The 144,179-nt window shown below is 38.9% G+C and overlaps 1 protein-coding gene across 1 annotated transcript; it reads left to right on the top strand.

Moving 5' to 3' along the window:
• Positions 1-42,413: 42,413 nt before the first annotated feature.
• Positions 42,414-138,626, top strand: SEMA3D (semaphorin 3D). Its single transcript, XM_074168513.1, has 17 exons — positions 42,414-42,528; positions 60,585-60,745; positions 73,425-73,487; positions 75,195-75,314; positions 79,439-79,532; positions 82,853-82,981; positions 89,017-89,159; positions 102,082-102,196; positions 102,631-102,700; positions 103,916-104,060; positions 115,825-116,047; positions 120,087-120,175; positions 122,032-122,073; positions 123,326-123,483; positions 125,657-125,721; positions 127,950-128,089; positions 137,992-138,626. The coding sequence occupies exons 1-17, from the start codon at positions 42,414-42,416 to the stop codon at positions 138,403-138,405; spliced, it is 2,286 nt and encodes a 761-aa protein (XP_074024614.1). The 3' UTR covers positions 138,406-138,626.
• Positions 138,627-144,179: the final 5,553 nt, after the last annotated feature.

Here is a 144,179-nt window from a genome sequence, read left to right as displayed (position 1 = left end):
TGGGAAAGAGCTCTTTACAACACTTGAGGATACTGCATCATCATTACTCAGAGATTAAATAACGATAATTAAGCAAGTTAACACTGTAAACACTGAGGTATTAAAAAGCGAAGCGAAAGAATGAAACACTCCCAACAAAATCTGACCCTATTTTGGTACTAGCAGAAGGGATATACTCAGCTTCTCTTTCCACTCTATCAAAGAACAAGTGGAGGTGCAAATGCCCCACACAGTCAGGATCTTTACGGTTTAATCTGTAGAAAGTCATAATCATTCATAGTCACTCTGTGAGGATGCTGTCAGCTTAGGGTGGTCAAAACAACGATGTATTTCTGGACAGTTTTTGAATCCCTGTTTTGCTTTTTCTCTTGTTCTTCTTTTTGCTGCTAAAAATACAGAAGTTGTAATCTCAGGTGTCTCTTCACTGTGCACCACTGCAATGTAGACATACCAGTTATCTGTGGCTCCAGAGAGGCTGAGTCATCAGCTGGGAATCAGCTGAATTCCCAGCACATGCCGACATTTCTTTGGCTAAAACCCCTGGTGCTGGAATTGGCCACTGAGCCACCTCTATACTCTTTGAGGTTTCCTACATGAGGGAATCCTTCAACGATGGTTAAGCAGGCTTTCCCACCGCACTGTCCTGGCAAGGCAGCCTGCGGGATAGTCAGGGCTATATTTGGCCCATTGTCTTTTTAACCCATGAAAAATGCTTAAGGTGCTTGCTGAGAGTCGGTAAATCAAACAGACAGAGCGAACGTGTGATGTGTTTGTTTCCCTTGCTGTATGGATGTTCTCCAACTACAAACAAGCAACAGAGCAGGTCTTAGTAAAGCCATGCCCATGAGACGTGCAGTGGGAGTAGCTGTATTTAAACTATGTGTGAAGCAAATTGTTGCTCCACGGGTGAGCTATTTTTATCTTTTTTATAGTGCTGCACCTCTGTTGTACTTCTTAACACAGTCTGCCCCCGACCCCAACATTTCTGTCTGGGTTTTATGTATTTTATAAACTTAGCAATGGCAATGAGTCAATGCTTAAATTATCCCTGTGTAAATCTTTAGTCCTTTTATCTTCTCTTTTCTATCCTTGTGTATTCAGAAAGGCCCCTCTTTGCTATTGTTATTTTTCACATCCCGGAGACATGCTGAGTGAACATCCACGTGTTATCTGACAGTGGGTGATAAAAAAAAAAAAAAAAAAAAAGGCAAAAAACCCGCAACCCTTCTATTCCACTCTCCTCAGCTTAGATGGATCCAACGTCACATGGAGCGGATCCAGGATGAGTCAGGGAGCAGTGCTGTGGTCCAAAATTCCAGTTTGCATTACAGTTGGGAGGCAGCGTTTAGCATCATGTGGATTTATTTTCTTTTAACAGGAACTCCAAAATAATTTATGGAAGTCATATAGCCTAATGGGCAGAACAGACAACAGTAAGCCAAGAAGAACCTGGACTCCCATCTGTGTTGAATCATTGACTCAATTTGACTATCAGGGTGATGGGTGTGTTATTTAAACCTAGAACATTATTCTGGCCTTAACTACATCATTGCACTTCCCTGCAACATAACTGGAAAATGTGGTTAAGGTTCAGAGCTCTGCTGGTACCTAACAGTTTACGTAATAGTCAGGTTCACTGGTCAGACTAAGGACAGTACATTAGAGGCATTTATTCACAACCTTAATTTGCAGGATGATTCCTAAAGCGCTCAGGATATATATGGCTAAAGACAAATTCATCCTCTAGAGCTTATATGTACATGGAGACCTGTAACTCATGAGGACTTTCTGCACTGCATGATTTTCACACTGTTCTGTATTACTCAGCTTTCAGTAACACGGATCCTTTTTGTACATCTTTGCATATTTTTCTTCCTGTGTTACTATAAACAGAGAGAAGAGTCGTGTGAGCTTTTTCTTTTAATGTGGTCAGTTTAAAAGCAAAACAAATATCCACAATTAAACAGTTTCCAATCTAGTTGGTCAGTGAATCAGGAGACTTGCAGGAAGCAAATGTCATGCAGAAGAAAAGAGGCTAAAAAGTTCTGTAACATCTGAGCATACTACAATGATATGTTGAGTATTTGTTGTTGTTGTTTTCTTATTTATTTTTTTCCAAGGGGATGGGGAGGAGACAAGTTATTGATTTTCTTGGAATGTTCCCTTCCAAAAATCCTGGGGACACTGCAGCCCTGACTCTGATCTCATCTTGCATCAGCATAACTCAGGACTAAATGCACTGGAAAGAGAAAGCCTAGGATTAACTGAAAATTATACAAAACTAAGGCTGTCATGAAATGAAAGACTTGCGCCTGTTCCCAGTCTATCTGTGCTTACTGACTTCAAGGGACTTAAACGCATGTTTAAAGATGTTTAAAGACTGCTGTGCAAAATGCTGTCTTGAAAGATGTATTTTCTTCAAGTCTAAAGTCTGATCAAGTCTTTTAAAAGTTAAATGCAGTCCTGAGAGCTGATGTGGCCAAATATTCCAACTTAATCTTGGCTAGAATTTAAACATTTTGAACAGCTAGATCTAATGGTATGTGCCTACCTAGCCTGTTATATTCCCCTGGAATTTATCAATGACACACTCCATGTAATTGTGGTTAATTTTTGTCCGTCTAAAATCCTTTTTTGGTTTTGCAAGGGAGAGACTGCAAAGAGGGAGTATGTAAAAAATTCTTTCTCAACCAAAAGCAAAAAGTTGATTTTTTTTTTCTTCCACAATGAATTAAAACAATGTCTGTTGCTTTCATGCTTAATGTCAGAATCTCTGCTAAAAAATAGGAAGAAGAAATATGATGAATTTTTCATATGGAACTTATTCCATGTAATTTTATAATGCACATATGTGAGGTTTTATGAAGAGTTATACTAAAAGACTTTAGAACAGTGTAATAAAGGAAAACTGTTCATAACATCCTTTGGTATCAAGAGAACTAAACAGCCACACTTTGAGCGAGGAAAACAAAATGAATGGCAATGACATATAATGATAGACTGTTGCAAATCCAGTTCATTTTCTCCAAGATTTACAGAAAGAACCAGCCTCAACTGTAAGGTTCTCCACACTATTTTTCTGACTTTCTTCATAAGAAAGGTTCTTTCTGTACCTTTGCAAGGTGTAACATTCCTATATCTGTTCTCTGACTCCCAAAAGACATGTTCCACCTGCATATAAAATACCAATCATTTGCTTAATTTCATTACTTATTTTCTTTTTTAAGAAGGTGCCCGAAAGCCTTTATTAAAGACAAAAATACATCTTTAAAGCTGCTACACATTGTCCTGCTATCAGGGTGATCACATGTTACATTTCTGAAGATCCATTGTTGCTTAACAGAAATCAGAGGAGACACAAGAACAAATTTGTCTTCCATATTTCTTAAAATCTTGATTTTAGTAGGAAGCATGCATAAAATATGAATAGTCATGATTTATCACTTCTGTTTGTATAGTCATTAGTTGCAAGCAGTGAGCTTTTTGTTATTCAGAGAAGTTCTTATTATTAGCTATATTGCAGTAGCATCAAGAGGTCCCAGTTAGAAATGAAAATCCTTTTGTGTTTAGCACCAGTGATGTATCCAACTAAACAAAAACCCAAAACCTACTTTTAACCATAGCATAGGGCAAGAGCCAGCAAGTACAGAAGATGAAGAGAGGTGGCTTCCTCTAGAAGACAAGTAACAAAAACAATTTTATTTCATAGAATAAACAGAAGTCTCAGACTGTTTTCTGTTGTTGAATGATATAAGCATCAGGGTGAAGTTGAATTTGTAATGGCATTATGAGATCCCCTATTGTGAAAGATAAATAACAAATTTGGCCTAATGCCTTGATAAATTAATTAAATTGACTTAACCTGACTTTTAGTTCCTGTGACCTCCTTAGTTTAGCAGATTAATTTCTGAGCAATGCAGCTTCAAAGAATCCACTTTATTCTGGGGAGGTATACTATAAGGAAGTTAGAGGATTTTCTAGAGGCACAAAGTCTGCACATGAACAGTTCTGGAATTCTTGGATCCATTGAGCCATGTAATACTTTGAGTCGGAGACTGTAAGCCTTTGTGTTTCAACTGGAGCAGAGCTCTTGTCTTCAAAAGAGGGAAAAAAAGTCTTGCTGGAAATACTATGTAGAAACACAAATTTACCAAAAAGGAGAAAACATAATTCAGAGTTGGTTTTTTTTTTTTTCACCTAGGGAGCAGGCATACCAATTTTTACCTGATCTTCATGTATCTCAGCACATTGATAGTAGAGACAGTTGGTGTCATCCACTTTGCTAAGAGCAAAATGTTGCAAATAAGTCACTAATTTGTAGAAACAGTTCAATTGAAAGGAACAGAAATCCAAGTGTAAAGTGTGAGCTAATAAAAGCAGATATCTTTATTGCCTCTGTCCTCTTCTTAAAGCTGAAATGTAGTATCATTTTTCAGTAAAGGAGTTTTTTTGTCAATGCATCTTTAAATGCACGTGTCTTCATCTTGGAGTTTGAGGTTAATAAAGCATACTTCCTGAATGGGATCCTGCAAAAGTAGTCCTGGGTCAGAGGTTTCCTAGTGATCATTTTAATGACAGGAAAACCATCCACAGACAGGTGGGCTTTAATTTAGCACAAGCCACTGTACATGTTGCATTAATGTGATGTACTCTGGAGTTGAGGGTCAAACTTCTGTTACAGCTTGTAGATAAAACCGCTGCACCGAGGAAGTGAGAGTGTCCATAGGAATGACAGCAGTTGTTATGTTCCAATAAAATCAAGATATAACAAGCTGCTTCTTCAGTTGCTGTAAGTTAGAGATACATAACTGAAATTAGTGGAGTGATTTGTAATAGCTATGTCCCATGTCTTTAGAAGAAATAAGCAGCTCAAAAAGCTGAAAATGGAAAGCAGAGACTTAAGTTAGTGGTGCACACTGAAAGCATTTGCGGAGAAGAGCTGTAAAGAGAAGGTAGGGACTGAAGTACTAAGCAAGTGCTATCTCTTCTTGTGTGCTGACTGGGTGATTGTGGCGGGAGCCCCAAAAGCCACAAGTCATGTGGAAAGGCTGTGTAAGCCAGCCTGCAGAAAGCTGGAGGAGCACTCTGCAGCTTAGACCCTGAGCTGCAGACTTAAGCTCCTAAATTAATTTAGGTTCCTCAGCCATGAGCTTTCTGAGCAGATAGATATCTATGTAAGGTCAGTCATTTCCTTGTGTCAAAAATTAAAATTAAAAAAAAAAAAAATCTCTAGCATATATTTCAGTGGTTCAGGTCACCTCTTGCCTGAGGTGACGTGGAACAGCAGTTTTTCAGGCACATGGCCAAGCAGTGGTGCTGCTGGTGCTTGGGAGTGTGGCTTTCCCAGCCACCACGGTTCCACTTTGTTGCGAGTGCTCTGTTATAAAAGGCTCAACAGAAAGGGACTATGGGTTGACACGGTTAGAGCATCATCTTTCAAGGATAAGATTTCTCTTACTGGACCTGCTCCAATTAACATTTTGGTATCAGTGTTGATATTTCCAATTTGATACTGAACTACACTATTGAATTAATCATCATGTTCTTGAAGGAGTACGCTAACCTTGGGGCTGCTAGATAAAGGTGTTGGGAAAGGCAGATCTTCTGATTTCAGTCTGTGGGAGAACTGGGCACACTTGGAGCCCACTCTGGCTTTGCAAGTAAGGTGGGCAGAGCAATGACTACTTTTGAACAACACAGCACTGAGCAGTTTGGAATGATCCCGACTTCGCTGTATGTGCATCCAATGGCCCAGGTGCCATGGGGGACCTGTTGGTAAGCATGTTTGGTTACATGCGAAGCCTGGTAAGAGCAGGAGACAGGATTTTTACTGGTCTCTAATGCTGAACCTGGCTGACTGAAGAGGCAGTTTAGATCATAAATCTCTGTTCTTTATCTAATCCTTTTGCTAAAACAATTTTAGTAGACAAGGATGTTTTACATAATGACAGCCTGAATCATTGTGGTCTGTTGATCTGATGTCTTCTACAGTGTATAAATAATGTTGTCAGAACTGAGGTTTTCTCAGACCTGATGAAATCCAAGGTGTTTATTTTAAGATCCGATTTACTATTTTGCAAATTGAACTCAGTTTTAAAAGCTTTAAGGAAAAGCTGACTGGATGTAATCTTTGGAATGTCAGTCCCACCTAACAGAGGAAAAAGTGAGAGAATAGATACATTTAAGAAAGTTATTAACATTGTTCAGGCTTAAGGGCCTTTTAGGTCCTCTTTTTACAAGTGAAGGTGCATTTACCTCTGCTGTTCTGTGCTGTCTATCTTTTTAAGATGAGTGTCCTGGGTAATAGCGTTTGCAGCGTACAGATTTGCTCTGGAGTTATGACTTGGTGTTTATAGTCCTCTAGTGACATCTACAAAAAGCAGACATATATTATCTCATAAAGCTGTCTCAGCTTAAAACAAGTTAAAAATGAATATATGGCAAAGAAATATTTCCCAATATAAAACCCAACAACCTGTGCACCTTTCAATGAAATTAAGGGAGTTCTCATATGGAAAGATTTTCCACCTTTAGATAAAATCATTATAGACTGCTGAGGCTGGAGATTGATTAAACTCACAAAATAAAATATATGTGAGGGTGGAAATGGCAGACTGATTTCCTTACGGTATCCCTCTGAAAATTCATATGTCTGTTTTTTGGTTTTCTTTTTTCTTTTTCCCTAGAGATTTACACTTTTAAGTAAAGATCAATTCTTATGCTGCCTGAAGCTCCTCTGTCTTTTGCTTCCTATGATTTTGTTACAGCTCATTGCTTTCCTAAATGGCAACACAAGCACCGTCATGAAACTTGTAACACAAACATTGATCTCCTTGATGGTGCTTAAAATCAAATCCTGGCTACCTGGTGATAGATGAATTATTGTGCTTTGGCTCTTACAGTGATGGAAGGGTTGGGTTTTTTCCTCAATTTGTTGCTATTGTACATTGATGAGTAAGGATGAAGAATAAATACTTAGGCACAAAACACTGCTGAAAGCTCCAATGCCAATTTCTGTACCTTTTCACAGCTTGACAGAAAAGCAGGAGATACGTGCAGCAAACAGTGCAGGGAGTTTGTCTCTATTAATCCCAAACATCTGGTTTCAAAGCAAGAGGAAAAAAAAATAATGCAGAATGAAATTGTCATATTCAGTTTAACACCCAAGGTGAGATTCTGCATGGCTTATCCCTGTTTTTCCCATTGTGCTGGGTCCGTGCTGGCTGCCAGCGTGTCCTATGGCACAGGGGCTTGGTGTCTCCTAGTTGGAATTGCTCATCCTCACCTCTTTGCTGCAGCAGTCCTCCAGGAGGTTTTGAGGCACAGGACAAGCTGCTCCTGCCTCCAAACTCTTCTCGCCTCTGAAATTTCATCTCCTTCCTACAGTTTAACTCTTTCTTGTGCTTTTGTAAGAACTTAAGGCACAGTTATACTGTATCCTGTCAATTCCCAGAAATGTTCCTGACATGATGGAAAAACCTCACTCCCTAAGGCTACTCTACTCGGTAGCAATCTTGCATTTTGGGTGTTAAGCTGTTAAAGGGAGAGAATCTGAACAAATTCCAGGTCTTGTGTCAGGTTTTCATGACAATGGTTAAAATGCCTTTGTTTATGATAACGTTTATACCACCGATACCACAAGCACAGCTGTTCTGCAGTTGGTCAGTGCTGAAATGTGGATGGTAATTTTCCTAGTAAAGACAGGCTTTAATTCTATTTTTATCCTAGGTTATCACCCTGCCTTAAAGATAATAAAACCTGCTCTAATGAATAGGATTTAACAAAAAAAAAAAAAAAAAGAAAAAAAGAAAAAAAGAACTTTCCATCCTTTCTGTCCTTTCCTTCCTTCCTTTCCCTGCAAACAAGGTAAATGCCACTGAAGTGATACGAGAAGAGCATTTTGGAATGTGCTGTGATTCATTGTGGGGTTTTTCCATCCAGGAATTCACATGACACAACGGAAAGTGGGATCTAACACCTCCAAGATAAGCTATTAGGCTATCTATAAAGCCCCACACTCATCTTTGTAAGTGAAATTTTATGTAAGGCCAGAATAACTGGGATACAGTGGCTTTGAATATAAGTAGTGTTATTATCTCTGGTGCAAGCATCAGCAGAGATTACCATGGTCTGTTGTGATGGCCCTGAGGGAATCTCACAAGGCCTTGCAGTAGGCGCTGTACTATTTGTTTTCATTGTTTTCTCAACAAAATAGTGTTTTGATGCTTGGAAGGCACAATCCTTTTTAAATTGTGTTTTCTCTCTTCATTCTTTGAGCCACACGGGAAAAGAGGTGTGAACACAAGCAGTTAGAAAAGTTGAAAAGGTGCTGGCAGAGGATGGAGAAATTAATGATTGACACTGTGGAAATAGTTTGTTCTGTAGAGCCACCAAGACTTTGTGGGCATTATGTTCAGATGGATCCAGGATCCTCAGTGTCTCCAGTGTTTTCTTCTAGATCAGAAGCTCTTTTCCAACTAGCTTTATTAGATCCCACCAATGGGATCTGGTCTGAGGTACGAATATATTATGTTACAGAAAGATTCGCAGGCTTAGCCTGTGTGTGCCACCACTCAGAAAGAAAATCCAGCTATACTGTGACAGCAGCAGCAATTGCTCAGAGCTCTTTTTTGGACATGCTCAAGTTGAAGATGTGACCTCAGTCCCATGGGTGTCTTTTCTTGTGTAGCTGTCGTTTCCACCTCCTGCTTTTCTCTTAGGCTGGGAGAAAGTCCCAAAATAGGCATTTGAGTTTTTGGCAGTGTTTGCTGCCTAAGTACTTATTCTTCATTCCCTACAGAGATATGGTGGTGCGTGGGATCCTCTGGTTTGTGTAAAACGTTGAAGCAGCATGTTCCTCTTGTGGTTCACAAGACATAGGTTGGAAACCTTGACACAGAACAAACATGTTTCCTTGTTCTGAAGCTGGGTGATTGGGCAAAAGTTTCTGATTTTGGTGTAGGAGTTTTATCTTTTTCTATTTCAGAAGACAGGCAAGGCAATTCAATAGAAGAATTGCAGAATCTCGTTTTCTTCATGTCCCCAGAAACTGAATCCTATTTGAACAATAAGTGCTAGTCCATAAACAAGCTACTGGATTCAGTATAAGTGTAACTGTGTGAGGTTTCTGTGGTCTGTTTAATACAGGAGTCGATCAAATGTGCCTCTAATTATCTGGTCTGGAAAAACTTTTACAATTATTGAAACCTCTTTCTTGAAAGATGCATGATACTTTACCTGTATGTTTCCCACAAACTGTCCATAGTCTGTACTTATAGTTTCTGAAAAATAAAACCCACCATGAGTAGGCTTTGATGATAATTCGAAGTTGATATAGGATTGTTTTCGTTAGTTAAGGGATCAAGGCTGCTGTCCTAGAAGGAGAGAACTGTACCTGTGTAGTACCAGAAACAGGTTTTCATCTTGTCATTTGTTTGAATAGTGTGAGACTGTCACCTCTCTCTCCCTTCAGAAACTTGTTTTTCTGTCTCACCTGACTGAGATAATTTCCAAAAAAATATCAACAGAGATTAAATGAATAGAGCCTATTTTATAAATTGGCCTGTATTGCAACCCAGGTGCAAGTCCCAGGGAAGTCAGTGGACACGCTTAGCATTCAGCAGTTCTCCCCAAGATTATTCTAAGAAACACATATCACCCAATACTGAAGCCTGCTCTGGTCTGATAAGGTTTGTCTACATGCGGAAGTCAGCGTGCTGGTGAACTAGAATAACAGTGTACAGCGTGGTATCTTCTTCAACTAATTCTCTGCACGACCAGTCACAGGGTGTAGGTCCTAAGGCTGCTTTCAAAGTCAAGTAAGCTGCTTTCTAATTAAAAGTCTAATACACACTTCTGTCTGATGTGATTGCAGTGTCCGTGACTGTGTATGTCAGTATGCTGCTAATTCACATCTTACTGTGTCTGGACTCTCGTGTTGACAAGCCCTAAGTATTTCAATTTTAAGGTCTTGGTCAATTATTTCTATAAATGCAACAGAAAATATCAGTGCACTGTGCTGTGATGCAGAGTGCACAGATGCTACATACCAGAGTAGAACTCTGTGCTCACTGGAGTGAATATAACATTTGCACTGATTTTAGTGAAAGCTCTGTCTTTGTGCTTGCGTTCATGTGTTTACTTATTTCACACTAACACCTAAAGATCCGATCTGGAATTTTGGCCTCATTGTGCTATTACTGGTAAGTTAACATCTAAGAAGAGCTTAGAGAAAGGCAATAAAAATGAGAAGGGAGGCTTTGAGTCAGGTTTGATTTATGAGGAAAAATGAAAGGATTTGAGTGTGCATAGCTTGTTTGAGTTTGACAAAGAAGAAGACATGACTGTAAATACTTCAAAAGTTTAATTCAAAAAACAGCAGAGGAATTGCTTAATGTTAAGGACATTCCAGAGGTTAGGACAGCAGCTCAGGAGACCTGGGGTTAATTCCATGACATACATCCTTAGGCAAGTCATTTTTGCTTAGATCCTAGCAAATTCCTAAAGGCACCCAACTGCCACTTCTTTGTCTACATCATTGAGTATTAGTCAGCTGAGACTGAAAACCACCTAATTTAGACAATTAACTTGCTAAATACCTTTTCAGGTCTGGATCTTGACCTCTACCTGCCTCAGCTATATGTGTCTGTAAATGGGTAAAAACTGCCCTTTGTCATAGAAAGAGTGTGAGAATAATAGGTTTGGAAAGTAAGGGTGCTCAGTTGTGGTAACACTGGGAGCCATGCAAGTATACTGAGTAGAAAAACTAATTAAGATGGGATTTATTTCACTTGCCTGTAGTATAAGGTGGTCACCTAATCTTCCTCTGTTTTCAGTACAGAGAAGAGGTGCTCCAAAGGGCAATAAGCCCAATTCTGCGACAGTATCTGAAACAGGGGAGTGAATTCACCCCAGCAGTGCCTGTCTGCACCCTTTCTGGAGGGAGCCAAGACAATGCCTGCATTTTAGATGGTTGAAGTTAGGCGAGATGAATGTTATCTTAAGAATAAAAGGATCAAATAAAATCAACTCAGCTTGATTTTAAGATAAAAAAATGTCTTTAATGAGTGTATTTGCTGAAATATTCTCCTAAAAGAATTACAGAAACCACCTCAAAGAACTTGTGCTTTCCTCCTGTTATTTCTCATAAAACATTCAGGAAGTCTTTTATTAAAAATGAGCTACATGATAGACTTCCCACTTCTCCTGTTTCTGTGAAGCAGTCCTTATGCAGACTAGCAACCTCCCAAAAGTGCTATGGTGCATGTACTACTGATGAATGTTGCAGCCAGTAAGGCCTACATGTCAAAAGTTACCTAATACTACATTTGAAAATCTAGGCCTTAGTAGCTAAATAGGAGCTCAACTCTTTTGGAAATCTATTCCTAATGTCTCTTTGCTTTAATACAGCAGCCTCATGCTAGTTGGAAATACTGTGTCACCTCTAAGTAGTAGCTACCTCCTTGAAAATGACCGATCCTCAGAGAAAATACAATTATGGACACTGTGAATTTAAAGAAAAAAAGATAATGTGGAAAATGAAAGTTATTCATAGGAGAGCTACAAAAATTCTGGGAACTTCTATTAGAGCTGCTGGAGGCTGATGTGCAAAGCAGCTTTAGGATGCTGGGGGTCTGAGGAAAGGTTGGGCAATATGGACTCATGAGGAAGACCGAGGTGACCTAGCTGAGGTCTCTGCCAACCCATGCAATTGCACAAGTTCACATTTCAAAGAAAGCTGAGCTTAATTAGTTTATCCTGCTGTAAGTGTGACTCAGTGATAGGGTCCTCCTTGTATTATTACATTCGTTACCCTGCAGGACAGCAACATCTCTTTGTGACTAGTTTACTCCTTTTGGTTTGCATTCTTCAAAGAAAAGGCCTGCTTTCAGGCTTTGTCCCTCTTGTCCCCCACCTCCAGCCACTCCAGAGCTCATCTTCACGCAGCTGGACTCTTATTTTCCTCACAACTGCTTGTCACTTGCCTACTTGACTAGCTCTGCAGGGGAGGGAAGGAAAGAGTCTCTTTTCTATTCAGGCCTCTCTCTTCTGGCTCATCTATTGATGAAGAGGCAGGGATGAGTGAGCAATAAGTCATTTCAGGGACAAGGAACTGGTGTCAAAGAGCCTGTGGCTACATATGATACTGGACTAGACTTATGCTTGAGAATGTCTAAAATATGCTGAATTTAGAAGAGCAAAATGTCTTTGCAGGAGTTTATGTTTATTGCTTTTTCATGACCTTGCAGACTCAACACCTATTTCTTTGGGAAATCAGAGACAGACTGTCCTAAGGACTTAGAGGGGTATTTAGGGTTCACACAGAGGATCTAAACACAGTGGGGGTTTTATCTGGGTGTGGAGCAATCCTGACTCAGATCAGGACATGATATAAGAACTCCCTAATTGAAGAGGTGTGTGTTAGTCACAAGGCTGTGAGCTAAAGAGCCCATCTTCAACCTGAGACTTAGTCAGTGAGTTAGATGGGAGATGCACCTATTGCTGGTTCCTCAGAGAGCCTGGGCTTGAACTCTTGCACTAGGCCCTATGTTCCTGGACATTGTAAGGACTCTTGGCTGTTCCTATTGTAGAAACACACACACACACACATATATTCTGCACCATCGATGCATAAGGCAATAAAGACAGAGATATGTGAATTGCACTGAGACCAGCTTCTTGCTGGCCTCCCTTGAAACTTCGAAGTCCTAATCCTTCCCATGAGTAACACCAAACCTGTGAATTCACATCATCTGCTTTATGTCCTAATTCAGGGGCTCTGAATCATCCTTTGTAAGTACCTACCTCTTTCCTCTGGTTTACATCCTCTGAATCTCACCTAGATGCCTGATGCAGGCAGTGAAAGATGCTTCCAAGTGCCCGGTGCCTCAAACACACAGAGGATGACTCTGTGTAAAAGTGCTTGTCCACAGGTCACTGCAGGTTGTAAAACGCAATACAGAGGACAGAGAGAAAGCAGACAACAGTAACAGAAACACCACATTGCCTATATATAGCTAAGTAGCTGTTGTGCTCTGCCTGTTATGAACAACTATCTCACTTTTTGCTCCCTCTCACTGTCTTATCCATCTTGTGTCATTCATTATACACTTAGATTATAAGCTGCAAGGAGGAGAGGCTCTTGTATCCTCCTTCTTAGTATGTGCAGCACTATGGGGTCCTGCCCCTGACTGGGGCCTCTAGGCACTATCCCAGTATAAATAATACATAAAAATAGATCACCAGTGTAACATCCATCAAGAAAACCATACAGAGACCTAAACAGTGCTTTAGTATTGAATTGCTCTACTGTCTAATGTGGGCTTCATGCGATAGCTTGCTGTAGTTTTCTGAATTAGAAGATAGATCATACAAAGCCTTATATCTATGGGCAATGTGCAGGGAGCTTGGGGGAAATCTATAATTACTAACATCGGGAAGTGTGCCAACGATGATTTACAAGTATGGGGAAGAATGCATCTTTTGTGATGTTCAGGATTTTATCAGATTTATTTTGGAAGCTTTCCAAGATTAACAGTAAAAAACAGCCAAAAATTGTGAAGTGAAGCAATCGGACCAAATTTCAGCTGCAGCAATAGCTGCAATAGCCCAGGGGTTTTACAGCAGCTTCCTGTCTCTTGACACAGCACTGATTGTTCATTTTGCACCAGGTAGGATCACATTAAAGAAAACAATTTATTTGAGTGATACAGACAGCTTTTGAGGTGTGCAAGGGCAATACACAGGAGAAATGGGTATTATTAATATTGTCACTTGTATTACAGACATTACTGTAAAGTTCATCTGCACTGAGAGCCTCATTAGACTACACATGATGTACAAAGAGCATGAGTTAAAACTCCTCTGAAAAAAAATTAAATATGTTAAATAACAAAGATGTGCCTCAGAAATGAGGTATTACTGTTCTCATTCAGCTTGGAGTCATGGAAATGTAGTGATTTGCTCTTGCATAGTCATAGATAATTGTTCCTTGCAATTGATTTGATGGGATTGCTGAGGGGGGTTTGGAAGGTGGAAATGGAGAAGTCCTTGGCCACTGATTCATTTCTTGTGACAGGAAAGCATTGGTTCTGTAGTACCAATTCTCAGATGTTTTTTGAGAAAAATTTATTGTAGTTATCTTTTTCAGGCCTCTGATCCACTTTCATTTTAAAGACCCTTTTGTGCAAGTACTTTTCTATTCGACCAAGAACGACTCCTGTTGGAGCTCCGTGTCCATTTGGTAACACAGATGGAGGGCTCCAAGGGGCTACCTCTAAGTATCTCAACTAAGATGGTCATATAATTTCTCTGCCTAATCAGCAGAGAAGGAGATACTTCAGCTTCCCATCCAAGAAGTCTGAAGTGTCTGGGAGTAGTCAGCCCCTGAAATGCCTATTTCTCTATAGTGACTGTAAATGGAAACTAGATGAACTGACACCTAGTTTTTAGATGACTAAATTTAGGACAAAGGAATTGCATTATTTCTTTAATTCATTTTCACTACTTTTGCAGACATTGGGATATCAATTACAGCAAGATCTTGGAAAGTAGCATCTCTGACAACAAGTCCTGGTCCGAAATATTTAGTTCATTTAGGTTGCAGTGCTTTGAGGCAGTGAGCTAGGGTGAGTCTCTTAATTGTCAAAACAGGTGCCTGAAGTTTCAATCAAATAACCTCTGTGCTAGGTTTCTTTTTTTTTTTCTTCTTTTTTTTTTCCTCCCCTTCATCTTTGGAAAAACATGCTGTTGCAAACTTGGAGCAGAGGTAGCATCTCCAGTCTCTGCTGCTAAACTGGAATGGGCTTCTATGCTCATGGACCAGGATGGGCTTCCATGGTCATGGCTGCTGGAGCTGATCTACCCTGTTGTTCACTGGCAGGGCTGCAGAAGTGTAGTGTAGTGTCATGTATTTAGTATAGGAAAATTACATAGGATTTGATTTATGATCATCATTGCCACAGCTGTTGAGCATCTGGGTGGCTGTTGAAGGGAGTATAACAGCTTGCGGGGTGCTTTTATGTCACATCACAAATGACATTAATAAGTAAATCAAAGAGAATGTGATTGAAGAGACCGAGGCATTTCTCTTAACTTCAAAGAACTGAATTTGTACTATTAAATCCCAAATTGTGTCTATAGGCACAATATACACCTAAAGGAAAACAAAGACAAGCCACCTTATTTATCTGCTTTCCGTAGCACCTGGTTAGTCTTTTACAGCTTAGATGGAGCCATAGTGGTCATTTTCCTGCTGTCCTTCTGCCCAGGTATGAAGAAGGAGACTTCTCTGTGGCATCATGCAGTTTATTTTTGTTAGTTTTTTTGGGGTCCAGCATGCCTAGAGATGTAATTGCAGGAACTGTGCAAGTCAGACTCACGATTCTTCCTATATCGGACAAACTGGTGGCTCTTGAATTCAGAGTTTCTTCATACTAAACAAAGTCCTTCAGTTCTGTGGAAGGCTTTAAAAATGCATGTAGGGGGACTAAGAGTCCTTGGTTTCCACAGATCCAAATAAACCCATGAAAAGAAAAAGGTTTCTTTCATTGCTCTCAGGAAGAGTTAGGCAAATAACTTGAGCAGCAAGAGAAGAGGTAAGCAGTTGTGCTATCTTCATTCATATCATTCACACTCACACGTTGGGAAAAGAATTCCCAGCTCAAGAGTGGGCTCAAAATTAGAAAAGAAACATCCCCAAGGCTTTTGGAAGAGGAAAAAGAAAAGAAGCTGCAGAAGCTCAACTCTCATGAATTGTTAAAACAAAACAAACAGCTGGATGGCAGAAGGGCTGTTCTCTGCCATAAAACATTTCCTGAAACTCTTTCTTCCAAGATCCACGCTGATTATTTATTTGTTTTAGTTTTTCTTTCTCATGAATTGATTTGATTAAAAAAGAATTAGGCATCTAATCTTCTGAATATGATGAGAGGATGCTAGCAATAATTTTTCTAGTTTCTTAAGTGTGATCAGTTATTAATCCCTTCTTCTGAGCATATGGTGGAAGAGAGCAAGGGATTCGCCACATATCCTTCTTGGTCTGTAACCCTTTGTCTGTAATCTTAAAAGTTAATTTCCTATTTCCATGCTCATTTCATCATGAGCCTTCTGTCCTCAGTCCTGGAGGTCCATTTCCAGCAAGTGCAGCAGGACTGGGCTGCAGAAGTTTGAAGTAAAACACACAGTGCCAACTGCAGCTGAGAGTGACTCCATGAACAGGTCCTTTGGCAGAAGGGAAGAGGTGGTGACATTGACACAAGGGTCGTGACAAGTACCAGAGGTCCGCCTGCCACAGTGCTCCCTGCATGACTTTTATCGCCTCTCTCTCTTTTTTGAGGTCTGTATCTCATGCAAGGTGAACTAAGAACATCCATAGAGAAGTCAGTGAACTTCTGCTCTGAAAGCGTGTCCCTGAGCAGGATCTTGTAGGAGGACACTTGCGTGCACTGCAGTGGTTATCAGCTGTTTGCTGTTTTTTTCCAAGTTTGTCAAAGCTTTTCTGAAAAAAAAAGCTGTCATCACAAAAACCAGCCTATGTTTTAGGCTAGCATGCCTTCTTTAAAACTAGAGTTAAATTTCAAAAATTTCACTGTAATTTATCTGCCCACACCCTCACAAATCCTAAAGCCACCTTCCCTTTTCACTTTCTACCTGATAGTCATGTTAGCCCAATTCGGGCATCTGTATTCACACTGTTGGAATATTTTACATGGTCTAGCCACATGTTGTATTTGCCACAGAAATTACACAATAGAAGGCAGTACATTTTAAGTGTCAAAATTTGCTGGGATGCTTTGCTGGCTCTGTCACTGACTGCCTGTCTTGCTCGGCTGATGGCGTTAGTGGCACATTTCCCTCATGGGTGCAGGGACTCTCAAGCCAACTTCAGGGGAGACAGATGGGTCACATCTGTATTCACAAGTTAAACAAGGCCAAAAGACAGTATTGGTCTGCAATAACCCGTGATGTTTGTTAGTGTGCTCGCTGGACTGGTTTTTGCTCTTGTCAACTAGCGCATTTACAAACTGCCCTGTCATAAGCTAGGGAGATGTGGGGGGGTCTCAGGAAGCAATATGGATGAGACCACTCGGTTTTGAAGGGAATGAGGGTTTAGCTGTATGGACTGAAGCTGTGCCAGGCTGCTCTGTCTCAGGCTCTGCAAATAGTGTCTGCCACATTTTATTTATTGATACAGACTTAGACTTGGGGTCTGGAAACTCAAGTCAGAGCTGCACTGGGGGTTACTCTACCATATTCCCATAATTACACAGGCTTTTCCTCCACCTATCTTTTGTTTGTTTTGTCTTCTTAGATGTAAGCTCATCAGGGAAGGTATTGACACTTGCTCTTTATTTGTAGAGTATTTAATACCATGTGGCCCTGACCTGCATAGATTTCAATGCAAATAAAGGCAGTTGAATCTGCTCTTGCCTGTTTGCTTGCAGCCTTCAATGTTTTTCCTGACTATAACTGCACCATTAAGGAAGGAACAAAGGGTAACTACTTAAGAACTGTAAAACCTGCCTCACTTTAACCCTGGCTATTTAATATTGTAGGCTTATGTCAGACCCTTAAGGTTAAAAACGTTTCTTGTCTTGGCTTGAATAGCAAATGGAATGTTTCAAAGGAAAAAAAAAAAACGTCCATACGACGCAGGCCAGAGTGATGCAGCCTTGCCTGTTTTTCTTGATCTGAAACACTTTATTAGCTGGAGTGCAATATGGCCTGGCCGTCTCAGTTTCCATCCCATTTTTGGATGGAAAGTTGCACACCAAACAGGCGCAGAAGCAATCATTTGCTTATGAGCAGGCGGATATTTGCTCATTTTCTTTGCAGCGTAACATTTTCTTGGTTAGACTTTTCTTCATCCCTTCTTCCTCCATGATCACCCCCAAAACTGCAGAGTAAATAATTTTGGCTTACAATGAACAAAGCTATGAGATGATAATGAGAAGCAGGGAATAAACTCTCCATGTCTTATGTGATGCAGACTTGAACTCTGCTGAAGGGGCCGTACGCAGCAAGGTCAGGAGTGTGATGAAGTATAAGTTTGGAAGGGGAATCTGCTGGCTAGATAGTATAACCCACTGAGTGATAAGTGCTGACAGACTGGCACCCTGATGTTTGAAGTGCTTTCCCTTGCGGCAGAAGTATGTCTCTGATCCTGTTGTGTTATGGCCAGACTCGGTCTGTTTTGAAAGCCTATACTTTCCTCACTGGAGACTCAGGAAGATTCAGGCTGAATGTATTTAACAGAACCCTGAATTTTGGGCCATGCTTAAAGATAAATTTTAAAGATTTGATATGGCCTTCCCAAAAGGCATTTGTAACAATAATCATAAGCATATGTCAGTACATTTACATTATTATTATTATATGTTTATGTTAATGTTTTTCTAATACTTCACCGTTAAATTACTGTGTTTATTGCACTAGTTCATTTAGAATAAAAGCATTAAGTTATGATTTCAAAAGAATGATAAAACAATAACACTGGGGAATTTCAGTCATCTTCTAGTGCTTAACAAATTAGGAGCATTATTCAATCTGTCCAGGCAGGCTCTTGCGCAGTTCCTGTTCTTCTCTGTTTCTTTCCTGTGGGTTTAGCTTGTGAGTGCTCCCAGTATGGCCACACAGGGAGAGCAACTGAAATATGTGAGTGAGACCCAGAGTGGGAGGTGGAAGATTAAGTGAAACATCCTGGGACCTTCCAGGAGAAAGCTGCTCTGCTCTTTACGCAAATCTCGGTGACAGAAGTAGTATCAGAAGATGGTCATGGATGGTTTGACAAATATAGGATCTTAAGAAACAGTAGTGATAAGTTTTCAGTTCCTTGAATCAGTTTGCTTCAGTAACATTTGCAAATTTATATATATATATAAAGAAAATAATTACAAATTTTGTAAATAAAAAAAGCTTCAAGAGAGAAAAAAAGATTTTTTTTTTTTTTTTACCTTAATTTTCTAATCTAGGACTGGAACAAGTTCCCCATCCCATTTCCTTTATCTCCAGGACAGCAATATTCTGTCACATTTTTAGAAGCTTTCTGGTACCTGACATGGCAGTTCTATCATCTAGACTGGTTCTTCAACAACCACTGAACTTCCCTGCTTTGGAAGACAAGAGGAGGCAGGGGTATAATCCTAGATAGTACACAAAACTAATCAGGCCTCTCTTAAACTACTTGAATACAGAATATTATCTGCATAGATAATAGAAGAAAATGCTGTTTTCATTTTGATTAATTATAATAAAGCAGTAACAGACTTGTAGATATGTCAGTTTTCAGTGATTTGCAGCCATGCTCCTCTTTGTTGGAAACAATGAGAACTAATTTATAAGTGCTTTCATTATCAGCATCCCAAAGGATAACTGTCTGCACTTTCATTCCTTCCCATTCTCTAATGTATATGCACTGGGCTGCATTTTTTAACCATGCAATCAGAAAACATGTGTTCCTCAGGACCTCTGGGTCATTCCTGTAGAGGCTGGACACTGAATGAGAAAGACACCAAGGAAGTGGAAATGTTGTCTTGTTATTTTTAAATGAGTTTAGTAAAACACTACCTTCATTTTCCCTCTGCTTCACAGACTTAATGCAAGAGGCAAGATCATGTTGTCTGCCATCACATTCCAGCTGTAGTGCTGACATTTGTAACTTTTCAGTTCTTGTCCTTGTAATCTTCTAATTTCATTTATCATGGAATCCCTTTTGTGTAGCATGATATTTTCTCTCATTTCCCCTCAAGTGAGAATACTACCACCTAATATCACTAATATACTTTTCCTTTTTAGTAGCAGGAGGATAAGAGCCTGTTACACAACCATCGGAGGGATTCATTCCTTTACCTCCTACAGCAGAGGACCATGCTCAGACACGTCAGGGTTTTATGATGGTTCAGAAAATGCTCCTCAGCGAAGGGCATTATGTAGGGAGTAACTGTATGTAGATCCGGAACTGGAGAAACAAAAGTAATTGTTCTAGTCATGTTTTTGTTGGTTTTGGAAGCATTTATTTGGTCTGGGTATAGTCAAGGTCTGGGTATAGATAAACAAGCATAGACCTACATTTTTTCCTCCTGTATAGGATTTGATATTTAACTAGAGTCAGCAGAAGGTGCTAAGAAGCTCAGATTGGTGGTTTCACTTTCTGGTGGTTTCTCTCTGTTGGTTCTGCATGTAGCTTCTAGGGACCAGGCTGCCAATTTCTATTTTTCAGGTACTTAAATTGAATGGAGGTGAGTCTGAACCCTAGAGAGACTATAAAATATTTTTACGCTAAATTTATCAAAGACAAGCTCTACTTTCATTCAAATTATCTGAATGAATATGCTCACTAATTATTCTGTCAAAAGAATTCAGAACTGGAACTAAGGCGATAAATTCGATATTTGTGTACTAGTGAACACAAGTATCACCAATGCTATCATGACGGTCATGATCCTTTTCTACCTAATTAGTGCAACTTCAGTGAAGTTAACGGACACATGCTAATGTATCCCTTACTGATTACTCTCTGCATTACTCTGATACAGCTCCATAGTGAAGACTTTGTTATAAATCTTTATTATAAATCTCTGCTTCTTTCACTAAAAATGTGAAGACATTAATTAAAAACAAGGAATTTAATTGCTGGGAAAAGAATGAAGAAGGAAGATGAGAACGAATAATCAGATAATCACTATTTGCAACTGTAAGCTTTTCTAAAGTGTTGACCATCATGATTTATGTTTAGAAATTGTATGATCTCAAGAGCCTTGAAAGCCTTCAAAGATATTGAACATGAGCAATAGTATTACCATGAGTAATATTATTCTTACCAATTTATATATTTGATCTAAGTAGAAATGTATCTTCTTACAAAAGGTAAATTAGCATTCATCTTTGATGTCATGTATGGATTTTAAAACATGGAATCTTCAGTATTTATTTCTCTAAATTAGATTCAGTACAAAGTTTTGATGTTTACTTCCGCAACTCATTTGCTCAGGAGCATCAATTTACCTGATGAACACCTCTCATGTTATGAGACAACTATTTGCCTTCCTAGAGATCGAGGTCGTCTTTGTGGAAACAGAATTAGGCTGTCAGTATGCAGTTGTTTAAAATAAGTTCCATGCTTCACCGATGTGGTGGGTAAGATCATGACATAGTTTACAGTTCTACACGGGATTTTAGAAGGAATTCATAGGGATTCCTATGGGGCTTGACCTTGTTGACAGTGTTATTGACATAACTCATTTTCTTCTCTGTTACACAATGGAGATCTAAGATGCAGCCTTATTAAATAACCTCACTGAGTTGTAGGAGGGTTACAGACCTTTTCAGCTTTTTTTTCTTTAATTTGAATTTTATTTATTAACGAGTACATTTTCATATTATGGGAATTTTCTGCAGTAGAAATGAACCTACTATTTGATGTATCATGTGTGGTTAAGAAATATTTCAAACTGAAGATTCTGAAATAAATTTCCTATTTTTTCTTGGTATGGAGGGTGAAAAGGAAAAAATATGTGGGTAATTCTGTTTTTCATTCAGATGTTTCTGTTGTGACAATTGATATAAACATTATAAAAAGAGTTATAGGAACTGAAACTGAAAACTGTAGTGCAGAGAAGGTGATAGTTTTTTGCACTATGACTTATTTTATACTTCAGATTTTCTTAGTATCGCACAGTACAAATCTAGTGCACAGTTTAAAAACCAAATGGACTGCTAATCAATGACACTGCTTGTGTTTCTCTATTCTTGTGAGTGCTTCTGAAGAATCACTAACTATATTATGAACATTATTTTACAACAAACTTTGTGCCTCTGTAATTGATCACTATTTTGCTGACTTTTTTCCTTTTACACCAAAAAAGAATCATGGTCCTGTATTAAAAATAAAAATAAAATTAAAAATTACATTTCAGATTATATTGGCTTAGTGTATTGAACGTGTTCCCAGAGATATGTTCCAGAATCTATCTTGTTCTGCAGTGATAGTTTATAATTAAACTTCTTGTTTCCTGGAGGGCCCTTGTTTTGGCTTTCTAAGGGTGAAAATGCAACGTGATAGATGTGTCTTTGTTTTTTTCACCTCAGATGAATGGAACAAATGTCCAGATTTGCCTAAATTTCTGCCAACATGTAATCTTTCAAAGTTAAAAAAAAAAGAACTGTTTGTTTATTTGAAGGAATTCTGCCAGTATTTGGAAGCAACATAAATGCAAGAACAAATGGTTATTTAATTATTTTAAAGCACTAGTATTGTATTTATTGGCCTATTGTTTGTGCTAAATTGAGCTGTTGTCATGACGTTAGTCTTCTTAATACAAGACACAAATATGCATTTAATATCCTGAGGATTTTTAAAAAGAGATGTTGCCTTGTCATATGTCTTTCAGAACTGGCTTTGTTGTGACAGTTGTGTTAGATTGTGTTTTGTTTGGGTATTGTTCCTGTAATCAGTTCACACAGGGTAATCAGCTCAGTCTTTTTCCACTTCTAACTCTATTAAACCTATTTTACCAAGTCTGAAGAATTCCTCCCTATCCCCCTGCTCCTTTTGCAGGTGCTCTTCACAGAGATGCTCTGCAGCTTTCCCACTGGGCAAAGTCCAACCCAGCAGGGTTGAACAGGGCTGTCAGATGAAGAAATCAAGGCCCACAGTTTGGCTGACTGGGTCAAATGTTTTTTGTGAGGGTATGTTAGCTCAATGCTTCACTAACACATGAGTTCCCAGCCTTGGCTGTGGCTGATAACATGTTACAGTCAGGAAGGCAACATCGCCTTTTGGTCCCCATCTGAAAGCTCTGTTTTTATTTTGAATGCTCCAATTAGTGGAATTAATGCATGAGGGTTTTACAGGCAACATCCTGCCTGAAACCACATGTTGGACAAGGCTGAACTAGAAGATACACTCAGGGTCAGGGTTAGTCTGACACACAGAGTTTCGAAATTTTCTGTCCTCCAACTTGGATATCAGACGGGGCCAGATCCCAGAGAACGTATCCTTCGGTTCATCACTTGCACCTACAGAATTTTAAAAATTAGAACAGGTTTTTCAGAGTGACCAAGCTCCTTCAGTTGTTTTTTTTTTTTTTCGTTTGTTTCTCTGTCTGTCTTTGGATGTACCAGGGCATCATAGCTAACTGTCCTGCAGCAGCAGCTTTCTAAATTAAACATCAGAATTAGGTGCTGAACATGAGCAGAGAGGTTTTGGGTGTCCTGTGACTGAGTTTGATAGTCTCCTTGAATAAGACAATCTTCCAGTGGTGGGTATGCACATTCCCATTCAACTTCTGCTATTTGAACAGCAAATAATTTCTGTTTCATATAGATTTTCCTACGTTTTTGAGAGGAAGACTAAGGAGAGGCAATAATCCCTCCGATGTTGATCATCGTGGTATCTCGGTTTTAGGCTTGCCCCAGTCCAGCGTGACACAGCTGAATACAGATGCAGTGGTGGTTTGGGGCAGCGCTTGCAGGAAGAGGTGGGAGGTACTTGTGGGAAGAGTTTAGTCAGGAGGCTTCATCATTTCTTGTTCTTATCTACCCTTCACCCTGCCCCATCTCTCTACCACTGGTAGCCCCAGCTATCCCCCTGACTGGGGCTCGCCCTTGCCAGTGGCACATTGCTGCTTTACGGCCAGCTTTGCTCAGGTCCCTGTCCTCACTGGCTTCCTCTCACCACTGAGGTTGTCCATGACAAACAACACCATTGTTTCCCAGTCTGGTTTCTGAGATTTCTCATTGTGCCTCCTGCCCCCAGAGTTAAGTAATTGCTGTTGCAGAGCGCGCTGAACTCTGCATGACCAGTTTGAGGGATTTCTCAACTGCGGCGTCCTGCGGTACAGCACCACAGCCTGCCTCCAATTAGCTCAGGAGCACAACTCCAGACACATGTATTTGGTTCAGCACATGCTATTTGTTTGTTGGGTGATGATGTTTTTCTAAGCTTATGCTTTATTCATAGCATGAGTGACATTTCTGCAAGAGATGGTGATGTGTCTCTCAGTCTTAGGTTTTTTTCTGATTTTTTCTGGTACATCAAACAGCTATAGCATTGCACACTAGATGACTTAAGTATGAGTAAAATTGCAGTGATAATCAGAGACTTATACATTAAATTAAAAAAAAAATAGTCACCAGGTTTTAAAAACAATATGGCATTACCGTGATGAAAGAAATACTTTGATTCAAGGATGGAATAGGTCTTGGTTTTAAATTTAATTTTTTGTTACTATTTTGTGATTACCGTTTTCGGATTACTCATGGGATTTAAATGCACACCTTTTAAAATGAAATATAGAAATATGAATAATTATACAATTCATTTCAAAAGATCACTAGGTGCATTATTACCTCACCTACTAGACAATTTCATGGTTGCTTTGATCTGCTTTGATCTCAGACAGCAACCAGCTTTCAGTAATGTCTCTTCATATTGTTTCTTGTTCAATATTCCCATGCCTTAGACTAAATTGCTTCCACTGAAGATGTTCAGTGGCCCAAACGACAGTATTTGAGTTCTGAATTTGTTGGATCTCCCTTCTTGGTTTTTTTTTTCTTTTGGCCTGTTTTCAGACAAATAGTGTGAGAGTAGATAAGCTTCAGGAAAAAAAAAAAAAAAAGAAAAGAAAGAATATATGTCAACATGTTAGCCCAATAATACTATTATGCAGAATCAAAAGAATAAAACTGTGTGTTTCTCCAGTTCCCTGAGAAGAATATCTTTTTAAGACCCTTGCCTCTCAAAAATTTATATTCCTCTGGGAATGTAAGTGATACAAAGGGCAGCAGCTTTTGAGTGCAGCTGCAGTTATCATTAAAAGAGATAAGGAATAAGGAATTTTGATATTTCAGCCATGCTTTGGTATCAAAGGTCTCTTGTGTGAAATACAGAACGATGCCAACAAAAATATAGATGACCATTGGTTGCTACTTTATGCTCCATTAAGAAAAAAAAAAGCAACCTTTAAAATGCATTCTGTTTTTACAATTTAAGAAATAAGATCATAATAAGCTGGCAACTCATACTCAGGTGCTGCGAATCACAATAATTCCCTAAACAAGACACACATATATGAATGCCTGTGTCTGAGTGCACACAAGTTACTTTTTTGTGAATCTTGCGTCATTTATATCCTTAGACTATTATGGATATAACAACATTACAAATCACTTTAAAACTGCTTTTACATTGGCAACCAAAAGTTTGGATCAAATACATTGAAATAAATACAGAAAATTGGTCATTTCTGGGATTCTAGAGTTCACATATTACAAAGCAGTACAGTGTATGTTCTGATTGTATTGAACTTTCCTTACCTAGTAATATGAAATAATAGAAAAATAAGATTTTTATCTAAAGTCTAAAAGCCTAGAAAATTAATTAATAATTTGAAGTACTGCCTACAGCTTTCACAGGTTTCATTGAAAAATGAAAAGTCACCACACCAAAGAAGGTGCAGGACTGACCAAAGCATTGAAATCTGTGTCCTGCGAACATGATGAAACATTAAAACATAGCTGAAAGAAAGTTAATGTTATATGGAGAGGTTCCATGTTCATTGTAACTCTTTAAACATCTATTAGATTTTCTTTTCTTTATAATTTAGGTTTGCTTTTGCCAAATATCAGTCTCAGAACTTTGCGCCCTGCACTTTGACAAGAGGCAGTGGTGTAAAAGTGGTGGGAAGTGAACCTTTAGCAATATCCTTTTTCCTTTTGCCATTCTCCCAAAGCAAAACTTGGAGACGCTCTCAAGCCGTTTGCCAGCACTTACTATTAATCTACAACCTATATCTGCATTTTTAAAATTTGTGTTTGAATCATATTCAACCAAGTCTGCTATTCAGCCATTATTCATCTAAGAAACAATGCACGCTAGCTGTATTGTGTTTTTCCTATTGCAAAACCTTGTCTGTCTTTTTTAAAAAAATCATTATTATTTTATTTTTCTGAAAGCAGAATGGATTCAGACACAGTACCTGCCAAACTTGGAAAGACTTCAAACATAGGTTCCAGTTTTTACCAGTCTCTAGTGCTTTATGGATCTAGATTCAGGCATTCTAGCTTTGAACATGCTGATATTTTTTAGCCATTTAATATTTAGGAGTCAAAAGCCATACTGGCATGTAGGAAAATATAGAAAAGCAGTTTATAAGCCCTGAAAGAGTGCCATTGTATTACAGCTGCTTAACAAGTTATTGCACATCAGCCGAAGTACTGTAATTGTCTGTCCATGCACTTAAACTTGCCCAGAGTGAGGTAAACATCCGTGTGCTCCAGGGATTACTCATTAAATGAAGCATTATGTTTTAGTACTAAGAAGTCTCTGCTGTCCTTCCATTATTTTGTGCTTTAAAGACAAATTTACTCTGCATAAGGGTAATTTTAATTATGTGGTTTGCTGTGTGTATATGTTGGATATTTTTCAATTGCTCATGCAGACTGTAGACAAACACATACATATGTGTACACACAACATTTTCCCTGCTATAATTAGGTATTTCTGGCACTTTGCAAGAGCAGGTTCAGCGCCAAATTGTACCTACCTTTGGAAAATATTAAAAGTAGGTGTAATTGAAAAAGGAGGTGTAACTTTTCTGATTTAAAACTTAATGAGGATTTTATTTCAGAAAGTGCAATGTTTTCCATCATCTTTTCACTGTTACTTTTTGATAAAAAAAGTCACGGAACTTTTGAGTATGCGTATGTTTTTGAAACAGCTCTGAAACTCATTAGGCAATGACAGGAATGTCATTACATCGTTGTGATCCTCTGCAGATATTAACTTATCGTGAAACTTGATTTTTGATAGGTATAATCAAAATAATTAAATAACTTTTCATTCTAAATAATTAAATATAACTAATTTTATCCTTTGGAATAATTACAGTTTATAATACTGAGTTGAAAAATTTGTTGTTGTTGTTGTAAAAGGAAAGGAAACTTTTTCTGTAGGGCTCACTGTAGCATTTCTGAGATGTAACGCATTTGGATATTTATACCTTTCATGACTCACTATAAGGGATATTGCTAAAGAAGCAATATCTGACAGGCCTTTAAATTAATGACTATGTATGTATGAAGAATAAGTATGGAGTATAAAAAGTACAATTTTTTTTTTAGTATTTATATTTGTCTACTGATCCATTAGGATATAACAAACTCAGATGAGAAATCTCTTTCATGAGCTGTAAATTTCAAGTTCTGACCTACTGACTTCGTGCGAGTAAAAATTCTCCAGTGGAAGTAAGATGTTCATCATCTCCAGGAGTCCAGATGAGCAAACAGCTCATCCAGTCTGCCATTCTGGCACCAAGAGTGGGTAAGACCTGATAGTTCAATGGAGATGTAAATCTTCACAATTTCACTGTTGAAAATTACAAGATGCCGATTCTTGCAGCACTCACACCTTGAAACATGAAGACTAATAGAACTTATAACTGTTTTCCACATAGTCAGTATATAGTATAAATCTTAAAATACGTTTCTTAAAGTATTTATCCTAACAATTTTGAGAACAGAAGAATTTAAAGATATATTATCAACTTTTGCAGAAGTAAACCCCCTTTTCCCCCCCTTTTATTTCATTTACAATGAGAGTGAAAGTTCTGGATGTAGGGAAACCTGGCCATTTCAGTAAAATAAAATTGAATTTTGCTGCAACATGAGAGAGGCAAAGGGCCCAATGTCAGGGAGAGACATGACAGACCTACCCAAGCCCTGGGTACTGGATGCTTTTTCCATCCTACCACATGAAGGTAATCACCAAGAACGATGAGTGGGAGTCCTTCTGCTACTGGTGTTGAGCCACTGTTGGCTATGAAACCTGAAGGGTTTCTCTTTCACTGATATAAGCTGTGATTTTTGCCCCACCCATGGATTTACTAACCTTGACAAAAGGTTTTTGGTTGAATATTCAAACCTGGTCCTGGATTCTGACCAAAGATCTAGTTGTGAAGTGTTATATCTCATCTTGTGCGGTGACCATAGCAAGATATTTTTCTTCAGCAGCAAATATTCATTGGAGCTGGCCATTACTGTCACCTTCTTAATGTTCTCTGACCAATTTTCTCTTAATTTCCCAGCCATTCTGTGAGTCTGTTATACAAAGTAAAGTAATGAGCTAGCATGCATAATGTCTTTAATGTTAAACTCGTTCAAAGATTATCACAACTCAATCAGAATCTTCCTATTTTTATTGCCCAGTAGGATCTATTTTCTGGCTATTATGAAGATGGTGGTATATGAGGGGAAATGAATATGTTGTCACATTGCATTGTTGGTTTTGGAAGTGGTTCTTCACATGTTGGGTAGTAGACGTACAAAATTGTTTGCCAGATGGTGTTGCAGATACAAGAATTTTATAAGGGCTCAAAGGGAGGCTGGACAAGTACTTGAAAGTGATATCTACTTGGGGGTTACAAAATAGACAGGCCACAATAGGCTCAGGAAATCTCCTGAGCTGAAAATAGATGGAGAGAAGAGGGAACACTAAGGGTGGGGAAATATTATATATAAATGTTCTATTCTTATTCTTCCTTATACATACTGTTGAAAATAGACTAGTAGACTGGATGAGCCCTCAGTCTTGCCATTACAAACATTTTTTATTTTCTTATTTAAGTAAGGAGTTGTTGTGTGAGAGGATTTTTCTGGAACAGGAAATGAATGTTGAAGGTGGAGAAAACCCAGAACTGCTTAAATGTAGGAAATCAGTAATGTGTTTTGTGATACATATTGCTAAGGAAAGCAAATCGAGAGACATCTTTAATGTTGAAAGAAGCTTAAGTGTGATTACTTTCTCAATTACATAGGTTTGCTGTCTTGCTTTTTTAGCTTTTTCAGCTTTTTCATTTCATCTCATATTACTGAGAGGAATAAATTTGCATTGTCTTTTTGGTGATTTGTCGCAGTAATTCTCCAAATACATACAGAAGGAATTTGCTGACCTAGCTGCACATCTCCTATGTCCTACGTGCTGCTTTCTAAAACTGTAGCCAGACTTAATTACTATAACTTGCACTGCAGTACACATATATTATTGATAAACAACTATGTCTGTTAAAGATGTTCCTCTTTTTCAGAAAGGAGATCGTTATGTAGAACAATTAAAAGGGGCATGGTCAATTCATAGTTCATGAGTCAATTCAGTGACTCATAATATTGGAATTTATTATGCACATAAGGCATTTATTTTAATCTTGTGTTTTTTTCATGTCTCATCCTTTGTTAGGATTGGCCTTGCACGCTGGATTCTTATCTTTTTTATTGTTTTGTGTTTTTTAATGTTTATACAAGAACTTCTGAAAAACAAGAATCTGGCTGAGGTACCTCTAAAGGAATAGAAAAGCCCAGGTTTGAGTGAGCTTTTTGAATTGACTCTGCATGTCCTGTCTGCCAGAGCTGGGTTATAACTTGTAAATGACACTGGAAACAGAGAACTTTCTCATCATCCATAAAATTTAAATTTGCATCTGGCAGAATTGCTGAAAAAAAAAGTTTTAAAAGAAGTTATATATCAGGGTTATTATTGTTGTTCTTAATATGATGAGTATTAATGATGGTGGTGAAAACTATATGTGTCCTTACTCCCCAAATTGCTCGACTTAATATGAAGAAGAACAGAGTTCTGCTGCAGTGTTTTCCTTTGCATATTTTAATGTTTTGGCAGATGATATCAGCCACAGACTTGTATCAGCCATCTGAAATAACTGCTTGCTGATCATCAGAGTGATTACAACCCACGAGCTTATAGATACACTGGAACCTGTCAAGAAAAAATGCTGTGTGAAGGTATTTTTCCAGAAAGTCCATCTGAAAGAAAAGCTACTTTTTGCCTCCTCCCAATTTATTAATGGCCTAAGACGAGTGCAGTTTAGCTATAATTTTCTTGGTATAAATCGCTAGGCATCTTTGTTCTTTTTAGATGATGCTTTCAGTAGGCTTTTTTTGTTGTTGGCTTTTTTGTTTTTTTAATTGTCACTAATGGCATTTCTGTCACCTTATGTCCTCGTCGTTCACAGATCTCCAGAATAATAAAACTCACAGCTTACGTGTATGATGTCTATGTTTCTTTCTGGGTTCCAGAGAAATGTGACTATTCTGTGTGTCCTAGAGAAGGATTTGCACATTGCACAGAAAGAATGAGCAATGAGCTCTTTCTGTGCCTCAGGAGGAGCACGAAGCAGTTGTAGTGGGACCAAGGGTCTAGACAGCTGATCTCATTGAGGATGGAGGATGGTCAGCATAACAGAGAAAATGTTCGATAGCTTGTCAATTCATGACCCCAAGGTCTAAGAGACTTCCATTGCCTCAGACAAATGCTGATCCCCATTAATATGAATGGTTGAACTTCATTTGACATCAGTCAGTCCTGGGTCTGAGTGCAAGTACATTATTCCCTGTGCTATTAATGCAAGTCACATACCCCAGCTGAGCAGACAAGGGAAGAAAAGTTTCCAGTAGTCATTGTTGTTTTGCTTTTGCAGTACTGTGTTAAGATGGTCAATAGGTTTATTCCTCTGTAACGATGTTCCATGCTTGAGTATCTTCAAGATATTTATTGCATTTTAGCTCATTTTTACACTTGTGCGTGTTTATTTAAAACTGATATACTATGTCAGATAGCCCATTTCACTGGGTAGAAAGGAGCATGTCATGTTTAAGATAGTGGCATTGATAACTGCTAATTAATATAAACTGATTCCACTCCTTAATCACTTCAAGTCTTCCTAGGATAGCTACTGATTACATTTAGCATCAGCTTCCCCAGTTTTGAATATATTTCTTCTGCAGACTTAATATTGTGTGTTCTAGTTACTGTATATTTTAAATGGAATGTATGAAAGGTATTATGTAAGTTTTAAAAACTACATCTTATTTGTGTTTTATTCCTCTCCAGGCACAGGGATTTCATTTTTGCATTGTACATTTAAAAAAAAAAAAAGAAAAAGAAAAAGAAAAAGAAAAAAGTTAAGGATTAATTTATCTAACAAGTTATCACCTATCCTCATTTCAGAGGCGGTTACCGTTATGTTTGCTGAAGGACCCATGGACCAAGGTTCCTTTTGAACTACAAATATCTAGTTTTTCTGATGATTTATTCCTAGTAGTTCTGTTTTTCTGGTTCCTTGTGAAGAAATTGCCCTTCACATGGTCTGTCCATGTAAGGCTTTTGTATAATGCATGCTTATTTAGTTAGTTGTTATATTTGTAAGCTCCAGCTGCAGCCATCACTCTCTAAATCTGTCATTGAAGGATTTTGTTTTAAATTCTGCCTGGCTTGGTTTTCAGATGTCTCTGAATTCCTCCCTGTGTTGAGTCACAGCTGTGAAAAGAGAAATCTACCTCTTTAATTCAAGGGGTCAGTGGTTTAAAAGCACTAAAGCCCAGTGGGGAATAGCTTAAGGAAGATAGTTAATCACGATGATCCCAAGGGGTTTCAAAAACTTACTTAGGGCTCATCTGACATGAAGAGTCCTGGATATCTTCAAGCCCGGATTTCTTTGGGAGGTGCCTGTTTTACCAGGGAGTGGGATCCTCTATAGAAGAAGCACCTGTGGTGGATGTTTGCCACCTGCTCAGCCGTGGCTATGGAAACATCTCCAACACATCCCTTTTCTAGCTAACCCGGTGTGGAGGCCAAATCCTTTCTAGTCATTTTTCTCCCCACAACCTTGAGAAGCCTTTAATGTGGTAACTACAGTGGCTCCCAATTCTTGATCCAACTAGGAGATAATAGACTGGTAGGAAGGAGTTGCTAATTTGGACAGGAAAGAGAGGTCAGGCTGGAACACACAGTTAATATTTTGTCTTCTGAGTGACAGAACTCGTTGGCTTGGTTTGGGTGTCAGCAGTCCATCCAGTGATAACTCTCACCCAGCTTCCTCTTCTAGCTCCAGTGGGGGAATCCTGGAAGAAATCCCCTTCTTGTCTCATTAGTGCAGACAAAAGTGTTATTTCAAATACAATGTCAATAATTTTGACACTTAGTTCTGTGTTTAGTTCTCATGGGATGGACGAACCAGAACTGCGTGAGTGAATAATATCTGGCAGCCTTGCGATGTTGGATTACTTTATATAGCTAATGCAGTGTCTGTACCTATTCTGTGTGTACTCCTCTTGTCCTACACACACATTGTTATTCTTGATACAGGGATTTATGATCTGCTTGTAAATCAGCTCTTGAATTGCTGTAGCTTTCAGACAGTTTCATCAAAGGAAAGCATTCCTGATTTCAGTCAGATTTCAGTAGTAAAGAAGTTGATTTGTGAGCAGGTCAGGTAGGTGTTGCCCCCATCAGAAGATTCCTTGGAAAGATAAGGATGATCACTAGAGAGCAGAAAAAGACATTTGATGGCTGTCAGACCCTTCTGGTGATCAATGGAAAGGTGTTGGGTGCTGCTGAAGACCTTCAATGTGTGATCCAGTTCAGTTATTCCTCTGTCCATTAGCTGTTAAAAGAACTAACAGAAAAAATTAGGTTGGAAGAGACAGCAGGAAGTCATATGGTCCCATTTGCAGCTCAAAGGATGGGTAACTTCAGCTTTGGATCAGACTGATCAGAACTGAGCAGTCCAGTTGAGTTTCAAATGTCTGCAAAGATGGGGAATCCACAACTTCTCTGAGCCCCTGTTCTAGTGCTGTCCATCCTTGTAGGGAATGAAGCGTCAGAACTCCCTCAATATCGAGACTGCCTTATAGTCTTAGGGGAGAAAGGAAATTAGAGGTGGTGTTTTACATTTTACCTTTTTTGTATTAATCTTCTGGTTATGACAACTCCCCAGTAACTGACTGGTTAACTGTCTGAAAAGCTTTGCTGTTTTTCAGTTAAGTATTGATTCATCCGTGCACTCTGTGTCCTCACGAGACAAAGGAAAGTTATTGTGGTTTTAAACCAAAGTGGAAATAGTTCTGTGTTGAATGGAGGTGGTGATGCCTGAATTCTTGTTTTCTTTTTCAGTATGGCTGTTTCAGATTCCAGGAACTGTCATGCTAGAACCCTTCACAAAGCAGTTTAAAAATAGACCAGCAAAACAACTCTATTGCACCAAATAAAAATTGATTTCTGCTGCAACACAAGCAGAAAGTTCTCTTAGGGTCTGATAGCAGCATGTTCTAACCCTTGAAAATGGTAAAGTTGGTGATAAGTGAGCACAGTATTGTTAAAACTTTGACAGCCTGCTGTCTGAAATCACACTGGCCATGTGTTACTCTTTACACAGCTCTGTGAAGTTCTTGTTTATGGAAAATGAAGCTGTGATTGCTTGTAATTTTCTGCACTTTGTGCAAGGGCTTAAATCAAGAGTAAAACTCTGGAAGAAGTGGTATGTGAGTCATGGATCTCAACACAGGAATCACAGCCAGCAGTGTGTAGTCCCTGGTGAGAAGGGTGGCCGGGTGACTAAGGCACTGCCTGGATGTCGAGGGGATGTGGGTACTGGTCCTAACTGCTGGTGTGACCTTATGCAAGTGATGTCATCTCCTATGGTAACATTAAAAAAAATCAATTAACTCATAATGGCAAGGATAGAGGATAGAGAATAGAAGCATTAAAGCTTTTAAACTGCTTAGGCGCTGCGGAGATGAGTACCTGAGGGAAACCTGTCAAGAGGAATAGGTCTACATTAAGTTAGTGAATTGTGTAAGCTTACAAATGGGCTGTGTTATAGTGGCTCTGCTGGTTCCCTCTCACACATCCTCCAAATGTAAATGAAATCTAACATTTAAAAAAACTAGGAAGAAAGCATATGCCTTCAGCCTAACAGTATAATAACTGGGTTAATGTGCCAACACAGATCACTGCACTGCAGTGTACACGTTCATACGTACATAATTTTACATATTAGCTGCACAAAATGTTGATCCAAAATTAGTTGGACAATGGATATAAAACCCCCTCCTCCAATAGAGTTCAAGTGTATAGTCATGAATTATTAAATCAAAATTTGTTGGAAGTGTAAATTAAAATCCTTCCGGCATGTCTCTCCCTATACCGTAGTTTATATATTAAAGCCCTGCAGCCTGTGCTGTACAGAGTTCACTGACAGTGCATCAAATAATGAGGCCTTACGTCGATGAAAGGAATTCTACAAAAATATGCCATTGGATATACAGTGAACATATTTGATCAAAGCCCAGCTGCCATATGAAGTGCACATTTTTTTTTAACCATCACTAGACTCTGTTAGCCTGAATTCTTTTGAAAACTATCAGATCAGACTTTTACACAGCTGACAATGAACTAATACTGGCAGTTAATGAAACATCCTGTCAGATTTAGTGCAATAGAAACAATTCAAAAAATGGTCAATTATATTAAGATGCCAACTACAACGTGCAGTTCCCTGTCCTTAATATTTGTAGCATTTTAGTTTTCTCTGAGACTCCCATAGCCAGCTTTTAGATACAGCTGGGAAATCTGTGAGTGCCTACAAGCATTTAAGAAAAAATGCAAACTAGTTGGCAATACATTTCCACTTAGATGAATCTAGCTAAAAATTTTAGCACAATAAAGTATTGGCTGTGAAATTAAATGAACATTATAAATATATTTGTAAATGGAAATCTTCATTCCTCTATTTCTTTCAGTTTTGGGGAACATTTGCTTTGGTTTCTTTCTGGTTGGGTTTTTTTCAGTAGGGTGTACTGGGTGATGATTGTATGGATGGTCTGGGTAGCTGTGGGCAGAACCAAGGTATTTCTGCCTGTGCACGGAGCTGGCTGGGTGGTGGTGCCTCTGATGCATGTATAACTGAAATGTGTAATATATTATTGTATAGTATATAATTAATGGAGCCATAGAACAGTAGGAGCTGGTTTAGGTCTGGATTGCTTGGATCAAGGACTGAAGAGCCCTGCTTACTGGCATCTATAGATATATCCATGCAGAGAGTTCACTGGCTATGTGCTTTCAGACTGTTATTTACCTTTCTGCTGTATCATGCCTAGTAAGACTGGACTTGATTAATAACAAATTTCACCAGAGTGCTACATTTTCTTCCCCTCAAGCTGCATTTTTCACAAGCATGTAAAATACATGGTAGGGCAAGTCTCCATTCAAGTAACTGATCTGTAAAATACCCCATTGCCCTTAGTTGCTGGTGACCCCAGAAACATCAGCCAGTCCAGACCTCTGGTACTAGAACTGCCACTGCTAGAGGACTCATGCTTCACCCCTGCAGGTTTGGAAGGTCTCCTATGAAAGGAGGTACAGAGAACAGTTTTTCCATAGCAAAACACTGGCAGGATTTCCTGGAGGTGAAAAAGAGACTGTAATCCTTCCTTTGAGTTGGCCATCGTAGGTATATGTTTCTTCCAGCAAAAGAATGGTAGTTGCAGGGTCAGTGGTTTAGCTGGCTTTACAGTGCTGCCTGGGGTTAATTTAGGTTTTAACAGGACAAAAGCAATCTGTTAGTGTTTAAATGTTCAAGCAGATCTCCCCAAAACGAGCATTTCTTTTTTCTGATGGCCATCATGACATTTTTCTGGCTTTTCAGTATTTTCTCAACAGCAGGCCAAGGCTGTTCCACCGGCAAGGCTTCCTGCATGCGTTCTCTCCTTGTCTGCTTTATTCAGAGCTGAGCCAAGCCACCCCAAGTGCTGCAGGTGGTGACAGACATTTTAGAGGAAAATTCTCTGGCTCTCTTCGAAAACCTTCGGATGTCACGGTACTTGGCAGGCAGCAGTTTTCATCTAGTCTACCTTTTCATTAATGTCTCTAGGAATTTTTGTCCTACTGCCTTTTTCTTTTCTTGGATACCAAAGTTACAAAATGCATCTTAGAATCACTTTTCATAGCTTGAGAAGTTTTTTTGGTCTGCTAGGGAAACATGCTGTACTTAAAATAATGTAACACTGAGGTTTGGCTTAGGGTTCCTTTTGATTCTTATGTGTTGCTAAATCGTGCCATACGCTGCTTTCTTCTTTGGCTTGTGTTTTTCCTTTTCCTTTTTCTTTTTCTTTCTTTTTTTTTTTTTTTTTTTTAATGATCAGACATGTAGGGTGTTCATATGTCATTCTAAATAAAGAGCCTATGGGAAGCTTTTATTACAGATGTAATATCTGAAGTGACAGTTCCTTCCACCAAAAAAAAAAAAGAAAGAAAAAAAAGAGAAAAAAAACATCCATCTGAGATACATCTAACTTTAGAGTGAAAGGCTTCTAGATATTTATGTGTGGAAGACATCAGCTGCATGTCAGTCTAGTGGGACATTTTATTTATCTGCCTATCTCCTCTTTGCAATATCATTATCAGATGACAAGTTGCTTTCCATCCCATCCTTTTTCTTGGACAATAGACATTGTGCTTGGGAAACAGGCTATAGAATGTAAAACTATAGGTCTGATTTTCTTTTTCTGTTTTTTTTTAAGGACACACAATATACAAAGAATTAGGGTTAGAGAGTAGCATTTATTTTATCGTCAGTCTTGGATTTATGCATTAAATGTCCAAAAGATACAATGCCACAGATAAAACTTCTCAGAATCACTGTTTCTAGTGATATATAACATGTCTGTGTGCAGGGCTGTCTATTTCATACATTCTGAAAGGATTTCTTCTATGCTTGCATGAAATCTTTGGGTGTAATCCTGACCCCACTGACACTGACCTGAAAAATATCCTGGTATCTTTTGAGGATAAATTACTCCTTTCCTATGTGTATAATTTTAAGTGCCTGATAGTAAATTTCATGGTTAGATGAGCTCTTCATAGCAGTGTGACACAGACCACTCTAGAAAGGTTACCCATTCTTACCAGTATTTATCTCCAAACACACTACATGCCTTTTATAAATGCTTCTATCATTAGACTAGCTTCAGAAAGGTGCAGAGAACTATAAAAAATAAACCGAGTGAGCGAGTTCATTTTTCTTTTCTCATGTTTTATTTTATCTCCATATTTACTTTTGCTTGAGTTTATCTTAATGAACAAAAAACCCAATGTAATCCTCAAACATATTTTCTACTCATTGGAGAGCTTTATTTATTATCAGATGGTTCTCTGCAATAAAAAGGGATTTTTTTGCTGACTCTTTGTACCTTCAGTTGCATCCTCCTTGTTTCTAAGTCCCTTTATTTTTCTTTGTTCTACTTGGTTCTTCTCAAGTGAGAATCAGAGCAGATATTTTTCTTGCCATCCAAATTGCTGGTGTTGAATGGATAGGGTATAAATCCTGTGAGGAGCTCAGTAAAGTTAAAGCCTGTAAAGCTTTGTAAAACTCATTATAAGCTGGGTTATACATCGTATCCGTCTTTACTATTCATGTGTATATTTAAGAATAATAAGGTCTGCTTTATGGCAAAACCTTATCTACACCAGATATACTGAATCCAGTGATGTAAGTAAAGCAAAACAAAACACAAAAAAACCCAACAAAATCACTTGCTGTAGGCTCACATAATTTTTTTTTAATTATGCCATCATGTTTTTATTCAGTAGTTTTTGCTAGTGTTGGGAAATGATGTAATACTGATCTGGGGTTTTTGTAAAAAGAAGTATTTTTCAGAAACCTGGACGAGAACATTTGCTGCACTATAAACAGCACAAAAGCCACTTAATAAACGGGGGAATAGTGATGAATAATACTGTTTACCAGTTCTTGGATGGAGTTAGCTTTACACTGAGATTTCACAATGAAGAGAAAAGCCTCCTCTGCCAAATAATATATCAACAGACCGTCTATCTAAGGGGTACAACAACTTAGTTTCATTGTGCTCTGGATGAATGTCATCTTTGTTATTTAAAAAGTTAAGGATGTTAAGTAAGTCTGGAGATACAATTTTATTTATAGTCTATTTTATTTTATGAGTTATTAGTCTGACTCACATGTTCTTGTAGTTTTTCCTCTTATTAACACAAAATATTCAATATCCAGTTAATGATTATAGTACACAGTTTTGCAGCACACAATAGACAACCATAGTAATCTTCCTCTAGGAATATGTGTGATAATTTATTAATGAGACAGCTACAACTAAATGCACTAGAAACAGGTATCTGTATATTTGCAGTTAACGTAACATGCTTTAAATGTATATGTACAATATGAGTAAACAGATAACGTACCTTTCAATACATTTGAATTGTAGGTGGGGTACTTTTTCTTTCTTTTTGCAGATAATTAGTTTTAAATCTTTTAAAGCAACATGTTTATTTAACAGACTAACCGTGCTATTTTGTTGATGTTTGCAAAGGACATCTTTTACTCCTTTCACAAAAATAAAACCCCAGGGGTAGCTGAGAAGAAGAAAGAAAAACTAGAAAAACTCAGGTATCAGAGATAATAGTTTACATATTGAGACTAAATGGCATAGGTAACTTATTCAGCCTACTTATAACTTCATAGTGACTATCAGACATTTTTCTCTTCTTTTCTAGCTTCTTTCAATCAACATGAGCCAACTCAAAGGTTGCTCTAGATTTTCAGTAGTTACTTGCAATTTGTAACATTGCTATTAGATTGAGTATAGCTGAGCTATACCATTTGGTTAATTGCTTTTTGTGTGTTTGCCGCAGGCTGTTTTCATTGTCCTCTTTACCCAAGTACAGAATTCCAAATTTTAAAATGGCCTTGGAAAACTAGTGCTCGAGACAGGTTTTAAATTACCCTCCAATTCTGTATAGGCTTTTGTTATGGAATTGAACTGAGTTACATGAACTACTGTTAAAAAAAGTGTGTTTGCAGATGGGTCACAGTCCTTTCAGCTCTGGACTTTATGACGCCAGAAGTCGGAAAACCTACACAGTATTTGTGAATGCGAGATTTTGCATTTAGATAGGTTTGAGCTGAACAACCTGAAAAAACTCCCGTAAGTACAGAGCTCCCTACTGTCTGTGTGTTTGAGAAGGCTGAAGAGCTCTGTTTATTGCAACAAAGGGTCTGGAATAAATTACGTTTAGTAAATTGGCTCCAGGTTTTCCTGTTTCAGACAGTAGCTTTGGAGCAATCTGTTTTATAGGCTCTACTAAATCTGACCAATTGCAAGGAGGTGACACTTCATTTCAGGGACGTGACATCACGCATGTGCCTGTTATGTCCAGCCGCCTCTCTCTGGCAAGATGGCAGGACACCAGCAGATCAACATTTTGCTTTTTGGCAGTTTTAATCCCTAGCCCGTTACGAATTTATGAGCCCCACTGGGAGGTCCTAGCAGAATGGAGCCAGGCTCCTCGGCCCCTCTTCAGCATCGCACCTCCCACCCCCGCATGGGGCAAATAATAACTCCTTTATTCCACTGGAAATACCCCTATTTCAGCGAGGTGTATGCATAGTTTCCTTCCCCAGTCGGTCTCGCAGGTGATAATTAACACAGTGCAGATATTTCATAGCTGAAGCCAAGGTGGGAAAGCAGCTTTAGACTCGGTATTTTTCTTTTCAGACTCTTTTTCGTCATTTATTTTGGGTCTGTTCATGATGAGGAAGTTTTAAGAGTCTGTTGGTGCTTAGCAGAAGTATCAAAGAACTAAAGGAAACAATAACTTTTCCTCTGACAAAACTCTTCTTACTTTTGAGGGGAGGAAAGAACAGGGGAGTTAGGTTTGCTCTTAGGTTTTATATTTTATTTCTGTTCATGGATCTGATTACTTCTGAGCAGTGTGACTATGGCTCTTTTCAGTACATGACACTGATTGACATTGCATATGTTACAGAGAGGAAGGATATTTCCTGAAGATTAATGGCCAGTTATTTGGTCTGAAGTTCATTAACCTGAGCTAGTCATTAGGCTGCTGGAAGGACTCTGTGCAGAAGCTGGAACTGTATTAGAACATCCTCATAAACTAAAAATATATGTGACAATCTGGCCAGATTGCAATGAATCTAGGACAAGACAGTGTTGGCTTGAGCTCACAGACCAGCTGCCTCCAGTGTAAACTAACTGCCTTGTGTCAGGAATTAAAGCAAATGGTTTTTCACAGACATTATTCAAAGAAAATGGGGAAGGAAAAAAAAGAAAACAAAAAAAAAGAAGAAGGAAGGTTGAAGGTTTCCATTAGCAAAAGAACCCTACATGAAAAGATGAGGTTGTGAGGTATGCCCAAAAGTCCAAGTTTGATGCTGGTCCTCAATCCACAATTAAGAAAATGACAGTGTGTTCAGGTAACTTTTTTTTTTTTTTTTCCTATAAATGACAAATTTATTCTTGATTCTTCACTCTACTTTGCCTCAAGAAAATGACCCCCAAATCCTCTGGTGAGATCCCTGTTGGCTGAGACCCAGGCCCTCGAGCCATGACTTCTCGGCATATTTGCAGTGAGACTGGCTCCCTTTTAATTGCTTTTTTGTGAAGTATGGTTTGTCTCTATCATCCCACTAAAGATGAACAAGGCTGGTGTCTCTTGTCTTAATATAGCCCTCTCTCTCCTCCCTCCTCTTCTTTTCCCCCTTTTACCTCCAAAATATATTTCTTTAAGGTGATATAACCCTGTGATAGTCTAGTAAACAGCAGTCCTTCATAGTCCAACCACAAATAGATGTACCAGCATGGAAGGGCGGAACTTCTCTCAGGATTCTATACTCTAACAAAGGGAAAGGAAAGATGAACCAGAGGCATTTCATGTTTTTTTTTTTTTTCAGTTTCCATGTCATCTCATGAATATGTAGTGGCAGTTGGCCAAAAGTAGTGCATTCAGACACTGAACGTGAGCGTTGAGGAAGGGATTGAGAAGAAAGAAACTCAATGTTCTGCAATAGGAAGGATGCTTCGGGCGTTTTACAGACCATTTCCCTCTCTCTCTTTCCCTGTTACACCCTTCCTGCACACTCCCTTGTCTTTTGCTATTGGCAGAAGGTCTGCAGAGTCAGAAAACCCCGGCTTCATCTGAGAGAGGTTTCCTTTGGCAGCAAGAACTGAAGGGGTCCTCTTTCCAGTCCCTTCATGCCAGGAAGGATGTAGTGCCTGCATCACGAGGTGCTAAATTGATTCTGGATGCCTCCATGGCTTGTAGAGGTGCACTGGCTCCAGTGCTGCAGTGAGCTTAAGTGCCAGACCTGTAGAGCAGCTCTGGGGCCACAAGCTGTGCTGCATACCCCATGGGCTCACAAGGAGCCTTTCCGTTGATGTCCGTGCAAGTGCTGGCTGATGTGGGCACAAGGATTACTCTTTTAATCAGGCAATTTCAGTACCTTTCAAAAAAGAATTTTCATGGCAAGTCATGAACCATTAATCTCGCTATTAACCATAACATTTCCTTATTCCTTGATTTACAGCATTACTCAAACACTGGCATTTGTCATTTCACAAATTATCTCCCTTGACCTCTGGTATCATGCACTTGCAGGGGGGAAGGATTGGCTCTCACAGATATTTTCATGCTCTGACCTCTGTGATTTATTAACCATTAAGTTCTGCCTTCAGAACTCAGGATGCTATTTCAAATAATTTCATATGCAAAAGTGGAGTTATTGGGCAAAAGTGATCCCTTATAAGTGGGTACAAACAGGACACCAGGAGAACTGTTGCTGCTTTCTGTTCAGCTACTGGGATGGCAGTTTGATCTTGAGGAACTAGGTTCACTGTAGTTTCATGATTCTGTTTTTTCCAGGGAAAATAAGGACAGTGATAATTGCTTTCATTTGTAAAACACTCTAAGATTTATGGAATATAAATGACTGTTATTAAGTGAAAAGTGTTGCAAAGCTGGCTTAGTTGCACACTGTGCTAACAAAGTCCTGTATCAGCCTATTGACCTCAGCATGAACCACTCATTAAAGTTTACAGGACATTTTGGTGGGCGAATTGAGGCAGTTATTCTGCTGGAAATATCATACTGAAAGCACATTTAAATCCGTCAGCTGCATTGACTTTTTTCTCTATTAAAACTAAACACAACTGCTTGCTCTATCCAATTTTCTTAGTTTATTTATGAAAGTTTATGATGGGTATGTATTCATTGTTAACTCAGCTTGTACACCCATGGTATCTGAGATATTACAGTTTATTCTAGTCATAGCATAAACATACAATAGCCGTTGTACTGAGATAAAGAGAGAGTTATAAAACATTAAGATATCCAGTGGAGCAGTATGAACTAACAAGTTGCATGGTCACTTTTGAATGGCAAATATTCTTTTTATGGACACTGCATTTCTTTAATTTGTGCATAAACTTTAGCTATGCTAGACATTGGTGTTTGCAAAGTTGAGATATTTTTCAAAGTGTGTAAGTTTAGTATTAAAGGAAGAGATTTACAACATTTTGAATTATACTAGAAGAAAAAATACTTTTGTAACAAATGTGTTGAATGAGCTACTCTTTAAAGATAGATCTGGCTTGCTTTCAGAATTATTATTTATCTAATAATGCAAAAAGTAGACAAATGTTTTCTTTCTTCTTCCAGATTAAATTTGGATTGTTTGAAAAGCGTGAAGATATTTCACCATAGTGCAAAAGAAGATACAGAAAAAGAGAGCAGAATGAGAGCTTCCCAAATACCACATGCCTGCAGCCTGTTATCTTTAGCGATGTTGTTCCTTCCAGTCACTGGAACGTCAAAACAAAATATACCAAGACTTAAGCTTTCCTATAAAGGTAAACTTTTCAGCAGTTTTTCTGATTCTGCCACTTTTGTTTTGATGTCATGTTGCCAGCAGTTCATTTGTATTGCTAATCAGGAAAACAAAACTCAGTTGTCCCTACAGTTCCCAGAAATTCATGATACAAGCCTTAAAGATGGATGAATTCTGCCTAGGGACAGTATTAAATTCTTTTTTTTTGATGGAGGGGCACATGTTACTGAAATATAACTGGGTTTTTGAATTATTTTTTCAGTTTGCTACTAGAGGATATACCATACAGAAATTAAGGGGAAGTCATTACCTAAATATAGGTTTTTAGCGGAACTTGAAATGTCATGAGGCCCATTAGAAACATTCCCATGTGGCTGGTGGGCATGACATGGGACATGGAGGTCACTCAGTCAAAAGACCTGCCCCAAGTGTTTCAAATGGCACTGACATTTTAATTTTGTATTTTTTTTTTTTTTTTCTCTGTCACTAAGTTGATACGTGAAACTCTTGAAATGTTGTTTTCTTTCTTCTTACCTCTCCGGATCACACATGTTTTTCTGAGGACTTCCTTGACTTTTTATGTACTCCTTGTTGAGAACATTACAGAGTGAGGGGTTTAAACACAGATATTCTTCAAGAAGGTAGATTTCTCGTTACTTTGAACGTGCAGAACATTTTCACAATTTTTGCAAGGCACAGAGATATATCACACTGATGGTGTCTTCTTCAGCTAAAGCAAATGCTCTCCAGTTAGTTATTTTTCAGTTATGTCAGCACCCTGCCCTTATGGGAGCTAATTCTGCTCTTAGCTTTTCGAACTTACGTCTTCCTGCACATTACAGAGTTACACTCAGGATGGTGTGATGGGACAGGAGGCTGTAAAGCCTTCAGCAGTGGTTATGATATGTTTATCATGTGTTTAACACACAGGAATTTATTGAATGAGCACAATGACATGCTATTTATTTACAAGCTTCTCTTTTGCTCTATTTGTATGCCACTGTGTATGATATTCCCCTGTGTATATACGTGTTTGTGTGAGAGAGACAGAGGAAGAGAGATCAAGGGATCTTGACAACGTTTTTATAAATTCAGGAAACAGTTGCACTCACTTAAGCCAGCGAATACAGAAACCGAAAGACCTGACAAGAGTTATGAAAGTTAGCAATAAAAACCCCCTGACATATAGCCAAACTTTTCACGGTTAGGCCTTTTGAGATAATTCCCAATAGCAGCATATACCATATGGTGATGGCATTTATTGTGGATTTGACACTCATGATTAGTGAACTCCTCTCGACTTCAAAAGCAGATAGCCTTTGGCAAAATCCTGATGGATGCATTTGGCAGGTAAAGAGGGGGACAGAGAAAAATTATTGAGGTCAAAACAGGAAAAATTTTTTTCACTGAAATCTTAGTTTAAAATAGTGGCAAAGGCCTGCTGGGAGTGGTTGGGAAAATGCCTGAGCTCGTTTAAAAAGACAATGAGAGGATGATTGATATTTAGGACCTGACCCAAACTTTTATTAGCAACTTTATAAACCTTTCAGTTTGGCTTGAGGGATACAGTTTCCTATCCAAACTTATCCACCTATATCCCTGTAGGGGGAAAAAAGTAACAACAGATACAAAATGGCACATAAATCTTAATTTGGAGAGCTGTGATGGAACTGAAAAGCGAAAGGAAAGAGAATTATCAGACTTTATTGTGCCTTTTACCCTTTTTTTGGGGGGGGGAAGGAGGTCGGGACGGGGTGGAGGCGGGGGGGGATGTGGCTGGAGGAGAGGGTTATTTTAATTTTCCACAGGGAACAAGAAAAAGTTACTGCTTTGTTTTCAGACTTTTGCACTATAAATGGTGCAGGTAGTGCTTGTCACAATTTAATCATGTTTTTGTTGTTGATAACAGCATGGCAGATGTACTGACTAATACAGTTGTCAGAATTAAGCTTACCTTCCCTCCCACCTTCCCCTCTCCCCTCCCCAAGTATTCCAGCCAAAATAACTCCAAGGTTTCTGAGAATAAGATGTAGGAGAAATGAACTCTCCTGCCAACTCTCATAAAATTGTTACAGTCATGTCATTGACAAGTCCTGGCACCTCCATTCTTTGGAATTAAGACTTGAAATATCATGAGGAGGATAATACTGGGCCCTTTTCCTTCTTTATGGAAAACTGACCAAAATTGGCCACCTCAGGCAGCTTTGAAAACCTGGTCACACATGTGTGTTCATTTGGCTGTTAAAGATGTTGTCTTTCAAGAGAAGGTTTCATCCCCTTCCAAGAGCAATGTGTTAATGGGATGGCATAGCTCCATCTTCCCAGAGCAGCTGAGGATTTGCTTGGGCAGGAGAGCTGGAAGCTAGCAGGACTTTCCCCTGCCGTTACTTCATCTCGCAGCTGCAGCCCAGCACACCTCAGCTGAGGGCTGGAAACTGCTTCTTGCTATGCCCTGACAGTAAAGAGAAGAAAGGGAATGCCAAGTGGTGAATGCTGAGGATGAAGAAGTGTAGGGGACAAGAAGAGCCAAAGAAGAAGAGGGAACGGTATTGAGAAAGAAAGTAGTCAGTGGTGGAGAGAGGAAGGGGGAGAAGGAGCAGGGTGGGGTAGCTAAAAAAAAAAGTCTATAACCACAAGAGTGCTTCAATAAACCATAGTGCGTCACAAGTCCTCTGCATTTAGACAGCAATTAAAATTTTATAGCTTGTCTGCATGGCAGTTATAGATTTTCACCTTATGTGAGATCACTTAAGGGGCAGAAATCTGTGCTGGAAATGCTATGATTTTTTATGACGAACCTTATCCTATATTCCCACATTTTCCCCAATTCATTAATTGAATAATTCTTCAATATTTCTTTTTATCTGCTTCATTTAGTCCTTAGCTTTTAGATATTGGTGCATATCATTCTTATCCCAGAAATTATTGGTATTCTCATGATGCTTCTAGGGTTGCTCTCACTACATAGACCTTAATTAATATATGTCTCTTAGATACTTTTGCAAGGTTATGAGGTAGTTTTATTGTTATGTTATAGCTTTAATATTAGAAGGTGGTAAACAAAATGTTTTCTAATAGAAGATTACCATCTATAGAACACTTGGGCCTGATTTTTTAGTAATTTTCCATATTTTAATAGATTTTGCGTAACTCTACATTCGGTCTTATAGCAACAGTATATATATATCATTCATTGTCATGAGGCTGGAGATACTCTGTGACCATCATCCAAACTGCAGAACTCAGCAAGTACAGAAGTGACTTTCAGCTTCCCTAATCTTACTGTCTGCTACCTCATTTAGCATCCTCATTCCCACCCCTACAGCAAATGCAGAAGATTTTTGTACGCCAGTCTCATTCAATACTGTCATTTACAGGATGGCATCAGTTCTGTTACTGAAGAATGGAAGGGCCTGTGTTGTAATTCATATATAGGAAGGTGTTTAATTCGTACTGTGTAGACAGTCTTGTTTCTGTCTATCTTTTGGGTAGTAGTCTTTCCAATTTATTGGCAGGTTCTCTTTACAGATTTTTTCTGTGTGTTTCTAGGTTTTACTTTCGAGGGAGAGACAGAATAAACAGATTCAAAGGTTGATTGCCTTCTAGGAAAAAAAAAAATTAAAAAAATTCAACCTCTTTCAATTCATGGCTGTCATAAAATCCAGTAGAAACGTAGATGCCTAACTGCAAATTTAAGCCTATTGATTTGCTTTATTTTGTTGCTTTCCTGGGCATCGTAGACGTACTCTGTGCACTCAAAGAATCATAGAATCATTTGTGTTGGAAAAGACCCCTAAGATCTTTGAGTCCAACCATAAAGCTAACACTGCCAAGTCTACCACTAAACCGTGTCCCTAAGTGCCACATCTACCCATCTTTTAAGTACTACCAGGGATGGTAACTCAACCACTTCCCTGGGCAGCCTGTTCCAATGCTTGACAGTCCTTTCATCAAATAAATTTTCCTTAGTATCCAATCTGAACCTCCCCTGGCACAACTTGAGGTTGTTTCCTCTTGTCCTATTGCTGGCTACTTGGGAGAAGAGACTGACCTCCACCTCGGTACAACCTCCTTTGGGTAGTTGTAGGGAGTGATAAGGTATCCCCTCAGCCTCCTTTTCTCCAGGTTAAACAACCCCAGTTCCCTCAGCCGCTCCTCGTAAGACTACAGTTATAACTCATGAGAATAAATTTATATTCCAGAAGTGTGCACCCTGCTTTCTTGGCCAGGGGGTGTGCCCCAGCCCAGTTTTGGACATTGTCACCGGTGACATATCCACATTGACAATCACAAATATATATCATTGACATGTGGGAATGTGGCCATGCCTCAAAAGCAAGCCATGCTTGCTGTGACCATTGGTGATTTGGACAGAGGACCAGGATCCTGCCTTGTGACACAGCACATAGGAAAAGGCAAGACTGATGGCAACCTTTGGCTTTTAAAACGGAATTTACTTCACACTATTAAAAACAGTTATGGCAGTAATTTAAATCTAATAAACAAGAACATTATTCTCAGCTGATTTTTTTCTTCTTCATGTTGAATGAATTAAGACACATTCTCACTCCAACTAAAGTCATAGCAAGAGTTTTGCCACCGAAGTAAATTGAAGTAGGATTGAATTTCCACTCCTCCTCACTTTTTCATGTTAAATAAGTGAACGAGCAATTCTGTCTCCTCTGTTGAAGGATCACAATGCTAAATCATCAACTTCACATGGAAATTAGCCATGTCTAAGAATTGTTTAGCTTCATGCAGTGTTTTGCATGATTTTCTTCCCCCTAAGAGTGGTCCATTCTTACAACATGGTGAAAAAGAAAGCAGAGGTTAACATTTTAGTGCCAGGAATTCTTTTGAGAATTTGACTGGATTAGTATATTTCCTTAATGTTCTAAAAATGATCCTTTGAACATGCTATTTTGCAATATCAAGCATCCTGTTCTCTAAATAATTTTGTTTGAAAAGTTTCATTTTATAACAAGATGCTTAACTGTTGCATCAGAGCAGTTAGTTTGTTCTGTTTCAGTAAAGCTGACTTATTTTCATGTCATGCATCATTTAATTATGCATATAAAATATAGTTACCATTGTATAGCTCCTTGAGCCTCATTTAGTCTGTCTGTGACATTGCGGTAATCCCAGCACCACGATGGGGGTGTTGCACAACTTTGAATTGTTGGAACGTGGTAAACTGGTGATGTACAAAAAAGCCTAGAAATGAGCTTGCCTTTCTGCAGCTGTGCTAGCTTTACAGGAAGAGGAACAAAAATCAGTAAAAACGTGCTTTTGTGGCAGTATCAGCAGCCGTAATTCTGAATGCTGATGAAGATCAAGGAAAATGTGCTGATTGAAGAAGTGCTGCTTTTCTTGAATCCCTTGTTTGTTTTTTAATTTGTTTTGATGACTTGTGATTTCTCTGAAAAATATGTCTCAGATTCCTTTGTAGAGTAACATAAAATGTTTATGTGAGAGTTAAAATCCTAGTTTCAGATGCTTGTCTAGCTAAAATAGATTTTGCCTCTTTTGTCTCAAAAATGCTTTCTGGAGACAGTGAACACTGAGGCTTAAAATGTACCATAGGTTGAAGATGGATGGGCATTGCTGTCCGTGTGAGGAAAGACTCATGTATATGCTGTAGACTAAGTATAAACTTGAAGGGGTTTATTACGTTTTAGTAATGGGAAAAACAACGAGTTCCTTACAGACATTTTTTTCCTTTTTTAAACTAGTGAACTTGGAGGTCAGATCCAACTATATGTTGCATTTTTTGTCATATAATTATCATATATATAATGTCCTGGAGAGCAGCCTCCAGTCAGTGACATCAACAGTTTACATAGCAGTTGAACTAAGAATAACCTTAGAGAACTGACCCGTATCAACCTCTTAACAGTGTAAACAGCCTGTAGCGCACAACAGTTTTCTTTTTTTTGTGATCACAAAAGGGCCTCAATTGGATAAAAAAGGAATTGTGTTCACAAAATACCAAACTATTCTGCTGAATGTTCAGTTGATTAAATCTCAGAAGATGGGAGAGAAAAACAAAACAGCGAGAATTTGGGGAGACTTAGTTCTCCCTTGTAAAAAGGAGGATGAGACAACACTGAAAACTGCTTCCTTAGAAGTAGAATGTGGGGAAGACACATGGTCAGTGGCATCAGCTTCGAAGAGGGTGCTTCCACAAATATTTTTCTTATTGCACTTTTACTAAAGACATTTGTAAAGCTAACCTAATCCTGACTAGTTTCAAAGATCCCAACCTTGTTCGCTTTCTATGCACAAATTTGAGGTCATGATCCTCTTGACGTCAGTGTGTGTCTAGCAGTGGACATCTGTGGTTGCAGCGCAGGTCCTCGAGTCACATCCTATTTCCCTTTCCTCCCCCCTCATTTCTGCTGTTCCATTTATAGACAAGTTCCTCAAAGAAGGCCCGAGGGGTACAGGGGGGGTCTGCTGTGTAGTCAAAGTCCTTTGGAGATAAATACACAAAGAGATAGCAGAAAGAGACAGAGATAAAATGTCCTTTATCACACCAGACCACTATCGGAGAAATCAGAGGAATTGGCTAGCTGTGGTTAAGAGAAACATTTAGACAAGAGTGGGAGTGAAAAAGGTACCTTTTTTCCACTAATTCAAGAAAACAGTCATTCTTCTGGCTATCCCAGAGAAGTATGCTGTGTTGTACCACAGAGTTTGATGGCTAAGAGGTTACTGAAGACACGGAAATTTTATGTTCAACTTCTCTGGCAGTTTTGGGAAGACTATACAGATCCCTCTGCACCCTGGATTTCTTTGAAAAATATTTCTTACTAAATATGTAGCACAACAGCAGTCCATATGACACCCACTTGTGCCCCAAGATGGATAAATAAATGTAAGTATTAGTAATAAAGATATCACCACCCCTCCAATATTAAATAATAGCTTATGCTTATATATTGATGATTGACAGGAGTTAATATGACGGTGCACATGGTTACCTTGTGCAGACAGGCATCTCTGATAGCCCTCATCCTGCAATTCTTTATTAGTTCGGTCTTATTGCAATGTTACCTGTCTACAAGCAAATATTGGGTCCACCTGCATATCCATATGTGGGACTCTGAATCTGACAGAGGTTGCTAGGCACAACTCCAACACAAACAACTAACATATAAGGGAATTAATGCAGATATTCAATGACCTCTAGTTTTGATGGCTTCATAGGAACTTAACCTCGGTCAATATCAGAAGGTATAATTGATAATTGTATTTCACTTTGCCATAGGAGAACATTATACTACTCCAAGCTATTATAATGTGAATTGCTTTTATTTTCATTGCTGGAGGAAGTCCTTTGCTATTGCCAGTGCAGAACTATTTTGAAAACATACCTTCACATTAACCAATTGAGTTACCTTGCTATACTCGCTTGCTTTTTAATAAAATAAAATACATCCAGAAAACTGGAAAAAGAATATAAGGAGAAAAACCGTTGAAGTTTCATGTAAACAGTTATTCTCTACATTTAAATCACACTTTTTTAAGAGAATGTCCATCCTGTGCAGTTACCCCAGATAATGACTAAGTGACTTGAAACGTGCTTCCTTATAGCAATTGTATCTCTGAATTGCGCTTCTCTAGCAATTTAGAGCAGGGCTATTAATTTTACCTTGTGAGCTCAACCAGCAATCATGACGGTAGAAACAGCTAAAATATTAATGCCCCCACTGTCATTATAAAAGTTCATGTTCCTCATTCAGAGCATGGGAAAGAAAGATTATCTGGCCCACGTCAGAGAGGGAATCCCGCTGCGGGGACAGGAACAAGCAGTTACATGTGGGGAGAGCAAGCAGGAACCTCCTGAAGCAGGTTTGCTGCCAACAGAGGAAATATGTGTTCCACTGACAGGTAAATCTGGGTGCAGAGGTCCCTGCCCTTCGACTCCTTTCCTGTGCGGACACTCCTCCCACTGCTGGCTCTTCAGCCCTGCCAAATGCTGCCTTTGCTCCCTGGGTAGCAGGTCATGCTGGTGGGCTGGTTATTGTTTCCCAGACCTGGTTTCACCTCCTTTACTCTATCTGCTCTGCCTCCTCGTCCATCTGGACCTGTCTTGGTTGAGTCAAGAAACCAGAAGAGCTTTTCAAAGCCAGTAATGAGGAAATTTCCTTGCCCTCGGGGACTCTGAGAAGAGTGTTGAAGAACCATCAGCACTTAACAGGCGTTCTCAGATGGTGGTTTCATGACAGCTAAGCCAACATAACAGCGTGCTACTTCTGGAAGGAGGACATCTCCCTCCCTGCTCCCTTCTCCCCAGACACACATATCCACTTCTTTCCTCCCTCATCTGCTCCCAGATGCACGGACCTGCCCTTTCTCTTGCATCAGCTCCAGCTCTCGTCAGCCCCCTTGGCAAGGACATACACTATTAGTAGTTAGGACTTTATCTCTGTATCTTATTTAGCTTTTCAGCCTGACCATACGGCTTGTGTGGGCTCTGGTCCAATTCTTGGAGTCGGAGAAAAGAATAGCCCCCACAGGTTCTTGCTGTACACTCAGGGCTAGATCTTTAGCTGATAAAATTATTCCAGGTCCCAGTGGTTAAACTGAGGGTCTGGCTCTGAGTCTTGATGCAAGTGCAAGTGGGGTGTGTGTGTCTGTGTGTCTGTGGAGCATGTGGAGGGTGGGAAAGGGTGGGACATACAGCTATTGAATGCTTTCATAAAAATCTGTGTTGCTCACAAAAACTGGTTATAACTCGTGTAGTACACAACTACAATAGCATGGAAATTGCAAATAGCAATGATAGGCAACAAAACTGGATTTTTCTGTCTGAGCTGTTAAGTCATGAAAACAGGGGCACTAATGAAGTAAATGAGCAAGTAAATCTGTTTGGCATTAACTCACCTTTGCACTGTCAACTTACCTTCTTCACAAATAGCTCATGCTGCTCTGTGTCTCTCCTAAGCCTGTTAGTATCGATATTAATGTGTTTTCCAGATCCGTGCCATCTGACATTGTTATTACAACAGAGTTGTTCATGCCACTGCAGTTCAAGGACTCTCATCTTTTAGCCTGAAAGCTTTATCTGCGTTGCTGTGAACATTACTTTCATTAGGAAGCTGGAAAATATATTTGAACCTGGTGAGAAAAATGTTAGAGTGAAAGTATTATTAAGATATCTGACCATTTTAAAAACCTTATCTTTCATAAATAATAGCTGTAGGATCAATGGAGCAAGTCCTGGTGTCAGATGCACTGTCTGAGAAAGCAGGTCTGAATAAAATGAGTCAGACTCCGAAAGAGATCTGTCAGCACCTATTGGTAGTGACAGACCAGCTACTGAGTCAAATCAACATTTCTGTAGCCAATTATACCTCTGGTTTACTCAAGAAAACTCCTTGCAGGTTTAAATCCTGGACATTGAAATCCACAACAAAGTTCTCATTTGCTAAGTGTAAAACAAAGTCCGTTTATCTTTCTTCCTAAGGCTAGAATTTAGTCGACAAAGCAAAAACTGAGTAAGGATTTAAAAATGCACAGCTGCTACCAGATAGTATGGATGGGAGGAATAGCACAACCTGCTGTTGTTCTTCCAGTCTACAAATATATGCGCTGTAGCAAAGAGATCCTCTCTATGTTCTCAGAAGTTTCTCTGAAGATGCAGTTAGTAGAAAAGTCCACATACAGGTGCTTGAAAATACTCTAGCCATTTTTGCATCACTCTGAAGAAAGTAAAGTCTGAAATGAAGGGTTGGTACTATTTTGAAGGCAAGTGCAATACAATGACAGTAATTTGTTTTGAAAGGAGGGATAGGACTGCATATAATTTTCTGAACCATACTTTGACAAAGGACGAGCTATGTGCCTTCAAGTGCTAAATATGATCACCCTGTTGCATTTTTAACATTTAACTTTTTTAAGTACTTGCAAATACACATCTCCTTCCAAGCAGGAAAGAATGAGTCCACTGCTGCAATGCAGAGTGTGTTCATTCATGCAAGTTAATGCAAGTTCTGGATCCCTAAGATGATTTTGATGCTAGATGTCTACTAGGCACAACCTGTTGTCAGTGCATTTTGTTTGTGTTGCCTGTTCCTCAGAGTGTGGACTAAACCTCATACTTCATTCCTTCTGGCTATGTCCTTCATAAGACTCAAGCCTTTCTACCTGCAGGCCATATGATTATGCACCTAAAGGTAGCTTGAAGGTTCATAAGATGAGATGGTAGGCTAGTTAGAGCAGTGAAATGCATTCACAGTCAGTAAGTCTAACTCAGCTTTTTCAAATCAGCCAGTCAAAGAGGATTTTGCCATTATTTCCACCTGAAGCCTGTCATCACTCTCTTGCTTCCTATGTATTTGATTGGCTGACAGATTGGGAGGAACAAGAGTCTGGGAAATAGTTAACCAGAGCATGAAGAAAAAGACTTTGAGTCGCTGCAAAATATTTAAAAGTTGCAATTCTAACTTGTGAGAATTCATTTAAAGCTGTCTTTTCCCAGGGTCAGTAAACTCATAGGCTATTTGTCATTATGGATCTAGTAACATGGGTTTTCAGAATAGCTTTAGGAATAGGTGATTTTATAAGCCACCACCCGCAGAATAGGGCTGGGGTTTTATCTCAGCTGCTTGACACTCAGGTCGCTGGAAGATAATTTTAAAAGACAGGGTTAGAGTGTGGTCTCTAGTTAAGTTGCCGGTTCCTCTTCTATATGATCAAGAAGAAATCTGGCTTTTGACTTAAATAGTGGTCTAAAGTTTTACTCTGCTAAGGAAAAAAGTCTTATGTCTTTAGAGAGTAATATCTCCTCACCATTGGGATACTTTGAAGGGAATTTGAAATAAGTCTGAAGTGGAAGAAAGCAGATTTCAGTCAAATGACAGATTGATTACCCATTACACAAGCTGAGGATCTGTGAGAGGTGAAGGGAAAAAAGGTAAGATCGATCCTGACAATTGAAAATGAGGAAATAGAGATGATGAGTCTATTGTTTGCATGTTCTGCCTTCCATTTAAAGAGGAGTTTTGGTACTATTTAAGTCTATCAATGTACTAGGCATTCTTAATGGACAGGTATGTGTGATGAGATGCCAACAGTTATCTACGCGTTACCAAAGCTCATATGCTTGCCAATTGTTTATACTGAATTACATTTGTAGTCCATATTCTTTAAATATCCAGAGTATCACTTAAAAAAAAAGAAAAAAAAAAAAGGATGATTTAATTTGGCCTTGGAAACAACAGTGGGTTTGCTTACTTTGGCACTTTTGCAAGAAAGATAAACTACTTAGGAAAAGGGAACCTGTGCAAATCCACAGTCTTAGGTCTTCTTCAGAAAAACAAATGTTTCACCCAGATACATTTTCAGTTGTGCTGTCTAAAGTTAATTATTTAGTTTGGCTCTGTGAAGTTTGTGAGCTGCGCCTTTGCATTTTTTCACCAATTACTTGAAGTCACAAAGCAGCTTTTAATCATCTCTGCAATAATAACACTTTACAAGTTATTTGTGCAGCCGTTTCACTGGTCAAATTTATTTGCAGTTAAAACACAACTAAAATACACTTCCATAAACATCAGCAAGAATTGTTTAATTCATGCTTTAACTGAGTGTATTTTTGGTGGTAAGCACCTACCTATTTTGTTTTACAGTTTTATCATTTTTGTAGATTTAAAAAACACAGAGTCAGACAAAGACAAGACTGTAGCCTGTTTCTAATGCCTGACTCTGAAATAGATGAACTAGGTTGTGTGCAGTAGTCTCAATTCTGATTTACAGAATCACGTCCTTTCAAGGGAGCTTTACTGGTATAAAAGAGAATCAAATCCCACAGCATGAGTTAATTTTTTTTTTCTTTTTTTCCTCTGTATGGGTGGAGTAGCTGTTGTGAAGGTTATCTCAAAATAATATGATCTGTTTCTTCCCGATGAAGGGTGTAAAAATGTCTTCACACTACTGCTTGGTTACCATTGTCTGTAATGATGGTTTGAGAAGCACAGTGCATAATGTAGCTGCTTTAATTACTAATGACTTTTCTGGGTTGTAAAATGCTGACAGATTTGACATCTATCAATAAGTATTTGCAAATAAAGATGTAGGAAATTTGGTTTGCTGATTGCTGAGCAGGACCATAGAAGTGTCTGAAGCTCAAAGTGAAATTGCCCTGAAATGCCTTAAATCCTGCAGCAGAGTGTTCCTGAATTTTGGAGCAATCTTTGAAAAAGTTCTCTTTCCGGTGTCACCTTCCTAGACTGTAATACCCTCCTGGAGAACAACTCAATCCTAAAAGAGGAACGGAAGTGTCTAAGCCCAGAATATGTGGTGGAGTACAAGGTGGCTTTGGGGACTACTCAGAAAGAGAACCAGTATTTTGACACAATATTGTGCCAACAAGAAATAGTGTTTTCTGAGTTCCCAGTAATCCATATCCTTTTGGAAAGGCCCTGCTGTGCCATGAATATGACATTTTCCTCCAGGCCAAATAAAATTCATTGTATAGCAATGAGACCCACATGGCATGCACAACAAATCATCATTGTCCATGGTGAGATGCAGCTAAACAGAATATAACTTGCTTCTTGCAATATGTAGTAGAGGTTGGTGGTAGACTGGAACTACTTTCTTTGCCTTCATACAAATACATTTGGCGTCAACTGGATCTTTTAAACTCAGAATACTTTAGGAATTAAGTAAATTGTTATATTGACATTTCTTTATCCCCAAAATTTAGTTGAGGATTCACACAATACCCATGTAAATTGTCATGGGTATTTTCCAGTACATGAAAGGACTTACTCCTATCTAGAGGAAAATGACGTGACTTTTTTTTTAATTATATATGAAAGTAACAGAATTATACATATACAGCCTTTAAAATCAGAGTCCTTCAAAGGTGTCATTAAATGTAGCTGTTTTGAAAGAGGTTGAGGAGTTCCCTTTCTGCCAATTTAGGCAAGGACTCTCATTGCACAAATGTCTGTGACTGGCCACAGAGGCAATTCTGAGTCTTGACCAAGCGGTGCCAGGTTGCTGCATGCTGACAGCATGCTGGAGTCAAGGAACAGCAGCACAGTCACCACATATGTGACTTGAGGCTAAGCAGTCTAAATGTGCTGTATAAATGTAAATACTTATAACCAGAACAGGATGACATTTTTTCACTTGAAGCTCTTATGCCATGGCTCTGCTGCTGGAGCTTATTTAAGTAAGCAATGATCATGCTGTTGTGAGCCAAGTCCACTGAGATACTTTTCTAAATGAATAAAAATCAGTCACTATTCCAGCTTCTACCACTCAGCAGTGAAATATTAACCCAGAAAGGGAGTTTGCTGAATATTCATTTAATCGCCAGACTGGAAAAAAGTATCTAATTTTTTAGTAAAACAGCAAATACACACTATAAACTAAGCGCTAAACATGTACTCATGAAAGACCATCCCTGTAGCTAACTTTGTGTATTGTGAGAATGCTGTTTCTATGTAAGCCTGGCTGCAGAGATGCAGTGAATTAAATCAACAGCTTGCTCTAAACTTGAAAACCATTGGGCAAAAGTGATTTTCACAGTAAATTTTTCCAGTGTAATATCCTTGGTCATATTAAGTACATCTTGCCACGAAGGGCAATTTCAAGCCATAAGACTGGATTATTTTGCTTTTATGGAGTGAGAACAATGATTGATTTGGCTGTAATTTAATAAATTCTCTGTTAATGTTTACTTGACAAATTTTATTAGGTCGTGTTTCAGTTTTAATCTTATCAGTGGCCATGTTCAGAGTCTTATTTCCAAGCTCTTTTCAATAGTTATTAAATAACTGACCAGGCCTGATTCTTCACCACTTTGCAGCTTGTGTTGTCATTTGCGTCAGTAAGAAATCAGTGCTGTCATTTCAGTCTGGAACATTTCACACATTTTGCTTATGATGCAGTGAAACAAATGGCTGTACAAGGCACTGGGCAGGGCTCATTCCCACTTGGGCGTTTCAGTCATGAGACAGCTTTTTCCCTCCTTGTTGTAGATGTTCCAGATGGTTCTTTACTGAGAAATACTAGAAGTGTTAAGCAATAGATGACAAATGTGTTTTTGGGATGGTCACTACAGAGATCATTCCTTCCAAATACGAGGGAGATGGGAAGTGGAGAGCAGTCTCAGTCCTGTCCTTTCAAGTATGTGAAGAATCAGATCTGTATATTTTGGTAAGTGACACACTTGCAAATGCCCATGGATTGTGTGACTCTAATCAATGAAAATGTGTTAGAGCATTTACACAAACATATACTTTATCCTTACTCAGATCAAACTCCTAAGGCTGGAGATGAGAAGGAATTTTCCCTCATATTCTGCATCTTAGTTACCCATGTCCCACAAGGGAGCACCGTGATATGGCTGGAAGCTTGTTATCAGAGGAGCCTTAAAAGTAGCAGAGGGTGATATGGATTGCTCAAATACGGTAGTCTGTGAAATTCATGACTCTCTCCTGTTTATTTATGTTAACGCCTGTGAATGACTAATTACTAGATTTTGTGATCCTGTGTTCTTCTTCTTCCTTCCATCTTACCTATTAATTGGGACATAAAACTGCTAAATAAGGATTTAATCAAGACTGTAGAATTAATAAGACATTTATTATTATATACCATGGTTCAGATAATCTAGTAATGCAGCCAGCTCTTATGTCATGCGTGGAGAAGAGAAAGACAATGACTCAGAAATTATATGCTGTAGCAACGCTCAGCTGATAAACTATTTTAGAGATCAACTAAGAAGAATTTGAGTAGCCCAAGGGAGCTAAAGCCTCCTGCTGTGCTATGGTCAGCATCAGAGAATCCTTTCCCCATAAACAGCTACATCATATCCAGAACCAAGAGTTTCCAGTCAGAAAAAACAAGGGAGGAGGTTTGTACCGAGTATGACGTCTAATGACGATACATCTGCATCACACACAAAAATTAAGTTTGACTAGAAGTGGCTGTCCTGTGACAGAGAACCCAATAACAGAAATAAGTGTCAGGAGGAGAACATCTTTATTTCTTACTAGGTGAAAACACGCTAGTGGAGTGAGCTAAACCTCAGAAGTTGTGGGTTTAAAGGGCTTTTCTTTTTCCTTTTTAAAAAAATTTATTTATTTCTAACAGTATTACACTTCAGCCAGGCTATCCATCAGCTAGCTCTGCTGTAAGAAGTAGTGGGATAGGACTTACATTTTTATTGTACCATGCTAACCATAAGTTGTTCCTAAGTGATCTTGCTGTCAATTAATAATCAGGTCTTTTAAAGTGTTACTAATTTAGAAAAAAACCACCCTGATATCTTTGTCTTCACAAAAGTTAGGACAGCACTGGCATAAAGCAGTGTAGTGCTTAACGTTGGATTTAATTTTTCAAAGTGAAGATTTTTTTTTTCAACATACTGCCAAATAAATCTCACCTAGGGGAATAGGAGCTGCGATACAAGACAACTTGTTTTCAGACTGTACCGTAACAACATGCAGCAGTGAGCCAGACAAAACCACATGAGCTTAAGTAGAAGTGACTGAGCCAGAAAATAATTGTCGTAATTATATACCAGGTAGTCAGATTAATAATGATAAAATACTTTTTCTCCCACAGTGCTGTTTATTAGTTAGCAACAGGAGTTAATCTTTGCTTTGCCTGTCACATGTTTCGTGAAAGACCTCTGAGAAAAAAGTTTAGGTTAGTTTTTTTTCCTCTTTATTTTATTCATGAGCTACTCTGCAAAACACTGGCCCTCATCTTCATAACAAGAAGTATAAATACTTTGTGCTGGAAGTCTGACCTCTCTAGCAGGAAGGGTACATTGTCCATCCGGTGCCGGGAAGGTGGAAATACTATCAATTTTATATTCAATTAAATACAGGATTTACCTTTCTGTCCCATGATTTCTGAATAGTTTAGCTTGTAGAGGTTGCCTGTGGAAGAACTGATTCACATATTTATTTTTGTTCTCCCCAAATGAATGACTGCTCAACAAGACTAAACTCTCGTTGTGCTCTTTTCTGTATGTTGTTTGTGTCCTCATCCAGAATTACGTCCCCAGACTCTTCATAAAGCAAAAGTTTGCAGACTTTTTACTATACAGCCTTTTAGCTTTTTTACAGGAGAAACATAAGTTCTTTCATTAGTTTCATAGAGAAACATGTTTTTCTTAATTACCTTCTGAAAGAGATTGAAAGCCACTATTAAATCACAGTAAAACTTAAGTGTCAAATTCATGCTTTTAATAGGGAAAACTTCCTCTGCAGACACTTCTGTAAGGAAAGTAAGGACATCAGGACCTTAGAATTGTTGCTACTGGATGATCCCCATAATATGCCTCTACATTGCCTTTATTTCAGTACTATGCCCTAGGGATATACCTCTGCTAGATGGTTGTTGATACTCAATTGAAATGATGATAATTGAAAATTTAATTGTAGCAATTTTCTTCACTGCCACCAGAACTTAATACTAGACAGTGGATAAACTGAACCTTATATCAAACTTTCTATACACATTACAGTTGTTACCTCCTTCCAGTTCTTCTCAACCATATATATGGTTTAACGTCCAAGTGGAAATCGGTAATAAGTGGTATCCCTCAAGTTTCTGTACTGGGACCAATGCTATTTAATGTCTTCATCAATGACATAGTGGGATTGAGTGCATTCTCACCAAGTTTCTGGATGACACCAAGCTGAGTGGTGCAGTTAATATGCTTGAGGGAAGGGATGTCATCACTCGTCTGGGTGGACTAAATGATCTTGGCAAGTCCGTTGACAGACTGAAGGAGTAGGCTCATGCAAACTATGTGAAGTTCAGCAAGGTCAAATACAGGGTCCTGTACCTGCATTGGGACAATCCTTAATATCAACACAGACTGAGTGATGAACAGATTGAGAGCTGCCCTGCAGAGAAGGACTTGGGGATAGTGGATGAAAAATTTTATATGAGCCAGCAATATGCACCTGCAACCCAGAAAGCCAACCGTATCCTGGGCTGCATTGCAAAAAGTATGGCCAGCAGGTCGAGGGAGGGGATTTTGCCCCTCTACTCTCATGAGACCCCACCTGCAGTACTGCATCTAGTTGTGGGGTCCCCAGCACCAGAAAGACATGGACCTGTTAGAGTTGGTCCAGAGGAAGACCACAAAAATGACCAGAATGCGGGAACACCTCTCCTATGAGGACAGGCTGAGAGAGCTGGGGTTATTCAGGTTGGAGAAGACAAGGCTTTGGGGAGACATTATTATGGCCTTTCAATATATAAAGGGAGCTTATAAGAAAGATAGAGAAAGATTTATTATTTTTTTTTTACCAGGGGCTTGTAGTGACAGGATGAGGGGCAATGGTTTTAAACTGAAAGAGGGTAAGTTTAGATTGGACAAAAGGAAGAGATTATTTGTGATAAGAGTGGTGAGACACTGGAACAGGTTGCCCAGAGAAGCTGTGGATGCCCCATCACTGGGAGTATTCAAGGTCAGGTTGGATGGGGTTGAGTAACCTGGTCTAGTGCAAGATGTTGCTGCCCATGGCAGAGGGGTTGGACTAGATGAAGTTTGAAGGTCCCTTCCAGTTCAAACCCTCCTATGAGTCTTTAACACCTGCCACATCTAACCACTCTTTTCTGTTCCTAACTATTATTTCTGGCATTGACCTTCTTTGCTGCTTTGTATGTAGAGCACCAAATATGGTGAGATATTGATCTTTGATAATGTGTATTGATGACTATAATCATATAAACACACATCAGTTTTTTTAAAGCAAAGGAAAGGTATAGAATATATTTTGCAAAGATCTGTCTTTTTTTTAATTCTAATTTCTATTGAAGAATGCAATTCCTTTATGCCACAAACATAATTTATTAAGAAAATTTCATACATAAAAATGTTTTGAGAAAGTAAATATTGCCCAATTTGGAAGTAAAAAACCCCCAAAGAAAACCAAGGTTTACAAGAACTGTGTTATGACCCTGGAAAGACATGCTCTAAGACTGCAGTTATCTCACCGGCATGCTCCATGCTGGTTGCATATATTTATAAAAGACACCAATGAGTCATATGTAAACATTCTGATTATAAAGATTTTCTTCATTTTCCCACAGACTTGCTGCTTTCAAACAGCTGCATCCCATTCCTGGGCTCAACGGAGGGGCTTGATTTTCGAACCCTGCTGCTGGATGAGGAGAGGGGCCGGCTGCTGATTGGGGCTAAAGACCACATCTTCCTGCTCAACTTGGTTGATTTAAACAAAAATGTAAAAAAGGTCAGTTTATTTTCCACAGAGTTCATCTCATAAGTTCAATTTTATTCCTTTTCCTCTTTTTTTTTTTTTCCTTTCTCCCTTCTTCACTGTGTAACTGGCAGATTCATTGTGCAATTGATAATCTCACCTCCCAGTTATATAGATTATCTTTAATAAATTGAATTTCTTATGGTATGTGACCTCCTGTGAGACTGGTGTCCTGCAAGGGGTCAGCTACCTGAAGGAGCCCTTCAGTGCATGAAAGTAATATCAAAATATCAGCAAAAAGGCAAAAAATCAGTGCAGAGTGTTTCCCTCTTAATTTCTTTGGTCATGGTCAGCCTCCTCAAACAAAAGCATTTGAAAGAAGGCAACTGATGATAGCTCTTTCCTTGCTCCCTGACATCATTTGAGATTACATTACAGTGATATTAAACAGAGAGGAAGCAATTTGAATGGTTTAAATTATAGTAAAAATGTCAGTGACAATTTTATTATTAACATTTGTATTAATATCTAGAATTACTAGTGATAGGAGAAGCTTCCACTGGGATCTACTATACTCCCTTGCCCATGCCCTACGACAGTGTGTTAACTCCAGATAATAAGATGGCAATTTAGTCACCAGTATTTCTAGCAGACACAATGAATTGGAGCTTTCGTAAGCACAATTGACTGCTACATGTGAAAAACAGATGCTTGCACAGGAACGCACGTGAAAATGGCTTTCCTGCTTCTTCCAGATATGCTACTTACTGAAGAAAATTTAAATTCTCAGCTGTGTTTGATATTTCCCTTAAGTACCAGAAGGAGGTTTTAAATTACTATGTTCTGCTGTCAGCTCTGAAGAGGTAACTGACCCTGAATTAATACAACTGCAGTGCAGGGGCTTAGCAGGTGTAGCAAGAAGACTATTTTGCCCCACATGTTTGAGTGCAACATTTGCTGTCATTATATAGAGGAGATATAGTACTAGGATGAATATCTTATTTCTTATTTTGACTACTGCTCCATATGCCAATTTCTTTAAAACTCAGGTTCTGAGCATTTTAGGACATTTCTTCCCTGGGATGCTTTAACAAACACTTGACTTGCATCTGCCATCTCAGTAGTTTATTCAAAAACCAGTACCTCCTCAGGATATTGCATTAATACCAGCAGTATTCGTATTGCAGATTTTCAGACTACAGCTTGATTTCTGGCATAGGCCATTTGTAGAAAACAAATTCTGTTTGTGTGGAAAGCAGATTTCTGTTTCTGTGGGATGCTGCTTACCTCCTGAGAGATGCTGAGTGCTGTCGCCTCCCATTATGTTCAGCGGGGCTTGATTAGTTCAGAGCTTTCTGGAGGTGGTAGCACCCTGCGTGATCCGCCCCTCCATCCAAGCTGGTAACATTTCCCTTTAGCCAAACCAGCACTGATCGTTATGGATGTTGTGCTTTCCAAGAAGAGCAGAACACAGACTGAGCCAGGAGAATCAGTGTGCAATCAGACAGTGCCATTTAATAGAGATACTGTAGAGCAAAGACCCTCTTTATATTGCAATGAAAATTTGCATTTGGTAAGCTGAATAGAGAATGTATGGCTACGTATCTCTGGTAACCTGAAAGAAGGGAATAAAATTCATAATGGCTTGCATATCTGGACTAAAAAAATTGTCTGCAAGTTCAAATATTTCTAATTCTTAGTTTAACCATTCAGGTCATCTTTAACTTTTCAGACAAAACAGCGAGGGAAAGTGTATTTAAATAGCTAAAACAAGCTGAAGAGCTCTGTGGAGGATCCTGCTGTGCTGATTTTCATATCTCTGTAAGCATTCAGCAACTTTATAAACTTACTTTCTTGGGTAAATGACCAGGTAACACAAGGCAATATCACAGAATTTTTTCTTTTTGGTTCCTCTGTGCTGGGTGGGTAGAAACGTGTCTGGGGAGGGAAAATACGAGTTGAAGGAAGTTGCGCGAGTGTTTGTGTATAAATCTCAGTCACTGAGGAGGTTTCAATGCTAAAGGATACTCTCCAGTAGCAGCGAAGTGTCAGAAAGTAGCGTTAGCCGGCGCTGTGTTTAGACGGCCTGTGGTTTGGGTTGGCGTGGAGCCAGACGGCTCACTTCCAGCCTTCCCCGGTGCGAGGAAACCACACATGTTGGGAATACAAGGGTCTGAAGTGTGTCCTTTGTACTCCTCTGGAGTGAGAGTCGTCTGGAAAAAAAGACATATCTGCTTATATGCAGCCACTAAAATGAGAAGTAATTGATTAGAATATTGTTTATGCCTATAAATGATGTTTTTATTAATGGCATTGAGGAATGAGGGTTAAAAGATAGCAAGTTGAGGTGGGGGAGAGAGATGTAAGAGCTTTGAAACTAGAATGCAAAATTGTGCGTAGTTTGGGATTTTTTTTTACTTTAAAACAAAACTGAACGTGAGCTGTAGAATGTTCTATTCTGGGTAGATTCAGATTGCTTTAAAAAACCTCTCAATTTCAGAGATTTGTTATATTAGGAACTACTGACACACCAAAAAGCCAAATCAGGATCCCCAAGAATTTATTCTCAGAAAATCCTCATCTGTGGCTATAATTACATGGCAAGATTATATTGTAGAGTCTGATGCTCTATGTTAGGATATTTCTGGAATGGCATTCAAAGAAACATCCAAAGCATTGTATCCTTTTCCCTTCTTTAATGTATACATATATATATAATTTAATAACTTCCTTTTAACAAACTAATTATTCACCTAAATTAGTTAAATTAACTTACATATATTAAGTTATGGCTTTATTTCCTGGTATTTTTTTCCTGATGAAATAAATCAATAGTTCTCCTGGAGTTCCAATTTCTTAAATCACTGTAGTTTTTATTCAATTTATTGTGTAATTGGTTGAAAACTTCCTTAGCTGGCAGCTTGAAAAAAATCCATCCAGTTTTCAGTGCTTGCAAACCTTATTATAAAACAAAAGTAAGTACAATAGTATAATAGAAAAGTCCTCCAGAATGAAAGAAAAATGCAGAAAGCTAAAATGGTTCCACTCCACAAGTACCTAAAGCTTAGGAAAGGAGAATCATCTTTCTGTAACACGGATATAATTTCTATGCACTTGTCCTGAATAGACATCTCTAGCTCCTATTGCAAGAATAGCATTATCGAGTGCCTTAGTCTTTTCTTGAGAGATCCTTAGATGCCTGACAAGTGCTGTGAGCTATTTATAAACTGGAAGATTTGTAGTTCCTTCCTGTGAGTAAAATTAAGACATTCAGCAAAAGAAAGCAGAAAAGAGCAGCAACCTATATTTACTGAGGCGTTGCAAATGTGGTCAATAAAGCTGAAGACAACTGTGTCATAACCAATGGAAGTGCAGTGCAAAACAAAAAAAAACATGTTTAATAGCATGAAAGGCTGGAAAGCTGGAGAAGAAATTCTGTAGGAATCCTAAGCTCTGAGATCCTGCTGGAAAGATTACTTTGCTATATAGAATTTTCTTGTGAGTTTGCCTAAAGACTGTGTTATTTTACTCCTTAAACTAAATAAATACTAAATACAAAATGTTGTCAGCTGGGTAAACACATATGGAATAGCTGCAAAGAAATGGTGCGCCTTTCTGTAAGTCCTGTGCTCACGAACAGTGCGAGCGGGGTTATATGTCAGCACCATTATCACTGTGTAATCCGCAGTGCGACCCGCCCATCTCAGCAGGAATAGGAATGCTATCAAGGGCTGACAAGCTTTTGAAAAGCTGCCAACCTGCAGGGGCTGTCAGTGCTAGAAGACACAGCCACATGTGGGCCAAATAGATAAACGTGTCAGATCTCCCCAATAGCAGCTTTGGAACAAGTTGTTTTCATCTACCCCAGTGTGCATTGGCACAGGGTCACAAATTATCATACCTTGGAGCATCCTTAATTTGTAGTCGCTACTATTTTTTTTGTCATTACCAGGTGCAGCTGTCCTGTGACTTATCCTTTAATGCCCTCTCATATTGTTTTTTATTTGTATTTCACAGTAAAAAATACATATGCATATATAGATATATATATCAGCTGGGTAAACACTTATGAAATAGCTTCAAAGAAATTCTGCACCTTTCTCGAACTCCAGTGCTTTCCAATAGTCCAAGGTTATATGTCAGCACTATTATCACTGGGCAATATTTGCCGTGTCACTCGCCCATCTCTGCAGGAAAGGGAACATATATACAAATACATATGCCTATGTATGTAAAAAAGCACCCTGTTTCACATATATAGGAGCCAAATTTTACTTTCATTGGGCTGGGAAACCTCCTGTCAGTCTATATAAACGTTGTCTCAATTAGGAATGAACCTAAAGGCAATTTAGTCAACACCGGAGGGATGCTTTGGTTCTCGTCATCAAACCAGAGCCTCAGGAATACACCCAGAGTCTGAGATGTTTGTTGCAGCCTCGAAACACGGTACCACCAAGATTGTTCCTTCCTAACCAAATATGTGTTGTTTATTCTATATGACAAAGGAATTTAGCTTTCGGTCTGTTAACAAAAGCTGTAGACTGTCTAAGGGTGAATTTTTCTTGACTTGTCAGAAGAAAAAGGCTTTGGAGAAGACATCAGAGAAAGCCAAAGAGTCACCTGGAAACCACTGAAGATATCGAAAGTTCTCGAAGTGGGGGCATAAGTACTGGGAAAGTTTAAAATAAACCCATTGGAACTGGAGGAAGGTGGTTGTTAATCCATCTGTGATCACATTGGTTTGTTCTCAACCTCTGTGAGTAGAAAAGGCTCCAAGAAAATAATTGAAGTGAGGTTGAGATTTGAGAGGGCATGGCTTGACCCTCCTCACATTGGGAATTGGTTCCAAGGCATTAAATGCATGCTGATGGCCCTGCAGTTGAAACAATGGGAACTTTTCTGGGTGTCACAGTTCATAGGATACCCATTTCTACCTATTTTAGAGTACTTCCTCACAAGATTAATAGAAATACAAACCACCTTATCTGTCATTTACAATAAAACAAGACTAGTTTTACTGAGTATCCATATAGTTTAGCATCCTGTCCCCAAAGATGGTCAGCAGTAGGCACTGAAGGAAGAGTGTAAGAAGAAGCTATAATGGCACTTCAGGTTAGGGGCTTCCAGAAACAGAGGTGACAACTTTCTGCTTGTTAACCCTTGGAGGACTCTTATCATTGAGCTATGTAACTCTTGTTTTGAAGTTCTGAAAACCTTTTGGAGTCCATAAAATTGTTTGATAGACTTAAATTTAGGCACCTGTGTAGACAAGGCGGAAGCTTTTAAACAGTGTTTACGGACACAAAACAATAGACGGGCAAGATGTGAAGAAAGCAGTATGTAACCAGAATGACAGCAATCCTAGGTGGAAGAGAGTGTCTCTGTTATTTCCTTTTGCATTGTTGCCATAAATTATGTTTCCATAAACATCCGCTGTCATTTTTGTATTTTACCCATATGTTTAGGTATAAAGAACTGAATATCCTGCTCTCTGAAAACACTTGCTCATATTGGGCTTTGACTTTTTCAAAGGTAGGATTTGTCTTCAGTCTGCAGTGATAAACATGTCAGGAGCAATGCCGTTTACCCTAAGAATCTTGGTGTACAGTTTCCTTTTAGGAGAAACAGACGGTAGTCAGAAGTCTGCTGTAGTTACACTGTGGAAAATGAAGTGTAAAAACACTGAAGCCTTTCAAGATTTAATCCAGTGTAAATGAAATCAGCATCTGGTCCATTTTCTTTAAGCTTTTACATATGCTCATAGTGTACATGTGAAAATGCACTTTTCAGAAAATGCTGCTTCTAAAGTCGTGTTGGAGAGCAGATCACAGTTTAAGAGGAGAACTTGCTTTGTCTCAGGCAGATGCAATATGAAAAGCCCACTTGGTTCTAATAAGAGGTTTCACTCTAACTGCCACCTGCCAAAGTTAAGCTACCAAAGTCTGTGAATGTGTCATCCAAATACACACCTATTTTTACCCTCTGACTCTCACTGCATTTTATCCTCATATCCTCTCTCCCTCCTGCCCCCATGCCATACCAAATTATATCAGAGATCTACTTTTCTGCTACTTTGAAATAATTGGAGTTGTAAATTCTGGTCATGTGTTTCCCTGGATGTATATTTTAAGTGTGGGAATTAGCATGTCAGATGTAGGAATACCTGTTGGAAGAAGGAAGGTCTGTGGCAGGTGTGCAGGTATGAAAGTAAAAGAGACTTAAGAATACATTCCTGGCTTTTAGGAATCTCTAAGTATTTCTGAGATGATAAAACTGTTAAAAGGAGAGCTGGGTGAAATTTCTGAGTCTAAAGACAGTCTGGGTAGGTTTCAAATGCAGGGAGAAATTCGGATAAGGAACTTAGATGTATTAACTTCCTTTGTTTGCTGATGTCTTTAAAATATTGAGTTCCAGAGTACAGTATAGTGGGTGCCAGTTACAAGAACTGCTTAGGGGTAACCTTCCTCTTAGGATTTGTCCAGTTCCCCAAGTTGTGGACTTCCCATACCGCACACATGAATGCAACAGATGTGAGGTATTTAAAGAGCAAATGCTATACATGTGTGCTATGCTAAAATCAGCTCATTTTCCCATTAATTAAAATACTCTTTCTTTCAGAAAAATGATATTTAAAAAGCATGAAATTATTTCTAATGTTTTGTGGGAAATTCAATAAATTTCTAGTGCTTGCAGCAATTTTCAGCGAAGTGACAAATGTCCTGGTTCTCTGGAAGCAATCCATGAACACCCACTCTTATGGTGTTGGGGTGTGACATTTATGATATTTTCTTATGCAGCAGTGTGACAGTCTTATCATTGGATCACTGTATCTTCTCTCAGTGTTCCTTGATCTTACTGTTTTTCTTTGCTTTTCATTTTTTGGCTATGAATTACTAAGTTGTTCGGGACATGGTGGGGGGGGTGGGGTGGAAAGCAAGTCACATTATTGTTGTTTTACTGGTGGGAAAATTGAGACTTGACTGTCACATGTAGTAGGGCAATGGCAAAACTGGGATTAGACTGTCTCCTGGTTTACTTCGGTTTTTGGATCATGTTGCCCTCTTTACTGTACCCATTTTATGGTCACTTTGGGCTAAGTCATGAATCCTTTTTTTTTTTTTTTTTTTCCACACAGGGGAATAGTTTCCCATGGAGGACAGTTTCTCAGTACTGCATATGCCAGCATGACAATGGGTTTACAGCTCAGTCTGGCTTTGTTCTTTGGAAGTAACACTTGGAACTCTTGTATGGGGAATTCACTCATACCAATGAGCTTAAGCTTCTGAGTTATGGTCTATATGATTCACAAAGCTCTAATGAGACATTTTGGTGCCTAGGAAGCTGTAATTTTATTGCATGCCTTCTCTTAAATGTCAATATAATGAATATCAGTATATAGAATAAAACAAGGGAAGAAAGAAGGTTTTCTCTTGCTGCATCAGCTAGCTATTTAAAGTCAGTGTATTTTTCCTCTAAGTGCTTCTACCTCTCTTATTCCTTCAAAATAGGAAGGAAGCAATCCCTTTCTTCACCGGATTCAAATTTGGTGAGTGAGTGTTACGAGACACGCTGATCATATAACGTCCTTCACTCTAGATACGGACACATCCTGCTGGTGCTACATGTACCACTAATAAAACACTTTGGGGTTTCTCATACCAGAGACTGTACTGATAGAGAGGTGCTGAAGCACGTGTGCAGCATCAAGCATATGAGGGGCTCCAGGAAAACCCCCAAGGCTGCTGAAAGCCATCAACCTCAATGAGACACTCAAGTGCTTGCTGCTGGCATGACTGTGACTATCTTGGGGACATGAAACTGGAAAGAGTCATGTTGGTCAATTGGTCTCACTCCCTGCTATCACCAGCAACTACCTCATGTAGCAGCAATTCCTTTCATAACCTGGTCCAAATCTGCTGTAAGGGGCCTTGTGGGATACTTCATGCTACTTCTTTACCAAGGTTGTTGCTACAGATCGGAACCTTGTTAGTCTGGTGTTGCACATTTGTTTATTTCTAAGCTACAATCTATATTTCTTCATGACCGGTTTATACCCATTTCCTCTGACTGTTTATAATTCTGGTCTTTGTAGCCCTTTGATTCTTCCTGAATAATATTACCAGTCTTCATTTATATTAGTGATGCTTTCCAACTTTGTTTCATCTGCACATGTTGTTGTAGAGTGCTGGGTTTCTGCCAAAAATACTGAAAGGTATAAGAAATAGCTTGACCATATTTCTTGAGGAACTCCATGAATAATTTTCTACCACAAGCTCTTTACTTACCGGACCATTTTTTCATGTAATAATGCCTATTTTTACCAGCTGAGCTAATCAGTTTCCATGTTGCAGTTTATGAAATGTTTAACTCATTTCATTAAGCCCTGAGGAAGAGGAGCTCCACAACATTAATGTAATATGCAATTCAGCTATCTTATTAAAGAAAAGTACAATATTAGGGTGGAATAATGGCTCTTTACCAAATTATATTGTCTTTTGTACCATACTCCATTTTCATTGGAAATTTAAGCTATTCCTTCCCTTAGCCTAACAGATTAAATAAGACCAATAGACCAGCAATTTGCTAAGATATCTTGTGTTCCTCCTCTTTGGTATTGTGACAATATGTAGTATTTTCCACTTTTTTGGTAAAGCCATGTATCATCCCAGATTTAGTAACTTAATTAGAAATGACTCTTGGAAAAGCTGTAATTTCACCCAAGTTTCTTTGGAATCGGAGTTCACTGTTTTACTTTTGAGGCATCACTTCCTCCTAAGATTTACAGTCTAAGTGTTAGCCTAGGAGCAAAGGTGGAATGAGAAAGATAGACACAGAAAGATGAGGAAAATACTCGCTTATAATCGGTATTGTTAATTCATGACAGATGGCAGCTGAAATGAAACTCTCAGAAGTGAATCCAGTTATTATTTATATATACATATAATGATATATATATCACCCATGTATCACTATATGTATGTAAATAATCTATTTCTTTTTTTTTTTTTTTTTTTTTTTTGTAATTCATTTTTCCCTTTTCATTCTTTTCCTATAGTAAAAATATGTGTTTGGAGGAAGGAAAAATATAACTTTCAGAAATTACTCTGCTCCTGATCTGAAAAGGACCTTTGTGGTTTTTAATGTTTTGTCTTAATCAGAAATCAATTTCCAGCTACCCTTTAAAGTGATACCTTATCTGTCCTACACTTACGTACTACTTAATTTTGTACTCCTGGGAGGTTTTCTTTCACTCCGCTAGCAGAAAACATATTAACTTGCATTTATTAGGAGATTCTAATTTCTTTCCTGTTGCTAAATTTAAGAAAATATTTGTAGAATGATTTAAATGTAATGGTAAGGTGGTGGGGTTTTTTTATTGGACTGTAGAAGATAAAATCAGGAAATCATGACAGTAGCTGACCTTTGGAATTTTGATACGGATATTTTGCAAGGAAAATAAACTGAAGATTAAGAGAAGAAAATAATCCTGTTTAAGTATATAGTTCACGTATTTCAGCTAGTTACATTCTTCCCTTAAATTCAGTAATCTCACCTAGCTATTCTAAGATTCCTCCAGGCATTTCAGATACAGACGCAACCATGAAATATATTACATATATATAAATTTTACTCTTTGTAACATGAAATTGTTATGGTTTTATGCCAATGTTGTTGTTACCATCATTATATATTGTTTGGTTGTTTAGGGGGGTTTTCTTTCTTTGAGGTTTTATTTTTTGGGGAATTTAGGGAAAAGACTTTGTTAAATAAGATATTACCATTGTGAATTCAGCATGTGAACTGAAAAAATTATAAAACAAAATGACCAATTTAAAAACATCAAACCATCTACAAAGTCAAAGATTTTAAATATAAAAGAAACTAACAGAACATCTAGTTTTACTTTTTGCATATTGTGAAACTAAGTAACTTGTCTGAATAAAATATGATACTAAGACTTACTTTCACCCCCTACAGAAAAGTTAACACAGATGCATGTAAATAAGCTAATTTGTGTAAAAATTCAGTGAGACTATTTCACACGTGTAAAGTTACTTGTGTGTCAGTGTTTAAGGGAACCAGACCTGTGGTACTCTTACACAAGATGTGATCTAATAAAAAAAATAAATTTTTGCTTTCTTGCTCAGCACATTGGCTTATTATTTATTATGCAATTTTCTTGACCTATTACAATTTAGAACTGACAGTTTCTGGGAACCTCTCATTTCTTGTATGAAAAGCAAATAAATATCACTTTAACTCCCCCATATATAATTGCAAATTGATTTTAAAGTTGGATCACTTAGCTTCACTTTTCATTGCCTAATGTGGCATTGTATAATGCTAAATACTGAGGCCACTGAGTAGCCAGAAAGTAAAACAATTGATTTTTCTATGATAATTGACTGTGGTCAATTATCATAGAAAAGGGGTTGTGTATATCTCAGCCTGACTGGTCCAGCTTGTACGACATGTTATTTCCCATGAATGAATGGGAATATGGATCATGGGTAGATTTCAGTCCATTAAAGTGTGTGATGCCTTCAAGCAGATGTCTTCAAATGTAACTGGACCTCCCAAAGCAGGGGTCCAGTTCTTCTGTGTAGTTGGGAAGGAGAGCTGGACATTTTCAAAGGCCTATCAAGGGAGGTCTTGTCTACCTAACTGGAAGCCTAAACTTTTGCCCCAAAACTCCAAAAAACCCTAAAGACCTCTAGCCTTCTCTGTTACTGATACAGGGATCTTGGATGGAATTTGGCATAAAGTTTATGTATGAAAGAACTGAAGATCAGATCTCAGCTTAAGTCTCCTTGGCCAAATGGATTTGGAGATCTGTGATCTTATATTCCTCCAGCTATTCCTTTTCACCAGCTTTTTCGCAGCACCTCTTAAGCTTCAGACTTTCCTTCTCTTTAACTCAGTGGCACTTGTGCCAGACCAGTGTTACAAGCGAGACCCATCCCACTCTGCCCAAGCAGAGACCAGATTGAGTTCACTGGTGCTGCCATCAGCTCTTCCAAATGCCTTTGCGATATTCCCAGTGCTTTCTAGCATTGTACACTGTGTAATCCAGACACACTGGCATGGCTGATTTCAGATTATGTTTTTGTACCTGGATGCTATCACAACATCATTGTGAGAAAATGCTCTGGGGAAGTAAATTTGTGCTCCAGTGCTGAGGTGTTATACTGCCTTATCTCTGACTCTAAGTAAATATTGCTGTAAAGGCTGAAGATTTAAGTAACTTAAAATACATTATCTTTACTAAGAGCTTCTAATCAGAAAGGTAACTGTAGATTCACTTGAGAGGAAATTAATTTCCTTGCAGAAAGCCAGTACGTCCATTTTCACTGGTAACAGAAGAGGAAGAAGTGAAATAAAAAGACTGTTTCCAGATTGTGAGGAACACTGACAGTAGATTTTGGACAGTGATAAAGCTATTTGATACAGGGCACTCTTCAGCTTTCCTTAGCAGTGTGGGACTGAGCCTGTGTATGTGGCAAGCCACATCCTACAAGGTGCCAACAGCTGTTAACGTCTCTTGCATATGGTTGAGTTGTGCATCCTTCCTCGGTGAGGATTTTTTTCTACTGCGTATTATCATAATTCTTTATTCCTATATATTTCACTATTTAAGATTTTTGAGACTCAATACTACTCTAAAGCATCTGTGACTACTAGTAAACTGCATACTGGTTTCTGGGACTTGAGACAATTTCCTAACGAATATTTGCTCAAAAATTAGTGTGATTTGTTGCTATTATTAGCCATGAGAAATGGCTATAGCTTTGTCTTGTCAAAATAAGAAGGAAAAAAGATCCATGTTCAGTATGGTGATTCTGGAGGACTTTATATTTAGCTTCTACTTTGAATTTAATAGAATCAAAAATATACTCAATAATATCCAATTTTGACTGTTTAATTGAAATCAATGAACCAGAACGTGATCTGTTGTTCATTGAAATTTCTTCACTAATGTAATTAGGGTTGCAGTAACTGATAGTAATTTGTCATCTAGCTCCATCTACACCGAAACCTAGCTTATAGAATTCTGCAGTGCAGATGAAAGAAGAGAAACAGTTATATTATATGCTACCAATTATCTAGGGTACATGCTTCTCCTTTAAACTTCTATGTCATTTTCTCAGTAAAATATCAGTGTTGATGAGTGACATTTTTAAACCATGTGCTATTGATTTCTGTCAAATGTACTTTTTGTTCTACAAATTTCCCTTAAGCTACCTTTAGTTTTTTGAACAAAACTTCTTTTCATTTGAAAATTGGCAGTAACAGCTAAGTATTTTTTTTATAATGGTATTGCCAAGTTCACTGCACCAAATTCATCACAAATGTAACTTGCCTTGTTTTGCAGTCAGTTTAGCTTCAAGATGATTTGGCTCATCACATCTTTGAGAAAAACCTAAAATTCATAATGGTGACAAGGTGTACTAGCTAGATCAACTAAGCTTTTTTAAAAAGTACATATAGCCAATGAAGAAATGAACAAAGAACAGGGGTTTTGATTTAAAGCCTCTGCACTTTTTGTAGTGAAATACCCTGTATTCCAAGTCATCTTCATTTTGATTTACGTGCAAATTCCTTCAACATGCACAAATCTTTTTTATTTGTTCATTCACAGGAATAGTTATACCGCAGTCATAGGACAATTAAGGATATTAATAATCTTTGTCCCATTTTAACTATGTTACAGATTTACTGGCCTGCAGCAAAAGAAAAGGTAGAATTATGCAAATTAGCTGGGAAAGATGCCCATGTAAGTATGGTATATATTTTTATTATTGCTGAAAATATTGTATATTTGTGTATTTGTTTCTAAATGCAAAAAATGGGTTAATAAGCTGTTGTTACACTTTTTTCCTGAACTAATGAACTGTTTTTTCTTCATTTGAAAAAATGTTACACTTCTATTTTTTCATTAAAAGTTAATGCTTCAAGAAAAAAGTATTCGATATTGCAAGCAGCAATCATGCTATGCCATTCTTGTATGTAATAAATGCAGTTGAGAGATGAATAGCCTTTCCTTTGAAATGTATCCCAGGCGATACTCCCCTGAAATCCTTTCTTTCCCATCAAACTGCTTCTTTTTCTTGGGAATATCCTGAATGTAACTTCATTATAATTAATTAACTAAACAGAGTAGCAGAGCAGAGTACAAATTAACTTAATTTGCAGACAGTTGCAGTTAAGGTTAAAACAAAATCTCAGACTCATTAGTTTTTCCCTGGAACCTCCTTTAGGAAGTCTTTTTAGGAAGTGTATTTAAGGTACATTCATATATACAATAAAACTTTCATATCTCTTTCGCATAGCACAGATTACATCATGTGTCTAGAACCCACTAGAAAGTAAACATTTCCCAGCTGTATAATAAAATTTCTTCCTTTTCTCTCCGCAAATCCTGTGGTTTCTATCCAGCTTGTCTGTTACCAAGGTAGACTCCAGCTCAAAACACTCTCTCAGCTTTCTGCCTGAGGAATTTCAACTTTTTATCCTAATTTATTGCTACGCTTATCTTTACAGCAGACAAAAACTAAACAACACCTCTGCTCAGCACTGGGAAAATTCTGATACTGGTCTATGTGGAGAATTTCTGCTGATCTATTTCTTCACTAAGACAAAAGGAAAAGGGCCAGAGAGGGCAACGGTTGTTTTGGACATAGATTATAAATATCTTATTTTTGCTTCCTGCATTGTCTCTGCAGCTTGCCTCTCACGTAGATATAGCGTAGTAGCTTAAATGTATGCAAAGCTCTTGTATATTCCCTCCTAAGTACTTTGTTATATATATATTTCTTTGATTTTGGGGAAGGCTGCAGCAAGCCTTTCCTACACCCCATGTAGCAGCCCTGCAGCATGCGGCAGCCTCCTCTGCTACCTACCAGCAAGGACCAAGCCCAGCTAGAGCTAGGACTGGCCTGAGCATCCCACATGCCCAAATAAAAGTGACCAGATGGATGTGTTTGGTGCAAAGAAAGTTTACTCATACATAAAACATACCCTTGGAATTATGTTGAAGACCTTCAGTCCGCCACAATGATTTCTATCACGTAATCTTTGGTGTTAAAGCTTGTGCAGAACCCTGAATCGGGAGCAAAGGCAGGAGATTTGGTAGCCAGACTAATCCAGCAGCTCTCTGACCTCTGCCCAGTTGTTGACAGGGGTTGTTTTCTACAACACAGGCTGAGGAGATATTCTCCAATCTGTACTGTAACCACATGGCTTCTCATGGCTGTAAGCGTTATAGCAGAATTAGGCTTGCAAGTCTGATTGATGAACTGCTGAGGAGATAGCCACTGCAAAATTGTAACCGTCACAACTTTGAACTATTTAGTAAACAGTCTCTGCTACGGTGGTTTTGATTTTAAATACACCAATACTATGGCTATAACCTAGTACAATGTATAATGTTAAAGAGAAGAATAGACATTAAAATTAACTTTTCTCTTTCCTCTCCCAATAGACAGAATGTGCCAATTTTATCAGGGTTCTTCAGCCCTACAACCGAACCCATGTTTATGTCTGCGGCACAGGAGCGTTTCACCCTCTCTGTGGATACATTGAACTTGGAACTCACAAAGAGGTAATTTAATTTCCTCACTACTCTGATATGTCAGGGAATAACCCTCATCTTGTTTAGCATTCATCATAGATTGGAAAATACCATGTGAGTGTATAAAAAATGAACTGACAGCAGCTTGCATAAATAACAGGGTAAACGATGGATTTTGCAGGTCAGACAGGAACTCGTGTTCTCACATTTGATGTGTGCATATCTCTATTGAACAAAGCACTTTCCTCAGTAAGGCTTAATACACAACGTTCTTCAGAATGACACTGTCATATGATTAACTAAGTGAAGAGAACATTTAACCCAGATGTCTGCCTTACTCTAGTAAGTCATTTCCGCACACACTTTGTGCTTGCGTACATGCACACATAAGCAGAGTTCAAGGTGATGTTCGTAGTTCTATTTTTCAAGGCATATATACCCTTGGTCAGCAGAAATGGTTTCCCATTCCTTATGCAGGACAGTAAAACAGATTGTAAAGGGTCTCTCAGTCTAAGGACAGCATCTCAGGACTTTGCAGATGGTTTACAGCCCTGCCGCTAAGTAGATGTTGGGTACCCTCCATCACCAGTGGCGTATTCCTGAACTGAAATTAGCAGCTGATTGGCCTTCATTTACTGGTGACAAAGAAATCTCTATCCTAAGTGGTAAATGTTTGAGACGTAACCCCTGCAACAGAAGCATTTTGGTGTTGTGTCAAGCAGCCACTTAGTCCACAAGTCTCTTTTTAACTCCTATATGTATAACACCTTGACTATATTTATAACACTGGCTCTGCTCTCAGACAGCGTTGAGATGTGACCTGTCTGGCTGCTTGCCTGTGGTGCAGGCTTCCTGTGCTGCTATAGAAATAGCTTTCTCTTTTCTTTGGGTCTCAGTGAAATTCTAGAATATTAAAAATGAAGTCTAATGATATGTTATTAAATGCAATAACCTGAAATATGTATACATTGGAGATATCCTAACATACAGAATCAAGGTCAGATGGTCACAGAAGAAAAGAAGGGGGGGAAAAAAAGTTATTAATGCTTTCCCAGGCTGAGACCCATCATTATATTCCACACAATCTGTGGGCTGGTTGATCAGCCCAGAGGGGCTGTCTATGTTGCAGAATACTGAAACTGCCTGAAATCTGTATGGTGGTGTTCTTTCCCTAATAAGACATTAATATTCCTGGTATTGTTTGGTATATGCTGTATAATTGGACTTACAATTAAATAATTTTGGAGGCTTCTTCGCTTCGCTATGTTAAATATTCCAGTTGAGGCAACCGAAATTTTAGATTCCTTGTATCATGCTGCTTCCTTAGCCTGAATGATCAAATACAGAGGTGAATTGAGCAGAGCAGCTCTCAGTAAGAACATAAGTAAGGGTCTGGTTTACCTCTGGGTCATTAACAAGATGCCTTATTCACTCTACCATTGTACCTTTAACTACTTCATTTGTGAAGCAGTTTTCATCAGACATTATGAAATTATGGATTTGGTCTGATTGCTCAGTCCGGCAGCCAGTCTAGACAAGGGGTCTGTCTCAATTAGATGTGACCACTTACCTTATGAGAGGAAATGGAAGAAGAATCCTGGTATTGTATTTCCTAATCCCCTCACTGTCTCCCAGTCCTGCCTCTCCTGCATTCCTCCTGCTTTCTCAGCTGCAGTGGTAGGTTGGACAGTGTTCAGCACTACTCGTGCCTCTTCTGATGGTGCATCTCTTCTACAACCTCCTACTGAATTAAGAGCTTTGAATGGCGTGAAGCATATCTTCCCTTTCCTTCTTGGACCCCAAACACCCTACAGCCATAGTCCTTGCACTGCCTCCCCAGATAAATGTGACAGGACAGGAGAGTGCTGAGGACAGACCCATTGACATGAATTTGACAGGCAGCTGAAAACATATCCTGGTTGTAGGAACTGAAGCCAGAAATCCTTTGTGGTAATTTGAAGTGCTTTTATTACAGATCCATTGCTTTAATCTTTTTTTTTTTTTTTTTCCCCTTTTTTATCTCTGGGTTATAAGAATGGATAATGGATGTTTGGTAATTAGCAACCCCTACAGGAAGCTGTGGGATGCTTGGGAAAGCTAGGGCCTGAGATATCTTCGCGGAGGCTGTGAAACCAGGCAGTGCCCTGCTGACCTTCAAAAGCTGCTGGTGGATTTGCCCAGTGGTCTGCTGGCCAGTGACAGTGCTGTGCAAACACAGAGGAAAACAGTGTGGATCAGGTGACTCAAAACCACAGCACACACTGCTTTTGAAGCAGTACAAATCCCCTATGGGATGACACAATTAAAGGGGATTAAAGTCCTCGTCTTGCTATTGCTGCAGTCACTGCCAAAACTTCTCTTGGTCAGTGAAGAAGAGGCTTGGCAGGGTTGGTGCTGTTAGCCACAGCTCTCCAAGGGATGCTCTTTTCTTTGAAAGCTTTGTCCAAAGTGAAAGCAGGAGGTTAATTCCGTGTGAATGCCTGGTAGTGTCCATTAGTTTGTCTGGGTAAAATCTGAAATATTTCATGTTGATCTATAAAGCCCTCAGTCCCTTGAGTACTACTGGACTTGGAGACAGTCTCTTTGCATGTGATACAGCAAGAGTCCTCTGAGCAGCTCAGGATTACAATTCTTAAAAGAAATGAGAATGGGACATTAACATAGTATTGTCAGAAAGAAAGAAAGAAAAAAAAAAGCTCAATTTTTAATTTAATTTTGTTCTTGGTGTGCTCTGACCCACTTCAGTTGCCTTAGAATTTGGTTTACCTTACCCTCCCACAGGTTTGGGAAGGTAACAAGGGTAGTTGTTTGATGATTAAATTCTGCTTTGTATCAGCCAGGATTGCTGGAGGAAATTGAATTTATGTTCATAGATTGGAATTGATTTTTCTTTTCTCTTAAGGAGCTTAATTATTCAATATCCTGGGCTTTTGTCTTCTGAGCCTAAAGAGTTTAGGAGGCATCTCAATGAAATAGAAATGTTTGGTCATTTATAATGTGATGTACATTAAGGTTGAATTAACAATGTGTTGTGAAGTCTGATCCTATGTGGCCATCTCTGGGCACGCTTAACTGTTGTTTGTACTCTTCAGTCCTCTTACAAGGCAGAGGTGTTAAAACAAATAATTAAAATCACTTCACCCTTTTTAAAATAATTGTTTAAATCATAGAAGTATTTTGTTTTTTTTTTTTTAAACTAACTTCAAAAGTTCTATCTCTACAATAGATATCAAACCCACAATGACTTGATTCCTGAACACTGCTGGGATTTTAAATATCACTGTAGGTAGGAAAGTATGTTAACAGTGCTTCTGTAGGCAACCTCCCTTCTCTAACAGCAGCAGAATTTCAAAAATCAAGTCCCTACACCTGCAAAGACTTCACTTTACTCCTCTAAGCAATCAATTTGCCTTCAGAAAACTCGCTATGGGTTTCAGGTTAAGCATGTTTTTAGAAAACTAATGAAAGGAACAAGTAAAAGCATCCATTTTGGCAATTCAAACCTATAATAAAACTTCAAATTAATGCTTATAGCAATTGAGTTGTTGATGGCCCACTGAAAACATCAGAAATAATTTTAAAATAATTTCTTTCCTTTATCTTTCTCTCTGCCCTTGTTCTGTGACCCAGGAATTAATCATACTGTATTTGGGAACTGCAAGGAAGGCTCTATTCTGATATCTCTTGTATCATTAGCCTTGTTAAAAATAACGAGAGCATATGCTGCTTTCATTTAAAAGGGGCTGAACTGTGTCTGCCGCGAACATTATTCAGCAGTCCCTGGAGAAATTTAGGAGTCGGCCAGAATCCCTTCTGAGTCTCCTGTTGCAACACAGTCTATCAGCACTTTCCCAAAGAGAAGCCAGTGCCTTTTAAGTACAATCCAGCTTTTAATTTGAGTAGAAATGAACAATGCATCTTTTTTTTTCTGAAAATAATTGTATTTTTTTAAGATTTGTGTTTCATTATAGAGTGAACAGGATACATTAAAACAATGAGTTAAAAAAGACCCTATATTAAACAGATACACAGACTGTAAACACCAATGCTGAGATGACAGCTGTGTGTCTAACACACCTTCATGTTAGCAGAACAGTTCGCCTGAGTTTTTCTTTGCAGCCACACCAGGATAATGAGTATGTGTTTATTCTCAGGAAACGGTATTCCGGCTGGATACTCAGAACTTGGAGTCTGGCAGGTTGAAATGCCCTTTTGATCCTCAGCTGCCGTTTGCTTCAGTGATGGCAGGTAAGAAACCATCAGAGCCAGGTGCTCCTCTGAGACGTTTAGTGGCTTCATAATATGAAGTCTGGGGTCAGAAGCTCAGCAGATGCCATTGCTGAAGCTCCTCTGGTGTTAGTCGTGTTTCCGATGCTGGTTTGTGCTCTTGGAGTTGAGGGAGCCTTCAGTCTGCAGACACCAAAGAGCTGGAAATGCAGCAACACAAACAGAGACATCTGAGCAGCTGTGAAGCCTCTGCCAGTTGAGCAGGAAGGCGGTTTCATCCTCACCCAGTCATTTCTCCTTTAAGAAGACAACAAAAAAAACAGACGGACAGACAATGTTTGAAGCGCTTCTGGGCCTCTTTCTGCAATTATCAATATGTTCTGCCCTTTGAAGTCTGCTGACATCCACTATTTCCATAAATACATTTTTGAGGTTTCTATTTACTCGAGTAGCCACTTCTGAAGCTGGAAGCCTAGGAACAAGATAGTGCAATCTGCCTGCTGTGTGCATCGCAGCGCTGTGTGGTCTGACATTTGGTGCCGAGGAATGTCAGCTTGACCTCTGGATTTCAAATCACTATAAGAGCTACTTTTGTCATGGTTTGGTTCATAGCTTTGGACAATTTTCATTTAACTTGTCCGTCAAGCATATGAATACAAGATAAGAGTGAAGCACCATGACGTTCTCATTTACAGCCAAAGAGCAGTGGTGACAATGCTTTGAAGTATCGGTCACTCTGTGTTATAAAAAGAATATGACTAATGTTCAGTCTTTATTCTCAGATAATAAGATAGATGATTTGTGATTCTGACCCAACAGATGGGGCAGGACTTCCTTTATTAAAAACAATAGATTAAAGCCAGCTCTTATTCTTCTCAGGGACCCCTAGTACTGTTTAATATTAGACCGTGAAGTCTATTTTTAAAATGGGATTCTAGAAACTTTAATTTTTTTTTCTTTTTTTTGAATGTAATAGAACTCCATGATTTATTATAGTGTTGGCTAATTTCAGCAGTACTCTAGTGCTTTGAGTGCTCTATTAAATCTTGTGAAATGAAGAATCTTCTGTGGTTTAGCTAACTAAAACATGAACTTCAGTACGTAAGAACTTTCAAGCTAGATAAAATTAATGGTCAGGGTATTCTAATATCCCTTCTCTGACTCTGCCTGGTGTCAAGTGCTTCACAATAAAGCACAAGGAGCATTGTAAAGAGTTACAGGCCTGACCAGAGAATACGTTCTTGGCCTATCTTTTGGTGATTACTTTATTTCCAAAAGTAATAGGAGTGCAATATAGCTCACAGATAAGACACTGCACTGGGATATAGTTCTGTCTCTGCCACTGATGAGAGGAGTAACCATGTCACTTCTCTCTGCCTGGTTTTATTTATCTGCTAAATGGCAATAAAGATTACTCTTATCCTTCAGAAATCGCTTTGAAATCAGTTATACATATATGAGCTAAGTAATATTTCATTATATTTTCATTCATGTATGTAGGTTAATACAACTGTGTGATTTTAATTTATTGTAGAAATGCATAATATCTCTTTGAATTCTACATGGCATTTCACAGATAGATTTGAAAAGCTAGTGTCTTTGACTGAAAAGTCACCTGCTCATCATCCGTGTTCTATTACAAATTACCACTTACTAAAACTGTTCTGGACATAACTGGAACTTGGAATGAGAGATACCAAAAGCTGAGAGAAGTGCTGAAAATGCCTTGTCAGCAGAGCCTAAGCAAGGATGGAGAATTTCTGTTAGCCCTTCAGATTTATTGATCACTGAGTGCCTGTCAGTTAGCAAACACCAATTACCCTGCTCATTCCTCATTATGACAAATGCCTTTCATAAAGCACTATTGTTTCTTTACAAAGGCGACATGCTGTCTGAAAGATGTGCTTTCCAATACTGTCATGGAAATAATACATAAGTAACAATAATAATGAGGTAAAAAGAAAGCTGATAGATCTTTTTTTTTTTTTTTGCCAAATAAAGTGCTTGAGGATCGTGGGTTGTGGTTATGTGTTTCCCATCCCACCCCACCCCCCCCCCCCCGATCTTATTTTCTTAAGTGCATTTACATCTTGTACAAATGAAAACCCAAACATCTATGTAGAATGGTATTTATTCTGCATTCACTCTCAACAAAGGGCTTCTCTCTGAAAGTTCTTGTGAAATGTTTCCACCCAGAGTATTAGAAAACCTGGAGAAGAAACTCCTGGAAGGGGATTTTTATGTATCATACAGCTTTTTATATGATTATTGTTTGTGAACATAAACTTTTTTTCTTTTTACACCACACTCCAGGGATCTATTGTTGCAAATCGTTAAATAAAAAACAAACTCCTCCAACCAATAAAGCTATCTTATTATTTTGCAGAAAAAAAGAGAGAATTGTAAAATGCACTGTGGTTAAAAAAAAAAAAAAAAAAAACCAAATGACTTCACAGTGATACTGTTTCTGTGCTTTTCTTTTTTTTCACTGAGATCTGAAGAAAAACAGAAAATACTGTGTGATTCTTAAGGCTGTGAAATTTTGCATTGCCCATGGAGCTGGCAGAAGACTAAATAGTAACTGCAGTTGCAGCAAGCACTCTGGACTGTATTATAGATATAGTTTCCATGTGAGACAAATTCTGGCTGCCTTATTCAAGCAAGAGATCTCATTTATTTTAGGGGGACCATTCGCTATGTTAAAATGATCATGATTTGGGTCTGTAGCCATATTCCTACCATTAACACGTTGCATAGTTGAGAAGAATTCCCATAGTGCCTAAATTCCTCTTCGTGAATGAAGTGTTGGATGGAGATCCCCGCACCAAGAAAGGGCCAAGCTGCAAAGTTCCCGTAGTGAAGCATCCATCATGTTTACTAGCTCAAGCCCAGGAGCTGCAAAGCCATCAGGGCCACAGCAAGCCTGCGACACAAGAGCTTAAATGGACAGATGATTGTGTCCTTGCCACCACCCCTAGGTCCATGGTCAGTGCTCACGGGGCAGGATGCTCAGATCAAATACACCTTTCTACCCTTAAGAGCCCAGCACCCATTAAAGCCTGGGGAATTTACTTTTTTGAGTAAAGATCTGAAAGATCTGAAAATTAGACTCGGACTCCTTTACTTCTCAGACATATAATTACAAATATTACTCTCATTTAAATGTAAGTAACTTCACAGAATCCCCAATCCCACTAAAATATAAGCCAATAATACTTTAAACCATTAAATTTGTTCATAGCCCAATTAAACACAGGTGTTGTTCACCCAAAATAAACACAAACAGCTTTAATTTTGTTTACCCCACAGCTGTAGAAACCCTATTTCTTTTTCATTTGCAGATGAGTATCTTTATGCTGGAACAGCTTCTGATTTCCTTGGCAAAGACACTGCTCTAACACGTTCTCTGGGCCCTTCTCACGACCACCATTACATCAGAACTGACATTTCTGAACATTACTGGCTTACTGGTAAGATCCTAAACATATGCTGTTATCATTTGCATTGTCCCCGCCTCTCTGAAGTTAATAGCCCCTTTCTTATATAAATATATGTCCAGTAACTATAAATATAGATATTGTATCATGGTATCTTTGGATTACGTAGGCTTTTTTAAAAAAGCTCAATGGAACAAAAATGCACTTGAGAAAAGTCACAGAGGTGAAAATCCTAATTAAGGAAAGAGAAAGAGCGTAAGACCTAATCATTCTTTCCGTCTTTGATCTGTACATCTGTATATAATCCTGTAATTGGAATAATATCATTACTTAAATGCTTCTATTTCTAAATGCTTCTATTTCCAGTCTTGTTGGAATAATTATTTTTTAAACCCTTTTTTCCGATCACTTGTTAAAAGCATGTTGAAATGACAGACTAGTAATTCCATGTTTTTAGGTAGGAGGTCTTTCTTTTTTTTCTTTTCCTTTTTTGAGGGGGAAAAATACTCTTTGTTGCTGTGAGGATCATTTTAAAACCATTAAGGGCACCCTAAAATAGCTTCCCAAGCAAAACACTGCTTTTTCTTGCCTGTTAAAAAACATTCTGGGCTAGTAAACCCTCTAAAATACTGGCTGCATTTACACCCAGCCAGTCTCAAACCACACACAGAGTAACATGGAAAACTTCGCTCACAAGCTAACCCTGCTCAATTAAAGCATCCCCCTTTTAGCCGTCAACTGTCCTTAAAGATGTGGCAACGCTGGCCCTGATTCAGGATGCCTGTGTAACTATTATGGGTGTATTGTAAAGCCAGGGCCTGCTGACCACAGGGTTAAGTTGTCTTCCCAGCAGAAAACTTCTGAAAGGGATAATTTTGCCTCTTAACTCTTTGAGACCTCAATAAGAGGAAATGTTCTTTTTTATTATTTTTTTCCCCCTACGCTTTCTCTCCCTTCTAAGCTGTTGCTTTACATTTCTGTCTAAATGAAACTACATAACCTCAGGATTTCCGTTGTGAGATGAGGAGGAAAGGTGAAGCCACTTAAAGTCATTTTACCTTTCCAGATAGGAGCAGTCCTTCAGACAGATAGAAATATCTCCCATCTGACTCCGCTGAGCTATCCCACTTTCATCTCCTGTGCTCAAAACATTTCTTGTCCCACCTCTCCTATCTCCTGTCTCTCATTTGTACACATCCCTTGTACAATGTAGACCAGAAATGGACTGTAAGTGATTGGGATCAGGATACGTCCTTCCAGCAGGCAGTTCTCTATCTGTAATTAACTGTGCAACCGAATATCCAATTTTATTACTGGCAGCCTGCAGATGCTCAGCATGGAAAGATGGTTGGGGTAGCTGCTTTCCTAAGGGATGCTATAATATTCTAAAAAGAAAGATTTACTGTAGTTTGGTCCTGAGGAGCATCTGGTGTTATCATTAGTATAGATCCACCTTGATGAGGATTACAGAGATCAGGTCCCAGCCCAAAAGAACTTATAGCTTAAATAACCAGTTCCAAACATTTCTTTATGCTATTAATGTTTCTTCATGAGCATTTTGAGACAAGGGAACAGGACAAGAACACAGAATAAACTAAAGGTTTGAGAACTGTTTATGTGTTTTAGTTCAGAGGTTGGCTGGGGGGGTGTCTGCCTTTCTTCTTTCTTTTAGATTGATTCATGTTTTACTCTGTTTTCACTTAAAGCATCTGTATTTGTGAAAGTTTTCTAAGGAGAATAATATATTAATATGTCTGGGTTTGAAAAACAGCTTTAGTGTCCTAGACTGCGACGTGAAAATTACCCTACACTATATAAACACTGAAGACCCCATATATTCTTCAGGTTTACCTTGTTTCCAGCCATATAAAAAACTACAGCCACACTCTGTTTAAGACTTCACATACACAATCCATGCACTGTTATACTAAGAGGCATAGATATAAACTAGGTGCTTTTAATATTTTGAAAAGGTCCTTTTAAGGTTGGAGAAAATTTTGAGTGCCACTCTAAATGATGGGATCATTTTTACAATAAGCCATAGTGTAGCCACTATATTTCCAGTTTATTATGTGGCATTACCAGTTGCATACATTTGTGCTTTCAGCTGATACTGGTATAAAGAATATATTTGTTGGATTTCAGGTTTAAAGCTCCCATCTCATCTAAATCCCCTCTTCCCTAAATCTACCACCCATTTACCAAACGTGTTACACCTCCAGGAAAAGTTGTACATACTTGAGTAATTGTACAATTAGAAATAAATTATTTTCAGGCATGACTCATATGTTACTTAGGATAAGCATAAAATGTATAGCTTGTTTTTTTTCCATAGGGCTGAGGAAGTTTTGCTATAATGCACCTTAATATTTTTAAAGTTTAGTCTCATGTTTCTGGAAAGAGGATTATCCTTTCCTGAGGGGAGGGAAAGACAAAGCATAAGGGAAAAATGCGTAGGATACCTTCCAGTTCCTTGCAGAACATCTCTATCTTGACTAATTAAGACATGTCTTAATCTCAGTGTCTGAATAGCAGCTCCACAAAGGAGAAAGGGAGGAAGGCAGCTAATCTTTCCCATGACTCACACTCACACAGGCTCATACTCCTGCACGCGGTGGCACTGAAGACAGAGGGGATGCTGCCTCTGCTGAGACATCAGCCCTTCTCCTGCAGAGCTGAAGAATCAGGCGCTCCGCAGCCACTGACCGGAGCTGCCTTACCCGTGGCTGTGGCCGGGCATGAGGCACGTGGGGCTCGTGGTCCCTCTCCGGATGGCAAAGCCGCCCACTGGAACTGAGTCTGCCCTGCTCCAGCCCAGTGGGCAGAGGAGAGCATCCCGTGGTGGGATGCCCAAGCCCTAAATACAGGCATGCACTAAACAGCTGCACATTCCTCCCTCCTTTATAGGAAGCTAAAGGCATAGTTGGAATGAGTGCCTCCCTGTATTGAATTCTTTTTTTTTTTTCTTTTTCTTTTTTTTTTTCCTTGCAATTTAGTCATCTTCGCCAGGGCAAAGACTTGCAGGCAATGCCTTCTTTATATCCTGCGAACTTTGGATGGTATTCAGCTCACTTAGCTCTAAAAGGGAAAAGTTAGTATCCTGTCTGAGCTCAGTTGTTTCACTTGTCTTTGTCTGTAATTTATGGAGAGAGGTGACACTTCCAGAGGTTGACTCACCCCACCTATTGTAGGAATCTGTCTTAAAATAGGATTATTCATTGTCACTTTCTCCTTGTGTCCCTCCCTGAGAGAGGACGTGGATGATATAGGTTAGGAGCTTGACTCTTAGATGGTTAAAGGTAAATGAGGTGAGCGCTGTCCTTTGCATTTTATCATGCCATATATTTCTGGCAGCCCAACTGCAAAGAACTGCTGCTTTCCACTGTTTTGAGTTGCTTTTTCATTTCTTCATGTTCCGGGATTTACTACTCGTTTTCTGTCCTCTTTTTTCAAGGCTTAATGAGTCTTACTTCTCTGTAGATCTTAGTAAGTCATGCATGGTTTCTCTGTCTGAAACTACTGCTTGTGTTACAAGGGCGTGAGAGCCAGCAGGTAACCAACAACAAACGTGACCACAACAGCAAACCCAGCAGCAAAGGACTAGCTGTAGCAGCTTCCCATTAGGCCACAAAAGCATGCTTAAAAAAGCATGAGCAACACCTGAATTTATTATACCATCTATCGTCAGAGCTCATGACACCTTTAATCCCCTGTTTGGTTGCAAATGATTTAGCTATGAAATTAATATGTGGGAAAACCTTCTATTGAAGCAACTGGGGGGGGACAACTACATGTATAGGAAAACAAACAGTGGTTCAAAATCATCATCATATAATTTTTTCCCATGCAAAGAATCCAAAAACCTAATTCACAGTTGGTTTAAATGCACTTTTAAATGTTGTATAGATGGATTACAAAAGATGAGACAAAGATCTCACTTGCAGAGCATAATGTGCTTTTCAAATCATGATCTCTTTCATTAAATTGTTTTCAGTCTCTTTGTCTTCATATCTTTTACAGTATATTTTTGTTTGGATTTAACTTTCAACTTCAGTGTTTTCAATTGTGATTGAAAATCGTTAAATATTTGTGCTCCTTTAATTTGTTAGAGATTCTTCTAAATCTGTTCCAGGAATTGGTGTTGAGACATTTGTTTTTGTATTTGGCTTGCCAAGCAAAGCAATGAAATTTAATTTAAAAAAACATATATTCAGTGTTTTGTTCCATGAATGTAGATTAAAGAAAAAAATCAATGTGAAATTCAGAAGAAGGCTATAGAAGTATTTCACAGGTTTTCCTATTAAATTGCTATTTAGCTAACTGCATATTTTAGAAACCATACTGGAAGCATATTTATGTATTTATTCACGCTTAGAGATCTAATCTTCAAAGTAGCCTTATAGGCCCTGAGGGGTAATTGAATATTTTCTTTAGGCTCATTTTGAAATCCTAACTTAAATTTATAGGGCTTGATGCCTGCATCATTTAATTTTTCTGCTGACACCATTCTCTAGTGTCAGAAAGGTTTAAAATGGAAGCAACACTGTGGCTATTTTGATCCATAAATTTACTCTTCTGTCATGAAGGTGCACATTCAGCACTTAAACATGTCCCATTTTGTCTCAAGCCTCCGATTGTGAACTTTTGAATCAGGGACCCTCTTTTTGTCCTGTGTGTACTGTAGAGTTCATGGTGGAAAATCCTGAAGGCTAATATAAAGTAACAATCATTAAAAGAGGACAAAGGCATGACAATACATTAAAAGCTGATAATAGTATTCCCCACATATCGCCAGTGTGCTCTGTTTGCTCTGCCACCTTACCCCATCCTCCTTACTGCTTTTTGCTGCAGCCTGCCTACTTCTAGGGGACAAAGACTGTGTATTTTATTGCTGAAAGAATGTATTTTAGAGTCAAGGGTCTCTTTGCACCATATTTGTATAGCCACTTTTGTTTAAAGAAAAACATCATTGATCCAAGTGCCCTCAGAAGAGCTCATCTATTGTAGCACATTGGGGAATGTCTTAAAAAATCACTTCCCTGAGCATCTGGTTCACTTGTGCAAGACAGTGTTGTTGCCTGCTCTGCTATAGTCAGGGACCCCTAGAACTCATTTAAATTCTGATTTTAGTGCAAAGTTAAAAAGAAAACCAACTAACTAACCAACAAACTAAAAAAAATAATCCACAACTGGTGAGCAGATAGAGCAGAACTGGAGATCATGCATGAACAAGAGAGCCAAGGAAGACAGTGTAGGACATGTATTCAGTTGTTGGCCCAATTAGCATGCCTACAGGATGCAGGCAGAGACAGCCAAGGTTGCTTTGGAAGGGACCAGAAGTAATATAAGTGCTCAGCATGTCAAGGTAAGACATGCTGTTGTACTCCTAGCAAAAAGCAGATGTAAATAACCCAAACAGACTCTTACATTGATATAGCTAATCTGTTTTCATGCACAACAAGGAACAATGTCTTTAAGAATGACCAGTCAGTTGTGGAGTTTAGTGTGCTAACTGGAGCATGCCAGCATGGCACCGTATTGGATTTGGTAGATACAGTCAGTAAGATGTTATAGCACAGATATATGGGAAACTTAACTTAGGAAAGCTGTCATTTATACTGAATTTCTTTTTTTTTTTACAAGGTCTCTCTAGTAAACAGTAGTGTATTTCTGTACTCATAACTGCTGCAATGTGTAATTAAATTAATTTAAATTTGGAAAATCTATTTATCTTGATCTTGGTAGCAAGAGCTCTGTAAGACAGAGTTTTGTAGGCAATATTTTGTTCTGGAAGTCATCCTACTTTCAAACAGAGAGTGATAGCCAGTGCTGCATACTTATGCGTGTGGTAGTAAGATGTATGTGCAAAAACATCACACTAAGAGTAATACTTCAGAATCAAGGGTGGTTTTTGCTCAGAGTCAGTAAGAAACTTGACACTATGCGTTATCTATATAGTGATGTTTTTAATTCACTGGAAGATGCAAAATAAATGAAAGAGAAATTTAGTATCAAGTATTAGGACTTCTCCGTATATTTTAAACCCTTTTTTTTTTGGGAACTTCTAGGAGCGAAATTCGTTGGAACTTTTCCCATCCCAGACACCTATAACCCAGATGATGATAAAATCTACTTCTTTTTCCGAGAAATATCACAAGATAGTGGCACATCTGACAAGACAATCCTTTCCCGAGTTGGGAGAGTTTGTAAGGTGAGGACTCTATCTTTTCATTTTATTAAAAAAGAAAAAAAAAAAAAAAAGGAGAGAGAAAAAAAATAAAACAAAAAAGATTTGTTTGTTTCTGTGAAAATCTGGTTTTCCCTTCAGATCAGAAGGAAATAGTGTTGTTACCCAGTGAGCCACTGTAGTATTTTTTCTGAACACAGATTACTAATTCTGTCTGAAGTTTACTTGTCTGAAAAATAGAGTTGATATGTTGTGTCCCACTTCTAGAAAAGCCAATATGCTTATAAATGATAATCCTGCATCTAAATGGTAATGTATTGACCTCCAGATCTGTGACCTGCTTTGTTTCATAAGCTTTCAGTGAATACTGACTTGTCGAAGTGTATGCAACTGCAAGGTATTTGGGTTTTTGTGGAAAGTGCCCACTGAATGGAGAGATTTACAAACCCATCCCTTCAACCTAGCTCAGTACCTCATTCCTGGGCATTACTGAGAGCTGGGGTCAGTCATTTGTTTCTGCACATTCCTGATAATCAGTTGGGGTGAGGGGAGGCTAAAAATGTATGTAGTTTCTGAGCTACACCCACATCTGCCCAGAGGTTTCCTCCCTTGGGAAGGAGTGCAGTTCTTGACCTGTTGACCAAAAGGAACCAGGCCCTGAGTCTGCTGCAGCGTAAAAGGTTTCACTTGGTGCTTAACCTCCTTTAAATGGTCACTCCCCTCACTTTCTCTTTTATTATGCTTGGTTTGTCCCCTTAGGAAAGATTTCTGCCCTTATGGTATTCATAATGTAGACTCAGATTTTGATAAGCTGCACTCTTTTTAAAGAAGCAAGTGCAGAGGACTCTTCAAATGTAATTAGAAGATAAACCAATTCCTGCATATGAAGACAGCAGTCAGTATAAAGTTTGCTGTTTAACAGCCTGCTGCTTTTGCTGAGCTCTTCTTCCCACTACAGTAGAAGGGTCTATTGACCTCTGTGTCAGGCATACTCTCTATACGCTCTTTTGTCCCATGATACTGTAGGAACAGAAGCAGCGTAGGTGCTCCCATCCTGTCCTTAAACCTTCAGTGAATCCAGGTACCCAGGAATCACTGGCAAAAGTCAGGAAAATGTGACTTTAAATTTGTCTTCATATTAGTAAATTTAAGCTTTGAGCAAATTTTTATCTCATATGATGAACTAGATATCAGCAACACCATCACAGCAATCACACAAGTCACATTTCTGTGATATTTTGTTGAGCTGTCTTCATTTACTTGCATTTTCTGAGCAACATGACTCTGCTGGCAGTGAAATTATCCTTTTAAGAAGCTTGAAAGTTAGTAAACAAACAAAAGAGTTTGTGTTTTGCAGTAAGATGTGTCCAGAAGAGCATCCATTCAGCTAATGGACACACACTGAAAAACAATGAGTGGACACGTGTATGAATATGTAAATCTATGACTGTTCTGCAGTCCAGCAAATGCCTGACAATCGAGATTTCAGTGACCACAGCTTTTTCACACTTCTATCCTTGACCTAAAATGTTAAGAAAACAAACACTCATTCATAAATCAATTCTCTAGTAGGTTTTTAGTCAGAAAAAAGGATGGATAATCTTTAGCTGGGTATTTCACAGCAGTGTGATTAATGGCAGAATGGAAATGCAAACATATATGATTTGCTGTTAGACATGACATTTGCTGATTATGAGAAAGCACTTAATGCATTAGGAGAAATTGGTAGACAACATTTTCAAGCCAAGGCACATGAGAGGTTATAGTAAACTAAGATATATTAGCTAGAGTTCTCCAGCATCCTTTACCTAGAGAAAAAAGCAGATAAGATATCATAAGGAAAGCAAAAGTATTGTAAGGAAATCCTAATGATCATACGTAATTGTACCTCAAACGAGACAGAATTTGTAATCAGGTTAAAGGGAAAAAATGTCTTGAATTTTTTTAATAGTCAAAGCAAAACAATGGAAACTGATAAGTAAATTGGTTATTATTAATGTTAGTTTTGCACTGTCTTCTTTGTTTATTGAACACTTCCCAATGGACGCAGAATTATTTTAAAAATTCAGACTCCTGTTTTTTGGTATATTTGTCTTGATTATTTCCAAATAAAAATATTATAGTGCAAATTATTATGAATAAAATACAATTATTATGGTTATCTAATATAAATGAAAAGATGCAAATAGACTCCTCTGTTTACTGACTAAGAACCTCTGGATCTGTGCTTTGCCATGAAACATCTGCTATGCTAAATTCTCTCTGGTATGAGAACAATGTTTTTGGTTGCAACAATTGATAACATAGTCATTTCTATTTGCACCGTCCCATTAATGTGACCTGTACTTCATGAAGTTAAGCCTTTGCTTTCTTTCCTTAGCAAACAGAGAATAACAGTGGATGGGAGGAGCCCAGCAACTTTTGCAATAATTTGCTTGGTGTAAACCATTTTTTTTTCTGCTAGAACTCAATTGCTCTCTACCTCACAGTGCCTTAGGGCTCCTGTGCGTTACTGCCAGAGACACATGCTGAAATTAGAATAGGCTTTGTTTTTAATAAGGAGCTTAGTCAATGCAGCCTATCCTTTGGCTAATTTTCAACGGCTCGACAATATGGTCTCTCACTGATCCTCCCCCTTAGGGAAAATCTTCTCTGGAAAGCATTCCCTTTTCCCAGCTACTTGCAAACCCAGAAGATTACAATACTCCTGCTGGCAGCTCTTTGCTCAGCGTCAAACAGCTGTCACTTGTCCTGTTCATAAGACCATACTTACCATCTAGAAGCATGTGTTATAATAACACCGCCACTGTAGCACTAAATAACATTAATTTAGATTTACGTCATCTGCATTCTATATATCACTAGGGGATATCAGTATGAATTGGGAGTAAGTGCTTTCAACAGTCACTTTCAGAAGCAGTTGTGTGTTTTATCATGGCACATGCCATTTCCTATTTTTGGTTTGAGGGAGGCAGAAAAGGTATCATTGGCAAATCCATAATACCTGATACTACTTACGGTATGTTCCTACTTCCATAAACTATAATTTATTAGGCTATTTGCTTTCTTTTCAAGTAAGGTCATAAGTAAAAAGAAAAAAATTACTATTAAAGATTAGGCAGCTAGATACACATATGTATATTACATGATCATACAAACATAACTTCTTAAGAGAATGTTTCTGCTTCTAGAAAAAGAGGCATAAACTTTCACAGCTACATTTCCTTCAAGACCACACTGTTGAACCAGTTTGTATCAGCTAGAGACTTGATACAGTCATTAGACACTAAGCCACATTTTGAAAAAAAAATTGCAGCATCCATGCACTGTCCCCTCTGCAGTCAAGTAAGAAGTCAACTATATTTCTGTATACATAGCCACCACAAAATGATGACAGAATTGCAGTTCTATTTAAGGACAATTTCACAGATACATAAATATAGCCTTAGAAAAGACCTAGGTTTCCCTTCTATTTTCCCCCACTCAAATAAAGTGAGAAATGAAAATCCTAACTTACAGGAGTCCACAGAAAGGTTTTGGAGAGGGAGGAAGATTGTTGGGGGTTTTGTTTGTTTGTTTTCTATATAGAAACACATTTTTTCATAGTTACAACCTCATTCTATTGGAATGGAGTGGAAATTAGCCAAAAGCAGTAGTCTTCCTGCTACACTATGAAAATCCTGTTTATTATTACAGTGGTTTGCATTTGCTGTGTTACAAGCTTCTCTTTAATGGTTTTGGTGATGTATTGCAAAAGTTACGCGTGCAGTTTTAGAGACTGATTTCCAAGGCCTCAATGCCAAGAAATCAGGCTTCGACCCTTGATGCTTTCCCATGTTTCCCGAAGTGTTCAGTGTCCAGAAGCAGCCTTTGTTCTAGTGGGAACAAGTGAACTCTTTGTCTTTTTTTTTTTGGTATGCCATTCCACCCTCATATATACCACGCTGTACCTGGGGACGAGAATACAGCAATTAGGCACAGCCCTCTTGGTTAAACTGTACTTTCTAAACACACTGGAATGTAATCATTTTAAGAGCTCCTGAGTCGAGAGCCCAGGACACACCCTGCATTCCACCTTTGGGTAATGTGATTTATTTCCAAAGCCATGAACATGAGCAGAGTTCAAGGCTGTGACCTTGCCTCCCGTCTGGTGCTTTAAGGCAATTTGTATTCCCTGAATGGCAGGAGGGAACTATTCCTCCGTGACTCTGAGTCTGGGGTCTCTGGTGGGCTCTGTTGTGGGGGACTGGTTGTAAGTAAAACTTAGGAGGTGTTTTTCTTGTCTTGGAAATAGTCTAGCCATGCCTTTACTGCTTTACTGTGACTAGGGATAACTGGGTCATTAACATTCTTTGTATTTCTATATTGTGTAATGCATCACTGTGTAGATAATTGATCTATCTCCAAAAACATTTGAGTTGTCCGCATAGCATAATGCTTTACCATTCAGCCGTATTAGCTTGGGTCCCGGAAGCGAAATAGCCATGTTAACATGTTCTCAGCAGGACTAATTAGTCTGGGCTCAGAGCCATGCTCGTGCAGCTATCCCTCTTCCAGTTCTGGAGGCAAATCATTCCAGCCGAGATTTAACTTACTGTTTATTACATGCTTACATACTTTCTTTGTCACCATAATATTGCCTGGCTGCAAGGCTCACCATGGGTAATGTTTTTTTCTGCTTTTTTAAATTTAATTTAATTTTATTTTATTTAATTTTATTTTTAATTTCTCAATGATAATGATTAAAACCACTTCAAAAACGTCATCTCTAGAAAAACTTTGGCCCTTTTTTGCCCATTGAGCATCTTTGCAGCAGTGGGTCTTTCAGAAGCCAGCTCCTCTTGGACTTCCAAATTTGATATTTGAATATTATGTGCCATTTGAATGTTTTCAAATTATGTAGAAAAGCAGATGCTCATCAAGATGATTTCATTTTAAAGGCTGATGTGTTGGAGACAGGCCAGTTTCATATAGTATCTACTTCTAACTGTGATGAATTAAGAGATGTAACATCAGGCTTTGTCAGGTCTTTTGGTCCAACTTTCCTTATTGGCAAGAATACAGGAAGTTTTGTATATTTTTGTCCCTCATGGGTGTGTTTCAACGAAATAATTGGTGTTTTTTTGAGGGGGGAAATCATGATTTGCAGATGAAGCAGAAATATGTAAGCTATGCTTGTATATAAAGAGGTGTGACTGAATTTTACTGAGCCTCAGGGAAAATGAAAAAGACATTGCAGTGTCAAGATAGAGCTTTAAAAACTGGATTATGGAAATACAGCTGCACAGTCTCTGAAGCAAACTCTGGAAATCATCCTAGTTGCCAGAGAGACTCATTGTAGAAGACACTGTCAGTAACCCACTGGCTTGGAAGTGGGAAGCCTGCAGAGTTAAGTGGAGTGGAGTTCCTATGTCTAATCCAAAGCTCCTGACTTCAGAGTGCTTTGATTCAGATGTTTAAATATCTCTAAGAGTAGCAAATAATAACTTTGTGATTTTGGAAACTTTCTGATGTGATAAAATTAGCTTCCTTTTTTTTTTTTTTTTTCCTATGAGTATATATAATATGAAAATGTTGCACAGTTTACAGTTAAGGTTTTGCTGTTGATTGAGTACATTATTGTAAATGCAGATGTTTCAGGATGCTCGATTATAAAGGACTCTGTAAAATGTTCACCTATTTTTTTTGTTTTTCAGTCTCATGCTTTTCCAGCTCTCAGCCTGTGGTTGTCAGTACTGTGGTCACACTGTCCCACACTAGTGATTTTAGGCATTTTATGTATCCAAGCGAGGAAAGTAATTATCAGGCTTTCACTTCAATCAATGAAGGCAGGTGACTGGTTTTAGAGGAAAACTCCTTCCATCTTCAATGTAAATCACTCTTTGAAAGACATATTTTCCACTGATTATAAAGGGAGCTTTGCCCTACTTAGTCCCTGGAATGTGAAATTCAAGATATTCATATTTAAGAATGTGAAATTCTGAATGACGAATTCAGAAAGAAACCAGCCTATCTCAGTACTGTAACTCACGCTGCTTCAGTTTCACAATGCTCTCAATGCATTCAAATAATATAAATTCTTATCTCCTATTTGATATTAATTACATCATCTATCTAGTCACTTGACTTGCCTGTAGCTTCACAATCAAGAATGCTACATTTCATAACCTGAAGGTTTTGTTGGTATTTGTTGTTTTTTTTTCTCTATGTTCTTTTTGTATCCTTTTAATGTATTTATATCATATCATTTATATTAAGTATATGTGGAGGTTTAGATGAGAGACAGGTAAAGGCAAGTCAAACACACTGGAATAAACTATGAATAGATTATATTCAAAATTTAAGGCAGATTTTCCTGAGAATTCCTTAATATATTTTATTGGTTCAGCCATCACCCTTTGCTCACTTTAAATTTCCATTGAAGTTGGAGGGAAGAGCCTAATGATGGGTATGGTAGAGTACATCGACTCTGTGGCAGCCTTTGAACAGTTTTGGGGAATATTCCTAATACTAGCTAACCTATTGGAGGTAATGTTAGCAGGATTACTGAATGGCTTTGCGGTAAAATAGTGCTTAGTTTTATCATGTCATTTGTCCCAAACCACATTCAAACCTGCTGTTGTCATCTCCCTGTCTTTACCTGAGCCTGTAAGATTCTGGCTTTTGTTTTTTTCGTGGCATGATTAGTAACAGTCCAGAATTTTTCTTTGCTGTACAGTTAGACTTTCCAGTTTGGATCCCATCCAAAGATAATCCAGTAGAAACCTCTGGGTGTGATGTTTAAATACTTTCCAAAATAAAAATCGACATTTTCCATAGTGAACCAAACAGTTACACATGCTTGATGCGAGTACATTGCCATTCTGAATGAAATAACAACAAATCTGATCGAGGAGCAGGAACTCAAAACTAAAACACTGTTTTTCTCACTCATAGTTCAGACAGAGGGCTTTGCCACAGTAGATCTGGCCCCACAGTCTTGTAGTTTTTGCTATGGTTGCAATAAAGACCCTCTTTGCCATTGTCTTAATGCCTAGAAATAAGTGAATGCCCAGAGTGGTATCCTTACCCATAGGTCTCATGTCAGCTTTCCAATGGTACTGAGTCATCTTACCATACATTCAGCCACTTGAGCTTCATTCTGGTTTCATGCCAAAGGCTTCCCAGGTTCAGTCTTGCTGGGCATTTACTCATTTCAGCCAACGAAGCCCAAAGCAGGCTCGACACTAGCCACGAAACTCCTGCATACCGCTGACTATACAGTTGTGTGCCTCTCCTGCCTAATCCTGCTGCCTAGGTAGGCAAGGGCATGGATTAAGACAAATGTTTAGCTTTTCTGTTTGTAAATATACTGCCCTAATCCTGAGGACCCTTTAGTCTTAGTGTCTGACATGATGGGTCTCTCTTAGGAGGGGGAAAATAAGCAGGGAGCCAGGACAAGCTGTGCTTTAGGTTCTGGACTGTGGCGGATGATCATTTCAGAAAGATGTTCAGAAATGACAAGTTCTATGGACCAAAAAGCAGTCTGGGTTTTTGCACATCTGTACTCTAGACTATGAGTTTTCTGTTTCAAGTGGTGATGGTATTGAGCTCTCAAGAAAGATGTGAAAAATGACTGTAGAAGGATTCTCTGAAAACAGATTTGCCTAAGGGAAAGCTTAACGTCCAAGCCAAATAAATCCAGAGGAACTTCTGATTATGTTTCTGGAGGAAATAAAGGGTGTTCAGCCTGAACCCTGATGGTCTGAGGAGCACTGTAGAGACACCATGCTGATGCATCGCCCTGTAAATCAGGAGGGCTGAGTTTATTCCAGGCTTTCTTCATGAGGTGAAGTTCAATTCTGTGCAGTTCCTATCAGGGATCTCTGTGTGTTCGCACCTTCAGTTCTGTTGTCTAATTATGTTCAAATGCTACCGAAGTGGCCCAGACCTTGCAAGACACAGTCCATAGGCTGAAGAATTGCATCATTCTGCCAGGCTACACTTGATAAGGGATGTTGCTGTGAGTAAGCATGTGGTACATGAGGCTGAGTCCCACTCAATATGCAGTCCTATAATCAGAAGCTTTCCCCATGAATTGTTCTGTAATCTCATAGAAACAGCAGAATTACTAAACAGAGTCACCACTCTCGCTGTCAGAGGGGGACTGCAGACACAGAGGCGAACTGACTTTCCCAAGTTTCCTCAAGGTATGCATAGCAGAGCGGTCAAAGATCTAAAATTGCATGTGCCTCCTTTCCCTTTCTCTTGTTTATATTGCAAGTGTATTTTTATTCTCTCTCAAGTCAGACTTTATGTGTTGTTTGATAGTTTTGGATCTGACCCATAGCCTGCTGAAATCATGGGAGGAATCTTCCATCTGACAAGAGTACGGTTTGGACAAGAAATTCTGAATTCCTGAAGGAAGAAATCTTACTTTCCTGTGTTAGGTCAATGCCTAACAGAGTCGGGTAGGGCCAGAATATGCAAAGTAAAATGAAAGAAATTAAAAAAACCCTTTGAATTTGAAGACAGAAGTCCAAAGAAGTTTGTTAGCTGTTTCTCCATTTATAAAGTCTCCTAGAAGGGTTGTTTTTTTTTTGCATAAAGTAAGGCTTTGCCGCAGGGGGTGCGATTTGTTGCTGATGGCTTTGTAATGTAGCTAGGCTTCACACAAGAGAAGGGCTCCAGGGCCTTTTGCAGTTTCAGCACTTTTCCCCCTCTGTTCTCCAGCATTTCCTTTTATTCAGGCCAGGAATTCACTTTGGATGGTCCTTCTGTACATCTTGCCACTGGCTCTAATTAATAACCTGCTTCTAGAAATTCCACTCATTGTCTTCTTTTTTTTTTTTTTTTTTTTTTAATTTAAGAGGCTTTTCAGGATAATTACTGTCTTTAAAGTTTTATGAATCACAGTGTTTGACATCTTTGATGTTGATTGATTTTCAGAAAAATGCACTTTTTGTTCTAATGTTCAATTTGTCACTGTTACTTACACACAAATAAGAGATTTAAGACCCCAAAGATGCAGATGTTCTTTAGCTTTGTTGCCATCTGTTTTCCTGCCTACTGGATTCCAAGACTAACATTTGTGCATTTTAATGAAGCTACATTTATATGATATATAAGATACAATAGAATACAAAATAGATACAACAGAAAGTCTTAAATATAAGTTGATTTTAAATCACTTGTTCATATTTTTTGTGATGATTTTTATTTTCATGATAAACTTTTCTGTAACTAGAGGGTTTGAAAAATCTGTTGTTTTGCTCAGTTACATATAAATTGCAGATCAGAAAAATGAGATTTTCATGGAAGTCTCCAAAGAAAGGCATATGATATGACCTTAATTTACTTCAGAAATTCTACATTGTGGCATTTAAACAGCATTCTTACTGCATGTCAGAAAGCCATACACTTACCTGTGCTCATTGAAGTTGTGCATCAGATATTTGAGTTCTTCATGTAGTTTGGTAGAAACCCGATTTCTGACTCCAACAAATTATTTTTCTAGAGCCAGCTCATTGAAAAAAGTTGAAATGTTAGGATTTCTACAGAATAAAAGTCTGTCCGATTTATTAAAATCATATTGGATTACTTCCACATTTATGTAGATAATATCTGTGTTTAAATCTTTCTGATATCTTTTTTGGTAATATTTCCTCAACAGGTGACAGATTGAACTGCCCACCTTCTAGTTGGCAATTATCTAAATCTCTAACTCAGGCGAACAGAAGTAACCAAGATTTTACAGGCATTTCTTTCTGTTAAAAAGAAGGTATTTCAGGCAGAAGCGTTGGTATCTGTTACAGCTTGTGAGATTACAAAGCAGTATGTGCTAATTAAACCTCTATTTATATTCAAAAAGAAATATGCAGTCCTAAGTGCCTTCATCTGTACTGTAACGAAGTTTATAGTAAACACTGCTAATCCAGTGCTTAGAAGTGATATTTTGGGAGCTAAAATTTCATATACTCGTGGCTGCTCATCTGTTACAAGTAGATTAGCCATATTTTTGGAATGAAAGGCTTGTTCATGCTGCCTTCCCCTTGTCTCGGCACTTACATTTATCTTGTCTTCTTGTCTTACCTCCCTGAAATATTTAGTGTTCTTTGTCTTCAGTACCAGTATCTCTTGTCCAAAACCATTTCAGTTCATCCAGTTTACCATACACTTCCTGCAGGGTTAAGGCAAATCCTTGCTTGGTGTAAATCGGTTCAGCTGTCTGCTTAGGATTCTGTAATTCTGTGTTTGAATCCTTATTTCTTTTCATCTATGCACTGACTGGCCTTTGCTTTGGTAATTTTCTCTCTTCCATCCATTTTTTCTAATCCACTGACTACCCAGCCTGTACATCTTATGATATTAATGCCATGCTCTACATCCAGCTCACAGCATTTGAGCACATCAGTGATTCATTGCAGGCAGATATTATTAAATAATCTTTTACACAGAAGAGACAAAACTGAAAAACAAACCAAAAATAAAAACAAACAACAAAACAAAACAAAAACATCCTCCTAATAAAATATACATTTTGTTTTATTCAGCCATGGCAGTGGTAAGAAGCATGTTGGAGGGTATGTCAGCATATTAGATGTGCAAATGTCTAAATTAGTGAAACGTCTTTTCAGTTTCTGCATTTCTCCACCATAAATGTTTCACTCTCTGGCCTCAGAAGGACTTGGTAGATGATGGAGTGCTGGCTGGTCGTTGAATTCCCCTTGCTCCTTTATAAACTGTACAGTGTTATTGGCAACTTTTGGATATGTAAGGCACACCTAGTGAATGTCTCTTCTAATGTCTCTTAAATTCAAGTAACATGGTTAACATAGTGTCCTGGCTTGAGAGTGAGGAAATATGGATACATCTTAAATCCAGTGGAATCTTACACTTGAAAGCACATAGCACTTGCTAAGACTGCTTCGTTTGAGCACAGTATTTGGTTCACACTACTCTTTTGGAACTCGGTAGAACTACTGATATATTTAAAATAAACATTTGCGAAAATGCTCTTTTGGATCACGACTTAAGGGTGGTAAAATACAAGTATGGGTTTTCCCATCTCTTGCAGAAGATGAACGCCTGCGACAACAGGAGCAGGAGTCAGGCAAGGGTGATTCTTCCAGTCCAGCTCCATCACATCTTGCTTCCTCCACCCTTTCTGATCCTAGCCAAGCAGTTAGAGACATCTCAGGGTCCTGTGATGCTGCACTGTGTCCACCAGAAATCAAAGTGGAAGCCCTGCAATGCAAGAATTGCTTAGCTAAGAGGAAGGAAAAGCTTAGTGCTTCTTGCTTTTTAAGATTCTTTGTTTCATCTTTGTAATTGTTTGGCTTTAATTACACCACAAAGTTTATCTGCTGTGCCTTTGAACAGAACACACACATGCAGAGCTTCTTCTTCTTCCTATTGGCTTCAGGCTGCTAATTTTGACACCTTTGTAATAAATATGTTGGCTAGATGCAAAGCTTCAGGCTTGGCAGGACCTCAGGAAATCAAGAGAGGAGGTAACAATTCTTGTAAGAACAGGAGTTCCAAAGGCGATATATTAACAGGAATCACTTCCAACTGAGCTAACCTATTTAAAAGTAGCAAGTACATGAAAAGCCAAAATGGTTAGAGTGCATTACCAGAGAAGTGTTACTCCTTGTGAAGTGAGTTTCAGCACTTAAAGCCATCTTTCTGAATGCCTGTAATATTTATGATACAGCCCTGAAGGACCAAATGCAATCTATGGAAATACCACATAATTTCCACCACACAGTGTTTCCTACTGGCTGGTGCTATACCTTCAGAGTTGCAAAGCCAATTAAAAAAAAAATTCATTTCTCCTAGTGAATCCAGAGGGAATTAATATTTACGACCAAGTTTGTGGTGCTTAAATTTACAGCATAGATCCCCTAAGCTTCAGAGTTTATAAATGAAAAGAAGTAGGCGCCTTCATGGGGTAATTCAGACCCTATAGCTGGGAGACTACAATGGTGATAGCATTTCTCTTAAGTGTTTGAATTCTTGGTTCCTGCTGGAGTATCATTGCCTTTACAGTTTTCAGTATGAAAAAAAATTGAGGCCTAAGTAGCACTGCAGAACCTGAATAGATCTGTTATTTGGGGTCAAAGTGGACAGATAAGTGTAATTCATTAGATTTTTCATGTACTCAATGGAAGAAGGTAAACTCCTAGTTCCAGCTTCTTCAAATTTAAAACATTTTTAAGATCCACTCAAGAGATCCAAGTCAGAAGGATAATTCAAATTTCAAGTGACCCTTTATAGATTTTTTTCTTTCTCCAGTGACTAAAGGAAATTTGAGTATGTATGGTCATGTCTTAGAAACTCAGAGTAAAATATTTTTTTAAAAAAATCCCTTTTGTGGAGGATAGATTGATATTTCCATAACAATGATTATTGAAATAATATGATTGTTTGTTTTCTGGAATCTGTATCTCTCTGTACTATGTACACAAAACAAACAGTGCAGTATTTACATCGCAAGAACTCCAATGTTTTCTCTTTTGAGAAATCTATCTAAAAATGTTTTATATTTTTATTGAGTTTGTAAAGAATTCTTGAAGAACAACTAACTGCAAAAATTAGCATCACAGGAAACAAGAAATCACATGATATAGACATATATTTTCACAACATTTCAGCTGTAGAGCTGGTGAGAGAACTTTGCAAGCAGATTTGGATATAATTAGGAAATTTGAGTTTCCACCCTCTGAGCTGAGTATTGACTACTGGTGCTACTTATAAAAAGACTGTATTACACTGTTTTTGGCTACACCCTACTCCCTCAAAGAAAAAAAAAAAGAAAAAAGAAGACTTTGCTGTTGTTGTGATAATATCAAACTGTGGCATCAGACTGAAGCAGCACAGTCACACTGCGCTACCATCAAATATCATTCATTAAAACTCTTCTTATTTGTTAATATTTAAGTATTTTAATTTTATCTTTTATTAGAATGATATGGGAGGTCAAAGAAGCTTAATAAACAAGTGGACTACTTTTCTGAAAGCCAGGCTTGTGTGTTCGATACCTGGTCCTGAAGGAGCAGACACACATTTTGATGAGCTGCGTAAGTTGATTTATCTTTAATGGTCAGTTTTGACATCAGTATTGCTTGGGGTTTTTTTGTTGTTTGTAGAAGCACTATGTCTTGTTCTGATTTTACTCCTCTTCCAAACAGTGCTGGTAATATCTCTGACTTTTATCAGAAATTACAACTGAAATGACAACTGAAATTAGCCTGATCAGAAATAAGAATTATTCTAATTGGAAATATTTTCACTCCAAAAGCTGGGAAGTGAAAATCTGATTCTTTATAAAAACCAAACTACCTGCAAATGGAGAAACTTCAGAATATTAGCACAAATTTGCATGGCAGAAATTTAAAATTCAGACAAAAATAAAGCTTCGTTGTATATTTTCAAATCTCCAATTTATAAATGGTAATTGCAGAAATATTCAGTGGATGTTTAATTAAAAAACCCAACATTTTTCGCATTGCAGAAGATATATTCTTACTTTCTACAAGAGACGAGAGAAACCCGCTTGTATATGGAGTCTTCACTACAACAAGGTATGTGTTAGGATCATGTTTGCCCCTGGAAACAAATGCTGAAGATCTTACTCAGGCCTTTTATTAAACCCTTCTATTACTAGACCCTGATTCCTGAGAGCAGTGAGAGACTGCCTGAATAAGGCTTGCAATATTGGGGCTGTAGTCATTAAGGACAATATTTTCAGAAATGGAAATAATAAATTATTTCCCTAAACCTTTGTATGCCTGATTTTTGAGAATGATTGTAAAAAATAATGAAAATTTAACAATCAAAAGCCTGCTGGTTTATTTCAACTTTGTCTAGTTGAACTTCTTACAAATTTCAATCATATTTATTGAGCAACCAATAATTACTATTTAAGACAAATCATTGTTGTGAAGCATTATTTCTATAAGCAACTTGGAAGAACAACCCATCTTTATCTCAAGGGGATAGATTAATTAATGAATGAACCTCTCAGCTGCAATAGTGAGGTGTTCTATATAGAATTGTCAGAAAGGAAATAAATAATTTTTGCTTTTGTCTCCATGACCTTTGAATTAAGTGTAAATAAAGACTAGCCAAATGCTGAACAGTATGAGTACAATGACGAATTGCCAAGGCACTCCTGCACTCAGAAGCAGGTACCACAGTGGCTCCATAGAATATATAACTACAAAAAATATTTGAAATTGAATGAAAATTTGTACAATGAATGAAATGTCATATGAAGTAACTAAAGTGTTTTATTTTAAAGAAAAATACATTTTTAAAAAAAGGAAAAAGACATAGAAAAGGAAATAAATGCTTATTTCTACCTCTTTTTATTGTCTGTCCAATGCAACTTGTAATTCTCAGGCACATCACCTGTAATAGCACTAATATATGGACTTCCAGATGTGAACACATTGTAGAGGAATGTCCTTCATTTGCAGAAAATTCTAATCAAAATTGCTAATAAATGATAGCTGGAAACTGCCAGCCACTAGAAAAAAATGACAGTCTATCAAGAGGTCCAAAGGCTAAGTCCAGGTTTCAACCAAGCAAAGCTTTAAACTGTAATGACAGTGATACTAAATATCTGTAGTTATTAGACCTGCACACACTGTCTATTATTTAGCACCACTTATATCAACTCTCAGATGTAGGATTGATCCAAACCCGATCAGACTCTGGAATTAACTAGTTCACTGGATGAGCCATGTACTGAAGAGGTCTTCATGGCATTTGTATCTATCCACCTTCTTTTTCAGCTCTGTCTTCAAGGGCTCTGCAGTGTGTGTGTACAGCATGGCAGATATCAGAGCTGTTTTCAATGGCCCTTATGCTCACAAAGAGAGTGTGGATCATCGGTGGGTACAATACGAAGGTCGCATCCCGTATCCCAGACCTGGTACAGTAAGTGTCTCCTTAATTACATACTTCTATTTTTACTCAAAAGCAATCATACTTTACACCCCTCCCCGGATTGGTAATTTATATTTTCCACTCAGGATGTTTCAAATTATCCTCTCAACCCTTTCCCTTCTGTTGACAGCTCAGCCTTCTACCTACCCTGTAGGTATATAAATATACATTTTTCCATGTCTCTGAGATAACATTGTGTACAGACTGTCTATTTCCTGATTGTCTCTCATATTGTGGTCTCCTACTGTACAGCTGTATTTCTATCTGTTGGGATCACCTCTAAGGCATCAACACTTCATAAAAAACAAAAGGCATTTCTTCATGGAGTATTAAGTTATGATGAGGCATTTTATTTGAAGTCTTGTATTTCTGTTATCTTTGTGTCTGTTAAAATCCTGATCCTTGAGATATGGTCATTGATTCTACTACTTGTGTTTGTGCACGTGTTGTGTTTTGAAATAAAGTAAGGAGTTAGTTGCTGGAGATTTTATTTGGTGAAACATAGGTGATAGGAAGGAAAGAGATGTTTGATATCTGGAAACACTTCTATATCCCGGTCTTCAAATGTAACAGATTTTCAGATGTAATAATCAGGCCAAAACAAAGAGGAAAATATTGAAAGTTTATTAAAGAATTATTTCCCCACAAGACAATTATTCTGTCTTGGTATTAAATTTGGAAAAGAACAGATCTACATTGCAGCTGAGGGAGAAAATAGTATTTCCAGAAATGCATCTGATTTTAAAAAGTCATCACAAGCTTGAGCAACTCTTTGTACGTACAATGTGAAAGAGCAATGATTTAAGAGTAAGATAGATATTGCCCAGGATAGCTTTACATTATCTTGCTCATGTATTCAGTGAACCAGTACTACGCAGCTGCATAAATCCAGCGAAGCCCTGAGCTGCTGATGTTGGACTGCAGTTGGTACCTTGCCTAGAAGCCACCTGGCTGTTTCTGCACTATTTCTCTGGTTTAACCTTTGCTTCAAGTTACATTATCTAGCTTATTTAGCTCTTCTTTTCACACATTTCCCTGTGTCTTTGTGTTTTGTTCATCACCTTTCCAATGGAGTCAATTACATGGTCCAAGCCTGTGCTCTTTGCTGCACTCGGTGGTCCCAGGCTTCAGCAGATCGGGCCCTGAGCTCTGATTCCCTCCTTTCAACTGCAGACAAGTCGCAGAGGGCAGCTCTCTCTACAAAGACCGAGGCGGCTCCAGAGATTGATTTGACCTGCCTAGGATCTGTGCTGCTGCAGCAAATGTGCTCCTAATTTAGACATTTTAGGCACTGTAGGCTTATGCATCTCTCTCTCACACAGAATATATGGTGCCCCCAGAAAAGAAGATTACTTTTTTTTTTTTTTTTTTTAAGCATGTGCAACTCCATTACTGGTTAAGAAGTGCAGATGCATTTAGTTTTAAGTACAAAAATGGTGCCAGTGAGAACAATAGCTGGTCCCATGGCATCTAAAGAGATTAAAATAACTCTCTTGAAAAACTCAGAGAGCCCCATAAGGATGAACACTCTGCACAGATAGACGGGTCATAAGCTCATTGCATTTTTGAGTGTATTAGCCATCACATGGTTGAGCTGGGATTCACAAGGAAGGAAACATGTCATGCTGAAGCATGTCAATGCTGATCTTTATCACTGATTTGAATATCCATGCTTGCAAGTTTTTTAAAAGTTGTACAGTTTAAAGCTAAACGGATATTTTCCATAAGCCGGCCCTTACCTCTCCAACTGCTTCCTTTGAGCACCTGATAACAGTTGTGAGAAAATGATCTCAGATATCCTGAGGACCTTTATACCAAGTGGATTTCTGTAGGAGTTTGTCTGACAAAGGACTGAAAAGGGAAGTGGATTTTACTGAAGAAACCTCTTGGAAGAAAGATATCTGTAATATTTGCTATGTAGATAAGGTAAACGTATTACTGCATAGTTATTTATCTTTTGTCTTAGTGAGCTGGACTACTCTGAGACTTCAACATACTTCAGGCTTGATTTAATATAGGGTATTGAAATAAGTAGATTCATGCCATGCCCTTATCCTATAATGGGCTATGGCAAACCTCTGGATAGAAACAGATTTAGGCTGGGATCTGAAAAAGCAACACAGTGCTTAAAGGTAAGGAAAAGAAGCAGCATGCTACGTGCCTGCAGAATGCTGAAATGCTCTTCCTTGAAGATTAGTTTCATCATTTCTTGATGAACTAGCTATGGGCTAGTTCAGGAGTGATCAGAACAAAACAACAGAGATAATCTATCCTTTTTTTAAGTTACTAGAACATTTTTGAAATTTAAGCTCTACCTAAATGTTGCCTAGAGTTAGAATAGCCAGCACTGCCCTGATTTTATATTTCTTATATTTTAAGTTACTGGCAAAGTCTAAAAATGGCTACACTAGGAAATGCGCTTCCTTTGATGTTTGTCTTTGAGAGAGGCATTGACTTCCTTTCAGCATTTATACAGAAGCAGGAGACTGCTTACCCTAATTTAACTTTCTGCTCAGCTGCCTTTATCTCCTAAGTAAATAAAGCTGTTCACTATAGAGGCTGTGACCGCTTTGATATTGAAATTTTGACAAAATGCTTCCTGTGGCAATTTGTGTCAGAGATAAACTCCCACCATGACCATGATATCATGCCTTCGCAATGCTGGGCGGTTTGCAGGCAAGCAGGAGCCCCTGCCTGCCTGGTGTCCCTGTGCTGCGGTGGGCTCTGCCTGCCCTCTGCCGTCCTTGGGAGACCCCTGAACGGGGATGCTGGGGATCTCCAGCAGGCCTCCACACCATTGATTCTGCAAAATGTACAGCTCTTTTACTCTTAACTTCTCCCGATGGTATTAAAGAGCAAGTGGAAATAATGGGAATTAAACAGACGCAAGGCTTCGAATCTATTTCAATTTAGAAACTGAAAAGAAAAAGAGACAGAAAAAACATCCAGCAGGCAGCCCCACCATGAAGGGCTGTTTGAAAGCCAAGGGAGCTTTTGTTCTGACTTCTTTAGCTCTTTAAAAATTGGGCCTGTATATCTGCAACTGTCCCCAGATAACAAGTCCAGTTTTCTTGCAGTCTCTTAGGGTTTCACCCAGGAAATTATCCATTGATAAAGAAATCATCAAGGACTTTCTTTAAAATGTGTTCTGAATTCTGGAACAGAGTTTTCATAATGTTTTCTCAGTAATCACAGGAGGCATTTGAACAAGATTTTCAGTGAATTTGGATGAAAACCCATTTCTAGCCTATTTATTTAGCTATCAACATTGCAGTATCAAAGCAACTCACAGTGCCCGTTTGGAAATTCTGATGAGATACAAAGGAGTCAGCTTTATTTCACTGATGGTGAGTAAATGTCACTGAGATCAGATTTTTAGAGGAATGTCAATGTTTAAAGATGCAGATTAACACTTAGTCTGATCTGCTGCAGTACCTATCAAAGGCAACACCAAATATTTTTGATGGATCTGGATTTTTTGCTAACTGATTTGCCACAGGTTCAAAACAAAGCTCTGGACCAGCAAAGTAAGATTCTGGCAGTCTAATTCACTTAGCTGCAAAAAGAAGCAGCCCAGCATGTTGCTTTTGTCCATTTGAAAAGTTTTATGACTTAGCTCTTTCCCATTCCAGATCTGAATATGGCCCTGAGCTCTTGAATTCTTTGTGTATTTTTTTAAAACAAGTTCCCTTACAAGCCATCAGATTCTCCTGTGATCTTTTTCATCTTTTTCTCTCTCTATTGCTTTTTCGCCCTTTCTTCAGTGAAACCCCTTCCTTTATTTCTTCTGCTAATCCACCGCACAGGCTGATCGAGATGTGGTGTCCATCGCATTGGGACTTGGCTAAGCCACAGAGAGAAACTGCCTGCCAAAAAGCCTCCCCCCATCCTCCCGTCTGGTTAGTTTTGCTGCTTTAATAAGCGTGTTCGTAAAACATTGAGGGTTGCACAGGTTTCCCTTGTTATTTTTAGACTTATCTTCCTCTTCCACCTGATCTTTTATGGGATAGACTGCATTCTTTGCTTCTCCGATTCCTCTCTCCTTTGATGTCCCCACTGTAAATGGGGCTGCTTAATTAAGTGAAATGTTTCACTTTATGGGTTTATTTTTCTGAGAAAGCCTCCTCCACCTCCTCTTACTTACCAACCCGTTTTCTCCAACGTGAATCACCTTTCAATTTCCTTCGAAACTCTGTGAACACAGTCACCTTTCCCGCTGGCAGAGGTCGGCAGAGAATTGCAAAGTGCCACCTGCAAAGTCAAGTTCACTCAACTAGCTGGTCTCAGTCCAGCTAGCCTCAGATTCATGCTCTCTTATGTCAGCCTTTTTTATCAACAACACAGGTGTGTTAAATGGAAAAGCAATACAAAGTGCTCAAGACAAACACTGGAACAGGGTAGAACAAATCTCACACATCCAGTGGGTTGCAAAGTCTATCTTAAAAATAGCGGGGACCTTAGTTTATTTGTGGGGATTTTTTTCTTTCTTTTGTTTGTGCTTTTTGTGTTGGGGGTGGATTGAGGTTGATTCCATTTAAAATTTTGGACTGTTTGTCTCCTGCAGAACTTAACTCATTCCCCTGTCCCCTACCCTCTTCCAGGCTTGCTCTGAGTAGCTGCAAGGTTAGCATGAAAGACTCCCTACTGAGTGCCCAGTCCTTCTGGCACAACTCATCCATCCTGTAGAGAAACACTAAGGCTTTTTGCAGGCTTGTCCAAATGCAAGATGTATTGTGCAGCTCTGAACAGACTACAGAAAAGAAGCCACATGGTATTTAGGCCACTCAGGAACCCAAGTTTATCTTCAGAATAGCTTATGGTTGAATCTCCAATGACAGATAACTGCGTAGGCCCTGAGAGTCATCTCTCAGCTGTCATCTAATCCACAGAAGGTCATAAACCATAAGTACCTCATTTTCTAAAGTACTTGTGGACATCTTGGAAACTCACGCCAGTTCTCAGTGTTACATCTTAACCCCTCAGGATTCAGACTTTGCATTTTTCTATAAACTCTAGAAATAAAGTTCAATGTGTTGCATGTGTGGTACATTTAACACAGAAATAAGTATTTGAAGGTAGTTCTTCTGTTTCTCTGCTTTTTGCTTGAGGGATCAGTGATAAGGGAATTTATTTACATTGTAGGAGAATGCTGACTACAAGGCCATATCTCCTTGCTGGTTAAATTTTCGTTCACTGAGAGCTTGGGAGAAAAGGACCCATGGTTAACTCATTCCCTCTGAGGGAGTGTCTGGTGCTCCAGTTCCTACTCCATTTAACATAAAATAGAGAACTTCTCAGAGGAAAACAGATCTTCTCCCTCCCTGGTTAAAATCTGAGCAACATTCTTAATACTTTTGGCTTAGCTGAGAAGTAATTATTCCATGAAGAGTGAAACACCTTCAGTAGAAAGGAGTGAGGAGCTCCCAGGATGGCTTTGGTCCATGCACCTGGAATGGAGGAGCACCTCCCCTAGGAGGGAAGCCCAGACTAAGACATCTAATTCCCTGATATGGGAGATATTTAAGAAATATTTCACTCCTTAATGTTTCACACTGACTACTTCAGATGCTCTCAAGACAGTGACTTGCTGGTGTGGTGCTTAGTTCTCCTTATGAAATGTATAAAATTTCCCAGCCTGGACGTTGCAAAATCCACCAAGCAGATGCCTGCTGCACTCAATAGTATCAAGTCCCTGTTGTGTATCTACCCTATGGGTGTTTGAGTCTTGTTGTTAAGTGGGTCTAAGTAGCAATGTGACAAGTCACTTTTAAACTGGGATTTTCAACACACTGGAAATAGAAACCCTTTTGAAGCTCACAGGGAAAGGCATTCTGTTTTAAAAATGGCAGTAGACAACAACACTGTTGAACTCACGATGCATCATTTAATGAGAAGGATATTTTTTTACATACCTTATAGCTAGATTCCCAAATAATTGTCACAATTTCAATGGGTGTAAGATCCAACAGCTCTTACTGACTTCACTGGATGGTGTGAAGCACTACACATTTGGCAAATTGGAAGTTTATTTAGGAGCCTAACTTCTGGCACCAGCTTTTGAAAATCTTGGCCAGAATTCCCACATAATGTTAAGACAGTCACACCGTATGTCTCAGTATTGTGTGAGATCTACGCATCCAGCATTCTGCTAAACTGCAAATTTAATAAGACAAGTGAAAAAAAGAGAAAACCTTACATACACACAGTGTTGCTAAGTTAGTATGTATTTGCTTTTATTTGAGAGATATTAGTCTCAATTTGCCACCTCCTGATTACATTTGGATACAGATTAAAGGTGGGGGAATAAAAAGGCATCTTTGCAGATCACCTGGGATTTTAGGACTTTGTCCAGGGTGATTATTGTCAAATCAAGCTCACACAGAAGGCACTGGAAGAACTCTAAGTAACAATTGAATTGATTCTTTAAAAGTTTTGTGCCACAGAGTTTATACAGCAGTTGAATAGAGATGCCATTAGCACTTCTAACTTTGTTTCTGTTCTGTTTTTTCCTTTTTTTTTTTTTCACTTTTCATTTCTTAACATATATATTTGTATTGAGTTATCATTCATGACAGTGAAGGCCTAAGCAACATCAGAAGAATAAATTATATAGTGAATAAGTTTTTTGCAGGATTCTTATTTAGCAGTACTAATTTTACTAATTTAATGTGATTAATTTTTCTTGATGTCAGCTATCTAGAAGAAAAGCATCAAATCTGAGCTAGTTGTTTAGACTTCTCTATCGAAAGAGACGGGCATCTCCTCTGTGCAGTTCACACACAGCCAAGATAAGAACCGAGTCTAGGTCAGGTGAGATGAATTCCACCCTGTTGCATAAGCAGAAGATGATGAGATAGCACAATGATGGTGTTACAAGAACTTTTATGGAGCCAGATTATCTTGTAGTCCACATGAATCAGTAGGTGGGAGTAATCCAACCTACTCCTGTGACAATTGATATAAATGCAAATTTCTCATTGTCTCCAGTGGGAGATGTCACATATCTAAGACAGCATCTGGTGCTGATGATGTGAATAAATGTCCTCTATGAACTGGGCAGAGAACACCGATATCGTTATCATGAGACATGCAACAGGATGTGAACTCACATTTTCGCAGGTGAAAGGCTGCTTCACTCACCCACTTTTATCATCATACATCCTATTGATTGCTATGAAAGGAAGCACAAGCCTACAGGAATTGTTCTGCAATGCTGGGTGGACACAGCTTTAAACAGCTGCCTGAGGACTTTGCCAAATGGTGGCCAAAATGAATTTTTCATTCCCCTGTTCCATCCAGCGTGCCACAGTTGAGTGATGCCTCTGGAAATAGGTCCCTTGGCCAAGCATAACAGGGTCACACCTGCCCAGCTGTTCCTGGTGGTCATGCTATCTTAGGATGGGATCCAAAGCCCTCTGAAAATCTTGTTGACTCAAGCGGATCTTTGGATCAGACCCTTCGTCCTTGTTTCTAGTAAATTAGCTGTGCAAGCTGGCAGAGATTTCCCTGTATCATGCATGGTAGGGTTTGGGCCTTTGGGATTACTGTAACAACTTTATCATTCCATATTGGTAGATGTTATATCCTAGTCGTTTTTAGTAAGTGATGTCATTGCTCTCATCTTCCTCCACTGATGAATTTGCCTCCATTGATGGCAAACATCTAGGACATCTTTAAGACCCATAGGGATACTTCCCTTTTTCACATAGAAATGGACTGCCGGGATTGAGCTGTGAATAGGTGAGCAATCAGCAAATTTCCAGAGATGCAGACTGTAACTCAGAGTAGTGAGTGAGAACAAGGACCACAGAAAATGCACATATAAGGAAAAGTCAACGTCTAGTACTCAGTGAGAGGGAAGAGAGTTATTGCATGGTTGGGGACAGGAAGAAGTGAATTTATTTCTCATCCTATATAGACTAATTTGATCCAAATTTTGATCCAAAGGCAATTAAAGCACATGTGTTTCTATCTTATTGATTCCTACAAACAGCCCCTGCAAAGATAAACATGCTTTTGAAATCAGGAGGGTTTTTGAGGTCTGATTTTGGTATAAGTGGCAAAGACTCAGACCTTGGTTGTTCTAAAGCTAAGGAGAAATGTTCATTCCTGAAGAAAGTATGCGTGTGATTTGGTTTCTGTGTAGTTATTGTACTGTCTAAATCTATTCTCCTGTATTATGGATCACTTTATTTTTTTACCACAAAGTCTAAAAGCTAAAATGTCTTTTCTTTTTTTTTTTTTTTTGTCGCACCCCTTCTGTAGTCTCTTTTGCTATATAATACAAAAGTATGTATTTCTTAGTGAAATTGTTCAACTGATATTTTTATCTTCAAAACTTGAGTTGACTACAGCCCACCTCAAGGTGTAACCTTGCAAAGACTTTAATTTTTGAAAACACAGCAGAAAATAGAACATGGGAGATCACACTCAGCAAGCCAGAGGGTGAAGTTCTTACAGAAATGCTGGCATAAAACCTCTAGGGATAACTCACTGCAATATATGTTTCCAATTTAACTTTTTTCAATAGTACTTTCCTCTTCTTTTTTACTTGTATTAAAATGTATTTTCAAGGATGTCCTTTGAGCAGTTATCACAGGACAATAATACAAACCTATCTTTGTTTTCTTATCAGTTCTTTCACAGCTGTACGTTGAAATTGTATATTGAAATAAAATGACTGAATATGTCATGAAATATATCTTAATGCAAATTGGCACAGGTTTACTATGTACAGGAGACATTTTCAAAATCTGTTAGGTGATTCAGGAGCCTAAGCCCTATTTGCAGCAAATAATTTCAGAGCATTTATGAAAATAAGGATTCAGAGGCTTAACTCTTATGGATTGAAACAATGCTAAGCAAGTGGCACTTACCCAAAATCTGTTAGGTCTCTAAATAGCCATAAAAATCAGTCCAAGCAAGGACTGGAAATAAATCACTGAGGCTACATCTCTTCTAAAGAAAAGCAGAATTCAGGTTCAAATGCAGACCCACAGTCGCTGATTAATGCTAGTACAGGCTTTGCCATAGTTTATGCGTGCTCCAGCTGATATCCTCCCAGGCAATGCTGTGACAGTGTTTGAGGTCTAAGGTAGACCAGGGACTGCCTTCAACAAGCATTTCAGATGTGGCCATAGATATGGATGTAGAACATCAGCTGGTCTGTGCTTCTGTTTTGTTTCTGGCCCGTTTTGTTTCTCAATAAACAGGAAACCCCTGATACTTCTAAGAATATTATCGTCAGTTAGAAACTTTTGTTTAATTGCTTGCTATTGTCTTTGCATTTAGACTATGTATACAGGTGCATGTTCACGTAGAACTGTATATGATGAGATAATTCTGCATTAGCTGTAATTACTACCAGAGAATTCATCCTTAGGCATGGGTACTCAACACCTGTACCTGCTGGGAGAAGGTTACCATCCCTTTTTAGCTGTGTGCTCCCCTCAGCCCAGGCAGAGAAGGAGCAGTGGAAATCCAAGGGAGAAAATGGTCCAGGCTGGTCCTGAGCCCGTGGGGAAGGATTTGCTGCTAATGGATGAAGTTGTGGCTTCTGTGAGAAGGGAATTTGCCATCAATGGAGGAGGAACATGCTCAGCTCTTGGTGCTCTGTGTGTTGTTCCTAATGCAAATGTTTTGGATAATGCCAAACCTTACATCATGGAACAAATCCTAACTGCAAGACCTTAACTGGCACCATAAGTTGAACGTGTCAAACTGGAGATTTGGGAATGTGAACAAAAGTCTTCTCTGTCAAAATTAGCCATGAAGGAGGATTGTAGAGCAACTTCACATCAAATCTTAACTTTCTCCTGGCAGACTACAAAGACATTATTTAATCACATTTCTTTCTTCACAGACTGTGTTATGGCTCCACCTGGCAGAAAACACAGGGATTACTTACTTGGAAATAGTGTTAACAAAGAAGCAATCAACAGTGCATATATAAAAGGATGTCACCAACTGGAATAATGTTTCCAGTTAGTCTTATTATTATCCAGGATTTATAGCGCCCCAGTAACAAATCTAGATGCCTCCAGATTCAAAAGAGAAGTTTGCTCAACTCAGATCAGAGACTAAATGTAAAACAAGGGATGGAAAGGAGATAAAAACAGCCATGGGAAAGAAAGCAGAGACAGGTGACCCTGAGAGATGATGGTTCACTAACGTGACTGACCTTGCAAGTATGTTCCTGGGATCACCCTGAAAAGCAAAGGAAGTTGTAGATTTGTGGGTGGTCTTCAAGCAAGATCTGTGAAAGCCAACTTACTTTGTGTAAGCCAAAGAGACAGAAGAATTGATTAGTTTGTCAGTATGGGTCAAATAGAGGTGGGAGTCAACCCCAGCAGTGAATGAGTGACACTGGGGAAGTGTCTGATGGAGTGATCACCATAGCAGTGGTCTGGACCAGAAGAGCATGAGACAGTGCAGTTCAAAGGCAGAGAAAAGGATGCTGCAGCAGCCGAGCCATGGGCCTGGGCAGGAGTTTCAGCTATTTGGATGAGTAAGGAAAATAACTTCTGAGAGATAAAGAGCTACAGGGATCATCTGGCATCTGGAGAATCTACCTTTATTAGAAGAAAAATAAACAGAAGGCGTAGGAGATGCAGTTCACTGAAAAGTTATGGCTTCTGATTGCAGGCCGTATACAGCAAAAAGATAAATGTGGGTGTTTCAGTCTGGAAAAATGAACATGGTTAAAGCATTTACTAGGGGCCTTCTGCCGCAGTAGCTCTGAGTGAAGCTGTCAAGAGAAATCAAGCCTTTAGTCTAACATCGGGGAATGCTGGTGAGGATCTTGCCCAATTCTGGTTCACTGCATCGACAGGGCAGAAACTCAGCCTCCCTAAGAGGAGCAGAAATACTACAAGCAGAAAAACTTCGATCTGTGAGAAGATCCTGTGCTTTCAATATTTGAGGTTATCTCTTGTTAGCCACCGGAGGGCACTCTAGACTTGCTGTTGGGAGTCTGTTACACTGAGACCTGCACTGGTTTGTTCAGCGTGTAGCAAATTTAACTGCGTGTTGGTACGTGTGCCTTGAAATGAGAGCTAGACAGCATGACAGGTCTCCTTCACTCCAAGCTTGATTTTCTTGTCTTTGTAAAATATCCAACGTGATAAGATTGTTTATGGCTAAATTTTGCTGGTTTTTTAATGCTGTCTTCCTGAGTATCTTAGAGAAGCTAAGAAAGTTCACCCTCTCTCTAAGTTTTAATTTAGCTGATCAAGATCTCTGACAGAGAAAAAAAGAAAAGCTTATAAGAATTTTTCTTCAAAGCTTGCATATACCTATAGGTAGTTGCAGGTGTAATATAACTAAGAGGAATGGAGGATTTATAATTCTGAGTAGTAGTACTAATGAGAGGTGAACAAACTAACAAGTTTGGGGTGGTTTTGAAAGATAAAGGGGAATAGGTGGGAGTAGGATAAAGGAAAATAAAGATGAAGGGGAAAAGCATTTAAGGAGAGGTTAAAATTATAAGAGAAGAGGAGAGAGTGGAGTAATAAGGGAGAAAACAACCCTTTGAAGAACCAGAGGAGAACACACCACCAGTGTGCTCCCACACTTTCAAATCAACACTGAGCTTTTTCAACTGTAAATCAAATTACCAGCAGCTGACAAATGTGCTTTACAAACTGAAACAGCTGATCTGGACCAGACACCTTTCCTGCCACACGAGGTAACCTGCAGATTACTTATACTTCTTTCCTAATATTCCTCTCATCTTCTTGTTCTCTCTTTCATTCAGTGTCCAAGCAAAACCTATGATCCGCTCATAAAGTCTACCAGAGACTTTCCCGATGAAGTCATTAGCTTTATTAAACGCCATCCACTGATGTACAAATCCGTTTACCCAGTGACGGGAGGACCAGTATTCACTCGAATCAACGTGGACTATCGTCTGACTCAGATTGTGGTGGATCACGTCATGGCAGAGGATGGGCAATATGATGTTATTTTCCTAGGAACAGGTAGGAGAAAGGACTTCCACTATCATTTTGCACAAAACACATTCTTTAAGAAAACTTTTACTCCAACAGGTCCTGAGTAAACCTGTTGATTAACTTCTTTTTACTACGCATGCAACTTTGGGAAGCATTTAGATGCTACTGATTCTGTGCCAGGTCTGCAAATGCGAAGATTAGATTAATTTGTCAGCTCAAGTGATTGCTACTATTGGGATTTTAATGCCTCCTGTCCATAGGTAATAAACCAGTTAAGGGTCAGAGTACCTGGACTTTCTTAACCTCTGAGTACCATTCAGTACCTGTCCTTACATTATATGGCAATCTGGCTCAAATTCTGGCTGGCAGCACATTCATAGTCAATTAAAAGAAAAAATAATTAACCTTAATAACTTCAAGGAGTACTTCCTGTTGTGAGTAGCGACAGGGATTGAGAGCACCATCAGCAAGTTTGCCGATGACACCAAGCTGTGTGGTGTTGTCGATACACCAGAGGGATGGGATGTCATTCAGAGGGACCTGGACAGGCTGGAGAGGTTGGCCCAGTTGAACCTCATGAGGTTCAACAAAAGCAAGTGTGGGGTTCTGCACCTGGGCCGAAACAATCCTCAGTATAAATACAGACTGGGGGATGAGGTATTAGAAAGCAGCCCTGAGGAAAGGGACTTGGGGGTGCTGATGGACGAGAAGCTGGACATGAGCAGGCAATGTGCTCTCGCAGCCCAAAAGGCCAATCACATCCTGGGCTGCATCAAAAGAAGTGTTGCCGGCAGATCCAAAGAGGTGATTCTGCCACTTTACTCTGCTCTGGTGAGACCTCACCTGGAGTACTGTGTGCAGGTCTGGAGCCCTCAATATAGAAAGGACATGGACCTGATGGAGCGGGTCCAGAGGAGGGCCACCAAAATGATCAGGGGGCTGGAGCACCTCTCCTATGAGGACAGACTGAGGGAGCTGGGGTTGTTCAGCTTGGAGAAAAGGAGGCTCCAGGGAGATCTCATAGCGGCCTTCCAGTACCTGAGGGGGGCCTACAGGAAGGCTGGGGAGGGTCTGTTTACAAAGGCCTGCAGTGACAGGACGAGGGGCAATGGTTTTAAGTTGGAGAAGGGGAGATTTAGATTGGATATTAGGAAAAAGTTCTTTACCATGAGGGTGGTGGAACACTGGAACAGGTTGCCCAGGGAGGTGGTTGAGGCCCCTCCCCTTGAGATATTCAAGGTGAAGCTCGACGAGGCCCTGGGCAACCTGGTCTAGTTGGAGGTGTCCCTGCTGACTGCGGGGAGGTTGGACTAGATGACCTTTGGAGGTCCCTTCCTGCCTGAACCAATCTATGAATCTATAGTGCTTCAGCATTAAATCTCATGTGACATTGGCCATCTAAGAAAGATTTAAAATCGAACCTAAAACAACAATTCCACTTAAATACTTTTAAAGATATTACTTAGCAATATGAATGGCTCCAAACAAGAGGACCAGGATTGAATAGAGAGAGGTTAAACTACTCTCCCTGGGGGGAAACATGCTTTGCAGTTTTTTCTATGGATAATTATGTATCTATTTACATTTTTATGATAGTGATATACCTTAAGGAAAAAGTCTAGTTTTACCATAGTAATTATATTCAGAATTGCTGGATGAATCACCCAACAGCATGGTATGCTAAGAAATATTTACATACCTATTCATAACTTCTCTGAAGTAATAATCTACGACCTTACTCCACTGGAATTTCTTGTTCTTAATCCACAGTTTGACATTCTCTCACTAGTAATAGGTCTTATAAAGCACTTCTCACTGGTAGATCTGAACGCTTTAATAAAAAGGTCATTGCCATTATCCCCATCTCACAGCAGGTGAAACTAAGGTACATGGAGGTGAAAAGGTTTATCCGAGGGCAGTGGATGAGCTACTCCCATGAGCTGCAGGGAAAATGAGATTTCTCTTGGAATCCTACCCCAGTGCTGTTGAGTTGCACAGCATTTTATATGGCCTATAAGCAAATTTGGTGTCATATAGTGTAGTTTGATAGGTATGGATATTCTGAAGTGATTTGGGGAAAGGAGTGAATTGTCACAGAGCATCACCTCTTATAAAGGATGGTTTATCTCATCCTTCAAGAGCTTCCCAGCTGCATTATCACACATGCGAGTCCAGAGATAGACTCTCTCTTGGACCATTTATGTCTCTCAGTTTAATCCCTCTCACAACTCTTGTCTTCCAAAAAAAAGATGGTGTGAGAGTCCCTCTATGATCCCCACAAGTCAAGCACAGTGGTGTCAGAGAGCATAGTTTCATAAAAAAGAAGATTAAAGTGCTGTTTGCTCCCCTGCTCCCTGAGAAAGCTGGGAATAAACTTTAGCCATGATGATGGAAAAAACTTCTTGCTTTCTGAACACAATCTTTAATATAGTCAATAGAGAAGGAAAGGGAGCACATTCCCAAGTTGTGAGATGCCTAGAATATGCGAGTACTCACTAAATCTTACTTTTCTTCTGATAATAGTGAGAAAAAGTAATTTAAAACTTAGCTGTCTGAGAAGATGAGTTCACTAGTTAAAATGTACAAAATATTCTCTTAGTGGCTATAGTCATTGCTTTTAAATGTTTTCTACCCTCCACTATAAAATTTTTCATTGGAATGAAATTATATTGAAAGACCAGCAACTCCAATATTCCGATAAGTTACTACCCCGCACCAATACTAATTCTTTCTGAGTAAATCATCTGGTTTAGAGATGTCAAGGCCAGCATGTACCATGCAGTCACTAGGTGGCACTCCATAATACGCAGATAAGTATTTATCCACAGTACTTTCCTTAAAAGTGAGTTTTGTTTTCTAGAAGCACATGGTTTTGTTCTATTTTATCCTCTAAACTCCTCCTATGGAAAAAAATAAACTCAAAGATGAAATTTCAAATATTATATAGAGAGACTGGATACAGATATACCAAATAACCCAGAAGATTTTGAGTAGCAGAAGATCAGAAGCTTATTATATGTTTGAATGTATGCAACCAACTTGTATATATGCAGGCTTTGGCAATTATGTCAAATAAACAAAACAAAAAAAGCTCTAATACATAAGGCAAACTATAATACTTTTGGCTTTGATTGGTAATGCGATCTTCAGTAGTTTAGGAAAACAAGAATGAAAATCTCATTCTTTCCATTATAATGTATTATTTTTCATCATTTCAATACTATGCACAGTGCTTAGGACTAAGCTGCACTGTTTCATTTCCACACTGCACATCCCCGCAGCCCGTCCACTTCCCCGAGCAGTTTTTAAGGGTTCTTTTTAAGGCCATTCAAGATTCACCAGTGCGTAATGGTCTGAGATGAAATGACCAGCTATATTTTTCACCAAGTAGGAATTCTTATTAAAATTGATTAATAGATTTAACTTTAAAAAATTCCCCAGATAACTCCAAAGAAGTAATTTCTGTAGTGATTAAGTGAAGATTTTGATATTGAATGGAGATTTTGTTCAAAAATTTCCCTAAAAATGAAAAGGTAAATGAAAAAAGTGCATTGCTTAACTCCCTACATTAAAATGAAACCTACTTCTGTTTAAGGTGCTATACTGGATGAAAATTAATTCTATTAACAAAGAGGAAATAATTTTCTGCCAATTTAGTCCCCTAAGCTGTATCTCTTTGGGGTCAGATGGACCCCAATTCACGTGCTTGTCTGTGTTTGTCTGTGTGTTTGCATTGGTGTAGAGGAGAGTGAGACCATCCCTGCCAGGAGCAACCTACAATTGTGTTGGCTCAGCCATACAGTAAGACCATAAATGTATTGTATAGAGCTATCTAGGTGGCAATAGATGTAGATAGGGATGGATTTTGATTGAAGGCTACATCCTTGGTGCATTAGCTTTATCTTCAGGGCCAAGTTTTTAGTTCAATTTTAACATAGGTTTACAGAATGACTTGTTTAAAAACAGAAAAAGAATCTGAGATCAAGTTGCTATGAAGTAAGAAATGGAGTGGTACATACGTACTGAAACATAACTGTGGGGTTTACGTGATGAGTGTTTGTTTCAGACATAGGTACAGTCCTGAAAGTTGTGAGTATCACAAAGGAGAAGTGGACTAAGGAGGAGGTGGTCCTGGAAGAGCTGCAGATATTCAAGGTAAGCATTAACAGCAACAACATCAATTAAATATTATTCAGGGGACTTTAAGGCCCAAACTGGCTTTGTCAGTCTTGTTATTTGTTTACTGGAACTAGTTCAAGTTTCCAGAGGGACACTATGTAAATTTTTAAATGCCTTGGTATTCTTTGGGTAAAAGTCAATTGAAAAAAGTCCAGAACGAAACAGACCATGATTTTTCAAACTCATAGAAAGTCTCATTTAAGTTGCCTTGTTCTAGTTTGAAATCTTATTGTAAGCCTCAATTTTTTTATTAATACTATTTTGTTTTTAATGCCAATTTTTTTATTGTCTCAGCTTTGAGACTATTCTTAGTACAATTATAATTTTTTTTAAAAACAAACAAACAAAATTCCACAGATGCAGAGAATTCTTTAACAACTTTCAGAACTGAAAACACAAAGAAAATACAGTTAGTTTTCATTATCAATGTGTTTTAATTTTATTGGTGAAGGCTGACTCAACATTTTTGACCATTTTGCTTTGGTTATTCTGGCTGAGTGTTAAAGAAGAAAAGTAACCAGAACCCTGCTAACACCAATGACTTCTTAATAAATAGAGCTTGAAAAAAGCCCAAACCTCCTTTCTGTTGCACAGGCACAATTTCTGATTAACATCAGTCCTGGTGAGGGAGCTGACATTGACATATTGTTACAGTAGGAAAATTGAGACCTGTGTCAATTGAGATCTTCCCTACTGATTTTCCTTTAGTAGTTCCTTCTTCATTCTTTGCATTCTGAATTTCCTTCTTTTCTCACTCTGTGTCATTCTTCTTCAGTTTTCACCTTGCTTTTTCATCAAATTTTATCTGCATCCGTGGCATTTTGATTACTTTCTCACACATCCTGTCTCCTATGTGCTTTATGAGGTCTTAGACAGAATTTCTGCCCATATTAAATAAATGAATTTGCAACTTAGAGACAGTGTTTTCCAAGTGTAAGGAAAGGATCTTCAATAATTATTTCAAAGACTATATTTCTCCATATGCCTTTTGATATTATGTATATGATGAAACTTTGATTTAAAGGCTCTCTATATCTTCTTCCCACTGTCTTGGTCACCAATTATAAACATCACTTTGAAAATTTCAAGATTACTCAGTGACCTGCCAAGTAATCAGCAGTTTCAGTACATGCACCAATTTGCTGCATTCTTAAACCATAACGTCAAGGGCAAATGTACCATATCATATTTAAAACAAAACAAAAAAAAAGGTTATTTTTTTTCCTGCTCAGCAGACATTCCTTCACGTTTTTATTGGTAACATTTATAACTGTTACCTCTATGTTTTTTGAATCAAGAAAATTGAAGGGGATGAAGGGCTGAAAAAACATCCCTTATTTCCTCGAACTGCATTAATATTAAACAATGGGCTTAGATTAATCATCTTCTATTAGGCAACAGATAGTACTCTGAGCTTTGTCCTGTTCTTACATCAGTCACTGGCAAAAAATTTCACTGCCTTTCATAGCAGTGAAATACATCCTGGTGCAGAGGATCTGCCTATGTATCCCTTAAATGCCATCTAAGCCTTTCAAATAATGCTTAATAAGAATTTGAGTTGATGTGAAGGCTCATTGCCAGTCAGGATGGAATAGATGGTAAACTCTAAAACTTAAAGTCAGTTGCCTCATAAGCAGCATGGAAAATTTATGGGAGTTATTTTTGGAAGTATGAATTTAGTGTTTTCTGTTTTTTTTGTTTTTAACATTTATTTAAACCAAGCAAATTGATCTGTATTTTTATTTAATACTTTTTGATGTTAAGTTCTGCTTTTTTTTCCATTAAGAACAGGGAATGTGTAAACTAATGCACCTCACTAATTTTTTTTTCAGCACCCTTCATTTATCTCAACCATGGAGATTTCTCAGAAGCAGGTAATCACAAGCTCATTTAATTACTGTGGGATATATGGTACACGGAACACTTTGCTTGTTATTTTCAGGTGACGCCTGTTACTGGCCAAGCTTTCCATGGGTGACTCTTAAAGGATATCTGGAAAGAAGGAGATATGTTTGAACTTGTTTGCCTGCCTAATTCACATTTGCTTACAAACAGTAATTTGCGTACCCAAGCTGGTAATTATTCATGGAAACAAATCTTTAGGCATATGGTAGTGGGATTTGTGAATGAAGTCAATGCACATTCATTTTCCGGACACTAGAAATACTTGTCTCTTTACAATCTAGTAATAAATTATTATTACTATTATTGTTGTTATTTTTATTAGTAGTCAGGAGAGATCAGGGCCTCGCTGTACTAAAATTTGTGTGCACACAGACTGAAAACCAGTCCCCCTCCTCTAAAATTGTAGTCTAAGTCTGGGTGGTCCAATTCTGGCATTCACAGGAGCCAGTCCCAGTTGGGAATCTCCCAATGGGAATTGGTTTTATGGCAGTTCCAAGCTCCATGATGGCTATGTGCACGTTCAGGAGGCAGCATGACACCAGAGCCATCCCTCCCCGCCCCACAGAAGTGTCCAGAGCAGCTCCGGCACAACATGCCTCCCTCACACGGGAGGAGGTATTTTGCCGTTCAGGCACGCACAGCACAGCTGGGTCCCATCTCCCCTGAAAAAAGGTGGCAGGCCAGCTGGAAGCATTGCATGAGCCAGCTCTGGCTCAACAGCAAGCACTTGGACCACCCTTGTCTCAACAGACAATCTACTTGCACATTGGGGAAAGGGGAGTAATATTATCCCCACCTTACCTAAGAATCAGAAGCAGAAGATTGAGTTTTATTCACACAAGGTCATCCCTAGTTTCCAGATTCTTAACGTCACGGCTATCCAGCCACTTGTTTTTAAATATGTTATTAAACCATTCTTTCCATGGTTTGCTTCTGCTTTTTTATTGCAGCACAAATCTAAAGGTGTAAGGGTGTTGAGTGCTGGTGTCTTTCCAGGACTGCAGTCCCCTTTCCTCTCTGCTGTGTTGTCAGGGATTGATGGGGACTGGCCAGTTCACACTGAGCCCTGAAAAACATTTTATGGTGAAGGAGGAATTCTACCCTATTTTGTAAAATCTGGGACAAGGTTGAAAGTCTGCAAGTGTGGCACTGAAAAGGGGAACTTTTTAAATGGGCTACTTGGAGAACGCTCCTAATTCATTTGCTTTGCCTGATTTGCAGCAACAATTGTACATTGGTTCCAGGGATGGATTGGTTCAGCTCTCTCTGCACAGATGTCACACGTATGGGAAGGCTTGTGCAGATTGTTGCCTTGCCAGAGACCCATACTGTGCCTGGGATGGAAACTCCTGTTCCAGATATGCCCCCACTTCTAAAAGGTAAGAAAAAAATACAACGTGCTGTAAAAGATCTTGCTGTTTGCAAGAATTTTAGAGGTTCCCAATCAGAACATGTTGCCTTTTTACTTAGCATGTCATTTGCCTTAAAATTTGATCATACTCTGGCCGTGTTTCACATTTTGTGTTCAAAGAGCTGTGAAGACAATATAGCTTTGGTTAAACATGTGACAGTAACTCAGCTACTGCAGCTAACATCATAAATCCCTCACTTTCCATTTTTATGCTAAATGCTTGAAGGCACGAGATGCTCAGATGGAGGTCCAGGTTGTGGCTGACTCTGCCCAAGATGCAAGACCTTCTCTTAAGCTTCTGCCTTTTGCATAGGGCACCATCATAGTTATAAAGCAGAGTTTAACATAGTATCCCCGAGTGGTCAATAATAAAATATATCTAATTCCCTGATCTAAAAGAACAAGCTTCTCCTGTCTGATTTAAATAACTTGGATAACTTGACTCAAAGTGTGTCACTCTCATCAATTGTATTCATGGTCTAGCCATAAGAGGGAGACAGAGATTTAAGCACTGTGATTTGACTGCATTGGGACCGTTTTTTCCACAGTGAAAGAAGCTTCATCTGAACTTTCTGTACTCACCAGCTAGGACAGCAGCATGAATCTATGTGGAAGGAGAGCATGCTGCAGGCTCTGGCAGTGCAGTACCTAAGTTGCTGGATGCATCTCTTGGAGTTTTTGGCTGATTTAGCTGGAGATCTGAGCTCGCTCGTTGAGCCAGGGTCACTTACAGCTTCTTCATTCCCCTTTGGACAAAGCCTTCCTGACAGTAATTCTTGCAGTAAGGGTCAGAGGTTGCAGTCTGAGCTCAGGCTCTGGAATGAGACTTGCTACCTTAGTAGTTGCAGGGCTGGAACCTGAGCAATTAGACAAACCATTGAAGTTAATGACTCATAGGTTATCGTTTCATGGTGTCAAAGAACTTTATGTGTTTTCCCTCAAAGCCAAAGCAAACTAAATTCAGAGAAGCATAAACTAAAGGAGAAAAGCAAGTGTTCAGGCTCACTGCAAAGTTAGTGACACGTGAGGCTTGCTGAAGCCTGAGGTGGGCTGGGACACGGAGATTGATGGTCCATGCTTTTTAACAGATGTGCAGTTTGGTGGGAAGGCCAAAAGTCTGTGGCTCCAAAACAAGGGATGGGTGACTGGCCTTGGGAATCTTCCAGTAGATCAGTTACTGGAATATTTTCCTTCCATGAAGTAGCCTGTGCTTCCAGCATGTCTATACCTTTTACCACAGTGGACAGCTCAGCCTCAGGAACCTGCTCTCCTGCCAAGACATTGCTCTGCACATAGGATATCCCACTCCTGTTATTTCCAGTGTGGCTGTGAGGGAGGAAACTGTTCTTCCCTGGGTCTCCAATTCTTTTACTGAAAAATTAAAATGCAACTTTTTTTGTAGCTCTTGGGAGATAAAAACAACCATCCACAGAGGAAGAGTTTGCTATTTTATTTTTTTCTTAATGCTGTTACACTGAAATTACGCTAAGTCACAGTGAGTTTAAGTAGCACATCAGATATTAGCAGGCAAGATAGTTGTGGAAGGTAACAGATTGTCTCAGATCACGTTTCAAGTGTATTTTCTGTTCATAAAGATGAAAGATAATCAGATTTGTCGATAGTTTATTAGCAAACTCAAACATATGCTTTTCTCTCTTCATTTTAATGATTGGTTTACTAGTCAGTATTACCTTAAGCTGGTCCTAAGCTCAATTGTGAATATAACCTGTTGAACCTCAGATCTTTTCCATGACATACAACAATAAGGACGTTTTTAGGTATTTCCAAGACAGTCCACCCCACCAGGAGACCCACACCCCGTGGTCCTAAAGCAGGTTTAGATGCTCTTTCTGTCACTATATTGCAGGCTCTTCATTCTAGAAAAATTTTTTTCTCTCGCTTTTTCTCTTTCCCCTCCCAGTGGTTTCCCAAATCACAGGCCCTTCTCTTGATGTCAGTTGTACAAATCTCTCTAGGCCACATGCTGCTTTGAGGGTGAGGCTGGTTTTAGTTAAGACCGTAATTGTCAGCAGTAGGGTGGGAGCAATGCAAGTCCACATCTGCTGAGCTCCTCTGCATTTTGTTGTTGAATTCCAGCAATTATGCCTGAAGTGTTACAAGTTTGCATGCTCTTCTCATAGGCGAGCCAGGAGGCAAGATGTCAAATATGGAGACCCGGTTGCACAATGCTGGGATGTGGAAGACAGTGAGTATTTTGCACCTTTCTTGCTCTTTAGTTGCTTTGATAACAGAGTTTGCTGTTAGGGTCTTCAGCTGTCTGCGAAAACCTGCTGAGCCTGACACTGTTCAAGCAGTTGCCTTTCCCACACTTCATATACATTACCCCTCCCGCAGTTAAATTTGGGGAGCTGGGGCTAATAAGAGGCAGCCAGCATGGGATGGTACCCTCGCACCTCTTACAGGCGATGCTCCCCAGCACTCAACCAGGGGAGGAAAATGTACCTGTGACACAAAAACTTCACACATATCCCTACAAGCAGCTACCAGGGCCTCCGTTCATCCAGAAACAGGGGAGATAATCCCGTGAGGAAACCCAAGGGAACACATCATCTTCTCCCCTTCTGCTGCGTGCACTTGACACGAGTCCCAAAGCCTGGCTCCAGCTGCCAAACCAGCCCCTTCCCCTCTCTGCAGCTACTTAAATACTCCTGTTATTAACAAGAGCCTACCCCCCCACTCCCCATCAGCTCCCCCCTCCTTTTCCCACACCCTCTTTTCAGATGCCAAAGGGTCTGGCTTGCTCCTTTGGCAACTGCAGCGCTTCTCTTACAGCGAGCACTGTCGGTATGAAATCCTGCGGTTGCGCGGCAATCTCTGCGGCAGCGTAAAATAAATGAAAAGCATTCAAAACCAAGCGTGGGTTTGTCTGGGGCTCTTCTAGCCACTTATTAAAGGGAACAGCCCAGTCAAAACAGTATTGATTGTATTGCTGGGCTGAACATTTGATTTGGGACGAGCCACCACTTTCCATTGATCTCTGGTTATTTTCATGCCGCTGCGGTGCTGGTTGCCTGCCACAGATCTTGGTGTGAGTCACTGCAGAAATCAGAGCTGCTTGCCACAGGATCAAAGACTTAAGTCTGTTGCACAACGTAGAGGGCTCTGACTGTACATGTGTGCTTGAAGACGTAGTTAAAAAGTCAGGGTAAAATCTCTTTTCCATTAAAGTCAATGACAAAACTCCTGTTCGTTCCCAAAGGGCCAGAATTTCCCCACTTGCTGCTTACCATGGCTCTCCAAAAAGCGGTATCTGAGACTGTGCAAAGCTCAAGGTTATAGAAACCCTAGCAGAAAGGCTGACAATGTCACATTTTCCTGGAAGAAGAAAGAGATACTGGAAGAGTTGGCTTTACTTGACAAATGTAAAACGACTTAGCACAGAAACTGGTATTAATACTTTGCACTGATGTAGCACCACCGATAGAAATTTTATCCAGCTGGGTATGACCCCTGTGTGCCATAAAACCATGAAGCTGACCTGTGCCACTCCAGGCTCTTGGCTTATTTATGCCATTTGCAATAATTAATAACATTATGGCCCCAAACCCCATTTAAATTCAGTGCTCCACTGTGCGAGATTCCCTCCCAGAGACTTCATTGGCTGCATGAAGTTGTTTGGCTCTACTGAAATCTCAGTGGCACAGTGAAATAAAAGTAAAGCATTTAATGTGGAGAGTTTGAATTTCTATAGATCTCGTATAGGTACTTATTATATTGAAAAAACAATCCAAAATTGTATTCATTTTGTTATTGAGCTAGCTTTTGATTTAGGAGACACCACTGCTTTCACCTTCCTTTCTATTATTGGCAGGGCATAAGGAATAGCTTCACACTGGCAGATAAGGCACAGACAAGACAGCCTGGAAAGGGAAATGCGGATGTAGAGATTAGAAACTACTTGCTCAGGTTTACAGAAGGCCAAAAAAGGACCCTAGATCTGCTCATGGCTCCTTCACTGTTTGGTCTAAAACACATTACAGAGCATTTCAAATTGTACTGAAGGAAGGTAAACCAGTTTACTTTAGCCCTGTGACTCCTTTAAAGTGTTTGAGATGAACAAACCAGACCATACAATCTACCTTTAGCAGCTTTACCTCAGGTTTAATAGTTGCATTTACTTAGAGGAAAAATACGGGTCAGATTTTAAATTCCTCAAAGGTGAAAGCCTCAACTTTAAAATGGAGCAAGCTCATGATACAGATTTTATTGACCTCCTTAAAAAACAGTTGCACTGAAGGAAGGTTAGCAGCCGCCTCTAAATCCTTATAGTTATAGTTTAAGCTAAAAGTTAAGTTCCCTTTTGCTTTTTTATAATTCACTAGCTCTTATAGCATCTGTTCTGAATCAGGCTATTTTCCCATTGCTTTAAATACCAGGTCAGGGTTAATCTCCTGTACCATGTTTGCTTTCCAGGCATTAGTCATGAAACTGCTGATGAAAAGGTGATTTTTGGCATTGAATTTAATTCAACTTTTCTGGAATGTATTCCTAAGTCCCAGCAAGCCTCAATTAGGTGGTATATTCAGCGCTCTGGAGAAGAACATCGAGAAGAGGTAAGTTATAGTCATCAAGACAAGTTTCCTCTATAGAGAATTCAGCTGAGCATTGAAAGGCAGGAGTTATTGGGATTAGTCAACGTTTTACTTTTCCTTGCCTCACCTTAGGTATCACATAGCATTCTGGTATCACCATTTGGGGCATGCAGTGGGGAAGAGAGAAGCCATTTGCACTGTGTCATAAGCAGATTCAGATATTTATTTTGACTCATGTGCTCATTCTGCTAAAAAGAAAAAAAAAAGAAAAAAAGAAGAAAAGAGAAATTAGGCTTTAAATAGTGGTAAAAAAATCAACGTACTAACAAAAAAGTGCCCCTTTGTCCAGAAATTAACACAACTACTTCTGTAGGTAAAAGTATGTTTAAACTCCTTTTTTTTTAGTAAAATCTCTGCTTCATTTAGTGTCTGATAGCCTTCCATTATCGTGTTAAGCAGCGTAGCTAAGAATTGCATGTATGGCTTGCTGCTTCTCTGCATTTCTCCCCAGAGAAGGAATGGTCTGCGCAGTAAAAAGCTTTTTTATATGCTTTTTTCTTGTAAGTGTAGGTTGAGAATTTTTCTTAAATGGCACTCTGTGCTGATGCAGAGATGTCAGGTTAAAGAATTGTACCTTGCATGTGGAGTAGAAAGCAATGAGACTGGTGATGGCCCTTAATTCTTGCAGGAGGCAGGTTTGGGGTCCCCACTGCTGGAGGAGTCCTGGAGAAGCCTCCATGTCCCCACATACCCCCTGCACAATTTCCTGCTAATTCCTCTCTGAACTAGTGACAAAGGAACCCTCTCATGTGCCCAAAAGGTCAACGTGCTGGGGCTGATTTGGACTGGGTTGAAGTAAGTTTCAAACCTCAGGAGTTTTCATAGCCTTTCTCTTACATGAGTGATTTTGTGTCTGAGGCCAAGTCCTGCTGTGATGGCAACCATGGCAACAGGGAAGGAGAAGGGAAAAGAACTGCCCTTTCAAGTGAGCTGATCCCAGGTGTTAGATATGCTTTTTTGTTACATGTTCATCTGAGACAAAAATTAGTTTAAATGACAGGAACTATCAAACACCCAACAGGTCTTCCACTCTCAATGGTAATTCATCCTGAGATTTTCTGAGTGCAGAACATGTGCTGGTTCTCTCTAAAGGCTGGGGAGATGCAGGCCAGGACAGGTGCCTATGAGAACATCACCTCTGGGTGAGATGTGACTCACGGCAGTAGTCCCAAAATTGCAACCCCAGTTATGTCTTGGCCCAGAAAACCAGAGTAAGAGGATACAAGGCACTTCTGACTTTCCACTAGATAAGACAAAAAAACCTGCAAGGCTGTATATTGACTAAGACACTGCAGTACTTTTTGTTACTCCTCTTCTCTCACTCTTGCTTTGGATTAGCAAAGATTCTTTCCTCTGCTGAGAGTTAAAACTTCATTAATTTGTAGACACAGTGCTTCCCACAACATGCACTAAACACCGAAAGAAAGATTACTGGTTTGAAATACCACCTCTAACCTCCATTATAGTCCATACTTGGAAAAAAAAATGTGATCTTCTGATCAGCTGGCCAAACACGCTCTCAGCCGCAGGTGGTTGAAGTGAAAACTCAGCTAGAAGTGTATCAGCCTTTAAAGACCTATGTGCATTCATTATTTGTGCTTTAATTGATTTACCTTTAACTGTCTTCTACAGAAGACTCTGCACTCTACTTCCCTAAGGCAGCAGTTTGTAAATGTACTTAAATATTCGATCAGGAAAACAAGTATTTGCTTAATTTTAACCATCTGTTTAAGACTCATTTTAAGTAAACTTAAGCAGATAGTTAGCAGGGTGTTTTTGTGTGGGTATTTTTTAGTGTGTTTTGTTTTTTTTTCTTCTTTCTGAACAGAAAGTTATGTCAATTTTTAAGGAGACTCAATCGTTTTTAAAACAGTGTGTCGCAACTAGAACATGTGCCTGAGTGTCTCAAAAAGAGCTGCAAACTTTGCATAAATCAACCAGCTCCTTATGATGAATGTAGTACTTCTGTATCATAAGAAGTCACACTTTCATGATTTGAAAGCCTCTTTTGAAGGACTGCTTTTGAGTTTATCTGTGTCAATTTAGGGAAAAAAAAATCGGTTGATTTTCTCATAAAACAAAGGTTCAGATAGCTTGAGCTTGGCTTCCTGACATTCAGAGGCCTATCTTTCTTATGTGATTGTAGAAGAAACTGCAGGTCAAACCAACTTTTGAACAAAATTAGGGCAGGCTAACCTATACAGCATAGCCTAAATTAAGGCTATATCATTTTTTGCCATGCTTTGTATTTCCAAAAGGTTCATTGTGGCAGTGACCTGGCCCCTGCTGCTTGTTCTGGGCCAAATGCCAGTTACCCAGGCAACTCGTGATGTCTCATGCTGCAGGACAGCCCGACATGCCAAGGATGTGCACGTTGAGGGAAAGGGGATGCGTGTGTATGTGTGATGGCATTTGAAGCTCCAACAGACACGCAGCATACATCTTTGCACATTAGCAGCCCTCCACAGCAATGTTTACTGAGCTGGCTCTGTGTAAACCATCTGACATCTGTTTGTATGAGAAAAGTAAAGCTTTGCTAAAAGGCTAGATTAACCTTTGAGGCAAATTTAGAAGAAAATTTGAAGGAGAAATCTGCAGACAGATTTTCTACATTATGAATGCTAACAGCAGGCAAATAGCTTCTTACCACATATTGTCCCTAAAGCCATAGCAGAGTTTCTGTGATTTAGCTTTGATAAAATAGAAGTTGGAGCACATGTTCCGCAGCTCCTTGGGGTGGTTATGTTAGTTTATTTTTATATATATTTTTTGCAGTCTTTGAAGATAACAGTCTGTATAAACGCATATGCACACGTTGAGGATTACAGTATCAGATCACTTAAAGACAGTATATAGCTATTAATTTTGTTTGATTCCTGCCACAAAACTCTTATAGTAACAAAATTTCTAGTATTTTGACCCAGATTAGTTCCAGGGTCTTAAAAATTTAAACTCCTTCTGAGCAAACTCAACTTGCACATCTCAAATCATCATACTAGGAGATATAAATTTTAGAAGAAAGGAAAAAAGATTTATTGGTTATTTTTAAAGATAAAGATATTAATCTAGAAATGTCATGTTTTCAAATACATGTATCTAAAGTTAGATTCCTAATTTTATCTATGGCTGCCTAAATAAATGACTGGGTCTGTAGAGATGCTGAACAATCACTTCTTCTATTAGATAAAATGAGGGTATTTGCAGGTTAAAATGTTAATCCCTTGTTAATCTGGGGATCCAGAAATTGAGATTTTCAGGTTTTCTAATTTGACTTACCATCAGTATTGGAGCCTAATTGGAGGCCTTCCTAGAAAATCCAAAGATCAGCAGAGCAATTGACTTTCTTTTCAAAGTACTTCAATTTGACAAAAATACCATGTGTGACAGAAACAGCATGGTCATATTTAATGTGTAGCTTGATCTTTTCTCAGCCCATGCCTTACCGTAACTTTTCCCATTACAATTACGTTTTCTGCTCTCTCTCTCCTTTCCTGCAGCAGATTTCTCAAATAACATTGTACATTATTTTAGTGCGTGCCTTAGTGGTGTAACTTATTGTGATGACGATACCATGCTTTGCAAATGACTCCGTGCACCTGGAACTTAGGTTACGGACTTTTAGTTCCAGGGCTGGAACTGTAATGTCTCAGCAAGTCTTTAAACCTGACTTTACAAATAGATGGTTATGCAGTGTCCTGGACATGCACTACAGCTTCCTGAGGGAAGGAAAAGGGCAAAATCCAGACTAGATGGGAAGTGTTTGGCCCAGCAGGATGTCCCCGACATTTCACCCTTAGGGTCACAGTTCAGAATGTGACTTCCAGGCAGAGCAACCTGTGGGGAGGGACAGGATCTCCTGTGGTACAGGAGCTGTCACCAGGTCATTTTGCTGCCAGTGGGAGTACGTTTCCCTGTAGCTTGGGGCCATTATGAGGTCAGGAGTCAAATATCTAGTGCTTTTGTGTTTAGTGGTGCTCACGCAATTGATCATGTTTGTTCCTGTGCGTGCAGGGGTATTCACTGAGATGAGGCAGAGTGTTTAGGTGGCTGGAGTTCATAAAAGGAAAAAAAAAAAGTGGGGATGTCATCTGTTCATAATGTCTTAAACTGCTGAAGTTTGCTCAAGCTTAGAACAGATATTTATTTATTTCTCAAAAAAATTCCTATGTGTTATGTATATAATAGGTGTCAGGACTGCAAAAAGCGAATGCATGGCTCCCTACAAAGCCATTAGTTTTAGTATCCCACAGCTCTGAAAAGTATTAGCCCCCCTCCTTTAGGCTGCACTTCACCCTGAGTCTCCTGTGGCTCCAGGTCTGCCAAGCTGTCACCTCCTGCAAGGTGCAGGGGACAGAACAAACCATATGGTCTGAAGTGACAGAATAGGTACATATCGCTTTTAGCTCTCTCCTTATGGCTCTATTCATACTGGGAGTGAAAATAAATCCACCAAAAGGCGTGGGGACATTCCAGTTTCTGTTTCAGCAATTCTCACCCTTTCTATATTCCTGCCCCACAGACATGGGCTGGGTTTTTCTGACAGACCCAGCTTAATGACCATCTTATGGTTTGGCAGGTACAAGAGTTTGACCCACTCTCAGATAGGACACCTTGCCATGCACAAGATTATGACTTAGCTCCCCTATTGGAGCAAAGAGGTGTTGTTCCCATTCCGTGTTTTAGCCAGACTTGGAAGACATTTTTCAATTTATCCAAGACATCAATTTCCATATCTTTTTGCGTCTGTAGATTTTTGCATCATGATGGCAATTTCCTTTGTTATAAACATCTGGTCAGCAGCAGCATCTTGTGAAAAAAGGTCACAGATTAAGTGCCAGTCATGAAATCTATGGCTGGATGAGAGCTGAGTAAGGAAGAGGACATACACCAAGGACTGAGTTTCCAGTAGTACCTTCTGTTAGAGGAGTGTAGTTCAGTATTTGAATCCTTAGGTCAATGAGAAAGAGATAAAGAAGGTGGGAAAAATAAGAAGAGATTCATTCTGCAGCCTAGGGACTGCTTATAGCTCTCATGCTTTCAGTCTTTTATTTTTTTATATGACTCATTGGCTCTCCCCCCCACCCCCAGTACCTTGAGATTCTTAAGTAAGACTAATATTTTTGACAGTTTCCTGGGGAAAAAAAAAAGAAGTAACGCTGAACTGAGATATAGCATGTAACATTTCTGCTTTGATTTGGATATACTGGGAGGGTAGGAGTTTAAAATTTAGTCTCAGAATGAGAAGTTAGCTTCACCTTGAAAATAATAGGAATCATGCGTTTCCAGAATGACATTATACCAGCAACACGTTCTTCATTTTTTTCTGTGGCTTCTTGATAAATAAAAAAAGATGTTAAAAAAAAAAAGGAGAAAAAAAAAAAAAAAAAGAGACATTAACTCTACAGCTGTGTTGAAGTTAAATGATTATTTTCCCAGTACAAGAGAAACAAAGTTATGTGTAACAATAATGCCAAAAAAAACCCAGAGTGATCTTTATTTCCAGTTAAATGATGAGGACAAAGAAGAAAACAATAGAAAAACAAAGACAAATGTGAATGCTCTGCAAATGTTCCTCATTTTCCTTTCTCCCCCTCTCAATGTGTTCAGGGGTTGCAACTAACCCATGATTATTCCAGCTTTACCTCTAACATTTTTTCACATGTTGATTAATGAGGGAAGGCAGGCTTTGAAGCCACTTACTTCTCCCAGACAGGTGCAGTGTTTTAACTGTGAAAGAGTTGACATGTGAATTATTTGTAAAGAGGGAGCTATCTAAACACATCATTAGCAAAGGACAAAAGGCATTGACCTAACCTGGTGCCACAGCACTATCAAATCCTTGGTTGTTTTCCAACTTACTGATTGTTTAAAGATTTGCAATCATTATTGGCAATGCCTATTTTTCCTCCATTGTTAAATTCAGGTTGTAAAAGCCAAGTGTTTGATTTGCATGGAGATCTTTTCCCTTTGTCAAATATTGTCAGTATTTATGGTATGTGCCATACTTCAGGTAATGTAATTTTAGACATACTTATGTGCTTATCATGAAGGATGAAAAATACAGTTTGTTGATAAAATATTGTCAAGAATCTGATCTCACTCCACTAAGAAAAGAAAGTTAATGGTAATCAATTGCTTCATTTTTGTGGTTTATAATTGGTTCCCTATTGAACATAACAATGTCTCTCATGTTTAATTTTTATTGTATGCTCAAATTTAAGCACATGTCAGCAAGCTTTTATGAATTAAAGCCTTTGTGCTTCTGAATTGTTAAATCATATTTACAAATATTTTAAGAAAGTTATTGAATATGACATGGCAGGGGGGGTAGGGGGAGCAATGAAACCATAGTTGACCAAAGCAAAATGACGTCTTTTATCTAACTAGACTTTTCACTCTCCTCAAAATTTAATAAAACATGTTTTACATCTATAGGTCAGGAACCAAAGAGCACATTAAGCATTCAAGCGAAAGGTTAAAGATCTACTACCAAGTAATGAAATGCCAGGTGTTTATGAAACTCCAGAGCCCTGTGGGGGAAAAAGTAGAGAGGAAAGACAGGAAGAGTTCTGAACCTATGGGTAAAACAACATAAACAGGATACCAAAAAGAGAAGTGAGGAGGGAAAACAGTAATGAAGTGTTGCTCAATACATGTGAAATCGGAGCCATAATTTCATCCTGCCAGAGGATAAGAAAGGAATGAACAATGAAGGCACAGAGGAGGAAGAGGTGACAGTCACCGTAAATCAATATCCAAGGTTAACACAGGACATTCTGTAAGAACGCTGCTTCATTAAAAATAGGAGTCGTGATGGGCTGGGATTAAGGGACACAACCAATTTAGACTCTGTTAGCTTTCTCTGCAGTATCCCAAGACAGATGCGGGGGGCAACTCCATCAGTTAACACGTTTACGACTAGAAAGTGACGGCTGCTACAGAAATGGTAAATAGTTATGAATAGCAGGGTGCTGGGCTTGGGGGTCCAGTGACCTTTTCAAGTCTAGATCTGCCATTATTCTGCCTTCCTTTCACTGAAAATAGGCGAAGCACTAGCGAGGGCTCTTTGGACTGGCGCCCAGCCAGCTGAAACAGCCAGCTGGAGATCTTCCAAGTGTAGGAGGTACACAGCTGTCAGGACGCTCTAGACTACAATACTGGCAGAGCCACCGATAGGCAGATGCTACTGCTACAATTGCATCAAGCCCCGAGCTCAAAGAGACCTGTCCTGTTTTCACTCAGACAATGTGGGAACTTGGTTTTTGCACAGCGCCTTATGAAACCCAAATGTCTGGAAATTAGCTGCTTCTTCTCATCCCTTTCCCTAAATTTCTCAATCTTGGGTCTTCATGTTGACATGAAGCCTGGGCAGAAGAAAGAGGGGTTTCCCTGTTATATTGCAACAGCCAAGCCTCCAAGCACTTCCACCTGGCCCCTGCTCCTGCTTCTTTCTCTCTGTGGAGCACAGGACCACAAGGAAACACCTGCCCTAGACATATTTCTGCCTGCAGCTACTTATTTGTGTATTCATTTATGCATTTTATGCTCCTGTTTTTACTGTAAGAAAGGTACATTTACTTGGAATGAAGTGTCACTAGCTGATAAAATTGAGGACTACTGCCCTATACTGTAGGTTCTGGAGGTGGAAAAGTCATCTTTTCTAGTCTGTCTCCCTGTTATCTTCTGTGTGTGTGCTTGTGGCTTGACCATAATTTCTCTGATTTAAACTCTATGCAGTAAATCAAAAGTAGCTTGTGCTCATGTAACACCTGTTGTCAGGACAATCGATTTTCCAGGAATTTCCTGAAATTAGTATAATTTCACACTGCTGGTGCCAAGTAGGCATGCTTATATACAGTTTACAAACAAGGAGACTAAAGCTCAGGATTGACCCAACACTGTCAACTGGTGGCAGGAGCCAAAAAATACTTGGCCACAGAACCGGGCAGCCAGAGCCACATTCTGACCAGGCTTTTGTAGCAGATGATTTCTTGTCTTTGCTGCAGTCATGTCAACGGTAGTACACAGGCCAATATCCATCCTTCTGTATATCTATCTATCCATCCATCTACCAACATACCTACTTACCTACCTACCTAATCTGTATGTTACTGAAGATGGTTACAGCTGATAGAGTAGCCAGCCAAAGTCTCTCCCTCTCTCTCTCTTTGCATGTATTATACTTATCTGTATTGCTTTTTCTGGTGTTCTCGAAATGGTCTCTCAAATTATTTGACCTTTCTAAAATCATTAACACAGAACCTTAGAAAAAAGTAAAGCTGAAAGCCCTGGGAGGTCATCTCATCCATCTCTTTGCTCCAAGATATCCTATTATGATAAAATACTGGTGAGTTAGAATCATAACAGATGGAAAATCATATGTATGTATACATATTTTCCCATGAAGTAGAAGAGGGAATCATGTGCAGATTTTTTACATAAAGAAACAGTGTGTAGCTTACCCACTGTGAATAAATCTAATTTAGTCATCTTTATGCCTCCCTGATCTTCATCCTCTGAAGTTTGCTGGAGGGTCAGATGTGCACTCTGGGAAATTTTCCAGATTCTGTGCTGGTTCTCTCTGCCCCACTCCCCCCTTTTTAAACCCACTACTCAGCCTTGTGCTGAAGTTTTTCTACATTATAACAATGCCACCAGCAGCGCTGAGGCTGTGAGTAAGGCCCTGGCTTTGCTGCAGGCTGAGCAAGCAACACTATGATCCTTTGGTGCTGTTGTCTGCTGCAGCCTCTGTGTGGCAGCAGAACATAGCATGCCTGGGAGGTGACAACTTTGGACTAGACCAGGATCATTTTCAAAGGAATTGCTGGTGTTGGACACTGGGAGTTAGGGCTCTGCTTTCTACTTCCACCTCTGCTACTAATCTTTATATGGTCTTTGGCAAATCACTTACCTTCTCTGTTCTACAGCTGCAAAAATACTTAGGTGCCCAGTGCCCCATTCTGTTGGGCTTTTTTTCTGGGAAGGGGCTTATGCTTCTTTTTAGAGTTAGGTTATTTTGGAAATAATTTTCAGATCACCAGATATGTAACTTACCTGACAGTGTTATTACTCTAAGGTGCACCTTATTTTTAACATGTGAGAACGTGCTGTATTTTTTGAAGTATTTCCACTCGTAAATGAAACCACAGTTCCACACTGACAGACTTCAACTCTCACTTGCAATCTCATTCTTTTCTTTGCTTCTTCTCTTTTTTTTTTTTTTCCCTTTTCTTTCCCCTCTAAGTTCTTCTTCAGAGATCTTAACAGTAAAAGAATTGTACAATTGTACTGGGTTGCATTCATGTAACCTCCCTGGGTGCTTTTAATCACTCTTCAGTGAGTCAAAGCCTTCCTTTTGTAAAACCCAGTCGAAGATAAAAATCACAGTATTTAACTTTAAAAATCAGTAGTAGTATTTATTTTCAGTGTAATAGGTCCTCAGCACTCCAGATATATACAAGCACCCTGGTATATTGGGTGCATTACAGATACTCAAGAAAAGCAGTTTAAAAATGAATGGGATTTGTGGCACTAAGTAGCTACCCTTCCTTGGAGAATGTAATCTAACATTGCATTTCGGTGGGATGTATGTTACTGTCTGTCCTTTCAGCTGTACAGCATATATGTTTTACTACTGAAATGTCAGTGATACAGATGTTATAGTCAGGAGCAGAACTCAAACACTTAAAGGATCTCCTGGTATGTGTCTGAGCTGCTTGTGCCTCAACATGTGCTGGCACCCAAGGGATGGGGCATTACGTGTGCCAGCCGAGCCTTTTCTCCACCTCAGTATAGCACTGACGCATGTTCTGTTTTTGCTGATGAAACTCACGTATATCATTCTTCTTTGTCTGACCCAACAGCTGAAGGCTGACGAAAGGATCATCAAAACAGAGCATGGGCTGCTGATCCGCAGCTTGCAAAGAAAGGATGCAGGAGCCTACTTCTGCAAAGCTCAGGAGCACACCTTTGTCCATACCATCGTGAAGCTGAATTTGAATGTCATTGAGAATGGGCAAATGGAAAGCACTCAGAAAACTGAGGATGAGGAGGGCCGGGTGAGGGATTTGCTGACAGAGTCCCGGCTGAGGTACAAGGACTACATCCAGCTCGTCAGCAGCCCCAGCTTTAGCCTGGATGAGTACTGTGAACAGATGTGGCACCGGGAGAAACGACGGCAGCGGAACAAAGGTGGTGCCAAATGGAAGCATGTGCAGGAGATGAAAAAAAAGCGAAACCGAAGGCACCATGAGCCAGCCAGGCCACCTTCTACGTAGTTTGTAAATGCTATTTAAAGAAAGGACATTTTCCATGAAAGATAAATACTGTGTTCTGGTTTTGTGCATCTTGCATATGAATTAGTACTGCTTCTTATTGAAATCAGATAACTAACCATCACTATTAATCTGTATGAGACTGTACAATGGGATTCGATACCAAATGAGATGTTCCTTATTGGAGTACCATATACCAGGCAATAATTTCAAATGCATTCATTAAAAAGAAAAGATGTACACTTTTAGCTAGTTTCTGGGTAGCCTGAGGCTACATGAGCTGTGTTCTGTGCTTCCTGCGTAATTTTCACATAGGATTTAGTGTCCGTGTTCCCATGTTAATATTTGCTGCCATATTCCACCCCAGAGGTGGCTACATTTCAGGGGAGGGAAGATGTACTTCTAGTTCTTCGGCATCTTTCTGAATAAAAAGCATGGTAGAAATGTGTGACAGATCTGCAAAAATACCCGCTAATTTACCCATTGGTTTTGTATACAGGTACATGGGTGGGGTTTACTAGCACAGAGAGGCTCAGCAAAAAATCAAATTAAGTATTGGCTTAGAAACAACATTCATTCTCCCCATAAAAAAAGAGAGAAAGCATAATCATAGTTCAAGAGAGGGGAATTATCAAGCGTTACTCATTAGAGTTTGAATAGCCACCAGTTTGCAGTCCATCTGCTAAAATGAAATGTTGACTAATTGAAACTGCCTCTGAGATGCTTCCTAGTAAATTTCCTAAGTGGTCTGTGGGAGGTATGTGCACAAATCCTATTAACAAACAATGGGATTCCTGCCTGCACCTCTCCTATCTCTCCAAAGGTTTGATTCTGACTGTTTCTCTGGCCCTTTGCTAGCTTTGTTTTATGTAGAGGAAAAGAAAAATAAAAGACAACAACAAAGCTAAATGAAAGACGATGAGGGAAAATAGTTAGTGGCTGAGACCAGTGCTCTTGACACAGACCTGACATTCCTCAGATGTGCATATTCTTTGGGATTTTCTCCCAAAGGTCTTATGTATTTTTAAGTTGAAAATTTGCATTGTTGGAATTAATACTTTTATTATAATTAAATAAAACAAAAGATGTCCATGTGTAAATAAAACTTGTAAGTTAGAGATTGCTATATACCATAATTTCATTTGTAAAGTGTTTGTTGTTCCTGGGTTCATATTTTGGTTTTAATAGTGTAAATTTTTTCATATAAGCAAGAAACACTGGCCTCATTCTTGTCTATTTTACATCAATGTGATTTCATTGAATTTATTTCTGATATGCGGCTACAAACACAAGCTCCAAATCAGGCTTACTGTCTTTTCTCATGAATCACGACTGCCCTTTTCCCTCTTCCATCTAACCTCCCTCCGTTTTGCCTTTCACGCCTTTTTGAGTGTGAAATGACAAATTAGCCACTTCCTCACATGGAAGAGAGCTTTGATGGATACCAAAACGACAGACTTTACTTGTTTCTCATGCATTCTACAGATCTTGAGAGCAAAGTGTGTGGGAAACCCATGTAATTGGTGTGCACCTCATTAAGGAACCAAAAACGTTGGCTCTGAAGGTTGTAGATTCGCCCTTGCCCATGCTGGTGTTTGTGTGCGCATTCAGTCCCTGATCGATAATTATGTGGATCCAATTTGCATTGTTGTTCATTTCCTCTCTGTTGAAAGTCAGACATGGCGAAGTGTTTGTCAGATTTCAGAAAGGAATCTCAGCTTACCCACATTTCTTGTAAAAACCGAAAGCTGAGTTTGCATGTGTTGTATAAAAGCCAGTGATACCATATGTCATTAATTTTAGATGCTTTTTTAATAGGAGATGTATGAGTTAATTAGGAGATATTAGATAGCATGCGTACAATGCTTTGATAGTGTAAAGCACTGAGTGCTAAATATTATAAAATATGTCTGTGGGGAGGAGGGAATTTCTCAGCCCAAGACCTTTAATCAGCAGAGAGACTAACGCTGCAGATACTAACCAGTCGTACAGTACTTTGAGAACACACAGAGAACTTTTTTTTGCGTTTTTGCTGCAAAATAACATAGGTCAGGCATTTCACAAGAGGCTTGTCATTTTGGGTACCTTGGTTTTAAGGCCAATTAAGACTACTTAAAGGAGGTATGAGGGGGTATTAAACTACTACATATAAAGCACCCTAAGAAGGGGATACTCAATATTCTTGGCTGGAAGGTTATGCTGTCACCATACAGAATGTGCACAATTATTCTTTATTAGATTTTTATCAGTCCACAAAGTCCCGTTTCTCTGACTTGGACATAAAGTAAATGAGTGGAACCACACCAAGGCTATGGAGTAACAGGTGGTCTGCATTTGCATGTACTGACAAAGGGCCTACTCTTCTCCCTGATGGTGATGCAGTACTTCAATTACTGCATTTCAGACAGCTCTCATCACGAATTTGCCAACATCATAAATAATCAGATCAATTCCTTCTTCTGTATTTTTTCTCCTCCATGAAAACTAAATAGTCTGATTTATGTTTAGATATGATTGGAGGTTTGTATTCTACAAATGAAACTCCCCCACTGGCTTTAGGAGAAGTCTGGGATGACTAAGGGTCTCAGTTCTGGGAGCGTTAGCTTTAAATGGTTGAATTAAAATGTTATTACTCTTAAAAACAACTTTCATTTCTTTTATTTCAAATGCTGTTGCAATGAGATTCTTCTCAAAGAAATTACCTCATCAGTCTGGGGTACAGTGGTAGTGTAAAACCCCAAGTGAGATATAAGGCTTCTTCCATCAAGGGAAATAAATTCAATATCCTCCGAACCAGTGTGCTATATTGGGTTCATGCCACCCCAGGGAACATATGTAATAATGTTGCATAGATAAAAGTCTGTGTTTTGATACGCTGGGCAAGATATACACCATGACTGCCAGGGCTGGTCCAGCTCCTCGTGCACAGCAGGTATCGCACATGCAAGCAGGCCAGAGGACCTTGGAGACCAGGCAGTGAGAGGGACAGACCAGGGCTCACTACAGAAGGTAAGACAGGGTTTTGTTAGGCAGGACTCAGCAATGCAAACCCAGGAGTAGGAGCAGGAGGAGCAGTGGGTCTTTCCACAATCTGCAATCCCAGAGAGGGATTCAGAGGATGAGCTAGCCCAGAAACTGTAACAGGAGAGGATCTCCCTCTTTTAAAAAAAATTTAATCTTCTGTATAATTTAAAGGCTCAACTCTAAGTCTGCTTAGATTTCAAACCAATGATTTGGGGGTCAGTTGGACTGCTGTGAGCTGTACTATGAGCCACAATAGGCTCATAGTTAAAATGAAACTGAGCCTTGCTCCTTCAAGAGCTCAATAAAAATGAAGTTAAACGAAGTTTTGGTCCAGAGTGGAAAAAAGTTGCCTCCACCTTAATAACTGTAGGTTTTAAACAGATCCCTTAGCACATATGATAGAACATAGATATTTATTTACATATACATTCAATGAGGAGCCCAATTATTAATACATTATCTTTTCCTTCAACAAAACCTTTCCATTGACCCTGCTTCAGCAAAAAGACAGTGTTGGACTGAACTGAAGTGGTTTCAAACAGATTCTTTGAATAACCAGCACAATGTGAGCTGTAGTTACAAAAAATGCTGAAAACTGACATTAGCTTTAAAGCCCAACAGGGTCCTAAACTTTGTAGCGATCTTGCAGTCAGTTAAAATAAAATAGAAAATGGGATTAGCAGAAAAAGGAATAAAGTATTAACACTTATTGTGATAAACTAGTTCCGTTACTGGAAACTGTTCCAACAACAGGTGTCAATGTGTGTTCATGCCATAAGCAAATACTTTTCTCTCCAAGCAGTTAAACTTACATTGCTCAAGATATCTAAGAACCCGAATACTTTCCAATTCATACATAGGTTTTTGACCTGTTTCTTATGTCAGTCATAGTGAAGTAATTAGATTAAAAACAGCAGATTTCCTCTGGTTCATGCACTTTTGAGATCCGAAGATTCCTGCAGTTCAAATGCTATGAACCATTTAATCTAACTATTATGGGTATTGATCTGCATTTAACATTTCAGATAATTAATAATTATTTGTTATTATTACTCATTATTCACGTAAGGAACTCATGTTTCATACTAATGTCACAATATTTAATAGCAACTAATGGAAATGGAGTTTGGTAATATTTTGTCATATGAGCATATGTGTACAGGAATGCATATACAAATATCTAATTTTCTGTTCATTTTCAGATAGAGGTTAATTTGCAAAAGGCAAATGTGATTTCAAGAGTCAAGGTTCAGCTCAGCTTCCATTGACAGCAGCAATTAAAATCCTTCTGGAACTGAATTGTAGCCTAAGTAGACTATAATCTATTTATAGTCTGGTAGTCACACATCCAAAGCTATGTGTTGTTCTGTAGAGTATATTGGCCTGGTTCTTCTCGCACACAGTTGTAGATGAGATGTGGAAGTCTAAGGAATTACATCTGCATGAATGGAAAATTAAGCCCACGTGTCTCTCTAATATATTCTGTTACATTTTATAAACATTAAATGGTCTCCTTTGTAACATTTTACCATAGTGTTGCTAATATTACCCTGAACTAGGCTTCTGTCTTTAGCTGAAGTGTGACATTCCTTGCAGTTGTAATCCAGATTTCAAGGTTTGTAAAATAAGTTCATTACAGTAACAAAAAAAAAAAAAAAAAGACAACATGGGAAAAGAGTGTAATTATAAATTCTACAAGGCAGATTTGTAAGATTTTATTTCTATATATCAAAATAGTAGTTATCCTAAAATACGTTAGAAACACCAGTACTTGTTTTTCTTTTTTGGACAGGTAAGGATATATAACTAATTGTAATCTTGAGTTTATCACTTGCCAATGTGTGGCTGAAACATCTGGTCTGACAGCTGTAGCAAGACTGAGTTTTTACTCACTCGGTTTTGGTGGTTTTTTTTCCCATCAGTTAAGCCCATTGCCTCCTGCTTTTGAAACTCACTGGTCTGTCAGGTAACCACACTTTTATATGGAGGAATACTTTGAGATCTGGTGTTTCCTCGACATGTAAACATCCCTACAAAGTCATAGTATCACAGTCAGACGATGAATTTCCTAAGCGTTAGCTTTTGCATTCAGTTGCAGATGCAAACCAAACGCTGTGAGGTCAATTGGAGACCAGATGGGGTTTTCATTTACAAAGGAAATTTCTGAGACTGTTGCTTAGAGCTCTCCTTTCTCCTTTTGCTTATGCGGTTGCTGTGTATAATTCTCCAATTTAAAAATCAAAGTCTTTTGAGCTTTAAAGCGTAAGATTTTCCATGTGATGTAGAAAACAGAAGAACATTTCCAGGTGATTTTTTTGATTGATATAGACTGCTGGTTAATAGTTTCAAACAGTACAAGCCAAGGAAATAATCTGTCCAGCCATAGATGGCTGTGATATTTCTAAAGAGCCCAGACATATCTCAATTTTGGTGGTGTTTCATATTCTGCTCCCTTCCTCTTATGGTATATAAGTGTTTTGGCTGGTTTGGGGTTTTCTCGGGGGGGTAAGGAGAGGAGTGGAGTGGGGGTTTTTTGGTATTGGTTTGGTTTTTTGGGGTGCATTGTTTTGTTTTTTTGTTTTTGTTTGATCTGTTGGGGTGGTTTTTTTGTTTGTTTATTCTATGTGTATGTGTGTCTTTGGTTTACTTTTTGTGTTCTACTCAATTTTTCATGTTGCTTCTTCTACTGAAAGGAATCATGGCCAAAGCCAGATGTTTTCTGATGGTGCAACAGATGACAAAGCAGTAAGAGC

The sequence above is a fragment of the Numenius arquata genome, chromosome 2 (genome assembly GCF_964106895.1).
Source record: "Numenius arquata chromosome 2, bNumArq3.hap1.1, whole genome shotgun sequence".
In the NCBI taxonomy this organism is placed as follows: domain Eukaryota; kingdom Metazoa; phylum Chordata; class Aves; order Charadriiformes; family Scolopacidae; genus Numenius; species Numenius arquata.
The sequence above is the reverse complement of the archived record's forward strand: the minus strand, read 5'-3'. Positions and strand labels throughout refer to the sequence as shown.

Excerpts from the sequence above, each read along its gene's own strand:
- SEMA3D (XM_074168513.1), top strand. The coding sequence starts at position 42,414 with ATGAGAGCTTCCCAAATACCACATGCCTGCAGCCTGTTATCTTTAGCG. Across the intron at positions 60,746-73,424 it reads TAAACAAAAATGTAAAAAAG|ATTTACTGGCCTGCAGCAAA; the intron begins GTCAGTTTATTT and ends ACTATGTTACAG. Across the intron at positions 122,074-123,325 it reads TGGAGATTTCTCAGAAGCAG|CAACAATTGTACATTGGTTC; the intron begins GTAATCACAAGC and ends CCTGATTTGCAG.